At 36.6% G+C, this 144,179-nt stretch overlaps 2 protein-coding genes and 3 non-coding genes across 5 annotated transcripts; all 5 read right to left on the bottom strand.

The window, feature by feature from the left end:
• Window positions 1-2,512: 2,512 nt before the first annotated feature.
• LOC126010977 (cytochrome P450 2J2-like) lies at window positions 2,513-37,706 on the bottom strand. The gene is made up of 9 exons (XM_049774597.1): window positions 37,448-37,706; window positions 28,823-28,985; window positions 25,004-25,153; window positions 24,473-24,633; window positions 19,146-19,322; window positions 15,392-15,533; window positions 14,880-15,067; window positions 5,507-5,645; window positions 2,513-2,951 (listed from the first exon to the last, which is right to left on the bottom strand). Exons 1-9 carry the CDS (start codon window positions 37,643-37,645, stop codon window positions 2,773-2,775), a joined length of 1,497 nt encoding a protein of 498 aa, XP_049630554.1. The 5' UTR covers window positions 37,646-37,706; the 3' UTR covers window positions 2,513-2,772.
• On the bottom strand, window positions 28,291-28,397 carry LOC126012974 (U6 spliceosomal RNA). The gene has a single exon (XR_007497314.1). It is a non-coding gene; the product is annotated as a U6 spliceosomal RNA (small nuclear RNA).
• On the bottom strand, window positions 29,901-30,064 carry LOC126013075 (U1 spliceosomal RNA). Its single transcript, XR_007497408.1, has one exon. It is a non-coding gene; the product is annotated as a U1 spliceosomal RNA (small nuclear RNA).
• Window positions 37,707-69,355: 31,649 nt separating the features above from the next.
• LOC126011645 (cytochrome P450 2J2-like) lies at window positions 69,356-128,401 on the bottom strand. Its single transcript, XM_049775462.1, has 6 exons — window positions 128,394-128,401; window positions 124,385-124,561; window positions 122,826-122,967; window positions 78,855-79,042; window positions 76,591-76,729; window positions 69,356-69,534 (listed from the first exon to the last, which is right to left on the bottom strand). The coding sequence occupies exons 1-6, from the start codon at window positions 128,394-128,396 to the stop codon at window positions 69,356-69,358; spliced, it is 828 nt and encodes a 275-aa protein (XP_049631419.1). The 5' UTR covers window positions 128,397-128,401.
• On the bottom strand, window positions 109,565-109,671 carry LOC126012853 (U6 spliceosomal RNA). Its single transcript, XR_007497205.1, has one exon. It is a non-coding gene; the product is annotated as a U6 spliceosomal RNA (small nuclear RNA).
• Window positions 128,402-144,179: the final 15,778 nt, after the last annotated feature.

The following is a 144,179-nucleotide window of genomic DNA, read 5'->3' as shown; positions in this document are numbered from 1 at the left end:
AGAAAGAAAAAAGAAAAAGTACAGTAGAAAGCACATTTGTGAAAGTTGTATTTCCAATAAAGTCATTTATACAATGGTAGGAGATTTAGTAATATCTTGTTAGCTGTTTATTCTGCTACATTGGAATGTTCTGATAGGGATGATAGCATCAAACAAATGATGCTGTCTAAAGATTTAAGGCACTATTACTGATGACTATTTTTAATTACTAGTTAGTCAATTTGTTAATTAATAGTAATAGCAACTACTAATACTATTACTATTACTGATTAATACTACTTTTAGGGGTGTATCCTCAGCCACCAACGCAGTTGGAAGAAGAAGATATAGGAGAAGACTGCCCACACTCATTCCAAAAAAGCCCTAGTTGGGGCCAGATTGATGGCACAGTGGAAGGGCATTTGCCTTGCATGTTCAATATGGTCCTTTGAGCCTGCCAAAAGTGATTTCTGATCACAGAGCCAAGAGTAACTCCTGAGCAATGTTGAGTGTGGCCCAAAAACCAAAACAAAAACCAAAAATTCAAAAAGCCCTTGAGATATCAGCCCCCAAACTGGCAGACCTAAATTTTGGTCTGATTGGTGTCCCTGAGGGGAATCACAGAAGACTAGTGATGAAGCAGGGCTATCAGGGAGACAGTGATTGTGGGTGATGGAGGCAGCATGCATGGCTTTGGCAGAGTGGGGGCTTGACGTGGTTTCTTCTCCCAAAATGATCATCTTTCTGCTGTGTGGGTTTGGTGTACTCTTTGTCTTTCATGGATTTGTATACATTTCATTAGAGAAAAGGGTGAGTCTATGGAACTGAGTCTATGGAACTGACTCATATGTGGGTGTCTCTCTCTCTCTCTCTTTTTTTTTTGGTTTTTGGGCCACACCCAGCGGTGCTCAGGGGGTCACTCCTGGCTGTCTGCTCAGAAATAGCTCCTGGCAGGCACGGGGGACCATATGGAACACCGGAATTCAAACCAACCACCTTTGGTCCTGGATCGGCTGCTTGCAAAGCAAATGCCGCTGTGCTATCTCTCTGGGGTCAGGGTGTGTCTCTCTTAACAGATATTTATGTTTATGATGACTGCAACCTCATTAATGAGCACATTCTTTATTCTTTTAATATTTTAAAAAAATTTAAACACTTGTTTACAAGGTTCAAAGTATTTTTTATATTTACAAAATTGGATATAATTGTTTTAATCATACAATGTATAACACCCTTCACCAGGGCACATTTCCTGCCACCAATATCCCCTATTTCCCTTCTTCCCTCCCACCTGTCTTCCCTGCTTGCATCTATGGCAGGCATTTTCCTTCTATATCTCTCTATTTCTCCCATCATTTTTTTTTATTTAGACACTGTGGTTTGAAATATTGTTATTGATATGTTATACATATCAGTTTATTTCCTAACAGCACCCAATTCTTATCCAGTGTGATAATTTTCTACTATAATTGTCATAATGTTCCTTTCTCCACCCTAACTGCACTGGTCCACTATTAATGACAAGTTTCCCACTATATACAGGTAATCCTGGCCCTTATTCCTATAAGTTTGGTCATCGTAGTTTGACTCTCATACTTTTGCTATTTGTTTTGCTCTTTGGTATTGTTATAATCAAGATGGCTCTAATTAGTCAAGTTATACTTCATAATGATGACAAAAGAAAGATTCTTGGTGTCTAAAATAAAGGTACCCTTTCATTCCATTTCCGTGTTTCCATTTTACTTTCTAATAATATCGATTAAATCATTTCTCAGAATCTCCAGCAATAGAAAGGAAAAGATCAGGCCCTCCGGGACCTTCATGACCCTTTGTTCTTAGCTATTTAGATTGCACAAGTCAAATTTCTGTAGGGGAAAAGATAGGATTGGTTCCATTGCCAAATGTATATCCATGCTTGTTTGTTTGTTTGTGTATGTGTGTGTTTACCAAGGTTGCTGTCAAACATCTATGAATTATCAGAGTTAGCTGCTTTTTGTTATGTTTTGAGGTGATTACTCCCTCTTGCTTATACACAGAAGAACTGGAGTAAACTGGTATTTCTGGTTCCCTACATAAAAATACTCTTAGGGTCTAGTTAGATATAGGATGTTAATACACTCATTCAAAAAGCTTATATTTTATTCAAAGAGAAGATCACATTCACCCCACAATGCAATATAAACTAGTTTATAATATAAGGCTGATAGAATATTCAAAAGAAGGGTTTAACCTTAAAGGCAAAGATTTCCACATGCTTTCTAGTTTGGAGTAATTGTGGTCACACACTACTTGGTCTTCACTTCCCTTTGGTAAACCAAAGAAAGAGCTACTGTAGAAGGGCCTTCAAGGCCAACCCTGTCTGTGGTGGCCCTAGGAGAGTTCAATAGACCTCTTTTCTCAACCAGAGAGACCCCCGAGAGACTGAGTCATCTCCACAATCCACAGTGAACTTATGTACATGGAAGGTATTCAGCTGTGAATTTTAAAACCACTTCATGATTTTAAGCCCCTTACAATCAACTATATGTGGTGAACCTTATATCTGGTCTTCATATAACCTCCATTTATATCCTGTGAGAAAAGATAAATTATATATAGGCTAAAATGATATGCCGTGCTCATGAGTGCAATTGGTGAGGTCTCTGGAAAAGCAAGTGTGTGGGGAAGTTTCTTCTGAGTCTACTTCCCCCATTTCTTCAGAACTACTTTTATTTTGTCTATGGCTTGTGAGCAGACATGTCTTCAGAGTTCATCTCTTCCCAGGGGCCTTTTTCTCTCCTTCTGGGCAGGCATCTATGCCCTAGGGACAGCACAGATTCTATATTTGACAGGGGCAATGGTGAGACCCATCCTGAACTTCTGTGTTAATTTTTCATTGTCTGGGGGCCTGAAGGTAAACTTCTGCAAGAGTGCGGTGAAGAAAATGAACAACTCGGTCCTAGCTAACTGTTCTCCAAGGCAAGCCCGCTTTCCTGTAAGACAAAGAATAAAGCAAGTGAGTTTCAGTAATATCTCCTACCACTTCCTGTGAGTCCTGCCAGAGAAAGGCCTGATATGCTCCAGGCTTTCTGTCAGGGACTTATCTACTCTGACAACCACCTTGATTGACCAAAAACAGAATGTGGTCACCAGGAATCCCCAATGCTGATACCTATGCTGTCAGGTAGTGAGATATCGTAGAAAGAGACAGGATGAAACTTAAGAAACGAACATGTTTGAACAGATTTCAGGATCACAAGATTGAAAGAATTCCAAGCATTAAATAATGCAAAATCCAACAGGCAAACTACAAAATTATTTTCTTTTTTTTAAATTGGATTAATGGATCACCACAGGTTTGCGGTGATGACTCCTTACACATCTGTGCAGACTGGTATGAAAATGGAATCACTGTAGCGTCCTCATAAGAAATAATGCAAAAGGATTCCTTCAGATAAGTATTTTATTATTTTTCTGAAAACTACCTGAAGCATTATTGCAATATCTAATAGATTGCAATTTAAAATATTTAAAGGAATATTTTCTCTCTTGTCATCTATTATTAATATACCTGTGCTTCTATATAACTGGCATCTTTGTCTTATTTCAATATTTAAGTATCAATTATCTAAATTATGAGTTAGTTCCACAACCACCGATTCCAGTCCAGCACAAAAACTTCACTTAATTTTCTGTTTCCCTATTTTTGCATCATGCCCTTTGCTTGTTATGTTCACTTATCAGATCTGAAGTAGGCAGAGAGAATTTACAGTGATAATTTATATTAACCAATGCAAAAACTGTAGACTCTGGTTATTAAGTGGGAAGGTCTCAAGGGATGGTATTAAGTATTAATGTTATGTGAGAAGGTGAGTTGTAATCTAATTGTGCTAGAAATACTAGATCAGAAGTATTAAAACTTCAGTCCTATTATGTATTCTTCCAGTTTCCAAAGACCTTGCATGAAAAACAGTTTCTTAGTTTTCTTATATAAAGAATAGAGATAGCTTCCCATTTCCCGTCCAACTGTATATAAGTTGCTATTGGGTGAAGAGATAACTTGTTTGTAAACAAAGTCTCAAATGGAATGATATCATTGTCATTGTTATATTCCTGGCAAAGCAACTTGAAAATGTACAGCTGAAAATTTGAGTCATATTTTATATTTCTCTGTTATCTTCAAATTACTTGTCCAGTGTAAAATGAACCAGATGAAGGAAACTCATAGATAGTCAAATAATAATCAGCATAATAGGAATACTATGGGAAATGGGAATGGAAAAGCATGGATTTTGGATCATAGCATCTTGGATTTAACTTCAAGTTTTCCCCAATCTTAGTCATTATTTATAATAAAAGCATGCTCTTATATAAGAAAAAAATATAATTCAATGATAGGCAAAATATCAAGCAATTTATAATATAGGCTTATTATAGTTTTATTAGGAAAGATAGCTACTACCTACTTTTAGATAAATATGGATAACACTTTCTGTTTCATGAGCTTTATGATTTTAGATGCCATAGTTAATCCTTCTCAAATTTTTTATCTCTAGCAATGAGAATTTGAACCTTGTGAAACATGAGACTTATTTAATAAGATTAGATTTCTTTAGATTTCTATTTCATTCATTGTAAGATCTTTAGAATCGATTGCTCCGCACATATTAAATGCCCAGGAAATATCTATAAAGTTAAATAATGGACAATTTTTTAAACTGTGTAATATACCTAATGAATACTTGCAATTTACTACAAATTTCTGTCATTTGTTTTCTAATACAAGTAAATAAACCTTAGGTAAATGTATGGCTTAAATAGGTAAGAAAGAGTTGTTTTTTATTTGTCTTTTGTTCATTTCAAGTTGTGAGTCATATACATATATTAACTAGAATTTTGAAAGACATTGAAATGGAAAAAGACAAAAGGACACCTTGTAGAGACATATAGGGAAAAATATCATACAGGTAAGTCCTTAAGTCTTAATGACAAGCAATGAGTCTTTTTCTCCCTCCTCTATTCTGTTTCTAGAGATAAGTGAATGAGACATTTTAGAAACTCTATAAAGGTGACATATGTCCAGTTTTGAATGTGTGCAAGAGACTAGGTACATATATCTAGATTTTGTTTGTTTGTTTTTTGGGCCACTCCTGTTTGACACTCAGGGGTTACTCCTAGCTATGAGCTCAGAAATTGTCCCCGGTTTGGGGGGACTATATGGGACGCGGTGGGATTGAACTGCAGCCCGTCCTAGGCTAGTGCTTGCAAGGCAGACGCCTTATGTCTAGTCCATCTCTCCGCCCCCCTATATCCAGTTTTTATTGTATACAAGAGCCCAGGTCTGAGGTTCTGTCCCCAGTGTTTAGAAGGACAGAACAAAGTGAGCCTGAAATCTGCACCAGAAAATGAGCGTTGAGAAAGCCAGCATCAGGCTGGGCAAAGGACCTCTGGAGACATTCCAACTAAAGAAAAGGGTCACAGGGAAGAGAACAGGAAAAGGCTGTGAGATGAATTTTGGATGATCCTTCCACAATCGATTACAACTCACCTATGGAGAAAGGCAGAAAGTCTTCCCTCTTTTTAAACTGTCCATTCTCCAAAAAATGTTCTGGATTGAATGTGTCAGGTGTGGCCCACTGGGCAGGGTCACTGTGCAGTGCAGTCAGATTGGTTAAAATCATGGTTCCCTAGAGAAAGTGCAGAGATTCAGGCAAGTTGGAAAAGATAGTTACACCCTGTTCATAACATTTTTGTTTATAACATTTATTTGTTGATAACATCTGTAACAGCCAAAACATAAAACTAAGCTAATGACTACAGGATGACTTGAATAAAGTCAATGTGGTCTATATTCAAAGAACTATTACCAGTATTAGTAAGAGATAATTGTACCATTTGGGGAAAAATAATAAAAGATGAAATGATTGTATAATATCAGGAAGTGAAAGACCAGATGGTTTTATACATAGATATGTTGTTTAGGAGGACAGAACAAAACATACCAAATTGGCAAAACATACCAAAAATCTTGAGAAAAAATAGGTGTGAAAATATGGTGGTTACAGTTAACCTGAGGAAAATCGAAGGGAAAGTGGGAAAGAATATGTAGAGGAAATGAATTTGATTGTGTGGTGGCAGAACTTTAATGGTGAGGGTTAGTCATATACTAAAATAAAGGCTATATTCCTCAATGGATATAATATTGTAGATCAAGTTTAAGTAACATTTGATTAAAAATAAGTGTTCTTCAGCCAAGATACCCTTCAACAGATGAATGGCTAAAGAAACTGTGGTACATATACACAATGGAATATTATGCAGCTGTCAGGAGAGATGAAGTCATGAAATTTCCCTATACATGGATGTACATGGAATCTATTATGCTGAGCGAAATAAGTCAGAGAGAGAAAGACGCACAATGGTCTCACTCATCTATGGGTTTTAAGAAAAATGAAAGACATTCTTGCAATAATAACTTTCAGACACAAAAGGGAAAAAAGCTGGAAGTTACAGCTCACCTCATGAAGCTCACCATAAACAGGGATGAGTTTAGTTAGAAAAATAACTAAGTTTTGAATTATCCTAATAATGAGAATGTACACGGGAAATAGAAAGCCTGTCTAGAGTACAGGTGGGGGTTGGGTTGAGAGGAGGGAGATTTGGGACATTGGTGATGGGAATGTTGCACTGGTGATGGGTGGTGTTCTTTACATGACTGAAACCCAAATACAATCATGTATGTAATAAATTTGTTTAAATAAATAAAAATAAGGCTTCAGATTAAAAAAATAAGTGTTCTTTTTTTTTTACCAGAGAAAATTGGTTAAGCTGGGCAGATCCTTGGAGAAAATTAATAGTTACAAAAAGCAAATAAGTACTTAATAAATATTCTCTCTTCCCATCTTTCTATGTATTATCTACATGTCCTTTGATAATTCTGACCCCTCTTCACCTTTACCTTTGGTCCACAGTGGGGTGATACATATATATATATATTTTTTTTTCCCAACTGTCTCATGTCTCTGTGCCTATCTTGTCTTTTATAGATAATGAAAATATTTTTCTGTCCTTGTCTATTTAAGTATATATAGTAGTTGCTTCAATATCTGTTTTGGAATATCTCTGTAGGACTAGCTCTGCCATAGGCTCTGCCTCTTGAAATCATCCCCAGGTAAGGGCATTCTTTTTTTTTTTTTTTTCACTTTAAGTACTTTTTTTAAACTGTCTTCTACTGAAATATTCTTAAGAGCAGTGTCCCAATACCTCTAGGATAAGTGGTAGAAAAATTGGCTTCTTCAACTATAATAAACAAGTGAGTCTGTAAATTATTTTATTTTTTTTTGTTTTTGTTTTTTGGCACACATCCAGCAGCTCTCAGGTGTAATTCCTGACTCTATGCTCAGAAATTGCTTCTGGCACTCGGGGGGACCATATGGGATGCCGGGATTCGAACCAACGGCCTTCTGAATGCAAAGCAAACACCTTACCTTCATGCTATCTCTCTGGCCTGAGTATGTACATTTGCCTTGCATTCTGACTTGGATACAATCTCAGCATCCCATATGATCCCTCAAGCACTGTCAGAAGGATTCCTGAGTGCAGAGAGAGAAGTAACCCCTCAGCATCACCAAATATGGCCAAAATAATAACAAAATAAAAATGTACAGACTTGGGCCAGAGAGATAGCATGAAGGTCTCTTTGTTTCTTTCTTTTTTTTTTTGAACCAAGTATTAATCAATTTTAATAATTGTATGTTACAATGATCTTGCAATAAAAAGGTTGTTATTTTCAAATCAGTTCACTTAAGATATGTCTACATGATTGTAACACAACTGGTTGAAAAGTGTAGCCATTTTTTTTTAATTTTTTTTTATTTAAACACCTTGATTACATACATGATTGTGTTTGGGTTTCAGTCATAAAAGGAACACCACCCATCATCAGTGCAACATTCCCATCACCCAAGTCCCAAATCTCCCTCCTCCCCACCCAACCCCCGCCTGTACCCTAAACAGGCTCAACATTTCCCTCATACATTCTCAATATTAGGACAGTTCAAAATGTAGTTATTTCTCTAACTAAACTCATCACTCTTTGTGGTGAGCTTCCTGAGGTGAGCTGGAACTTCCAGCTCTTTTCTCTTTTGTGTCTGAAAATTATTATTACAAGGGTGTCTTTCATTTTTCTTAAAACCCATAGATGAGTGAGACCATTCTGCGTTTTTCTCTCTCTCTCTGACTTATTTCACTCAGCATAATAGATTCCATGTACATCCATGTATAGGAAAATTTCATGACTTCATCTCTCCTGACAGCTGCATAATATTCCATTGTGTATATGTACCACAGTTTCTTTAGCCATTCGTCTGTTGAAGGGCATCTTGGTTGTTTCCAGAGTCTTGCTATGGTAAATAGAGCTGCAATGAATATAGGTGTAAGGAAGGGGTTTTTGTATTGTATTTTTGTGTTCCTAGGGTATATTCCTAGGAGTGGTATAGCTGGATCGTATGGGAGCTCGATTTCCAGTTTTTGGAGGAATCTCCATATCGCTTTCCATAAAGGTTGAACTAGACAGCATTCCCACCAGCAGTGGATAAGAGTTCCTTTCTCTCCACATCCCCGCCAACACTGTTTATTCTCATTCTTTGTGATGTGTGCCATTCTCTGGGGTGTGAGGTGGTATCTCATCGTTGTTTTGATTTGCATCTCCCTGATGATTAGTGATGTGGAACATTTTTTCATGTGTCTTTTGGCCATGCGTATTTCTTCTTTGTCAAAGTGTCTGTTCATTTCTTCTCCCCATTTTTTGATGGGGTTAGATGTTTTTTTCTTGTAAAGTTCTGTCAGGGCCTAGTATATTTTGGAGATTAGCCCCTTATCTGATGGGTATTGGGTGAATAGTTTCTCCCACTCAGTGGGTGGCTCTTGTATCCTGGGCACTATTTCCTTTGAGGTGCAGAAGCTTCTCAGCTTAATATATTCCCATCTGTTAATCTCTGCTTTCACTTGCTTGGAGAGTGCAGTTTCCTCCTTGAAGATGCCTGTAATGTCCTGTAGTGTTTTGCCTATGTGCTGTTCTATATATCTTATGGTTTTGGGGCTGATATCGAGGTCTTTAATCCATTTGGATTTTACCTTTGTACATGATGTTAGCTGGGGGTCTAAGTTTAATTTTTTGCAAGTGGCTATCCAATTGTGCCAACACCACTTGTTGAAGAGGCTTTCCCTGCTCCATTTAGGATTTCCTGCTCCTTTATCAAAAATTAGATGGTTGTATCTCTGGGGAACATTTTCTGAGTATTCAAGCCTATTCCACTGATCTGAGGACCTATCCTTATTCCAATACCATGCTGTTTTGATAACTGTTGCTTTGTAGTACAGTTTAAAGTTGGGAAAAGTAATTCCTCCCATATTCTTTTTCCCAATGATTGCTTTAGCTATTCGAGGGTGTTTATTGTTCCAAATGAATTTCAAAAGTGTCTGATCCACTTCTTTGAAGAATGTCATGGGTATCTTTAGAGGGATGGCATTAAATCTGTATAATGCCTTGGGGAGTATTGCCATTTTGATGATGTTAATCCTGCCAATCCATGAGCAGGGTATGTGTTTCCATTTCCGTGTGTCCTCTCTTATTTCTTGGAGCAGAGTTTTATAGTTTTCTTTGTATAGGTCCTTCACATATTTAGTCAAGTTGATTCCAAGATATTTGAGTTTGTGTGGTACTATTGTGAATGGGGTTGTTTTCTTAATGTCCATTTCATCCTTATTACTATTGGTATATAGAAAGGCCATTGATTTTTGTGTGTTAATTTTGTAGCCTGCCACCTTGCTATATGAGTCTATTGTTTCTAGAAGCTTTTTGATAGAGTCTTTAGGGTTTTCTAAGTAGAGTATCATGTCATCTGCAAACAGTGAGAGCTTGACTTCTTCCTTTCCTATCTGGATTCCCTTGATATCCTTGTCTTGCCTAATCGCTATAGCAAGTACTTCCAGTGCTATGTTGAATAGGAGTGGTGAGAGAGGACAGCCTTGTCTTGTGCCAGAATTTAGAGGGAAGGCTTTCAGTTTTTCTCCATTGAGGATAATATTTGCCACTGGCTTGTGGTAGATGGCCTTCACTATATTGAGAAAGGTTCCCTCCATTCCCATCTTGCTGAGACTTTTGATCAAGAATGGGTGTTGGACCTTATCAAATGCTTTCTGTGCATCTATTGATATGATCATGTGGTTTTTATTTTTCTTGTTATTGATGTTGTGTATTATGTTGATAGATTTACGGATGTTAAACCAGCCTTGCATTCCTGGGATGAAACCTACTTGATCGTAGTGGATGATCTTCTTAACGAGGCATTGAATCCTATTTGCCAGGATTTTGTTGAGGATCTTTGCATCTGCATTCATCAGTGATATTGGTCTGTAATTTTCTTTTTTGGTAGCGTCTCTGTCTGGTTTAGGTATCAAGGTGATGTTGGCTTCATAAAAGCTATTTGGAAGTGTTTCTGTTTGTTCAATTTCATGAAAGAGTCTTGCCAAGATTGGCAGTAGTTCCTCTTGGAAAGTTTGATAGAATTCATTAGTGAATCCATCTGGACCTGGGCTTTTGTTTTTCGGCAGACATTTGATTACTGTTTTAATTTCATCAATGGTGATGGGGGTGTTTAGATATGCTACATCCTCTTCCTTCAACCGTGGAAGATTATAAGAGTCCAAGAATTTATCCATTTCTTCCAGGTTCTCATTTTTAGTGGTGTAGAGTTTTTCAAAGTAGTTTCTGATTACCCTTTGAATCTCTGTCATATCAGTAGTGATCTCTCCTTTTTCATTCCTGATACGAGTTATCAAGTTTCTCTCTCTCTCTTTCTTTGTTAGGTTTGCCAGTGGTCTATCAATCTTGTTTATTTTTTCAAAGAACCAACTTCTGCTTTCGTTGATCTTTCGGATTGTTTTTTGAGTTTCCACTTCCTTGATTTCTGCTCTCAGCTTTGTTATTTCCTTCTGTCTTCCTATTCTTGGGTCCTTTTGTTGAGCATTTTCTAGTTCTATTAGCTGTGTCATTAAGCTACTCAGGTAAGCTCCTTCTTCCTTCCTGATGTGTGCTTGCAAAGCTATAAATTTTCCTCTCAGTACTGCTTTTGCTGTGTCCCATAAGTTCTGAGAGTTTGTGTCTTTATTGTCATTTGTTTCCAGGAACCTTTTGATTTCCTCCTTGATTTCATCTCGGACCCACTGGTTATTGAGCATGAGGCTGTTTAACTTCCAGGTGTTAAAGTGTTTCTTCTGAGTCCCTTTGGAGTTCACAAATAATTTCAGAGCCTTGTGGTCAGCGAAGGTAGCCTGCAAAATTTCTATCCTCTTGATCTTATGGAGGTATGTTTTATGTGCCAGCATGTAGTCTATCCTGGAGAATGTCCCATGTACATTGGAGAAGAATGTGTATCCAGGTTTCTGGGGATGGAGTGTCCTATATATATCCACTAGGCCTCTTTCTTCCATTTCTCTCCTCAGGTCTAGTATATTCTTGTTGGGTTTCAGTCTGGTTGACCTGTCCAGTGTTGACAAAGCCGTGTTAAGGTCCCCCACAATTATTGTGTTGTTGTTGATATTATTTTTCAGATTTGTCAACAGTTGTATTAAATATTTTGCTGGCCCCTCATTCGGTGCATATATGTTTAGGAGAGTGAATTCTTCCTGCTCTACGTACCCCTTGATTAATATAAAATGTCCGTCTTTGTCCCTTACAACCTTCCTGAGTATAAAGTTTGCATTATCTGATATTAGTATGGCCACTCCAGCTTTTTTATGGGTGTTGTTTGCTTGGATAACTTTTCTCCAGCCTTTTATTTTGAGTCTATGTTTGTTCTGACTATTCAGGTGCGTTTCTTGTAGGCAGCAGAAGGTTGGATTGAGTTTTTTGATCCATTTAGCCACTCTGTGTCTCTTAACTGGTGCATTTAGTCCATTGACGTTGAGAGAAAGAATTGTCCTGGGATTTAACGCCATCTTTATTTCAAAATTTGGTGTGTTTTTTGGGTAGTCTTGTCTTAGATTAGGTCTTTCAGTTTTTCTCTTAAGACTGGTTTTGTGTCTGTGAAGTTTCTGAGCTGTTTTTTGTCTGTGAAACCATGTATTCTTCCATCAAACCGGAAAGTGAGTTTTGCTGGGTATAGTATTCTGGGTGAAGCATTCATTTCATTCAGTCTTGTCACAATATCCCACCACTGCTTTCTGGCATTGAGCGTTTCTGGTGACAGGTCTGCTGTAAATCTCAGGGAAGCTTGCTTGAACATGATTTCCCCTTTTGATCTTGCTGTTTTCAGAATTCTGTCTCTATCTGTGGGATTTGTCATTGTGACTAGGATGTGTCTTGGGGTGGTTTTTCTGGGGTCTCTTTTGGTTGGTACTCTTCGGGCATGCAGGATTTGATCACATATATTCTTTAGCTCTGGAAGTTTCTCTTTAATGATGTTCTTGACCATTGATTCTTCCTGGAAATTTTCTTCCTGGGTCTCTGGGACTCCAATGATTCTTAAGTTGTTTCTGTTGATCTTATCATAGACTTCTATTTTCGTCTGTTCCCATTCTTTGACTAATTTTTCCATTGTCTGCTCATTTGCTTTAAGTTTTTTGTCCAATCTCTCCTGCTGTATGGAATTGTTATGTATCTCATCTTCCACAGCACCAAGTCTATTCTCAGCTTCTGATACCCTGTCCCAGAGCTTATCCATTTTGTCATTCACTTCGTTTACTGACTTTTTCAGTCCTGTTAGTTGACATGTTATTTCAGTTTGGAGTTTTGTCATTTCTGCCTTCATATTTTCTTGGTTCTTATTAGTGTTCTGTTCAACTCGATCCATGGTTTCTTGGAGTCTGTTGAGCACCTTCCATATTGCTAGTCTAAAGTCCTTATCTGAGAGGTTGATTAGTTGTTCAGTCATTATCTGGTCCTCAGAATTGTCATCTTCATTCTCTATGTCTGATGCTGGCCTGCGTTGTTTCCCCATTGTCACACTTGTATTGTGGGTTTTTCTACGTGTTGTGGTGGTATTCATTGTCTATATGATGTAGGCAGCACACTCCTCTGGCTCCTCCCTTTCTGGATGGGCTGACTTGCCTCTAAGGGAGGGGAGTCCTCCGTGGATGAAGCCTCACACTGGGTCAAATCTTAGGCCCGAGCATGCAACAGAGAAGACAGTCCAGAGAGAAATGTTTGCTTCTGTGATATAGCGCCGTTCTTAGTGTGATTTTTCCTTCTTGTTGCAATGGAGTTCTTTCCTTAGAAAGAGTGCACGGCCGCGTAGCGAAGCGGAGCGGCCGTGCTCCTCTGAGCCTCTTTTTGCCCCACTCGCAAGAGTTTCACGCAAGAGGACAGTAGACAGACATAGACAGGTCACACTCACAGTCTTTCACAGCTGAGCCCCACTGGGCCGGTGTACTTTCGCGGATTTTCCCCGCCTGGTGTCACACACAGGGAGCCCGGTAAGGGCATTCTTAAGGAACAAAAACAGGAGTCACAGTGGCTCACCAAAGATAAAGCAGTGCTGTGATTGTGTACTGTGCAGAGAGGCCACTAGGGGGCAATGGGGAGCAATCTGCTGGGATCACAAGCAGGTGGTGTGTGGAGGATGTGCAGATTTTCCATTGTTGAGGATAGTCAAGTTAACAGACCAAGAGAAAAAGATGTCAGGAAGATGAGTTAAAGTGAAAAGAAAAAGGTGAAAGAAAAAAAAAAAAGAAACTCTTGAACTCAGAAGTTAAAATAGAATCAAGATCCAGAACTCTTGTCACTATAGTGAAGATATCATATAGATCTTAGAACTCTGAACTTTGATCTCCCAGTTATAAAAAGGTAATAATAATTATTCTGGGAACGTGTTAAAACTTTTATAAAGAACTTTTATGCTCTAAGATAATTTCTCTGTAACTGTTTGTTCCTCTCTTTACCTTTCTTTTTTTTTTTTTTTTTTTTTTTTTTGGTTTTTGGGTCACACCTGGCAGTGCTCAGGGGTTATTCCTGGCTCCAGGCTCAGAAATTGCTCCTGGCAGGCACAGGGGACCATATGGGGCGCCGGGATTCGAACCGATGACCTCCTGCATGAAAGGCAAACGCCTTACCTCCATGCTATCTCTCCGGCCCCCTCTCTTTACCTTTCTAATTATCAATATTGCACTATCTGAGGTTGCATTCTCTGTGGAATATTTTCTTTAGGGTGTTTGCTATATTGAAAATCTGGGAAAGACATCGAAATATTTTGTCTAGAAGTTCTACTATCAACAATTTATTAAAGATGATCTATGTTATCCTTTTATGTAAATGTATATTGCCCCCACATGGCAGTATTCAGATATTACTTTTGTTTCTGACTACACATACTGCACCCAATATGAGTCTTAGTGGACTCAAGGGACCATAGGGAGTGTCAGGTATCAAACCCAGGTCAGTTACATGCAAGGTAATCATTTTACCTGTTATCCTGTAGTGTCAGTCCCATTGCTACATGTTTAGAATTGTGCAGAAGAATTTTCCATAGCAAATCTGGTTAATTCCCAGTATTATAAAATATACTGCCAAATCACAAAAAACCTAAACTGATGACTCAACTTTCTGTAATACACAAAGATTCACCTACATATTTCCTACAAGAAATTCTAAGGTGTCTAAAAACCCAAACCAGTCTTTCACTCATTATCTCTCCCAGGAATTTCCTTCACCTTCAATTTAATCATTAATAGCAAGTTGATTCTTGTTCCAAAAAGCGTCTTAGTATAGTGCATGGTTTAAAATAACTCTCCTCATTTTTATATGACACCTTAGAATAAGACTCTCACTTTCATCATATTCATAATCATAGCATTTCAAAGATAAGTTTGAAAAATGAGGATGGGAGCCCCATTGAACTTGAGGTTACAATCTTTGAGAATACCTTTTTCAAATGATATTCACCCATGTTGGTATCAGCAGCCACTTCCCTGGGCACATTCAATGGGATGATATTGCCTATTCTTAGCACCTCATGGACCACTGCATGCGTGTAGGGCATGGACTCTCGGAGGGCCATGCTTGGATGCTGCGCCTGGCCAATTACTCTGTCTATCTCTGCATGCACATTTTCTGTAAAAGAGAAAGATCTATTATTCACCCTGCTTATACTTACTTCATGAGATAGTATTTTAGGACCAATCAAAATGGCTAAAATTACTGTATCCCACATCGATTCTAAATCATTCAGGATGAACCTAAGCGTGGAAAGTTAACTGGTGTAAGACAATGCTCCTGAGCTAAACTCTTATTCTTTAGTCTGCATGGATGACCTATCAGCTGAATGAAGCAACTATCCATTCTTCAAGTCTCTACTTGACCCCTAAGTCTTTGGAAAAGTCTGTTCCAGAAGGTATGTTTTTCTCTTGGCATAAACACCCTTTTAGATACATTCACCTTGGATGTCTGGGTAGAGGGCCATATAAAGCAAAGCCCAGCGTAGTGTTGTGGAAGTCGTCTCAGTTCCAGCAAAGAAGAGGTCCAGGGTGGTGCAGATGAGGTTTTCTTCATTGAAGCTGGAAACAATTTCTCCTTTATGCTAGAATGTACAATGTTTCATGGTTTATTTAAAAAGATGTTGGTTGTTACAGCCCTGTGGGCTTCATGCTAGGAGGAAACATGGGAAGAAACAATTCCAGAGAAAATAATTTCCTCTTTGATTTCCACAGAAAGAAGAGGCTTAACTAGGGACATTATCACCATCATCCTACCAAAAGAGCAGGAAACTTGTTAACTTGGAGAGATGAAATACAAGACAATTTCTCATTTGGTTTTTAAATATTCAGAGAGCTCTCAGTACAGTGCTTGCTTGGATGATCACAGTAATCGATACATTGCGAGAATTATTTGGCCACATACAATGCAAGCAGCTTAACTCTGTACTCTTTTGAGTCCTACCAAACAATATTTTTGCACCTTTACTTTGACAAAGATATTAGTACAGGATATAAGTTATATTATTATATAAAATATATAATATAATATTATTATATAAGTTATATTCAGTTACATCAAGTTAAATATAAGTTGTTAGTGCAGGGATAGACTTAAGTTCTCATAATAGTCATCTAAACTCTGTTCTTCAGTCTCCTGTTTTATAAAATACACATATACACACAAATACCTATTAATAATGGTATCAATGGCAAATAGTCCTACTATTTTCATATATTCACATTACTCATTTATTTCTAGGTAAGAATCCTTGATTCTATAAACCAATCCCATAAAACTACATTATATTTCCAACATTCCTCAGCAAGGATTAATTTGTCAACTTTTTTCTTATGTGTGGTTCCACACAGATAGTGAGTTAAATTTCTGATGCAAATTAATGCATCTAATAATGTGTATTAGAACAGAAAAATAGAGAAAAGAGGGGGAAATTACTTATTAATCAAACTTCCAGAGGACAGAGAATCTCATAGATACATGTTATTCAAGTATTAAAAATAGGGCTTCTTCAGCTTCAGATATGTATCAATCCTGGCTGACTGATATATTTTGAGGCTAAACTATGGGGTATAATTTAGCACTTGTATTTTTAATCAGGCAATGAATGAACTTAGAGGTAGGTAATATATATGACTAATAAAACCGTGATTTAGGGTAATGGCTATTTTTTTTCCTTTTTGGTACAGACAATTTAGGTAAGATTAGACATAGAGTATATCAAAAGAGTAAATAATTTCAGTATATTGGCAAATAATGCAAAAATATCAGAACAAATAAAATTATGTTAGTACAAAAATGCTTGTGTTCTGCAAAAGAAACTGATAAAATATTAAATGACATCTACTGAATGAAAGAAAATATTCTATCATCATATATTAACACAGATATTTGAAGGACATAGAGTCCAACAAACACATAGAAAATGCCCATCATGCCTTCTAGATGAAAATCAAAGTGATTATAGAAAATTGACTTGTAGGCACAAGGTATAAACTGAACTTCATGCTTGTGATTGAATGTATTGTTTTTCTCTGAATTGTTTACATTTTATATCTAGTCATGTGGCAATAAATATTCTGTAAATTATAGTTTATTAAGGGATTATTAGAATATACATTTCAAATAGTTTTTCATGATCTTTTGGAAATCATTGGTATAATATTTTTACTTATATGTACATACTTATATATATAAATATACAGAAAACAAAATATAAACATAAAATTGAAAATGGAAACAAACAGGCTGGAGAGATATCACAGTGGCATTTGCCTTGCAAGCAGCCGATCCAGGATCTAAGGTGGTTGGTTCTAATCCCAGCATCCCATATGGTCCCCTGTGCCTGCCAGAGCTTTTTCTGAGCAGATAGCCAGGAATAACCCCTGAGCACCACCGGGTGTGGCCCAAAATCCCCCCCCCAAAAAAGGAAACAAACAAAAAGTGCCCATCATCGTGGATTATCAGGAAATATAAATCAAAATACAGGAAATCTCATTTTTCACCAGTGAGACTGGCTTAAATTCAAAAGTCTAGAAACAGGGGCCAAGGTGATAGTCATCAGTAGGGTCTTTGCTTTGCACTCTGCTGACCCAGGGTGGACAAAGTGTTTGATCCCTGGCATCCCATATAGTCCCCTGATTCTGCCAGGAGAGATTTCTGAGCACAGAGCCAGGAGTAGCTCCTGAGCACTGCCAGGAGTGGCCCCAAAATAAAAATAAAAAATTAAAATAAAAAATTAAAAATAAAGTCTGGAAACAGGTGTGCTGGTGGGGTTGATGAAAAAGGGAATGCTATTTACTCTAAGAGTGTAAACTGGTCATCCTCTATGGGAAAAAAACATGAAGATCTCAAGTAACTGAAAATAGGGGCTTGTTGACAGGAGTTCAGGTTTTTTTCCTTGATCTCCAACACCACATATGGTTTCACAAGTACCACCATGAGTAATCTTAAGCACAGAGCCAGGAGTAAGCCCTGAGTTTGCGGATGTGCCCGCCCTCCAAAATTAAAAATCAAATTATCATATGTTCCGATAATGTGGATCTAGCCCATTAAGAACACAGAAACAATAGTTCAAAAAGATATATGCAGATTGATATTCCTTATAGCACTATTTACAGTTACCCAGATCCAAAAAATAGAAATGCTCATCAATGGGTGAATAGATAAAGAGATTGTGGTGAAAATGCATACGGGATTACGAGTCAGAGATTAGAAAGATAAAATTGTGCCTTTTGCTACAACATAGATAGATTAGAGCATGCCATGTTAGGTGCTATATGGGGAAAAATAAATTTCCAGTGATGTCATGCTTATGTAATATATAAAGAAACCAGACAAGGAGATAGATATGGCTAGTGAAAAACAAACCCTGAGAGGTCTAACTGAATTTAAGTTATCAAGCGAGGGGAGAAAGAATAGGAAAAATTTTGTGACAATGTGGGAAATATATGAATGATGGTAAAGGGTTACTGGAGATTTAGTTGTAAGTGTATTTATTGTTGTTACATTGCTCACCCAAGGCATAAATAGTAACAGCATGGTAGATCATTTACTTCAGTATTAATAACTTTAAAAAGACAGAAGCAGAAAAACATCAGTGTTTGGGCGTACCTAGAGCTTAAATCAACAACAAAATTTATGTCTGTTTTGCTTTGCTCATCAAATCAGAATTAATGTCAAAACACAGTTTATAAAATACTATTTATTTTTATCATTCTCCTACACCAATCACTGGAATCTATGATATTATCATAGCTATATAAAAATACCCTAGCAGCAGTGTTTTAGATAAGGTTTTGTCATTTAGATGATCTGTGTAGTCATAGTAACCCCATAAGATTTTCTGGAATTTCTATCCACTCAAAAGAGTTTTCAAAGACAAAGGGGCAATGAAAAATTGATGCAATAATGGTAGCAGATAGATGCCATATTTATGATGTGAAGATATAGGAAGAGATCATGAGGAATATAGGAAGTTCTGAAAGATGGAAAATTCCAGAAAACAAGCTACCCCTAAAATCTTGTGAAATCCCTGCTCTACCAAACAGCACCTTAACGTTAGTCCAGTGAAAGAGGTTTCAGACTCAGTGTTTTAATCCACCAAGTTTGTGGCAATTCATAATCTCTTACACATAAATAGAAAACTAATTTATTCCATTTTCTGTTTAAGCCTAGGGACAACTTTTGGTTTCCTCACCTTTTCCATTTCCTTGAAAAAAGCATCAATAAAGTCTCTTGTTTCATTGGGATTCCAATCTCTCCTGTGGTTTTCAATCATTTCAGCAACAAACAATTTCAGATTTTCCCAGCCTTTAAAGAGAGTTCGGTGAGGCCCAGGAAGTAAATCAATTATCCTTGGGAGCATATTATAGAACTAAGTGAGAAAAAGGAAACAACCAAGGAAACAATGTAGTACACTATTTCGACACTTTAACACAAGAACAGTATATTCTTTCTATTTTTTTTTTTACTTATTTCTGTTTAAATTAGAGTAATTATTCACTCTTTCAGCTCCCTTCTACCTCTTTGCATGCAGAACACTTCATCATTCTATCTAAGGTCAAATCTTCATAGAAATTGTTAGGGAGAATTGTTAATTTTTATGATATGTTTTGGAAGAACTTGAGAAGTGTATGTAGTGAGTCTTCTTTGAAACTTTGTAGAACTCATTAGTACACCCCTGTGGACTTGGGCTTTTGTTCTTGAGGATAGTTGAAAGTATTATTTCAGTTTCTTTTCTTATGAGTTACTGTTCAATTTTTCTTCCTTATCCTGATTTAGTCTTGAGAGGGTATATGATTCTAAAGATGCATTATTTTCTTTATTATCAGTTTAATCACACATTGTTCATAATAAAATTTAATCTTTCATTTTTTTCTGAGATATCTACTTTAATTCGTTTCCATACAAGTATCTCTTTCATTAGCTTATTAGCACAGTTAAATGTTTATTAATTGCTTGAATACCTCGCTCTTTATTTCATTTACCCTTTCTATTATTTTCTTGATATTTCTCTCATTGATTTCTGTCCCTTTCATTTTGTTTTGTTTTACTTTGCTTGGGGCCACATCCTTGGTGCTCACAACTTACTCCTGGCTCTGCACTTGGATTTTTTTTTCTGGCTTGAGTCAGGAAATCATATGTGATGCTAGAAGTCAAGCTCAAGATGGCTATGTGAAGGTAAGTAAGTGCCCTACTCATTTATTATCTCTTAGGTCCAGGCTTTATTGGTTAATTTATTTTTTAGGGAGGAAGCGGTACCTCCCAACTTGTGCTCAGGTGATCCAGGAGGAACTCCTATCAGTACTTCTTTGTCAATTAGTCTAATGATTCAAGAATGCAGAGTTGCTTAGAATCTGTGGTGCAGGAAATATTTGGGCCATACTAGTGGTGCTCTGGGATTGCACATAGAGGTGCTTGAGGGCCTCGAGGGTTGTACCTCATGGTACCCCAAAGGACCATGTGTTGGCATAGATTCAATAAGGTTTGATCCCACATAATCCCTCTACTTTCTTCAGTCACTTGTTCTATTTTACCTTATTTGCTTTCTTCTACTTAGTTTGACATTCGCTTGGTATTCATCATCTAATTTTTTTGAGTTATGAGGTTCAATTATTTATTACAATATTTTTTAATTTTCTGATAATGCATGTACTTTTTGTCTCATGGATTTTAATAGTCTGTGACTCCATTTTTATTCCAAGGAAGATTTAATTATTTGAATTTTTTTTCTGTGAACCAATGGATATTAAACCCTCTGTCATTCATATTTTATTGTGAGAACTTTAGTTTTATATAGCAAACTTCTACATTAATGACATGTGGACTGAAAATATACTTGATCTATTTTTCTTTTGATAATAATAATGAATCAATGAATTAAAGAATGTACATACAAATATTCCCTAGCATGCATTCTAAATTCCTTGTTGACTGGAGAAGAATGTGTATTTGGTTCTTGTGAAGTCGTATTCCTGTAACGTTTATTAATCCTACTTCTTTCTATACTTCATTTAGACTATTGTTTCCTAATTAAAATTATATCTAGTTCACGTGTTCAATAATAAGAGCTGGGTGGTAAACTCTCCCACTATTTTGTTGGTATTAATTTATCTTTTCAGGTTGGTTAACAGTAGTTTACAGCATTTATTTCTTTATTTGGTGTATATATGTTGATAAAAATTATTGCTATCTATATATTAATTAGTATAAAATGTGCATCTTGCTTCTTAATTATTTTTGGTGCTATTTGGTCTAACACAACTATGGCTGTTAGGCTAATTTTTTACTGTTATCCAGTGGGATGATTTTCTAACCTACCACTCTACGTCTGTGTTTATCATGAGAGTTCATGTATATCTTGTAAGCAGCAGAACTTAAAAAATTCTTTCTTTCTTTCTTTCTTTCTTTCTTTCTTTCTTTCTTTCTTTCTTTCTTTCTTTCTTTCTTTCTTTCTTTCTTTCTTTCTTTCTTTCTTTCTTTCTTTCTTTCTTTCTTTCTTTCTTTCTTTCTTTCTTTCTTTCTTTCTTTCTTTCTTTCTTTCTTTCTTTCTTTCTTTCTTTCTTTCTCTTTCTTTCTCTTTTCTTCTTTCTTTCCCTGTCTCTTCCACCCTTCCTCCTTCCCCTTCTCCCTCCCTTCCTTCTCTCCCTCCCTCCCTTTCTTCCTTTCTTTCTTCCTTTTCTCTGTCTTTTTTTGATATCCTTGTTTTCTTATTTTCATACTCTTTCTATTCCAGTAATATTTTTCCTCAAAAGAATATAAAGGATATTCCTAATTTAGAATCTGTATTTCACATTACTTCTGTCATGAATTTCCTTCATTTGAAATGTTTGCAACTTCAGACCTTTACTTCATAATTCCCAAATGTCATACCTATGGAATTGGACTACCTAATAATTCCTGCAACAACATTGTCATTTCTATTCATTTTAGTATCTTATCATCCTGAAGAGAAAATAATATCAATATACTTATGATCATTAATCATTTGTATTTATCGCCATCATGCTACAATTTCTGGATGATTAAAAGGTTAAAAATTTTGTTTGTTTGTTTTGGGGCCAGACCCAGCTGTGCTCAAGTTTAATTCTTACTCTGCACTCAGAAATCACTCCTGACTGCTCAGAGGGTCATCAAGGATGCTGAGGATCAAACCCATATTGACTGCATGAAAGGTAAATGTGCCCATTGTGCTATTGCTCCACTCCATGGTTAAAACTTTTTCTTTTTAATTAAATTAATTTGGGTCTAAATAAAAGTTTTGTTATGACCTTAGAGAAAATAGAATGTCAGTGGGAAATCACCTACACTTACAACTAGACACTCATTAAACAATTATTCATGATGCTTCCTACCTGTAATAATTTGGTGACAACAATGACAATGAAATAATAGTATGATGATGATTATAATGTGTTTTGTTGTTTTATGCTATCTTTCTTTCTTTCTTTCTTTTTTTTTTGTTTTTGGGCCACACCTGTTTGATGCTCAGGGGTTACTCCTGGCTAAGTGCTCAGAAATCGCCCCTGGCTTGGGGGGACCATATGGGACGCCGGGGGATTGAAATGCGGTCCTTCCTTGGCTAGCGCTTGCAAGGCAGACACCTTACCTCTAGTGCCACCTCACCAGCCCTTGTTTTATGCTTTCTTAATTTGACTAGTTGTCACTGGTTCTGCAGTAAGAACTGTATTTTAGAGACTGACAAGTCCTCATTTTGATTTACCTACACATTTCCACATCTTCTAGGAAATACCAGGGTGTCCATTTTATGTTTAACAAATTTGAAAATAACAAGATACATGTATATGATTTCTATCAAAGTGTTTGATCTTTTCTGGAACTTCAACAGGTGGTTACTATTTTGCTCTTCTACCTTTTGGGAAAGGCAACTGGGTATCCATTTAAAATTTATGAATTCTTAGATTGGTTCTGTTTTATTATACAGAAAGAAAAGAATCACTGAACTCCCCAATTCCCTACCAAAATTAGTAATAGCAGAAATGAATTAAAGATAATTATTATTGGAGCCAGAGCAATAGCACAGCAATAGTGCTTTTGCTTTGCACACGGCTGACCCAGGTCAATTCCAGCACCCTATATGGTCCCTGGAGCCTGCCAAGAGCAATTTCTAAGAGCAGATCCAGGAGTAACTCCTGAGCGACACCAGATGTGGCCCCAAAACAAACAAACAAAAAAGACAAAATATAATCCTAATAGGGGTAATCTATTATGTCCTAAAAATGTGCCAGGATTCAGGTGACTGCTTTAACAGTCTCGGCGTTTTGAAACCATATACTTCTAGAATATGTAACAAGATGCTTGACAGAAATAAATAGAGTTAATCCAATTCTGGATACAAGAACAAATGACCTCAATTTACATGAGACAATTATTTCCCTAGAATATTCCTCCTTAAAATTTTCCAAATACAAAAAATTAGCTGAGATACAAAAAATTGAGAGGAGGTTATACATATGACTATATGGACTCAAATTGAGTCTTCTAAGAAAGGGGTCCCAAAGTTGAGTCCCAAAGTTCTATAATCTACATAATAAGAAGGTTGAGTCCACAAGAAGAACAACTAATTTAAGAATATGTAAGCATGATTATTGGGAAAATCCACTTTAAAAAAAAATCTATGAATATTTTCAAAGGAACAATTATACAATATCTTGTATAAAATGCTCAAACTATATAAAAATGTAAATTGGTAAGAACCCCAACAACAAATAGTAGTATGCATCTACAAAAAATACTACTTTTTTTGTTGTTGTTTTGGTTTTTGGGCCACACCCGGTGGTGCTCAGGGGTTACTTCTGGCTATCTGCCCAGAAATAGCTCCTGGCAGGCACGGGGAACCATATGGGACACTGGGATTTGAACCAACCACCGTTGGTCCTGGATCGGCTGCTTGCAAGACAAATGCCGGTGTGCGATCTTTTCGCCCCCCCCCAAATATTACTTTTAATATTTTGAAAATTTTGATAAAAAGAACAACAAATAAAGATAATCTCAGAAAAATATGTGAAACAAAAAATGACAAAAGTGTAACTGAGAAAGAATGAAGATAGATGAACTGGGATAGGTATGTACTGAAATAGCTTGCTCAAAGACAAGGGTAATATTGTAATTTTAAAATCAAACAATATAAATAAATAGGTACAAACAATGTAAAGTATTGCATTTTACCTGAATGGTAGAAATGTACATTGGATATAGTAAATATTTTTGACAGTGTTATTTACAAAAGGGAGCAGAAGACTTTCAACTAGATTTATATAGAAGTCTATTTTAAGTGTTTGTTCTTAAGGGCTAGAGAATTTGGTCAAAAGGCTAGCATACAAAGTTTTCTTGTTTGATCACTTCCATTGCAGCTTCATCTTTAGTAATATGCTAAGATTAACACCTAGAAGTGACTCCAAAACTAAAAGAAATGTTTAATGTTTATCTGATTATGGGAAGACTTTATATCAGTTCTTCCTCTGATGCACTACCTTAACCAAGATATAGAACAAGTACAATTACCTGGCACCATGCAGAAGCTTCCAAACATATGACCTCATCCAGCGTCCTTAGAAGTTCCTGGAATTTTTCATCCTGATACTCAAAGCGCTCCCCAAAAGTGACAGAACAAATAATATTGGAAACTGCATTGTTGATCTTGAAGTGAGGATCAAAAGGCTGTCCTGGAGTTGAAAGCAGTTTTAAATTCTCTATTTTTTTTTAAAGAAAATATCTACATATCTTATGACAAATTTAGTACAGAATCATGCCTGTGTCTCTGATTAACACATTCCATACAGTGTCTGACCCATAAAAGACATTTAGTCAATAAGTGAGAAGTAAAGGTGATTATAAATCAATGATGTGGTCATTGCCTTTCTTCTTGTGCTTTATTTTAGAGTTCTACAAGTATAAGATATAATTAGTGTTCACTACTCTACCATGGTTGCGTACACAGCACTGGGAATAGGGATTGCACTTGGGCAGTTGATATGCAACTGTTTAGTGATTAAGTGAGCAACAAATCCTGTACCTGCTCCTTAAAAAACTCACCATTCTCTTCCTTTATAAACTGGACAAGATAGTAGGCCTCTTCCTGAATTCGTTCTTCCAAGCCCTTCTTCCCTAAACCAAAGTTCCTTAGTGTTGTCAGGGTGAACCTTCTTTGCTCTTTCCATATCTGGCCATTAGAAAAGATCAATCCTTGGAAAAGGAAAATAAAGATTATCTTATTTTACTTATCCACAGGATATCTGGCATAATGAATGTTTGTTAGGAAGGTACAGTGTAAAGAACATTGAAAGACAAAAACTAGCCACAGAATCAAATCCAAGGAAACCAATACAATGACCAGTACTTATTGATTAATTATAATACTGGCTTTATTTTTGGTGCATTATATGTTTTACCTCTCATAAAAACTCTGTGATAGTTATTCATTTCCTCCCATCATCTTGATGATGAAAAAGCAAAGATACTAGTTACATAGTAAATCTTGCAAGTCATTGTAAGTAATTGAGCAGATTGCTTAATTCAGGCTTTATTACTCATGACTCATCTAATACTCATGCTTTATGATTTAAAATTTAAGCATTTGCTATGCCATGTTTCTTATATCAAGACCATGGCGTTTTGTTTTTTTGTTTGTTTGTTTGTTTTGTTTTTGGGTGCTTATCATTATTGTTGGAATCCTCACTGGATATTTGACACTTCTTTTCGTACTGGTGGAATGTTTCACCTTTTTTCTCTCCTTCGTCTCTCAAACCGTTGATGAGAGCCTCTAGAAGAATTCCGCTTATTTTCGGCATATTAGACTTTTACCCCAGTTTATTACTTTTCCCTCCTTCAAACAAAACCACGTAACTTGAACTAGCTAGTCCTGCCCCCCAGTTAGAGGGGAAAATAAGGGAGGCACCAGGACCAAACAGATGCAAGACTACTAAGTAGTAGGCTAGATACAGAGGAGACCACATATTCTAGCAACCCTGGGGGTGAGGGAAGAGGATATGGGAGGTAGGACAAAAACGGAGGTGTAGGGAGGACAATTTGGTGATGGGAATCCCCCCTGATTTTATGTAAATATGTACCTAAAATATTATTGTCAACAATATGTAAGCCACTATGATCAAAATAAAAATTATATTTAAAAAATTTAAGCATTTGTATTTTGCTAAATATTAAGAAGTAGATCCTCCTGTGGACAGGTCCTTAATGCTGAAAGAGTGACTCAAGAAATCAAGGGAGAATACATACTGCCTGCAGGAGAAATAACACAAGCAAATGAGCAAACAGTTATCTGGGTCTATCCAACACACCATGGTTTATTTTTAGCAGAGGTAATGCCACGATTTAACTTCCCTGCCAGAGCACAATTTCACTTCTCCAAAAATCTGACTTTGGCCTGTACCATATCAATAAAATAATCATTTTTGTTTTCATGCTCAGAGATAATTGTCAGTCTCATTTTATTTGATCTTGCAGTCAAGAGATAATCTTCCTGATACAGTTTTACTACCAAGCTTAAATAGCTTGAGTTATCTCTTCAATCTCTGACAGTAAACGAGGTCCTATAACTTTTCCTATTTTATCTCTACCAGCATTTGAGACTGTGCAGTTTTTCAAGCTTAGATATACAATCATATCTTGTCACCCTTTACTACATTTCTAAGAAATCATTTCAACTCCTAAAATGCCAGATGACATCTATTGATTGATCAATAGATGATCAATCTATTGATTGATCTATTTATGTTTGAAGTTCTAGATACAAACAAACCTAAGTGTTTGATTTTATTGATTTAAAACTCATTTAAAACTCAGCTATTTAAAACTCAGCATATGTATGGTGGCACTCACAATTTTCTCCATATGATCTCTGACCAATTGAAACCAACAACTATGTTTTACTCTAAATATTCTTTCTTCCTATCTTCTACCTATTTGGTGCCTCAACACCTCATTATATTCCTAATGTGGTCATTATGCCTTCTTGAATTTGCTTTCTGATCATCTTAACTTAAAAAAATCTTTTGTCAGGATCCTTTATTAATCGATTGCTTTGCTATTTCTTGACCTCCCCTTGTTCTAGCTACTACCTTCTCTCTATACTGCAATACTACATTACAGTTTATAAATTCATCATGTAATATTTGTGTAAATGATGCTGATGTGGTCGGATCCCAGGTGAGTCCTCACAAAGAATCATCCATCAGCCACTTTCGGAGAGTAACTGTTTATTGTAGGTGGGAAATGGATATTTATATTAAGGGAGAGTAGTGTGTGGACTCTGTGTCAGCCAATAATGTAGGATGTGATAGGGGATTAAACCAGGGTGTGTGCTTCTGTGTTTAGTGAAGACAGGATAAGGGGATTATGGAGAGCTAGGTTTGTTTTCTGAGAGATTAAAGGGCTCTAAATATCCTGTAGTGTACATTCTTTTATTGGTGGGCACATCCAGTGGCATTCAGATGTTACTCTTGACTCTGTGCTCAGAAATTACCCCTTGCAGGTGTGTGTGTGTGTGTGTGTGTGTGTGTGTGTGTGTGTTTGTACCATATTAGATTCTAGGAATTGAACCCATTGGAAGCTAGGAATTGAGTCCATCCTGGGTCAGCCATGTGCATGGCAAAGGCCCCACTGCTGTGCTATCACTTCAGCCACTTTGGTGTACATTCTTTTTTATTGTAAATATAAAATTAAAAATAAAAGTATTAGTTTATGTTTATAATGGTATTAACATTTTTCATTGTTCATTTTTTACATAATACCTTTATTTAAACACCACAATTACAAACATGATTGTAGTTGGGTTTCAGTCATAAAAAGAACACTGCCTGTGGTATACATTCTTTTTTTTAGGTTTTTTTTTTGAATTTTTTAAAAATTTATTTTATTTTATAAGTCACACCCGGCAGTGCTCAGGGGTTACTCCTGGCTCTATGCTCAGAAATTGCTTCTGGCAGGCACAGGGGATCATATGGGATGCCAGGATTTGAACCACCGTTCTTCTGCATGAAAGGCAAACGCCTTACCTCCATGCTATCGCTCTGGCCCTCTTTTTTTTAGTTTTGTGTTTAAATTCATTTTATATTTAAAAAAGTTTATTTAAACATTGTGACTTATAAAGTTGTTGATAATTCAGTTGTTTCATGCATTCAGGGTTCTAACACCAATTTTACCCTACCTCCACCATTGTCCCTAGTTTCCCAACCCCTCATAAGCCTTTCCCCTTAGCAAGCACAAAATAATTTATTTCATATTATTATTATTTTGAATATAAATATTTATTTAAGTACCATAATTATTCTTTTATTTAAATAAAGAACCTTTTTTAGTTTTTTAAAAATATGGAACGCTTCACGAATTTGCGTGTCATCCTTGCGCAGGGGCCACGCTAATCTTGTCTGTATCGTTCCAATTTTAGTATATGTGCTGCCAAAGCGAGCACCATAATTATTCTTAATGATGAAGTTTTGATAACTATTCAGTTAGTCAGCAATGACATTTTCATAGGCTGGCAGAAAATTTCTGTGTAAGTGCTGAAGGAAATATATCAATTCATTTTTTTGGGAATAGAACTGAGGTAGAAAATCTAAAAGGTTTTCTGAGGAAAGACAGTTGTTGTTGTTGTTGTTGTTGTTTCTATGAAAATGGCCAGAATGAATCTATATATGAGACACTAATTCTCCCTTATCTCTGAAAAAAAGGCTGACTCTGCTAAATCTTCTGAGAGGAAACTTTTGAACTATTCTTGGCAGTTATTTATAATGAGCTTCATTTTTGAAAATTTAGGAGAATTATACCCACAGTCCCACTATTAGAAGACCACTTAAATAGCACATAAACACAATTTAATTTGGTTCAGACACTTACCATTTTTTTTAAAGGCCCGCTCACGGATAGCAGTCATAGGACGGTTTATGAAGTGCTGATCCTTGTGGACAAGGGCTTCTTTGATTAAGTGTAATCCAGTCAAAAGGACTATGTACATGTCACCAAAATCCAGGCTAATAACATTCCCATATTTCTTCACCATCTGAAAAACAGTTCAGTAGTTGGAACTAAATATGCACCTTTGTATAAGCGGAGAGCTGGATGGAAGGTGGTGTGTACATTGGAGAGTATTGTGCATGTAGGTGTGTAAGCACAGCATGATCTGAAGATCAAGTTTCTCCCTGTTTTCCTTTCTTTTTGCATCTTGACCTAGATTTATTCTGTAACAAGGTATGGTTATCTTTTTAATATAATTTTTGTATTTAAGCACCATGGTTACAAAATTGCTCATGGTTGATTTTCAGATTACAATGTATACCACTCTTCTCTAGTGTACTTTTCCCATCATTGTTCCATTGGGGACATCCCATTGTCCCCAGTTTTTCTCCCATCCACTCTCTTCTACTTTACTTCTCTCTCTTTCCTTTTTTGATGCTGAGGGTTGCACTGTTTGTACTGACGAGGTAATATGCATATCACTTTATCCCCTTTCAGCACCCAGTTCTTGTCCAGAGCAATCAGTTCTAACTATCGTTGTCACAGTGGACCATTTACTACTCTAACTGCATTCACCACTCTGTTACAAGCTTCCTACCATGGACTGGTTCTCCTGACTCTCAATTCTATTGTCTCTGGATATTATTACCATGTTATCTTTTAATTTTATTTTTATATACTTTATAAAACTTTTATTATTTTCCTATTGAAATATTTAGACACTCTCATCAGACAACTAAAACATAATATTATTGGTAGAAACTTGTGTTTCTTCTACATATTCTGTAGTTTTCTCACTCTTGGATACTTGTAGCATTCAGATCTTCATAAGTTAGGGGCTCCTAACTTTTTGTTATTAGGGGCTCTAGCTCTTGGAAAGTTATGGTTTTCAACTCTTGCCAATTTTGGAACTTCAGGTTAGATTCCATTTGTGAATCTTTTTTTTTTTTCTATTTCTTCTTGGGGGAGAGCGTGAACGCAGTCCCCCACTACCACAAGTTATGCAGTCGAGTTTTCCACATTTGGGGAAATCGCAGGGGTCAGTACATCCGGAGTGCAATGGATAAACCTCACCCTGGGGAAACCACCTTCGTGATCATGGTATCTCCCCTGCCAGGTAAGTATTGTGAATCTTTTTTTCTTTTTTTCTACCACTATTTCTGTTAGAGGTTTTAGTATGAAATAGAGCTTGGCTGAAAAATACAGGCTGTAGATTTATTCATTTATTTATTTTTGGTTTTGGGTTTTGGGTCACACTCGGTAGCACTTAGGGGTTACTTCTGGCTCTACACTCAGAAATCGCTCCTGGCAGGCTTGGGGAGCCATATGGGATGCCGGAATTGGAACCACAGTCCTTCTGTGTGCAAGGCAAAGGCCCTACCGCTGTGTGATCTCTCTGGCCACGGCTGTGGAAAGCTTTAAAAAACATGCTTTCATATATTCAACCTACAAGAATTAAATGAGCATCTTTTCTGTTTTCTTAGAATGCGATATGATACAATAATCACATTAGACAAATGTCCTTAAGCATGCTAGACAAGATGAAGAGAAGTAAATTTAGTGCTAGTCCTCATTGAGGAAAGCCAAGCTAAGCTTTGTAGATTTATGGTGCACCTGGAAGGTATTTCTCAGTAGATCATTCCTGTTTAATCAGAAAAGAAGTTACTTTGAGCTCCACATGTGCTAGATAATAAATAATTGATTATGGTGTGGCTACAAGTAATAGAGAAAATAATCTATTAATAATAATCTGGAGTATAAATAACTCTTGGCTGCCTTTCTTACTAGCTGTGGGGCCTTAACAAGTTGCTTTATTCTTTTTGAATCTTGGGTCCCCAGCCATAAAAGGGTGAAAGCCATTCTTCCATGAAAAGGGCTCTGTTAAGAAAAGGAGAACAGTAAGTGAAAGGCACTTTGTTTTCTGGTGCCTGGCTCACAGCCATATGCATCTCTGGAACAAACCTTTTATGCTAAGCGAGGTGGACACACTCATAACAACAAAGAATGCCACCACATGTAAGGACATATAGGAAGAATGAACTGTGACCATAGATGGCCCTGGGTCCAATGTTTAGCACCCTTCACTTTTATCTTCTTTAATCTCACAACCACCCTGAGGGAGCAATGCTTTCCTTGTTTGGAGGTGGTGACAGGAAATGTGTGGTAGCCAGAGAAATTTAGCCAAAGGGACAAATCTATTGGTTAGTGACAGTCTTCTAGGCCTTATGAAAGGTTTGAGGCTGAGGACCTGCATTTGAGATGGCTTTAATTTCTAAGTGTTTAGTGAGCTTGAGAAAACTATGTGAGAATAAAAATTAAGGGTAGGAGGAGTTAAGAGAAATAGAAGTGTGTGGGGTGGGTATTAGGACTATGGTTAAGTAAGCAGATGTGTACAAGAGAAATGATTGAGAGTGGCTAGGTACTGACCAAATTCTTTTCTGACTCAGAATGTCATGGGCTCTGTCTGATTACAGATTGTTTTTTTACAAATAGCTGAATTCCTTTTCCTGATCAGTTATCACACCCTCCTATCTCCATCTACAAGTACATACACATTCCCATGTTGGTTCTAGCACCAAAATTTCATGGTCCAAATCAGAGCAAATACAATCAGTTCAATCTCCTGTCACCATTCTCATCACACCTAAGAAAAACCAAGCCTGATTTCAATCTTTCCAAAGATTTTTTGGCCCAGTGCTTACCACCACCAATCTCTTTTGTGTACAGAATAGTCTTTCTTGCTAGAAAGGTCTGAATCAAGGTTTCAATTCAAACTGCTCAACCATTTTTAAAAAATGACAAGAATGTGTATCCATAAATCAAATATATTTTTATTAATTTTTATGAATGCCTTGATTAATTTTTGGTGCTTTCTCACAATTGTTTAGAGTGCTGTGTCATTTATTCTGCCAAATACTTTACATGTATGTGACTCTAAGACTTGGAGAATATTTGAAAACTTTATATAATATAAAGTATTGTCAAAACATGATAATCCCTTGCATTAAAAGAAATATGTAAGGGAACAAAGATGTTAAACTTAAGTTGTTTGATCACATAAATAAGTTTTAACACATGAATGAAATAGAAAATAAAACATTGATATAGTATCTATATGCAAAAGGGCTAGAGAGATAACATAGCAGTAGGGCCTTTTGCCTTGTATGCAGCCGATCCAGGACAGATGGTGGTTGAATCCTGGCATCCCAAATGGTCCCCTGAGCCTGCCAGGAGCAATTCCTGAGCACAGAGCCAGGTGTAACCTCTGAACACTGCCGGGTGTAGCCACAACCCCCCCCCCCCAAAGTAGAATCTATATAAAATAAGAGCTAATTTTATTCAAAGAACACATATTGAGTGCATATTGAATATTTAAAACATAAAATATATGGGGCCGGAGAGATAGCATGAAGGTAAGGCGTTTGTTTGCCTTGCATGCAGAAGGTCGGTGGTTCTAATCCTGGCGTCCCATATGGTCCCCCGAGTCTGCCAAGAGCGATTTCTGAGCATAGAGCCAGAAGTAACCCCTGAGCACTGCCGGGTGTGACCCAAAAACCAATAAAATAAAATAAAATATAGCAAAAATAAATGTTTAGAATAAAGAAAAATTAGAAGTAGATTACTGTTGTCCCATTTGTTGGGTTCCCATTTACTCCTTTGTCGGTTGTTTGTGTATCCGCAAAGAGTTCCCAGAATGAGAAATTGATTCCCAATCCCTTGTCCCCTTTTGGGGGGAGATCTTGCTAATATTTACCCGCAGCAAACAATCTACACAGACAGGAGGGTTAAGGGATAAAAGGTTGGGCGAAGAGAGTCCTTTGTCAGTTTGCTGCTAGGTCCAAAATACACCTTGAGCCAGCCAGCCAAATTTGCCAAAAGACCCTGAACACCTCGCTCCCAAACTATTTATTCGGCTCTCAATAATAGCGCCCCCACCTGGGAGGTCAAGGTGGGACAACAGGCAAAGAATAATCTTATGGAAATATTTTCATATACAACAGATTACTAGTGAGATTAAAGATTAAAGCAAAGTTACCAGAGTTGTAGAGTTGAGATCAATTCCACTTCATCTAAGTCCTAAAACTTGAATCAAGATAAAAAATGAGAGAAAAAGAATCCAACAATTCTTTTTTTTTTTTTTTTTTTTGGTTTTTGGGCCATACCCAGCGGTGCTCTGGGGTTACTCCTGGCTGTCTGCTCAGAAATAGCTCCTGGCAGGCACGGGGGACTATATGGGACGCCGGGATTCGAACCAACCACCTTTGGTCCTGGATCGGCTGCTTGCAAGGCAAACGCCGCTGTGCTATCTCTCCGGGCCCAGAATCCACCAATTCTTACCCAGAAGTAGTTCCCTTGAAGTCTCACTAGAACAGAGAAATAGTTTGTATGTTTTAAATTTGTGTGTGTGCACAGTTATCATTGTATTGAAAACAGAATATATGTCTTTTTTACATTTTATTTTATTTAACTCTTCCTCCAATATGTATGTTGTATTTTTAAAATTCCTTGGGTCTCTAACACCTCCTAAAATATAAAGTTCAATAAATGGAAATCATTCTATTTTATTAAAAAAGAGTCTCATAAGTCATATGTCAAATTCCAAGAGAGATATTACTGAGAGTGTATAATTGGGGACGGGGAAAAAGAAAGTATGTGGTGCGATGTTAGGAATAAAGGTGCAAAGAGAAAATACTCATAAAATTGCATTTTAATGTATCTCAGTGTAAAGGAGTAAGGATTACAGCAGAGAAGGCACTTGCCTTGCATGTAATTGACCTGAGTTTGATCCCTCATTTCTATATATCCCCCTGATCACCTATGAATGATCCCTGAACACAGAGCCAAGAGTAAACCCTGGCACTACCTAGAATGGACTTCCCCCCAAAAACAAATATTTTTTTGCTCATAATTTAATAATACTTTCAAACAATTGAGAGAATTGAGAGTATTTTACTCATCATTATTTTTATGATATACTATTATAATTAATATATAAAACTTATTCTAATTTTTAACCCAATGTATTGGTATATGAAATTAAATAATAGGTACCTGAGGTTAAGAAATTTTCTGGCCAGAGGCCAGAATTCCTAGACATTCGAATAGATAAATATCAGACAAAGCAACAAGGTTATCTGAGCTAGAACACTGGGTAAATCTTTATTTGTAATTTTTGTTTTTGGACCACATTTAGTTGTTCTCAGGACTTAGTTCCAAATCTGTGCTCAGGAATCTTTTCTACTATTAATCAGGGCATCATATTTGGCACCAAAGATTGAACCCAGATTGGTTGAATACAAAGCCAGAACCCTTCCTCTCTGAAAATTTACCCCTTAGGTAAATTTTTAAGAATATTTTTATTTGCAGTTATGTCTGAAGTTGTTTAAAGAGGAGGGGTAAGACCAGCAAGTGCATAAGAGCACCTGCATAAATTTACACCATTCTGTTTCCATCCAGTTACTTTTTCTGATGTGTGAGGTCCATTTCTTAACTTTTCAGGATGTTACTATCCAAAACTCGTAAATTGGGGCTATTACTAGTTTTGTATTTTTGGTTTAATCAAACAATGACATTAAAATAGCTGTCAATTATTTATGACTGTTGACATGTTTGAAATTGTACTTTAGAAAATGGACATTGATAAGATATTGACAAAGGAATGGACAGGAAAAAAGTGGATTGATAAAATCTACTTAATCATCTTGTCTCATGAGTGATTTCTGTTATATAGACAACAATAAGTTTTCTTAAGATTGTTGCTGGAAACTTCTGAAGAGATGAGGAGAGAGCATTCTGACTTGGTCAGAAGTTGATATTTGTTACCGTATTTGATAATCTTAATTTTTTTTTTGTTTTATTGGAGACAGGGCACACCTTTCAGTGCTTGGTGAATAAAACATGCACATGCCTCCAGCATACAACACAAATGCTTCAGCCTCTTCCTTGGGCTCGGTTGCTTCTTAGCATGTAAACATGTCTACACTAAACCTTTGCAGCCGCAAGTTGATACTGAGAAATGAATAGCAGTGACCATTTCTGAACTTTGTAAAAACACTCTCTGGAGGAGGAGGGGAAGTAATTTGGATTTCTACCCTTTATAAAAATAAGTATGAAGAGAGAGATACAGAGAGACAGAGACAGAGAAAATGAGTAAGTGAGACAGTAGTGGGGCTAAGGTGATTGCCTAGTGTGGAGATACCCCTGATTTGTTTCTGGCCACTGTATATAGCCGTACTCAGACTGTCATGAGTGGTCTTAGAAACAGAACCAATTGCAGCCTCTGAGATTCAGAATCTGACACCCACTCACAAAACAACAAACACAAGGATGCATCTATCTTCATGAAGCAGATATGGGTAAGGATATGGCTTTTGGGGGGTGTTTTTTGTTTTGTTTTTGGGCAATGCCCACTGGTGCTCAAGAATTACTTCTGCCTCTGTGCTCAAAAATCGCTCACAGAACCATATGGAATGCTGGGGATCGAAACCTGGGTTGATTGCATGCAAGGCAAACACCCTATAGCTGTGCTTCCATATATCTTGCAGTAAGAAAGAGGCTATAGGTTTCAGTTGTGTCTCTGCCATTACCCACAACCCCATTTTCACTCCCTCCAACCTGTGCTAAGAGAAAGAGGATACTAGAGAAGAGATTGTATTATCTACAAACATGATTCTGAACACCAGATTTATTGCTAGAATAAAAAGTTTAACACAATGTATTACAAAAATATGTCCACTTTATAGTCAGGGTTATTTATTGCACTAAAAATGAGGAGATTTTCCACTCAAGTGAATGGACATCAACACTCAGATGATGCAGATGTTAGAATTATGAAGTAATAATGCTAATGTAGTGTTTTAAAAATATTTTGGTGAACACAGTTCATATTTCATATATCTCATAGAAAAGGAGTTGGCAGGAAAGTTGCTTTGGTTAAGGGCAGTGTACATTATATAACTGAACCCCAACTATGAACATTTCTGTAATCACAATGCTTAAAGAAATTATTAAAAGAAAAAGAAGGGGAGTCTTTTAAAAATATGTAAGAGCCTAAGAAATATTTTAAAACTAGAAATACAACTAAAATAAAAATAATACCTTAATAGCAGAGTGGTAAGAAAAGAAGAATGAATGACAATGAGAACAAATCAAATGACAGTATCTAAATAACAGATAAAATCTATTGAAAAGAACTTATATGGAGTGCCAGGACACATGTCTGAAAAAAACAAAGACTTAATATTTCTAACATCTGTGTGCAAAGGGCCTTAAGAAAAGAGTAAAAATACTTGAAGAAACAATAATAGAAATGTTCTCAAAATTTGGTTCCAAAGCGATAGTAGAGCAATAGGGCGTTTGCCTTGCATGCTGCTTACCCAGGATAGACCTGGGTTCGATCCCTGGTGTCCCATATGGTCCCCCAAGCCAGGAGCGATTTCTGAGCACATAGCCAGGAGTAACCCCTGAGCGTCACCGGATGTGGACCAAAACCAAAACAAAACAAAATGTTCTCAAAATTTAATAAAAGAAACCTGGAAATCCAACTTCAGAGGATGAGTAAATCAACAAAACCACTTTAGTACCAAAAGACAGTGTAATTGGGCTGGATTGAATTTTATACTACTACCACTGTCAGGGTTTTCCTTTTTTTTTTTTCATCCTGGCTAACATATCAGTTTGTAGTATATGAGCCTGATTATTTTTTTTTACTTAAAAATGATTGTGTTCTGACAGTGGTGGAGGGAAGTGGTCAACTGGGAGGCGGAGGGTTTCTGAAAGGTGGTGAAGTACTATACATGCAATCATATGAGTAACAGTACTCTAAACTGCAGTGCCAAAGGTTATACAAAAATTACTTATCATAGAGGCAGGCTGGAGCACGAGAAGGAAATACTGATAATACGAGAAGGGAATACTAATAGGGAATGTGAATAATTGTTAAGGGATTGATGTTGAAATATGTAGTGCCTATCATAAATAACTCTGTAGCTCACTGTAACTAAATAAAGCTTATACAAGTATATAAAAAAAAAAGATAGTTCAGGAGGCTTTTGCCTTACAAGTGGATGGCCAGGTTCCATCCTTGGCATTCCATATAGCATGCAGGAGTGAGTCTTGAGCAGAATCAGGAGTAAGCCCTGGTTACTGTAAGGTGTGGACTCAAAACAAAACAAAACAAAACGAAACCAATCAAACAACCAAAAAAAAAAAATCACAAAACAGAACAGAAACAAAAACCCCACAGTGCAGTCAAGTAAATAAAACCCCAAAGCAAAGAACATTTCTGGAAAGCAGGTAGCATTTAACAAGTCTAGCACACACTTAAGTAGCTCTTACTTAACAGGTCTGTAACCCCTCAGGGCTGTTTCACTTTTCCAAAGAGCAGGAACCCTGCAGCCAGGGCAAAGTTCCCACCAAGTCTCCAGCACCTGTGCTCCTTCCTTCCTCCAGCCTGGGACACGAACTGTCCTCCAACCCAGATAATTATCTCTTTCCCTCTGCTCCTACCTGCTGGACCTGCAAGTGAGAATTCTCAAAGTCCACGTGGAAGAAGTTTCCCAGGATGGGCAGTCTTGGGGGCCCTGGTGGGTAGTTCTTAGGGCGCCGCTTTCTGAAGACATAAGCAAAGAAGAGGAAGGCGATAGCGCCCAGGAGGAGAGTGCGCACATGGAGCACAGACCAGAGCGCGGTCTCCAAGGAACCCATGGAGCAGAGATTGCCTGGCACTTGGGTTTATTCTGCTCCCCGTGTGAAGTCTTAGAAGACAGTCACTTGCCTGCTGCCTCGCCCTGTCCCGCCCCTTTCTACTTACTCTTGGGAGCACCCTTGGTGTCTGGGCAGGTTTCCAGTTTGTGAGCTGAGTCCCAGCCCCAGAGGTCAGCCTGGCTATTCTGCCCCAGACTCTGAAAAGCTCATTTAGTTCCTCTGCACCTGCTGGCCACACTCATGCCTGCAAGCAGGGATATATAGGAAATTCTTCATATCTGGGCAATGACTTTTTCTGAAGCAGGAAATTTCCCTGTTTCAGTACAAATAGGCGTTTGGATAAACAGGAAATAATGTTGCTTTATTCTGATCCTCTGACTCAGATGCTTTTCTTGGTCCTTCCAGTTAGGCGAGGGACCAGTTTCACGAATAAAGAACTCCTTGGTGTGTATGTTGCAGAGCTCCCTGCAGAGGTCCTAATACTAAGAAGGGCTTAATTAGTAATGAAGGAAGCTATCTTTCTTTAGTCTTTGTCGACTTGCTGAGAATGAGATCCTTTCTTATAATTTCTGTGGTCCCCAACTTCCCCCAGTTCCAACTTTCATCCCAAATTTCAATCATCCACCCACCCCCATCCTTGTTGGCTCCCCTCTTTCTCACTATAGATGAGAAATGGAAAACTAGCATAATTTAGGAATCACACACACTCCACTGCATTAAAATCTTAAAAATATATTGAGAATTGAAGTTTCTGATCCACTATTCAATGTTGGATTTTAATATTTTTAGGTATAATGAAATTCATTAAAAGTATTTTAAAAGGTTATGCATACATTATGTACATAGCTCCGTTTCAAGAAATGGTTTAGACTTTTGTCCTAAATAAAATTAACACAAAAATGAATAACTGAATATAAATGAATAGGTGTGTCATGGCATTGATGTTAGTCTCACTTTGTAGACACACTCCTTATGTTCTTTGTAGTTTACTAACCTAGTCCCCTAAATCATGGAGCTATTCTGAAAATAGAGTGAAAGAAAGGAAAAGAAAGTGAATGAGAGGGATAGAGAGATTGAGAGAGAGACAGAGAGAGAATATATACAGATTCATTTTCTATCAAATCACTAACAGTTACAAGGGAAAGATCATGAATTTACTATTTTAGATAAATACTTTAAAACTGTTATCAATTCATAGAATCAGAAGGCAGAAAGAACGTCAGCAAGAATGGAATTAAACTGAACACCTTCTATAGATACTTATAGAATATACATTCTTCACAAAGTTCATTTTGGTGCCACATTAATAAAAAAACTACATTTGAGGTTGGAAAACTTACATTAATAAATATGAAAAAAGTGAACTCAGGTTCATACTACAATTAAATTTATCTAATAAACAGTAACAGGAAGAAAAGCAGTAAAATACAAATTACCTTGGCATTCAACCCCATACTTCCTGACAACAATATGATAGTAATAAAAAATGTGGGTATTAAGACAAAAGCAAACAGATCAATGGAACATAATTGAGAACCCAGAAATAAAACTACACATAAACACATAGATGTGCAATAAAAATATATTTAAGTAGCCAAGAGCTAACTTAGGAGCAAGAAAAGTCTTTTTAATAAAAGATGTTGAGGACAGAGTAAGGGCTCAATGGGCTAGAGCATGTGCTTTGCATGCAGAAGATCAGTCTGTGTTTTATTTCTCTTATCTCCTGGTTCCTCAAGTATCACCAAGAATGACTCCCAACCCATGATGCAAAAGTGGCTCAGAGCCACTTTTCTGGGTGCAAACTAAAAACAAAGAATGATGTTGAGATAACGGACAGCCACAAGCAAAGGGATTTTGATCTTATATTGCACATGAAAATTAATTCAATATGAATTAAAGACTTGTAGGTACAACCTGGACCTACATAGAAAACATTATGGGTATATGTTCTTTAATATCAACTTAAACATGCCTTTGTGCATTGACTCTGGTAGCTTGGAAAATCAAAGCAAAAGTAAGAGAATGGGCTACATCAAACTGAAACATTTCTAAAATATTATATACTAAAATACATTAGTATTTAAAGAAAATTCTTGGGCCAGAGAACTAGTACAGCTGTTATGATGCTTGCCTTGCACACACACATCTGACCCAAGTTCCTGATTATACACCCAGATGTAACTGCTGAACTTCACCATGTGTGTCAAAAAATATAACAAAATAAGGAAAAAAGAGATCCAACTGAATAGAAGTAAATATTTTCAATTCCTAACGATAAAATAGGTATACTATTCAAATTCCACAGGAGCTAAAAAAATTAATCACTTCAACTGATGGTAAAAGTGGCAGAGTACCTAGGTACTTTTCACAAGAAAACATACAAATGCTTAATAAATATTTGAAAAAATATTTAACTATTCTTATTATCAGAGCTACGTCAATGAGCTATCCTTTCAGGACAATAAAATCTATTGTTATCAAAAAGACAAGAAGCAATTAGTATTGGAGATTATTCTGGGAGAATTCCACTTTCAAAATCTATTGTTATGAGTGAAACAAATGCTATTACTATGAAAAATAGTATAATTATTTTCAAAAAATATACAATAGAGCGAACCCCAAAGAAACTACACTCGGGAGCTACCTAGCGAGCCAGGGAGTGAGTAAGAAATGGCTGGATGTGGGGGTTTCCAGGCAGAGTGCTGACTGCTCTACCTGCAGAGTCTCCACCCGGCTGTGCTTCTTCTGAGGAAACTGAGCACCGGAAGGGAGCCCTGTCCTACCCATCTCTGTCTTTCCTGAACTCTGGAAGCTCTCCTCAGAGCCCTGGGAAGCGAACCCCAAAGAAACTACATTTGGAAGCGACCCAGCGAGCCAGAAACTGAGCACCTGAAGGGAGTCCTGTCCTACTCTTCTCTGTCTTTTCTGAACTCTGGAAGCTCTCCTCAGAGCCCTGGGAAGCGAACCCCAAAGAAACTACATTTGGAAGCGACCCAGCGAGCCAGAAACTGAGCACCTGAAGGGAGCCCTGTCCTACTCTTCTCTGTCTTTCCTGAACTCTGGAAGCTCTCCTCAGAGCCCTGGGAAGCGAACCCCAAAGAAACTACATTCGGAAGCTACCCAGTGAGCCAGTGACTCCTCAGAGTCCTGGGAAGTGAACCCCAAAAATACAGCATTCTGAAGCTGCCCAGCGAGCGAGTGAAAACTACGCCTGACCAGTGGGGCCCGACTGTGAAAAACTGTGAGTGCTGCCTGTGTGTGTCTCTCTGCTATCCTGTTGCATGAACCTCCTGAGAGTGGGCTGAAAAGAGGCTCCAGAAGGCACTTAGCTCCACTTCGCTACGCAGCCGTGCGCTCTTTCTAAAAAAAGAACACCATCACAAGAAGAAAAAAACCACACTAAGAACTGTGCTGGATCACAGAAGCAAGAATTTCTCTCCAGACTGTCTTCTCTGCTGCGTGCTTGGGCCTAAGATTTGATCCTGTGTGAGGCTTCATCCACGGAGGACTCCCCTACCTTGGAGGCAAGTCGGCCCATCCAGAAAGGGCGGAGCCAGAGAAGTGTGTTGCCTGCATCATATAACCAATGAATACCACCACAACACGTAGAAAAACCCACAATACAAGTGTGACAATGGGGAAACAACGCAGGCCAGCATCAGACATAGAGAATGAAGATGACAATTCTGATGACCAGTTAACGACCAACCAACTAATCAATCTCTCAGATAAGGACTTTAGAGTAGCAATATGGAATATACTCAAAGAACTCAAAGAAACCATGAATAGAATAGAACAGAACACTAATAAGAATCAAGAAAATATGAAGACAGAAATCACAAAACTCCAAACTGAAATAACATGTCAAATAACAGGCCTGAAAAAATCAGTAAACAAAGTGAATGACAAAATGGATAAGCTCTGGGACAGGGTATCAGAAGCTGAGAATAGACTTGGTGCTGTGGAAGATGAGATACATAACAATTCCATACAACAGGAGAGATTGGAAAAAAAACTTAAAACAAATGAATAGACAATGGAAAAATTAGTCAAAGAATGGGAACAGATGAAAATAGAGGTCTATGATAAGATCAACAGAAACAACTTAAGAATCATTGGAGTCCCAGAGACCCAGGAAGAAAATTTCCAGGAAGAATCAACGGTCAAGAACATCATTAAAGAGAAACTCCCAGAGCTAAAGAATATATGTGATCAAATCCTGCATGCTCGAAGAGTACTAACCAAAAGAAACCCAAGAAAAAACACCCCAAGACACATCCTAGTCACAATGACAAATCCCACAGATAGAGACAGAATTCTGAAAACAGCAAGATCAAAAGGGGAAATTACATTCAAGCAAGCATCCTTGAGATTTACAGCAGACCTGTCACCAGAAACACTAAATGCCAGAAAGCAGTGGTGGGATATTGTGACAAGACTGAATGAAATGAATGCTTCACCTAGAATACTGTACCCAGCAAAACTCACTTTCCGGTTTGACGGAAGAATACATGGTTTCACAGACAAAAAACAGCTCAGAAACTTTACTGACTCAAAACCAGTCTTAAGAGAAAAACTGAAAGACCTAATCTAAGACAAGACTACCCAAAAGACACACCAAATTTCGATATAAATATGACATTAAATCCCAGGACAATTCTTTCTCTCAACGTCAATGGACTAAATGCACCAGTTAAGAGACACAGAGTGGCTAAAAGGATCAAAAAACTCAATCCAACCTTCTGCTGCCTACAAGAAACGCACCTGAATAGTTAGAACAAACATAGACTCAAAATAAAAGGCTGGAGAAAAGTTATCCAAGCAAACAACACCCATAAAAAAGCTGGAGTGGCCATACTAATATCAGATAATGCAAACTTTATACTCAGGAAGGTTGTAAGGGACAAAGATGGACATTTTATATTAATCAAGGGGTATGTAGAGCAGGAAGAAATAACTCTCCTAAACATATATGCACCAAATGAGGGGCCAGCAAAATATTTAAAACAACTGTTGACAAATCTGAAAAACAATATCAATAACAACACAATAATTGTGGGGGACCTCAACACTGCTTTGTCAACACTGGATAGGTCAACCAGACTGAAACCCAACAAGAATATACTAGACCTGAGGAGAGAAATGGAAGAAAGAGGCCTAGTGGATATATATAGGACACTCCATCCCCAGAAACCTGGATACACATTCTTCTCCAATGTACATGGGACATTCTCCAGGATAGACTACATGCTGGCACATAAAACATACCTCCATAAGATCAAGAGGATAGAAATTTTGCAGACTACCTTTGCTGACCACAAGACTCTGAAATTATTTGTGAATTCCAAAGGGACTCAGAAGAAAAACTTTAACACCTGGAAGTTAAACAGCCTCATACTCAATAACCAGTGGGTCCGAGATGAAATCAAGAAGGAAATCAAAAGGTTCCTGGAAACAAATGACAATAAAGACACAAACTATCAGAACTTATGGGACACAGCAAAAGCAGTACTGAGAGGAAAATTTATAGCTTTGCAAGCACACATCAGGAAGGAAGAAGGAGCTTACCTGAGTAGCTTAATGACACAGCTAATAGAACTAGAAAGTACTCAACAAAAGGACCCAAAAATAGGAAGACAGAAGGAAATAACAAAGCTGAGAGCAGAAATCAACGAAGTGGAAACCCAAAAAACAATCCGAAAGATCAACGAAAGCAGAAGTTGGTTCTTCGAAAAAATAAACAAGATTGATAGACCACTGGCAAACCTAACAAAGAAAGAGAGAGAGAAACTTGATAACTCCTATTAGGAATGAAAAAGGAGAAATAACTACTGATATGACAGAGATCCAAAGGGTAATCAGAAACTACTTTGAAAAACTCTATGCCACTAAAAATGAGACCTGGAAGAATTGGATAAATTCTTGGACTCTTATAATCTTCCACGGTTGAAAGAAGAGGATGTAGCATATCTAAACACCCCCATCACCATTGATGAAATAAAAATGGTAATCAAAAGTCTGCCCAAAAACAAAAGCCCAGGCCCAGATGGATTCACTAATGAATTCTATCAAACTTTCCAAGAGGAACTACTACCAATCCTGGCAAGACTCTTTCATGAAATTGAACAAGTGGAAACACTCCCAAATAGCTTTTATGAAGCCAACATCACCTTGATACCTAAACCAGACAGAGATGCTACGAAAAAAGAAAATTACAGACCAATATCGCTGATGAATGCAGATGCAAAAATCCTCAACAAAATCCTGGCAAATAGGATTCAATACCTCATTAAGAAGATCATCCACTACGAGCAAGTAGGTTTCATCTCAGGAATGCAAGGATGGTTTAACATCCGTAAGTCTATCAACATAATACACAACATCAACAACAAGAAAAATAAAAACCACATGATTATATCAATAGATGCAGAGAAAGCATTTGACAAGGTCCAACACCCATTCTTGATCAAAACTCTCAGCAAGATGGGAATGGAAGGAACCTTTCTCAATATAGTTAAGGCCATCTACCACAAGCCAGTGGCAAATATTATCCTCAATGGAGAAAAACTAAAAGCCTTCCCTCTAAATTCTGGCACAAGACAAGGCTGTCCTCTCTCACCACTCCTATTCAACATAGCACTGGAAGTACTTGCTATAGCGATTAGGCAAGAAAAAGATATCAAGGGAATCCAGATAGGAAAGGAAGAAGTCAAGCTCTCACTGTTTGCAGATGACGTGATGCTCTACTTAGAAAACCCTAAAGACTCTACCAAAAAGCTTCTAGAAACAATAGACTCATATAGCAAGGTGGCAGGCTACAAAATTAACACACAAAAATCAATGGCCTTTCTATACACCAATAGTAATAAGAAAGAAATGGACATTAAGAAAACAACCACATTCACAATAGTGCCACACAAACTCAAATATCTTGGAATCAACTTGACTAAAAATGTGAAAGACCTATACAAAGAAAACTATAAAACTCTGCTCCAAGAAATAAGAGAGGACACGTGGAAATGGAAACACATACCCTGCTCATGGATTGGCAGGATTAACATCATCAAAATGGCAATACTCCCCAAGGCGTTATACAGATTCAACGCTATCCCTTTAAAGATACCTATGACATTCTTCAAAGAGGTAGATCAGGCACTTTTGAAATTTGTTTGGAACAATAAACACCCTAGAGTAGCTAAAGCAATCATTGGGAAAAAGAATATGGGAGGAATTACTTTCCCCAACTTTAAACTTTACTACAAAGCAATAGTTATCAAAACAGCATGGTATTGGATTAAGGACAGACCCTCAGATCAGTGGAATAGGCTTGAATACTCAGAAAATGTTCCCCAGACATACAATCACCTAATTTTTGATAAAGGAGCAGGAAATCCTAAATGGAGCAAGGAAAGCCTCTTCAACAAGTGGTGTTGGCACAACTGGCTAGCCACTTGCAAAAAATTAAACTTAGACCCCCAGCTAACATCATGTACGAAGGTAAAATCCAAATGGATTAAAGACCTCGATATCCGACCCCAAACCATAAGATATATAGAACAACACATAGGCAAAACTCTCCAGGACATTGAGACTTCAGGCATCTTCAAGGAGGAAACTGCACTCTCCAAGCAAGTGAAAACAGAGATTAACAGATGGGAATATATTAAGTTGAGAAGCTTCTGCACCTCAAAGGAAATAGTGCCCAGGATACAAGAGCCACCCACTGAGTGGGAGAATCTATTCACCCAATACCCATCAGACAAAGGTCTAATCTCCAAAATATACAAGGCACTGACAGAAATTTACAAGAAAAAAACATCTAATCCCATCAAAAAATGGGGAGAAGAAATGAACAGACACTTTGACAAAGAAGAAATACAAATGGCCAAAAGACACATGAAGAAATGCTCCACATCACTAATCATCAGAGAGATGCAAATCAAAACAACTATGAGATACCACCTCACACCACAGAGAATGGCACACATCACAAAGAATGAGAACAAACAGTGCTGGCGGGATGTGGAGAGAAAGGAACCCTTATCCACTGCTGGTGGGAATGCTGTCTAGTTCAACCTTTATGGAAAGCAATATGGAGATTCCTCCAAAAACTGGAAATCGAGCTCCCATACGATCCAGCTATACCACTCCTAGGAATATACCCTAAGAACACAAAAAATACAATACAAAAATCCCTTCCTTACACCTATATTCATTGCAGCACTATTTACCATAGCAAGACTCTGGAAACAACCAAGATGCCCTTCAACAGACGAATGGCTAAAGAAACTGTGGTACATATACACAATGGAATATTATGCAGCTGTCAGGAGGGATGAAGCATGAAATTTTCCTATACATGGATGTACACAGAATCTATTATGCTGAGTGAAATAAGTCAGAGAGTGAGAGAAAAACGCAGAATGGTCTCACTCATCTATGGGTTTTAAGAAAAATGAAAGACATTCTTGCAATAATAAATTTCAGACACAAAAGAGAAAAGAGCTGGAAGTTCCAGCTCACCTCAGGAAGCTCACCACAAAGAGTGATGAGTCTAGTTAGAGAAATAACTACATTTTGAACTGTCCTAATAATGAGAATGTATGAGGGAAATGTAGAGCCTGTTTAGAGTACAGGCAGGGGTTGGGTGGTGAGGAGGGAGATTTGGGACTTGGGTGATGGGAATGTTGCACTGGTGATGGGTGGTGTTCCTTTTATGACTGAAACCCAAACACAATCATGTATGTAATCAAGGTGTTTAAATAAAAAAAAAACAAAAAACAAAAAAACAAACAAAAAAAATATACAATAGGAATTTTATATGATCCAGATATCTCATTTCTATTTAAATAACCTAAAATACAAAAATGTGAATTTAAAGATGTATATGCACCTCATGTCTACTGATGCATCATTTTCAAAGTCCAAAAACTTGGACCATCTAACAAGTTTGATTGATGTTTGGCTAAAAAATAGTGGTTTGTCTACTTAATATAAAATTAATAAGCTAAAAAAGAGATGTACTTTTGCCTTTTCAATAATACAGATTGACAAAGAGCATATTAAATTTTATTAAAGATAATACTGTTATCAATGATATGTGGAAGACAAAGATAACATGCAGATAAACTAAATAAAATAAAATAAAATTAGATTGTAAAACTAGCAATAAGACTATAAGTTCAAAAGGCAAGAATAAAATGGGACCTAAATGGAAAAAAGACATAATTTTGTGAAAAAAATAGAAATAGACTGTATTGAGGAGCTTAATATAGTAAATATACATGGTAATTTTAATGATGTTCACAGGATGCTGATGTCGATATAAACAAGGACATTGTTGGTTCTTTTTAATACCTCTAAATAAATATGGACCAAAAAATCCCAAGGAAAAACATGTTTTTAATTTGAATTTGATAAAAATTAAATCTAACTTATTAACATTTGTGGGATGCACTAAGAGCAGTACTTGGAAGAAAATTTATAACATTAAAGTACATATTATAAAAGAATGTAGATTAAATAATTAAACATATGTATTGTGAAACTAGAAAGACCAAGAAAAATAATTCAGGGGCTGGGGCTATAGCATAGTGGGTAGGGTGTCTGCCTTACACATAGCTGATCTGGGGTCAATCCCTGGCATCCTATGTGGTCTCTTGAGCCTGCTAGGAGCAATTACTGAGGGCAGAGCCAGGATTAACCCCCCGAGCAGAGCTGGGTGTGGTCCTCAAACTAAAAATAAATAGATCAATCAATAAATAAATAGTATAGAAAAATAATTGCATTGCAACAAAAATACAATTATAAAACAATCAATCGAGAATAGAAAAAATAGGGCCTGATTCTGGCCATATGCTTTGGCACAAAGGAGATACTCTAAAAGGCCATTGCTTTCTCCCTGCTTGGTTTCCTGCTCCCTGCTTTTCTGCCTGAGGCAGCCATGAAAGGCTTCAGCCAAAAATATTTTCTCAGGGTTAGTCAGCAAGGTAGGCTGTTTCTGCCTTTGAAGGGTGAAGCCAAAGGAGTTTGGCTACTCCACTTCACTCCAAGGCCATGTCCCCTTCTAGCCAATGTACCCCACCAGAACATATAGAAAATAAACCTCCCTAACAAGCATGACAATGGGGAAACAATGCAGGCTCTCATCATGCATAGAGAATGAAGATGGCAGCTCTGATGACCAGAAAAGTGCAAACCACCTACTTAGCCTTTCAGATAAGAAGTTTAGAGAAGAAATATGGAGAATGTCCATAGAATTCAAAGAAAGCAGAGATCGAGTTGAAAGGCTCAAAAATAAGAAACAAGAGGATATGAAGATAGAAATAAAAAAATCTCCAAACTGAAATATCCAGTCTGAAAAACTCAATATATGAAATAAAAAATTCAGTGGAAATCCTCTCCAAAAGAGAACAGTAGCTGAAGCTAGAATCAGTGAGCTGGAAGATGAGCTGCATAACATTTCCGTACAACAGAAGAGATTGGAAAAAGAGCCTTAAAGCAAATGATCAGACAATGGAAAAATACTCAAGGAATGTGAACAAATAAAAATAGAAGTCTTTAAAAAAACTCAATAGAAACACATAAAAATTATTGGAGTCCCAGAGACCCTAGTTACAAATGACAAATCCCACAGATAGGGAGAGAATAATGAAAGCAGCAAGATCAAAAAGGGAAATTATATTCTAAGAGTGGTTAGAGAAGTGACACATTAATAATGAGCATGACAGTGTTAATGAGTGAGAGAAGTAGAATGCCTGTCTTGAATATAGGCAGGGCTGGGAGAGGAGAGAGATGGGGGCATTGGTGATGGGAATGTTGCATTGGTAAAAGGGGGAGGGTGTTCATTTTATGACTGAAACTCAACTATAATCACGTTTGTAATCATGGTGCTTAAATAAAGATATTTTTTAAAAAAGACAAATCCCTTCAAAAAAAGGAGAATAGAAAAAAATTGAGAAATAAGGGGCTGGAGAGATAGCATGAAGGTAAGGCACTTGCCTTTCATGCAAAAGGACAGTGGTTTGAATCCCAACATCCCATATGGTCCCCTGTGCCTGCCAGGGGTGATTTCTAAGCATGGAGCCAGAGGTAACACCTGAGATTTCCGGGTGTGACCCCAAAACCAAAAAAATAGAGAAATAAAGTAAGCTGGTTCTTTGAAAGGACTGCTAAAATTGGTAACACATACCTTTAAGTTGATTAAGATAAAGAAAAAGACAAAAATTACTTAATCAAATGAATAAGGATTACTATCACTGATCTCATGGACATTATATGTGTAATAAAAAATAAGATGAATAACTCTGTCCTCAATTTGATACCCTGTGTCAAATGAAGCCCTCCATTGAAAGACAAAGTGCAAAAGCTACACAACAAAAATAGACTATCTCATTATATTTATTTAGTAACTGTAATCAATGTAATTAATGGCATTCAAAAAAAAAGAAAGTATGCAATTCAGATCCATTGACAAATTTTATCACAACCTACTATAAGCTAGCATTACCCTAATATAATAGGCAAAGTAAAGCAAGAAATCATAAAAAGGGGATACAGAATTTTCCTGAACATAGCTGAAAAAATTTCAGAAAAGTATTAGAAAATCCATTCCAGAAGTGGATGACAATATTGATGCAATTTGGTCTAACAAGTTATCCTAGGAATCAGTTAATCTAATATTTGACAGTCAATAAATGGAACCTATTATCAGTTGATTAAAGAAAAATTATATATGTGCTCAGTCTTGGAGTGTGCCAAGGCGGGCGTGCTGAGGGTAGGCCTGGAGGGGCCAAGTCCGCTTGGCCCTTCCAGTTGCCGACCTGCCTGAGAAGAGGTAACAGCGTGAACCCCTCGCTGTCCCTGCTGCTGTTATCTCTACTATTTCAAGTTATTTGCGCTGGGCTGCTGCTAAAAGGGAAGGGTCAAAACATATTCTTGAGCAAAGAAGACCAGGAGACTCCAAGCAGTGCTGAGCTGGTGGCTGATAACCCTAAGGTTCCATATGAAGAGCACGGGTTGATTCTGCTCAAAGGAGATGTCAACTGAAACTGCCTGTGCCTTGTGAGAATGGCCAGCCAGCCCCACGGATAGTTCTTCAAGTTAGCCTTTTCCTGCTTCCCTACAGCACAGAGGGCATCAAGGGGTCAGACTTTGTGGACCCGTTCTGGATCATGCGGGAATGCTTGCAGAAATACCCAGATCTTTATCCTCAAGAAGACGAGGCGGAGGAGGAGGAAGAGAAGCCAGAACAGGTCCCAGCTGCCACTGAGTCCCTTGAAAACAAAGAAAAGGTGGGGTCCAGCTAAGGGGAAGTGAGGCCTGGCCCCTAGCTTTCCACTTTCAGTTGACATGAACTTATTGCAAAATGCCTTTCGGTCACTCTCCAAGAAAGTGTCTTTTCCCTCACTTGTTCTCTGTACTCGAATGTACAACATTAACTTATTTTCATCATCAGGGATGTCAGCCCCTCGACATACACTGGAAAAAACATGTGTTATTATAGGTGTATGTGTCTCACATAAAACCTCTGGTAAATGTAGCTAGCTGACACTCAACTGCTCCTGAGATTTTCCTGAATTTTTTTCACCTTGAGTAATGTGCTGACCAGTCTGTGTAAGCAGATAGCATTACCCAGGAGTGACTCTTGCAAGTGAGCTGAATTTCGCTGCTTAAATCACTTGTAGTAGATTTTATACTCATTTGGGAAAGGAAATAGAAACAAAAAATCTCTCCCTTTAAGCACACTGGAGAGGGAGCCATTCCTGTTACAATGGCCAGACCATCAGAGATTTTTTTTCCTCCGAAATCATCTTGACATTGAGCATAGGAGCAGATATTGACTATCATTACTGATGTATTTGCATGTATTTCCATGTTAGCATTGAGCTCCAGGTTGTCCAGTGTTAGGAAAGCCAAGCCTTGGTCCCTCAGATTCACAAACCCTTTCTCAGTGAATAGAGAGGCTAGTTTCATTTTTAATACAACACCCTGTATTCATGCTGGCTTCATCTTCATCCATCAGATACATGGTTTGTGGAGAAGGGGTTGGAGTAGCAAAGGGGAGAGACAGTGTGAATTAAGTATTCAATAAAAAGGAAAACATGATTTTTTCTGATTAGGCATGTGTTATCTGTTTTGATTAATCAAAAGTGTTTTTAATATAAGAAAATGTAAGTTATAAAATCATAAATTTCATTAATACATGTGAAAAAAGTATGTGATAAATGTCAAAACACATTAATTAATTAATTAATTAATTAAAACTCATCAGCAAGTAAGGAATAGAAGAGAACAATAGGGGCTGGAGAGATAGCATACCTTGCATGCAGAAGGATGCTGTTTCAAATCCCGGCATCCCATATGGTCCCCCGAGCCTGCTAGGAGCGATTTCTGAGCTTAGATCCAGGAGTAACCCCTGAGCACTGCCAGTTCTGACCCAAATAATAATAATAATAATAATAAAAAAAGAGAACATTATCAAATTGACAAAAGAACTTCTACAAAAAACGTAGAAAAAGTCAAGGATGTAGCCCAGGCCATTGAGCTCTTGCCTTGCAAGTGGAAGGCCATGGATTTGATTCTTATCAGAAGCAATAACAAAAATTATCTATATTTGGCTTGGAAAGAGAGTTCAAATTGTTGGAGCACATGCATCAATAAGATCAGACATAAGGCCCATGTCTTATGTAACCATACGGCATATGATTTACATAAATATGAAACCATATTTAATATTGGACTAATGATGATAGCTTAACTAATTAAGCCTGATAGTTCTATACTTAGGCCAACATTATGATGGTGCATAGCACCAAAATGCTACTTAGCCAGCTGTTGCTGGAGCTACCAAGTGAACCCTGTAGGCTCTGGTTCCACCAGGGTCACACCTGGTGTAACTCGGGTTTATATATATTGCTAGTGTTTAAATTCAGCTACCTTCTGAGTTATCTTTATAAGCCCTCACTAAATCATTTTATTTTATTAAAAACATTTTGGCATGTCCAGTTTTGTTTAGGATTTAGTGATGGGTCTGTGCGTACCCTTGTGGTGGTGAGAAGACAATATATGGTACTAGGGATTAGGGTCAGCTGTGTGTAAAGCAAGTATCTTAATCTCTGTCTTATTACTCTCACCCATAACTTACTCATTTTATAAAACAAGAAGCACCGATTACTAATTATTGCATGATAAAATCTATTGTAGGAAGAATATCAAATATATTAAACAAAACTGAACAAACCTTTGTTTGACAGAACATTCCAGAGGTAGGTTGCTCGACTGGAATTAATGGATATCTTTGTTACTAAGAACAATAGCAATGGGGCTTCCAATTTCATATATCTTCTTGTTTCACCATGCCCAAGGGTGTAGCAATTGTTTATAAAGTTATGCCTGATTTAATATAACTATAGCCTCGTGTTATTCCTGGATTATGGTAGAGTGAGATTTTAAAATCCTTATTAAAATATATCAATTTACCCAAATGTAAAATCACTTCACATGCCATTTTTCCAACCCCGGGCTAAAGAGTCTGAAGCACAGAGTCTTGCATAAAATAATCCAAACAAGGTTGAAGGTGATAAACACATGTATTCTGGCAATCTTCTTGTAAATGTCTAGGGATATTATTACAGAATCTTAAGAAATGCCATGTAAATTTTTGGAAGTATATTTTGGCTTACAGATAACTAAGTTGGAGGGATACTTGCTGCACTGTGCTCAGAGGTTATTCTTGGCTGTACCCTAGGGATGAGGCAGTGGCATGGGTCAAATCAATGTTACCTCACATAAGATGAGTATCTTAATTCTTATACTATTTCTCCTTCCACATTTTATTTTTCAAATATTCTGTCTACCTACCTATATAATCATCTACCAATTATGCATCTATCTAATCAATGTGTCTGTATCATCTGTAGACTACCTCTCAGATATCACCTACAAATCAAGTTCAACCTCTGATTCCAATCCAACACCCTAGATTTCACTCATATTTTTCTCTTTCTCTATTTTTTCCCTCATTAATTTGTTCTGTTTCCTTTTTGGTTCAATCCTTTACACAAAGAACTCAGCTCCAATCGTTACTTGGGCAACAGAGTAGGTTCCACCATCCCTCACTAGGATTCTGATACCTATTCCAGGTTTCTACTAGTCCCCCTTCCCAAAGATGTCTTTCTCACTGCATCTGATTAGTTAGTGTCCTATTCTGAACAACACCATCGCTTTGTTGTGTGTGCTTGTAGCAATCCCTTTTCTTTATAAATAATGAATATTCACTGAAAATAGAAGAAAAAGTGTGAAAAAGAAAAATGTAGATATTGGTAGTTGCAAAAGACATTTATAATTCCATATTCTCCAACAACTTTCTTGTTAACATTTTACATACTGCCTCATTTTTTGACATTGGAATTCCCCTTCACACCTTGTCATTTTCTTGGTCATTATTTTCTAAAGTTAATTTTTTTGTTCTGCTTTTGTGCCAAACCAGGTTGTGCTCAAGGCCTATTGCTGGCTCTATGCTCAGAATTTACCCATATTGGCACTCAGGGACCATTTGTAATACAGTAATAAAACCAGATTTCACTGTATGCTAGGCAGTGCTTGATCTCTGTTGTATATCTTTGACCCTCTGTGCTCTACTTTTGTATTTTGTGTTTCTTTTATAAATAAATATTCTTGAAAACCCATTAATGCATATTTATATCACTTGCTGCTTACCTGTATTGAGGTGGAGAAAATAAAAGATGAACTTATATGCAACGTTGTTTATAATGTAAATGTCCCAATTTGTCCATTATTCTGTGGCTGTGCATTCCATCAGTGTGGGTGTTCTTTATTTTTTACAAAAGTGATCAACACTGCTCCCCCACACTCCTGAATTCTTGGAACTACAACACCTGGGAGGGCAGGATTAGACAGACACTAACTCAGCTTTGAGGTTGCTTTTTGGAGTCAGATATTCCACGCGGTATATGAAGTGGAGTTTTGCTTTCTTTTGCTTAGCTTAGAGCAGGTGGATTTGCAAGACACTTTGGGGTGAAATTTTACCCTGAAAACAGAGAGTAGGCCAAATAGATTTGGGAAACTATGATTGATTTTATTTATTTCTCTTATCTTTTCTACTTCATCCATTAAAAATAATAAAATGAGGACATTTGTCAAACAGGCGCCAAATAATCTATATAATAATTATCTAAGTTTCGTTTGGAGCAATCTTCTCTATAATGACAAAACTGGACCTCATGACTCAGGAACCAGGCTTCTAGTACTGGTTCTACCAATATCCTATTATGTACTATAAGTAAACTTTATTGTAACAGAACTAAATTTCTATCTCATGTCAAAACTTTGGAATAGTCTCTCTCCTAAGGGTAATATATGTCTTAGCATGGATACAAATATGGCAATACATAGGATTTTGCTTTAAAAGTATGAATGTGAGAGCTACATGACTGCAAAGCTTTAGACTAGATTATGGGAAATTGGCCCTTCCTATTGACATTTCCTATAAATTTTCATGAATAACAAAGTTGATATTAGCAGAGCTGTGTAAATAAGCTGTAGATTAGGATCTCAGCTATATATTTATAATTTTAAACCACTCAGTCACAGATGGTTTGCTACTTAAAAATATGCCTAACTAATGCAGAGAATATTAAGTGCATGAGAATTAAGTAGCAAGGCTTTAGTTAATATTAAGTGGCCAGGTGTCTTTCAGTCTAGTGTGTTAGAAATAACATTTGATTAAAACTATGAAAACTTGAAAATCCAAAGTCAACGACAACAAAATGATACTCAATCTACATCAAACTGTACTGGCGGGAACAGTTGCACTAGCATTACGGTGGGGGGGGGCGTAGAGGAGTGGGAAGTGGGATGCATGCCTGGGAACAGGATGGAGGGCAGACAACACTCGTGGTGCGAAAGCCCCTCATTCATTATTTCTATGTGCCTTAAATATTACTGTGAAAGATTTGTAATTCACTTTGCACACATATAAAAAAATAAAATAAAAAAAGATTGAGTCTTATGACTATTCTACTATTCTATAAAGGTCTTTCAACTCTTCCTGATTTTTATTTTTCTTATATACCTTATATACGAATATTTGTCTATAACTAGGTATACTATCAATGAAATGAGATAATTTACTTATATAATTTTCTATGACTCAGATGGAGCAATATAATTGCCAGTCCTAAAACCCTAATAATATAACTTGGATAAATAAAACTTTGGACTTTAACACAGAATTTTTAAAACTAAAGACTGAAGTCATTCCTACATCCTCTATTGACCATGTAGTAGAAAGTTATTAGTACAGTGTAATATTGAACCAGGTAAAGAAAAAAACAAAGTTAATCTAATCATAACCAGGCCCATAATAAGAATTCATGGATCATACCAATCCAGTTTACAATTCTTTCCTTTTCTGACCTTGTGTCATCACAAAAAGGAACCTATCTCAGAAATCTTCTATATTTAATAGAAAGATAAAATTATTCTATTATGTATCATTTTATATTTAATATAATAAGTTATTCAGATAACTGAACTAACTTTGCTACATGAGTTTCATGATTTTAGATAACACATAGTCTTTTAAAATAATTAATAACTTTTTTATATTTAGCGATAGTAATTTGGGCCATGTGAATAGAGGTATTTTTACTCTATCTCATTTATTGTAATATCTCTGAATTGATTTTTGACATATAATAGACACCCAGGATATATTTGTAGAAAAAATTACTTGAGATAATCTGTGCAGCATGCTTGACTCAATAGCTGTAATTGAATATTAATCTTTGTTATCATTTTTATAATATTTTGGGGGTGAACTATTCCTTTAGTTTTTCTGGATTGTAGACCCTTTTTTTTGGGGGGGGGTCACACCCGGCAGTGCTCAGGGGTTACTCCTGGCTCTACACTCAGACATCACTCCTGGCAGGCTCGGGAGACCATGTGGGATGTCAGGATTCAAACCTCTGTTCTTTCGTATGCAAGGCAAACGCCTTACCTCCATGCTATCTCTCTGACCCCTCACCGAGTCCTCTTTTGCTCATTTCAACTTACATGTTATGTATATGTGTCAACTAGGTATATAAAAGTTACTAAAATGGAAAAAATATAAAAAGTAGTTCTTTTTATTTTAATTTAAACAACTTTATTACATACATGATTGTATTTGGGTTTCAGTCATGTAAAGAACACCACCCATCACCAGTGCAACATTCCCATCACCAATGTCCCAAATCTCCCTCCTCCCCACCCAGCCCCCGCCTGTACTCTAGACAGGCTTTCTATTTCCCTCGTACATTTTCATTATTAGGATAGTTCAAATCGTAGTTATTTCTCTAACTAAACTCATCCCTGTTTATGGTGAGCTTCATGAGGTGAGCTGTTACTTCCAGCTCTTTTTCTTTCATGTCTGAAAGTTGATATTGCAAGAATGTCTTTCATTTTTCTTAAAACCCATAGATGAGTGAGACCATTCTGCATCTTTCTCTCTCTCTGACTTATTTCACTCAGCATAATAGATTCCATGTACATCCATGTATAGGAAAATTTCATGACTTCATCTCTCCTGACAGCTGCATAATATTCCATTGTGTATATGTACCACAGTTTCTTTAGCCATTCATCTGTTGAAGGGTATCTTGGCTGTTTCCAGAGTCTTGCTATGGTAAATAGTGCTGCAATGAATATAGGTGTGAGGAAGGGATTTTTGTATTGTATTTTTGTGTTCCTAGGGTATATTCCTAGGAGTGGTATAGCTGGCTCGTATGGGAGCTCGATTTTCAGTTTTTGGAGGAATCTCCATATTGCTTTCCATAAAGGTTGAACTAGACGGCATTCTCACCAGCAGTGGATAAGAGTTCCTTTCTCTCCACATTCCCGCCAACACTGCTTGTTCTCATTCTTTATGATGTGTGCCAATCTCTGTGGTGTGAGGTGGTACCTCATAGTTGTTTTGATTTGCATCTCCCTGATGATTAGTGATGTGGAGAATTTTTTCATGTGTCTTTTGGCCATTTGTATTTCTTCTTTGTCAAAGTGTCTGTTCATTTCTTCTCCCCATTTTTTGATGGGATTAGATATTTGTTTCTTGTAAATTTCTGTAAATCTATAAGAACTACTTTTTATCAATATACAAGGCACTGATAAAAAGTAGTTCTTATAGGTTTATAGTTTATAAGCTAAACCACAGCTATGTTAGACCTTAAATTCATAAGATCTGGTTCCCTTTCTTGCCTCTCCCCATTCTGTCTTTGGCTCTATGTAAGTAGGACCTTTTAAAAACTGTGTGAAGATGATGTCTAATTTTCCTTATATACAAGAGACCTGAGAATCTGTCCCCAATATTTTGGAATACAGGATAAAGTGAGACTGAAATCTGCTTTAGAGGCAAGTGAGAGCATAGTCATCCTGGAGAAATATGCAGCCAGGAAAGTCTGAGAAGTGGACACATCAGGCTGGGCAACGATCACTGGAAATATTCCTCTAAAGCAGTGCTTCTCAATTATTTTCTGTCATGCCACCCTAGGAAGAAGAAAACATTTGTGTGCCCCCCCCCATGTGACTGTAAATAGTATCTTTATTAAAAACTTTAACCTGCAAAAAATATATAAAATAATTTGAGCTGATTTTTAAATCAGAGGTGATGTCTGGATTAATGGCTTCAATGAGCATGTTTTGCAATGCATAGCTTTTCGAAGTGGGGTTTGAAGCAGGACACAGTAACTCTCAGCTCCAGAGACATACAAAGATATAAACATGGGCTTAGCTTGTTATGACAGTGTTACCGAGGTCAAATGCACCCCCCCCTTTATGGAGCCTCACGCCCCTCCACTATTTGAGAAGTACTGCTCTAAAACAACATGCTTATCACTTTATATGAATATGATTATATTTGGTTTTTACATTTTGCTAAGGCTTCAATATTTCTCTAATATGTATGTTGTATTTTTTAAATTTTTTTCTAATACTTCTATAATACAAAGTTCAATAGGTGGATATGATAATATTTTATTACAAATGTATCTACAGAAGCATATATAAAAGTCCAAGAGAGATAATGCTGAGGGGCAAAGGGTGGGGAAAGAGAAAATGTGTGTTGATTATCAGGAGTAAAGTTGCAAATAAAGAATAAAACTCACTAATTTTATTGAATTTTAAAATTTCTCAATGCAGGGGTGGGAAAGAGTACAGTAGGTATGGCATTTGTCTTGCATGCAGCTGACTTGGGTTTGATAGCCTAAATACCATATACTACTCCGAGCACTTCCAGGAGTGATCACTAAGTACAGAGCCAGGGGTAAGCTCAGAGCAAAGCTGCACGTGCACCCTCCACAAATCCAAACAACAGAATTCAAACAGAAGAAGCTAGTAAGCTAACGAATCCTTTAGACAATTGATAAGCCTTTTATTATGACCAGTTTAATGATTAATATACTATTACACAAGCTTTATTCTATTCGCATTTAGCACATTTTATTACGTAGCTGCAACTGTAATTATATAAGTTATTGATGCTAGAATTCACATGTCTTTTGCATGTGAATTCATTTCTGAGAGTGAAGTAAGTTTCCACCATGTTTTTTTAGGCTGCTGAATTCTGTGGCCTGTTCTACAAACAATTTTATATAATTAATCTAGTGAAAAAATGTAAACTTCATAATCAGTTAAAAATAATTGCATAGTTATTTGTTTTATCTCAGTCTCCCACTTTAGATCAAGATCGTCTCCCATTAAATAAATCTAAATCAGATAGTGATGAAGAGTGGAGAAGATAAAAACACAAAATATCTGTTCTATTTGGCAGAAAAGAGTTCTTCACTATGCTCCCACTATTTAAGCTCAGAACACTTTGTCCCATTTATAACTTTATTGGGACAAATACATTGATGACTCGTTTGCCAAAAATCCTTTTCAAATTCAGAAAATTTTTATTCTGACCTTATTTTTAATTTTATTTTATTATAACCAGGATTTAAACCTAATAGTGTACTCAGGGATTACTCTTCATAGGGTGCTGACCGGGGTCAGCAACATGTAATGCAAGCATTCTACCTACTGTTTCTATTTCTCAAGAATATCCCCAGAGCTTCTTAGTCAAGAACTTTCTGATATTACATTTCACTACCAAACAAACTCATTTCATCAACAGTTTGCTAACCCATATGGTGCCTAAAAATTAAAAAGACATTTTCTTTTTGTTCAAATATTGGACCCTTGCATAAGTGAGGCTTTCGGTTCAAACCTGGCACTGATGGACCTGAAAATTAAGGGGCCCCAGAGCATTTCTAAGGGGTTGACCCAGATAATAACAACCATAGCAATAGTAATGCCATCAAAATATTAACAGCAACTCTGTCTAAATTAAAATTAAATACCCCTGATGAAAATTTGTGAGCTTAGTATTGGATTCCAGCCTCGGTTTTATCACTAACCTATTATTTCTAGTCATTTCTATCTTGATGGTAAAAAAAAAAAAGAGCATTTATCATTTTTCTATTACAGACACGATTGAATCAAATTACAACATTTAATTCTTGCTGCTAATCTTGATACTAATAATGTGGAAAAAGTAGCTCTATGAAATAAAGTCAATCCCATAGTCAATAAGCATAAAAGATAAAATAATATAACAGACCCTGATAATTGTGAAATTGTCAGAGAAACAGAGCTAGGAGTAGCCTCTAAAACCAGGTGTGGCACCCAAATAAAGACAACAACAACAACAACAACAAAAGCATTTGCCCTTTTCCATAAAACAGATATAGGTAGGGATGTGACTTCCAACTGATAACATAGAGGCTACTTGCCTTATTTTTGCTCCATCCAGATGGTTTTTGTTTTGTTTTGTTTTGTTTTGTTTTTTTTTTTTTTGGGTCACACCCGGCGGCGCTCAGGGGATACTCCTGTCTCTATGCTCAGAAATCGCTTCTGGCAGGCTCGGGAGACCATATGGGATGCAGGGATTCAAACCACTGTCTTCTGTATGCAAAGCAAACACCCTGCCTCCATGCTATCTCTCTAGGCCCCTACCATCCAGATGTTAATAAAAGAGAAGGAGGAGAGCATGGTGAGATTTTATTGTCTACACAGGTCTTTGGGCATCTTGAATATGCAGATTGAATGTCTGCTGGATTAAACGATTAACACAGTGTCTGATAAGATATCAAAAAATGTCCACTCTGTATTCAAAGATACTTGCTACACCAACAACAAAGAAAATTCCCACTGTTGACACCAATATTGAGATGCTGTAGATGTTGGAGCTATAATGTAAAATAGCTAAGATTGTGACTTAAATTTGTCTTGTTGAGTAATTACAACATTCTCACAAGAAGGAAAAACATTCTTAAAAATGTACATAAGAGGGCCGGAGTGGTGGCACAAGGGATAAGGCGCCTGCCTTGCCCGCAATAGCCTAGAACGGACCGTGGTTCGATCCCCCATGCATCCCATATGGTCCCCCAAGCCCCTGAGTGTCACCGGGTGTTGCCAAAACAAAGTACATAAGAGGGCTGAAGTGATAGCACATGCATAGGGTATTTATCTTGCATGCAGCCATCTAGGCTGAGTTCAGTTCCCAGCTTCCCAGATGGTCTCCTGAGCCTGCCAGGAGTAATCCCTAAAGGCTGGAGGGTGTGGCTCCAAAACAAAACAAAACACCACATAAAAACCAAAGAGGTATTTTAGAACTAAAAATATTTAAATTAAAATAGATTAAATGAACTTTACTTAAAATAAAAACAGATCATGGCCAGAGAGATAGCACAGTGATAGGGCATTTGCCTTGCATGCAAAAAAGGACGGTTGTTCGAATCCCTGCATCCCATATAGTCTGTCTGGGGCGATTTCTGAGCATAGAGCCAGGAGTAGACCCTGAGGGCTGCTGGGTGTAACCCAAAAACAAAACAAAACAAAAAAATGAGAACAGATCATCAGAAAGTATCTAAACAAGAGATTAAAAAAAAAATTGAAAAGAACAGATAGGAATCCTTTGGATCAATGTTTGAGAAACTAAAGACATTATATTTCTAACACCAAGGTGCAAAGGGGTCCTTAAAGAAAGAGATTATAGAGTGAAAATACTTGAAAAATAATGACCAAAATATTCTCTAATTTGGTGAAAAGCAAGGAAGTCAAGAACATGGCTTTAATGCCTGCTGATCAAGGTCAGGATGCCACCCAGGTCCCATTGCCAGCCGCTCCAACCTACTGAATCTGCTCTGTTTAAAGCCCATCTGGATTAAGTATCCCAGGAAGGGTAGGCTCTGGGGCTCTGGTTGCAGTTCTTGGGGCTCTGATTCCCGAAGAAATAAACAAGGAACATGAAGGCGATTACATCCAGCAGGAAAGTGCGTGCAGGGAGCAGATCTCCAGGGAAACCTTGGCTGGGAATTCTGTTTATTCTGTTCGTAGTGTGTGGTCAGAGCAGAATGCTGTCCAGCCCCCACCTCTCCAGTCCCACCCCTTTGGGCGAGACTTTGCTCTTGGGCTAGTTCCTGGGTGGTGCCTGCAGAGTCCCAGTCCCAGAACTCAGATTGGCTGCTCATTCCGTTCCTTCTATGTCTGCTGCCTGTCACAGGGATTCCTAGGAAATTTGCCCAACTCTGGGGCAGGCTTTGTCTGGAGCAGGGAACTTACTTGACCCTTGGTTTTTTTTTTTTTTTTTTTTTTTTTTTTTGCAACTGGGCTTTGGGTAAACAGGAAGTGATGTTGCTTTACTTTTTTCGGTTCTTCCAAGGAGATGTTGGACCAGATTCATGAATAAATGAATTCTTGTATTGTAAGGATATCTGTAATTTTTGGAGCTCCTGGCAGAAATCCTGGTATTAAGAAGACCTTAATTAGCATTGATGGAAGCTACCTTCCTCCTGTCCTTGTCTACTTGCTAAGATTCTTCCTTCTAATCTCCTTATGCCACCAGCCTTCCACCAGGTTTAAACACACACACACACACACACACACACACACACACACACACACACACACACACACACACACTTCACACACGCTTGAATGCTTTAAAATTTTGAAAACAAACCAATTGAAGTTTTTGTTTTCCTAAGTCAAAATGCCAGTCAGCACAGGCATTTATTTCTAAAGGTTTTAGAAGTGATAACGTTTATGAAAAGCCTTTTGAAGGATCGTGCATATTTATGTATATACATTTTATTCAAGGAATGATTTAGATTATTGTTTTAAAAGAGTGATACAAAAGTAAATAACTATGTGAACAGGGAGTCCTGGCATTGGTCTTCAGTATCATTTTGTGTTTCGCTCCTTATGTTCTTTGTGAGTCACAGACCTATTCTCTAAATCATGGAGCTACTCTGAAAACAAAAAGGAAGAAAGGTAAAGAAAATCAGAAAAAAATGAGAGAGAGAAAGAGAGAGAAGTTGAGAGATCAATGCAACATTATATACAGATTTGTTTTCTATCATCACAAAAGAAAATTTAAGCAACAGAATGTACTATTAATTACATAATGAGAGAAATTATTAGACTTCCTTTGGTTAATATGCCATACGTATTCCTGAGTAAATTAATAAATCATTAACAGATTACTTACAACGGTAATCCTTCTGATTATAACAAGTGATTTTTTTAATGTAGATTAAAACCTGTTATATGAAACCTGTCACCCTGGAGAAGTAATACTGTATAAATATTAAAAAATAATATAGCTGAAGTGTTTTAAAGTCTTATACAACAAGTTCTTAAAGAGAATTTGAGAGGACAAGTAAGGCATATTTTTCAATCAACAGTATTGATTTTAAAAGAGTCGGGGCCCAGATCTGGTGATGCTCAGGGTTTACCTGGTTCTGAGCTCAAAGTCACTCCTAAATGTGCTCGCAAAACCATATGGAAAGCCAAGGATTGAAACTGGGTGGACTGTGTACTAGGTAAGTGCCTTACCCACTGTGTTATTCCTCTGGACACTGCAATACTGATTATTTAATTTAAAATTTCCTTGAAAAAATTAGGACACATGAGATTTCATATTGATATTTGAGAGTGGGAGCTTGTTCCAAAACTGTGAGGTCAGGAATCATTTCTGACTGTTCTGTTTTAGCGTTTGTGTTTGCGTGTGTGTGTGTGTGTGTGTGTGTGTGTGTGTGTGTGGTGGGGGAGTGTTGTATGCTGGAACAGTGTTGAAGGAGAAATGACAGCAGGGTGGAGGGTGTGGTGCTGGAATAGTTATGAATGACAACACAAATAACAGCTTGCGAATTTCAGTTTCCAAAGTAATTTTTTAAAAATGTGAGCAATTCAAAGCAAGACATTAAAGATCTGGTACAAGACAAAACTGACCACTGTCACCACATCTTTTCATATAGTACTGAAAGTACATGCAATAGCAATTAGGCAAGAAAATATATAACCACGGCATCCAGATAGAAAGGAAGTAGTCAAGTTCTTATTGTTTGCAGATGACTTGATATTATATTTGGAAATCCTCAGGACATACAAAAATTAATTATAGGTAAATAGATTTATGTAGAAAAGTGGCAGAGTACAAAATTAATATGCAAAAATTCATGGTTTTTACATGTACAAATAATGAGAGAAAAGAAATCGTATTATGTAAAAAATTATTCCATTTACAATTGTGCCTCAGAAAATTGAGTACCTAAGAATCAACTAAAGTAAAGAAGTGAAGACTTATACAAAAATCTACAAAACACTGTTTCAAGAAATAAAAGAGAACATAAGAAAAAGGAAATATAGCCCATGCTCATGTATTGGAAGATTTAACATCATTACAGAGGCAGTAATTTCTCAAAGATTATATATATTTAATATAACTATTATAAGGATGACATGATATATTTTTAAAATGCATCGAACATTTATTGGTACAATAACGTGTGTGAATAGCAAAAGCAATCCTTGGGGAAATGAAGATGGGAGACATCACTTTCCCTAACTTCAAATTGTACTACAAAGTGGTATTATTGAAACATCCTGGTATTGAAATAAAGACAGATCCTCATATCAGTGGAATAGTTTTGAATACGTTGAGACAGATCCTCAGGAATATGATAAATCAATATTTAATAAAAAACAAGAAATACAAAGTGGAGCAAGGAAAACCTCTTCAATAAGTGGTGTTTGGAAAATAGTCAACTATATGCACCTCTTTCTAACACCATGCATTGGTGTCAAATTTGCCTACAATTAGAAGAGTTATTAAAGTTTTCTTTTGATTTGATTACCATGAAATATATCTCTCAATTTCTCTATTGTCAGAGTGGCACTGCTTTTATATTCAAAGTAGTCTTCTGGAGACAATATCAATGGTGTCTTGAGGGGGATGGGAAAGTTGCTGTTGTGACAATTCCCAGTGGTGTTGGGAATACCACTGGGTAGTCCCAGTGATATTTCAGAATAGAATATCTACTCTACTAGATATTCTTCTTTAATAGAATATCTACTAGATATTCTAGTAGTTATCTAGATATCTAGCAGATGCAGGTGCCACTTGCAAGTCAATCTTTGCCAGGTGCTATGGTCTTGACAGTTTGGTAATCAGGTCCAGTCTTTAAGTCTCAGGGTGCCTAACAGAGCCTCCTAATAGGGCTGAACAGGACAATTCCTGTTGATGCAAGAGTCGGATTATGAAGTACTGGAAGTTCCGTTAACCAAAACCAGAACTAATGCCTGCTAAGCCTATGCTTTATGATATGAGTCATCTCCCAATCATCATAGCTGTTAAGGTCATTGATTTTTCTTCTTTGGATATACTAAAGAAAGAACCATGAAACCCACCCACTTGACAGTGATGTAAATGTACAGCATTGTTGGATGTAGAAGACTTCAAAAAGAAAGGTCTATCCAAGTGATAAACATTCTTTCTTAAAAAATTATTATTACACCATGAATTACCAAGTTGTTCATAAAAGAATTATTTCGATGTTCAAACAACTATTCCACTACCAGTGTGATCTTCTTTCGCCCATGTCCCCAATTTTCCACCTAACATTGTAGCCTACCTCCAGGCAGACACACACAACTTAACTTCATATTTTTTGTTATAACACAGGCAAATGGAATTATTGAAACTTAGACAAAAATTAATTTGAAATTATTGTTATCTCTCTCTATTTGGTTACTAAAGTCACTAAGGATTTACTACTGTGCTTGTTGCTAGTTAAGCCTTTGTATTATTTAGACTCACTGAGCTTGATAGATTTCTATGTAACTTTCCGATCAGATGTTCAGTGTTACTACTGGACATCTACTATAAAATACTGAGATGCCATGCTACTGCACTTGGACAGGCTGTCTAGGCTTTATATATGTGGAAAATAATTGTGGCTGTCAGTCTAATAAGGGGCCTTTTTCTCAAAGGGTGTAGGATGAACTATCCATCTGGACTGGGTTGCCTGGGAAGAATCATTATCATTATTTTCTGGGGGAACTTTGTAGAAGAGTTTGGTTGTTATTTACTCAAGATTTTTGCTTGTTTGTTGTTGTTGTTTTGGGGGATGGTTACACCTGCCAGTGCTCTAGGCTACTCCTATCTCTGCTCGAGGACCAATCCTGGTCTCAACCATAAACAATATTGCTTGTTACAACACAAATACAAATGGAATTATAAAAATAGCTCAATAAATGTCAACTTGTTTTATCTTACTATAGTCATTGACTGAGGATTTACTGAGGTGGTGTTAGCTGAAACTGAAGTTATTCTTTATGCTTCTTAAGCTTAGTGTTGTCTGCTATGCAAATTTCCCATCATGTCTGCTGCAGTACTACCAGGGAGAGAGCACTATGAAATTTGGGGTCTATGTCCTCCAAGAACTATGAAGCTGGGTTAGTTTGTGACTTGGTGGATTGAGAAGGTTCACTTGTGAAACTGAGCCATTTTAATGTAGGAAAGTATCAGGTGTGACTGAAGACTACTGTACCTTCAAGTAAAAAAAGTCAATCTGCCCATCCATAGTTTAAAAAGACCAGAGAGTTTTCAGCCTGAAATGGTCTACTTGGATACATTCAGGCATTATGTTCTTTTTGACAAAACTATTTTAATTATAAGATTGTAAATTCATTCCATGTTGAAGAAGCTTAGTATGGGATGGTTGCAGAGGATGGCTTCTAATATTCATGGGATATATATATATATATTTAAAGTTTAAACTTATTAAAAAATATTCACAGAGTCAGAGCTGTGGCGCTAGAGGTAAGGCATATGCCTTGCAAGTGCTAGCCTAGGACGGATCGTGGTCGATCTCCAGGGTCCCATATGGTCTCCCCAAGCCAGGAGCGATTTCTGAACAAATAGCCAGGAGTAACCCCTGAGTGTCAATGGGTGTGTCCCCAAAACAATAACAATAACAACAACAAAAAGAAAAGAAAGAAAAGAAAAAAATACGGAAACAACCAGAATATTTGACCAAATATTTAGCTGTCCTGTGGCTTAGTCATGTTGACACTTAAAATTAACTATAACATCAATACCCATTCATGAGAACAAACCTTTCAACAAAGAGGAACAGAGGGAAATTAATTTTGTTGAAAATTGGAGGTGTAATAAAATAAAATGTTGTATTGTGTTTAGAAATAGAAATGTTTAAGCCTGAAGAATAAAGGTAACAACAGAAATAATTAAGACAATATTTATGTAAAATTTTAACTCTAACATAAAAACTCTTTAGATGTAGGTTGGAGGACAACCGACTTACATTTGTAGGACCCGATGAAAGATATCTTCAAGGATAAAACAGGAAGTAGTTCTACAAACTAATCTCAAGCTTCCACTAACAACTATGGACACTGCCTAGCATCCCCCAATCTTCCATCGCTGCTGATCAGACTTCATCCTCTGCTCTGAGATTTTGGTGCTTTGGTTTCTGCTGCAGAGATGTGAGGACTTAGTTTCTCTAAAGAATATCGTAGTGTTGCTAAGCTACAAGTGATATACAAACCAGGTCACACACACATACACAAATATAGAGCTTATTTATATGAACACTGATTTTAAGTATCATGTAAAAGGATATATACACATGTACATATACTTAACACATATATATACAGAATAGTACAGATTATACCACCGTATCACATATAACAAAATTTAACAGGTAGAGTGAATTATCACAAGTGATATGAAAAGGAATAGTAAAACTTACAAACAAGAAAGCAGGCAGATATGGTGAGAGAATGGTGATGTGTATTTAATGTTAATTTCAACCTAATGTAAGTGCCAGAAAAAGTTGAATTGAAAATGAAAAGGTTTTGGAACTAGAGCTAGAGGGTAGGGTGCTTGTATTATATGTGGCCAACCGGTTTCCTATAGAAATTCCCAAGCATTGCTAGTACTTATCCCTGAGTATATGGCCAGAACTAAACCCTCAGAAATGATTGATGTGACTCAAAATCAAGGACAAAAAAAAAGATTTTTAAGAGAAAACACACTACTTATCAGACCTAGATTTTCCTGAGCAGACAATGCCGTTTAAGTCAAGTGAGTAATATTAAATCTAGTTTATTTTATGAACATAAATAAATCCTAGATATATTTATTATAAAATAAATGTGATTTATTTATTATTATTTAAATAATAATAAATTTATTATTTATTTCTTATTAATTCCTGATAATCATAAAATAATTTTACTAAAATACTCATGTAGATTTTTTCATATTTTGTCTCACACATTGCATTCTTTTGAACCTACTTCTTCCATGTTGTTTGGGGCTCAGAGGACCACATATTTTGGAGACTAAGTCGAGACCTATATATGTAAAACATACTCAACTGCTCTTTGTCCCTTTGCATTATCTTCCTGACCCAAAGACATTTTATTTTTTGTTGTTTGTTTTCTGGGGGCCACATTCAATGACTCTCAGGAGTTACTCCTGGCTATGCATTCGGAAATAGCTCCTGGCTTGGGGGACCATATGGGACATTGGGGGATCAAACTGCAGTTCATCCTAGGTCAGCTGCTTGCAAGGCAAATGGTCTACTGCTGTGTCACTGATCTGACTCCTGTTTCTATATTTTGAGAAGGTGAAATCTACTGATGATGGTTTTGTTATGCAACATCAACAATGACCAGAGTCTAAGACTCTTTGATCTTGCTTGACATCAAGCAAATCAACATCTGATTGATATGTGAACCACAAGTGAGATAACATTTTGTTAATTTGTTTTTCAACAACTCTGTTGTGATTACCAACAGTAACCAACTATTCTAGGCCTTAGTGACATAATAGAGAGGAACATAGATAAGCCCCATTGCTTCAGTAATATAAAAGCTGGCAGTGACTAAATAAAAAAAAATTACCTTTATATTAATTCAGAAAATAGATAAGCCCCGTTGCTTCAGTAATATAAGCGCTGGCAGTGACTAAACTTTCCTCTGAGCTTCATGCTTCTTAGGAGCTGAAGGCTTATGTGCTGGAACTCCTGAACGTGTTTTATACTAGAATGTTTGGATTATTTCCTACACCTACATTTGCTTCCAGACCCGTATCTTTCCAGTTTTCTGGCTTTGAACTGGAGGCTGAATTCTAACAGATTTCATTTTCTCTGAATCAAAAACAAACAAACAGACAAAAAAAACCCAAAAAACATGAAGGGAAAGTCCGGGTCTTCAAAACCCTGCGTATTCAAAGCTATGTAATTATTCAAGTCAGACTACCTTAGTGGAAAAGATCTCCAGGGCTTGTTCCTTTTATCATGTGTGTTTGTGTATGTGTGTGTCTATGTCTGTGTACTGTAATTGCTGTCAAGCATGTGTGCTTTCTCATTATCAGCTGTTCTTCTATTCCTATTGCATTATCTTCTCACATAGAAGAATGAGAAGGAATTATATTTTGATTTCCTTCTATAGAAAACTTTATTAGATCCAATTGAATTTACATTGCTAATACTTGATATTTAAAAACCTTACATTTTAGTTATAAGAAAATATACCTACCCCTTCATAAAGCATTATGTAAAAGCATCTGAAAACAGTTCACAGAATATTTCAAGGAATAGGCTTTCCTTAAAGACAAGAATTCCAATCATTTTCAATGTAGGATTAATTATGGTCACAATTAACACAATTTAATTAATATAAGCATAGAATAATACACAGATCATATAATACCACATGTGACAAAATTTTACAGAAAGGGGTAAAAGCATTTTTGGTCCACACAGTCTTATCTTAGATAAACCAAGGTAATAGTTTCTTCAGAGAAACAATGCTAAGTAGGGCTACTATGTCAGGACCTTTGAGGACATATCAACAGTAGCAAACATGGGAGGTTTTGACTTCCTCTCCTCTCATCCCTCTATTCCCTGAAAGACCTGAGCAATCTCCATAGTGTATAGTGATCACATATGAAGGAAGCAGCAAGAAACAGGTTTAAGCTGTGAGTTTTCAGACTGCTTTATGCTTTTTACATCCCTTAAAATTGATAATATGCTTTGATTCTTAAAACACGTCTTTATTAGAGAGGAAATAATGACCTCCTATCATCTCCTGATAGAAAGCATAAAAAATACATAGAATAAAATGATTTGTCATGGACAGAGCTACATTGGTGGGGACTTCTGAAAAAAAAATCAAGGATTTGAGACTGTTTTCTCTGAGTCCACTTTCCCCATCTTTCTTGAGAACCACTTTCATTATATCTCCTAGATTCTAAGCAGATACAGTTCATGGGCCTTTTCTTCTTGTCCCGGGCCCCTATATCTTAGGAATAGCACAAATTCTATATTTGACAGGGGAAATGGTAATTCCAATTCTGAACTCCTGGGTCAACTTCTCATTGTCTGGGGGTCTGAAGGTGAATTTCTGCATAAGTGCAGTGAAGAAAATGAACAGTTCAGTCCTAGCCAACTGCTCTCCAAGGCAAGCACGCTTTCCTGCAAGAAAAAAGCATAAAGAAAGTGAGTCTCAGTAAATTTCTTATCACTTCCTGTGTGTCCTGCCAAAGGAAGCATAAGCTCTACTTCAACAGATCTCTGTCAGGAACTCATCTACTCTATAAAATATCTGGGTTGACCGAAGCAGATTGTGGCCATCTGGAATCCCAATTCTGGTGCCTTTTCGGTCAGGTAGAGAGAGGCACAAGTGGGAAGAACCAGATGTGGGACCAAATAAGGAGTCCCTGGAGCATTAATCTACAAAGTGCTATTTAGCTGAAAGAATTTGAAATATCATTAACTATGTAAAAGCTTACAACCAAATCAACAAAATTTTGTATAGTTGTTTTTCAAACCCCACCACCATCATTAGTATTTTGAAACCTCAGATATGTTTCTACTGCTTTCTCTTCCTCATGCCTTTCTCACTTCATCTGAACAGTAATACCTTGCTCTGAATATCACCATTTCCTTTAGGTGCATATAATAACCCCTTTCTACATAAATAATGAATGTTCTTCACAAAGGAAAGGTGTGAAAAGAAAAGTAAAATGCAGACAATGGAAGCTGCAAAATATATTTGTAATTCCATATTTCTAACAACTCCCTTTTCAACGTTATGATATGCAGCATCACTTTTGACATTGTATTCTCCCATCCTACCCCTGTCATAGATATTACTCTATAGATTTAATTATTTATTTTTTTTGTTTGTTTTGTTTTGTGGCCTCTTATCCCTGGTGGCACTCAGGGAACCATATGTGTTATGGGAATAAATCCAGGCTGACCATATGCAAGGCAATCATTAATATCTGTTCTATCTCTCTGTATCTCTGTCCAATGCTTTTGTAATTTTTGTTTCTTGTATACATAAATATTCTTGCAAAATCATTAATGTATGCTTGTACTTGTTCCCTGGCTGTATTGTGAGTCAGAGGAGCTCTTTCCCAGAGACACAAAAACATAGGAGTGTAGCCACAGAGCAAAGCAGAGTAACTATGCTTATAGCATAATCAATATACATAGCACAATACATATGAAAAACATTACAACACATTGCAAAGAACACTATTGGAAAGCATTGCAGAACGTTACCATACTTAGAAAATAAAGATGATGGATCTGAAAACCCAAGTACCAGTCACCTACATAGCCTCTCTGAGAAAGACTTTAGGGAGGACTTTGGAGATGGTCAAGGAACTCAAAGAATCTATGGAATGAACAGAACAAACCTCAAATAAGCATTAAGAGGAAATGAAATTCGAAATAAAAAAATTCAAAATTGAAATACCAGGGCTAGCAAACTTAGTAGCCAGAATGAACACCTCCCTGGAAAGTTTCCCCAACAGAGTAACAGCTGCTGAACATAGAATCAATGATCTGGATGATTAGATGCATAACAACTCCATACAACAAAAGAGGCTGGAAAGAGCCTTACAACAAATGATCAGATGATGGAAAAAATCCTCAAAAAATGTGAACAGATAAAAATAGAGGTCTGTGATAATATATAATAGATAATAGAAAGAACATAAGAAACATTGGAGTTCCAGAGGCACAGGAATAAAACCTTCATGAAAAATCAACAGTCAAGAACATCATTGCAGAAAAACTCCCAGAGCTAAAGAATGCATGCAACCAAATACTACATGCTCAAAGAGTACCAGCTAAAACAGATCCAAAGAAAAATACCCAAGTCATATTCAAAACGATGAATCCCTCAAAGAGAGATGAAATACTAAAAGCAGCAAAATTAAAAAGGGAAATAATGTACAAAGGAGCATCCTTAAGTTTTATTGCAAACTTGTCAAAAGCAATCCTCAAGGCCTGAAGGCAGTGGTGGGATATAGTGACAATTCTCAATGAAATGAATACTTCACCAAAAATATTTCACCTAGCCAGGCATATTCAGCTTTGAAGGAAAAATACACAGCTTTACAGATAGACAACAACTGAGGAACTTTACAGACTCAAAACCAATCTTAAAAAAAGTAACTGAAAGGTCTATTTAAGGCAAGGCAAACCCAACAAACATATAAAAGTCTTACAAAAAGATGGTTCTAAATCTTATGTCAATCATCTCTCAATGCCAATGGACTGAATACACCAGTTAAGAGACAGAGAGTTGCAAAATGGATCAAAATGTTGAATCTAATAGTTTTCTATCTCCAAGAAAAACATTTGAATAATCAATAAAAATATAGACTCAAAACCAGAGGCTGGAGATCATTCAAGCAAGAAATCTCCCTTAAAAATTCTGAAGTAGCCATACTTATATCAAATGATACAGACTTTAGACTTAAAAAGACAATAAGGGACAATCAAGGGATATGTACCAGGAAGAAATCACACTCATAAACATACCGTATATGCACCCAATGAGGAACCACCAAAACATTTAGAACAACTGCTGACAGATTTGAAGAAAGATATCAATAGCAACACAATAATCATAGGAGACTTCAACACTGCCTTGTCACGCCTTGCTAAGTCAACCAGGCTAAAACCCAACAAAAATATACTAGCTCTGAAGGAAGAAATGGAAGATAATGGCTTAGTTGTTATATATAGGGCTCTCCAACCCAGAAAACTGGATACACATTCTTATACAACATAACATGGGTCATTCTCAAGATAGAACATATGCTGGACCATAAAACATTCTTCCATACAATAGAGAAAAAATTGTAATAACTACCTCCTCGGATCATCATACACTGAATGAAATTAGAGATGAATGACAAATAGACACAGAGAAAACTTTAACAATTGGAAATTAAACAACTTAATTGAACAACCAGTGAGTCAGAGATGAAATCAAAGAAGAAATAAAAAAATTTCTGAAAACAAATGAGAATGAAGACACAAATTATCAGAATTTGTGGGACAAAGCAAAAGCTGTATTATGTGGAAAATTTATAGCTTTACAATCATTCATCAGGAAGAAGGGGCCTAAAAAAACAATTGAATGGCACAAATTAAAAATTTGAAAACAAAACAAAACAAAACAAAAAAAGAACTAAATAGGCAGCAGAAGGAAATAATAAAACTTTTTTTTTTTTTTTTTTTTTTTTTGGTTTTTGGGCCACACCCGGCGGTGCTCAGGGGTTACTCCTGGCTGTCTGCTCAGAAATAGCTCCTGGCAGGCACGGGGAACCATATGGGACACCGGGATTCGAACCAACCACCTTTGGTCCTGGATCGGCTGCTTGCAAGGCAAACACCGCTGTGCTATCTCCCCAGGCCCAGGAAATAATAAAACTTAAAGAGGAAGTTAATAAACTAGAAATGCAAAAAACAATTCTAAAGATTAATAAAAGCAAGAGTTTGTTCTTTGAAAAAAATAAAAAAAATTGAAAAACAATTAGGCAACCTCACAAAAAAGTAGAGAGAAGTTGAATAAACTAAATTAGAAATGAGACAGGGAAGATTACTAGACACTACAGAAATTCAAAGGGTAATAGATTTTCTCAAAGTAATTTCTCTCAAAACCCCCTGGCAGTGGCAGCAGGCCTCAGATTCCGGGAAGAATAAAAAAATGTACTTGGTTTCTTTTTCTCTCTTTTCTCTCTCTCAGTCTAGGGCAGGTGGTTTCTACATGTTGGGGTTCCTGGGTGGGCCTAAGGCCCACTCTACAGTTGGGACTCATGGGCCCCTATAAGCCTTGCAGCACTGGGACCTGGCAGCCTTGGGTCTCTGCAGTGTGCAGCTCTGAAGCTCTGGCAACCCTGGGTCTCTGAAAGCTTGCAGGAACTTATCAGCAGGTAGACTTGCAGCTTACTGCAATGACCTTCTGAATACTGGTGAATTTCTACACAATGTTTCATCAAGAAGGTCACACACCATGATCAAATAGGATTCATCCCAGATATGTAAGGATGGTTTAACATATGCAAGTCAATCAATGTGATACACCATATCAACAAAAAGAAGTCATTTGATCATATCAATAGATATGAAATGAACATTTGATAAGGTTCAACACCATTAATAATAAAAACTCTCAACAAGATGGGAATGGGAGAAACTTTTTTCAATATATTCAAGGCCATTTATCTCAAGCCAATGGCAAATATTATGCTCAATGGAGAAAATATGAAAGTCTTTCCTCTAAAATCTGGCAAAATATAAGGCTGCCTCAATCTCACCACTCCTATTCAACATAGCACTGGAAGTAGTTGCTATAACATTTAGGCAAGAAAAAGAAGGATATCAAGGATATCAAGAGACCCAAAGAGAAAAGGAAGAAGTCAAGTTTTCACTGTTTTCAGATGACATAATACTATATTTAGTATTATTAGACTCTACCAAAAGATCTAGAAACTATAGATTTGTATAGAAAAATGGCAGGCACAAAATAACACAAAAATAAATGGTTTATATAAAAATAATGATAGATAAGAAATAGACATTAAAAAATCCCATTCACAATAGTACCACAGAGACTCAAATACCTTGATGTCACTTAACTAAAGAGGGAAGGAACTATCCAAAGAACTATCCAAAGAAAAATACAAAACACTGCTTCAAGAAATAAAAGAGGACACAGGAAATGGAGCATGACCCTGTTTATGGATTGGGAGGATCAATATTATTAAAATGGCAACACTTCCCAAACCATTGTACAGGTTTAATGCAATCCCTCTAAGAATATCCATGACAGTCTTCAAAGAAGTGGATCAAGCACTTCTGAAATTCATTTTGAAGAACAAATCCACAAATTGCTAAAAAAAAAAAAACCCTTAGAAATAATGGGAGGTATCACTTTTCTAACTTTAAATTGTATTACAGATCACAATAATCATCAAAGCAGAATAGCATTAGACTAAAGACTGACCCTAAGATCAAAGAAATAGACTTGACTATTCAGAAAATGGACTCCAGACATACAAGCAATTAATCTTTGAAAATGCAAAATGGCACAAGGAAAATCTCTTCAATAAATGATGTTGGGACAACTGGTCAGCCAGGCCCAAAGGTAATATCATAATGAATTAAAGACTCTATTAAAGACCTTTTATGCATGAAACTATAAGGTATATAGAACAAAACATAGGCAAAACACTCCATGACATTGAGACTAAAGGCATCTTCAAGGAAGAAACACCAATGTCCAAAGAACTGGAAACAGAGATAAACTAATGGGACTATATTAAATTTAGAAGCTTCTGCACCTCAAAAGAAACAGTGACTAGGACACATAGGCTATCAATAGAATGAAAGAAACTATTCACCCAAAACCCATATGATAATGGGTTAATATCCAAGACATACAAGTTACTAACAGAATTTAACAAGAAAATAAACATCTTACTCCATAAAAAATGGGGAGAGGATATGAATGGGAAGAGGAAATGAATAAACATTTCCTCAAATATGAAATGCAGAAGGCCAAAAGGCACATGAAAAAATGCTCCATAACATTGATCATCAGGAGATGCAAATCAAAACAATGAGGTATGATCTTACACCATAGAGACTGGCACACATCACAAGGAACAAGAACAACCAGTGCTGGTGGGGATGCAGGGAGAAAGGAACTTTCATTCACTGTTGGCAGGAATGCTGTCTAGTTCCACCTTTCTTGAAAACAATATGAATATTCCTCAAAAAGCTGGAAATTGAGCTCCTGTATGATCCAGCAATACCACTCCTAATGGTATACCCTAGGAACACAAAAACAAATACAAAAATGCCCTCTGCACTACTATGTTCATAGCAGCACTATTTATAATAGCCAGAATCTGGAAACAACCCAGATGCTCAACAACAGATGAGTGACTAAAGAAACTGTGATACATGTACACAATGGAACTCTATGCAGCTGTTATAAAAAATAGTCATAAAATTTTCCTATTCAAGGATGACAATAGAGAATATTATACTATGTGTAATGAGCCTGAGGAAGAGGGATAGACAGAATAGGCTCATTCATCTCCAGGATAAAAGAAAAATAAAAGAATATGGCAATAGAGATGTATGCTGGGAGGACCAATTCATGACATGAAGCTTGACACAAAAAACCATGCGTTCAGCTAGAGCACTAGTCACAATGACAACTACCATGACAATGATTGTGTAAAGATGGAAAGTGTCTACTTTATGTGTAAATACCATGTCTGAAGTTCTGTCCCAATTTTTTGGAAGACAGAATGAAGTGAGAATGAAATCTGTTTTAGAGGAGAGCAAGAGCCTAGAAACTCAGAAAGCCTGAAGCACTGCCAGGGAATTCTGAGAAGCAGTCAGCAGCAGGAGGTATCAGGCTGGGCAATGATTTCTGGAGACATTCCAGGTAAAGCCAAAGGTGACAGGAAGAAGAACAGGAAAGGCCTGTGAGATGAACTCTGAATAGTCTTCCCACAATGAATTACTGTGGGAAATTATTTCTTTAAAAATAAGCATTGTTCTGACAAAAGGAGATGAAAAAGAGAGGGAGAGAGAGAGAAAGAGAGAGGAGACAGAGAAAGAAAGAGACATTGTCATAAATTTGGCTGGAGAGGTGCAGGAAAGTAACTGAGAAAAAACACTGGTGAAGGGATAGGTACTGGAACATTGTATGATGGTAACTCAACTATTAACAATTATTTAACTCATTATCTCTCCATGATTTAATTCAAAATATAAACAAAAAATAAGGGTAGTTCTGCATAAAACACTTTTCCTTAAGTTTACAATGAGGCTTGCAAACTGATCACAGAAGAGAATAAAAATTCCCATGACTAATATTAAAATTTAACTATGCTTTCAAGTTGTGTATCATTCCATAGCTAGGCTAAGCTACAGCTATTTGAATATCCCAGCTCTTTCTCTTAATGTACATGTTAACAGAAACAATAGCATATGCTTTAGGAAATGGAGATCTATGGTGGAGAGTTGCAGTGGTGCATAAGATGCTCACTCATTCCCTTGTTTGGGAGCTATCACGGCTAATTTATATCTAAAATATGCCACACAATCTGTCTCATTCTTTGTAACTGATACTGCTGGCTAGATAGAAGTTGTAGATACCAACCTGAGTGGTTTTATTGTGCTAAGTTACCACAGTGAACAACTCACCTATGGAGAAAGGCAGGAAGTCTTCTCTCTTCTTAAACTGTCCATTCTCCAGAAAATGTTCTGGATTAAACGTACCAGGTGTGGCCCACTCTGCAGGATCATTGTGCAATGCAGTCAGATTGGTCATGAGCAGGGTCCCCTGAAGAAAATGCAACAACTCAGACAAATTGAAAAGAACATTTACATTCCTATTTTCATAATACTTTTGTTTACTAAAACATGAAACTAAGTTAAGGATGACTGAATAGACAACATGGACTACATTAAGAAGGAAAACTTACCAGTGATAATGAAACATGAATTTTTTGGGCAAAATAATGAAATATAAAGTGATCATACTACATGGATCAGAAAGTGAAAAATCCAGATGGTTTTATTTATAGATATATTGAAAAATAAGTGCAAATAAATTAGCAAAACACAACAAAATTTATGGTGAAAAATAGAATGTGAAATATATGGTGGTTACCTGTGGATAATGAGAAGCATAGGTAGAGGAAATGAATTTGAATATGCAGTGGCAGGAAAAGTTTTATGGCGAGGATTAGCCATATATTAAGATGGAAGCTGTATTCCTCAATGCATATAATACTGCCTATACATATTATAATATGTATACATATATTATCATAAAATACATATTATTATTGTTATTATTAAAATAAAGTGATTTTTATTAGAGGAACCTGGTTAAACTGGAATAAATTCTTGGAGCAAAATTAATTATCAAAACCAAGCAATTGCTTAATAAATATTTTCTCTTCTCATTTTTCTGTGAATTATCGACTTTCCCTTTGAGGACCATGACCCCTGAACTTTGCTCCTTATTCCAGGATGGGCTGGTGTGTATGTATTTTCCTGAATAGATCTTGTCTTTTATTTTTGTATATAATGAAATTTTTATTATTTTTATTTTGTTTTGCTTTATTTATTTTAATTTTAAGTGTACACGATCATTCAAGAGCTGATTTGGGTCCATAGGGAACTATCCCTGCAGGTACCCAATAACTGAATTTTCTGTTTCTGTTCCTTGAGATTATCTCCAGAAAAGGACCTACTCTGAAACAGATAAACAGGAACTATAGGGGCTCACCAATGGGTTCTGTGAATATTTAGTGGGGCTGATAAGTGGTGAAAGCCATCTGCTTTGACCACCAGTGAGGATGTGTGGAGGGAAAGCAGTTTCCTTTCTTGTGATCAGGGAAGTTAATTAACATAGACCAAGAGAGAAAGATTGCAGGGAAATGCTTTAAAGTCAAATCAAGCAATACCTGTAGACAGAATATGACATAGAACAAAGAATTAGAACTTCAGAGCTCATGTCACTGTAGTGAAGGGATCATACAATTCTAATAACTGAGTTTTGACTTCCCAATCATAAAATGAGAATGCTAGCTATTCTGAGGTCTAATTAACACATTTGTCAGGAACTTGTATATTTTAAGGTGCATAATAATGTCTTTGTAACTGCTGGTTCTTTATTTATCTTTCTAATAATTAATACTGCACACTCTGGAATTGCTTTTCTGTCATATAGTCCTATTAAGGGGCTGTTTATTAAAGGGGTCCTATTAAGGGGTCTAGAAAAAGCTGGAAACTATAAATTGAAATATTTTTCTAGAAATGTTAGCATTTATAATAATTGGTACAAGAGTATCAAATATTTCTTCTTTTTTAAAGCTATATCTGGTAATATTCATGGATTATTTTTGCTCTTTCTCTGTATATAGGGATGACCCCTGGTGGGGCTCAGAGTACCCTATGTGATGTTAGGGATAAAACCCAGGTCTGGTGCATACAAGGCATACCTCACCTGCTATTTTATAGCTTCAGATCACTCCTTTCTTTTTAAATATAGAGTTGGGCAGAATTTTCCGTGATAAATCTGGCATGCAAGATGCTCTGCCAAGTTGAAGAAAAAGATTCATGGCAAAACAGGGTCACAAACTCTGCCTTCTGCATCCCACAGAGTCATATCATATAGGAAATGTTGAGGATTCCCAAATATAAGAAAGCCAGTCTTTGACCAAAGCCAATCTTTGATTAAATGTTTCAACTAGGGATCTCCTTCTCCTTTACAAGTTATTCATAGCAAGTTGACCCTTGTTCCAAAAACATATGCTTTCAAAATCCCTCTAGTATAATATCTGGTGTAATATAAATTTCTTCCTCTTTATGTGACATGCTAGAGTAAGAGTATCATATCTATATTCTTAGCATTTAAAAGGTAATCTTGAAAACTGAGGATGGGAGCCTCTAGTTACCTTGGGCAGGTAATATCCACCCAGGGTAGTGTCGGCTGCCAATTCTCTGGGCACATTCAATGGAATGATGTTGCCCATTCTTTGCACCTCATGGACCACTGCAAGAGTGTAGGGCATGGATTCTCGGAGGGCCATGGTTGGCTGTTGCATCTGTCCAATGACTTTGTCAATCTCAGCATGCACTTTTTCTGGGAAAAAAGAGAAGAATTGATTATTCAATCACTCATAACTTCATTTGATTTTACTTAATTTAGGATCCAATCAAAATGGCTAAAATCATTATCACACATCAATTCTAAATTTATCAGGAGGAATATAAGAATGGAAGTGGTGAAAAGACAAAACTCCTCATTTTACAATATTCCTGCTCCTGGTTTTATTAAATCTAAGAATTGTTTTTCTTTTGTGAGTGATAATTAATAAATGTTTATCTTAAAATTATTTAATATCAAAACTAAGATCTATATGTGATATTTTAGATAATAACAAAAAAGTGCTGATTGTGCTTTTACATCTGTTTTTTTTCTATTATAAGATTTTCATTTTTTTATTCATAAGTTTTTATTTCACTGGTTGAAATAATAACTTGATTTTCTAGCTAAAGACAACAAGAGCTAGATTTCCAAGGGACACAGGACACAGGACATGTATCTGGGTGATTCATGTAGCATGGCTATGTAATACTTGGAACACACCTTTACAGTAAGAGTTCTATTTTCTGTTAAAAAGCAGCTTAATGGTTAGCCACCTGAGATTGCCAACTATTATTCTGCCAATTATTCTGAGGACAAGTAAAAGTTGGAAGTTGGAATGGCAACTTCTGTAGAGAATGAATAGAATTTTTTTCCCTAAGCTGAAATATATTCTAATTAAAATAACCAAAACCCCACTAGGAAAATTTATTAATTATGTCAAAATACATGTAATACAATATAATCTTAATAATTTTTAATATATAGTTTAATAATATTACATATATTCTCACTCTGAAGACCTCAATCTACAGAAATGTATTAAATATGTACCATTGAATCTCACTCCCCATGAGGCCCTTATCTTAACTTTTAGCCATCACATTTGATTTTCCACATTTGAATTTGACTGTTAAGCTAGACATTTAAATGGATTACATGGTAGTTGACATGTTAAAACTGAGTTATCAAATATTTCTTAATTTCCTCAAGTTCATTCTTGTGTTAGTATGTGTCAGAAACTTCTTTCCTTTACAAGGCTAAGTTGTATTTCATATTATAGATAGGTCATACTTTGTTTATATTTATTTCATCAATATCACTTGGATAGCTTCCCTTAGATACTATGAATGATATTGTGGTGAAATTATGAGTATACTATAATTTTATGCTGTTTTCAGTCTACTGCAGAAACAACATCATACAATAATTTTGTGGATTTTAAAGTTAATACTTGTTATTCATAATTCTAAACACATTATTATATTATGATGTATGACCCCTAAATATGTACACACAGTAAACATATGTATGTTTATATATGAAATATAAAGATTCATGAGCAAATTAAAAAGTTGAAATCATTAGTTTACATGACTATATTTCAGTAATGAAACATACTCATTTTCAAATTTACAACTTTGTAGTTTCATAACTTTTAAGAGCATAGGCTTTCACATCAGAACCACTACATAGACTTAGAAAGTGACTCCAAGTTTGGATTGCATACTTTCTTTATAAGGGGCTTAAATTTGAAAACTGGTTCTGCATATTTCTCCAAGTACAACCACAAGTAACCCCTAAGCAATACACCAGAAGTAGCCCATAAGCACTACGATATGTAGCTCTCAAATAAAAATAAGCAAAAACTACCAACATCTCTCCATAACAGTGTATTGGACCGTCTTCTCATTCAGTCTTCTTTGTCCTCAGTTAAATATAGCTGATGTATAATCTCATCCCTAGTGCAACTTAAATACTCGAGTCAATTTTCCTTTTATTTTAGATAAAAAAGTTGACAGTGAGTCACTATATTGACTTCATGTTCCATTAATAAATTACTATTATTAATAATATAGTAAACCCAAAGTAACTAACCATTATTAAGCCTTCTGACAAATTCCATTTTCTAAGTGTTCAAGTTGCTATGGAGATGGAGAAGAAGAAATGATTGAAGAAGGAATGATTCAAGTTATTTTTCTTTTTAGTTTCTGAGCCACACCTGGTGACACTCAGGGGTTACTCCTGACTATGCACTCAGAAATAGCTCCTGGCTTGGGGGACAATATGGGATGCTGGGGGATGGAACCACAGTCTGTCCTAGGCTAGTGGAGGCAAGACTGATGCCTTACCACTTGCGCCACCACTCCAGTCTCATGATTCAAGTTTTGAATGGGCTTCAGAACATTAAAGAATTTGTGTAATAAGCACATAGTGATGCATTTTCTCAGAAGAAAATCCTAAAGTTTCCTAAAGGCATAAGGACACTTCAGAAGAAAATATATTTGAGCATATTCTTTAACTAATAGAGGAATTAGGACAATTCATTATAGTAGAAAAAGTGGAGGTATGTTGGATCCATAGTGGAAAAAAGTGACCTGCAGCTCAGGGAGGACACCATGGCAGGGGCTGTAGTAGACTTGAAAGAAGAGGCACATCTGAGAGCAGATGTTCTACATGGATCCGTTTATCTAAAGATAATTTTATCTATAAGGCAATGAGAAGTCCTCATATAAAATGACAGAAGATTAGAATCCAATTGCCTATGAGAACTAAACTCTCTCCTGAAAATCCTAACAATGTCAATTCCGGTTTTCTTACTCCTCCTGGAGTTTTCTGAGGAAAAGAGATAGTTGGATGTTGTTATGTAGGGATTCATTAACATCCTGACTAAAAATTTGAAGAATTTGCTTGCTCTCAAGTTTTGATCGACTGAAGCAACTATCCATTCTTTGAGACTCCTTGACCCCTAACTAGATGGCACGTTTGTTTCTTGGCCTAGACACCCAGTCAGAAATATTTACCTTGGATGTCTGGGTAGAGGGCCATATAAAGCAGAGCCCATCGCAGTGTTGTCGAAGTTGTCTCAGTTCCTGCCAAGAAGAGATCCAGGGTGGTGCAGATGAAGTTTTCTTCATCAAAGCTTGAAGTAGTGTCTTCTTTATGCTAGAAAATAAAATGTTTAATGGTTTATTTACAGGGATCTTGGTTGTCACAGTACTGTGGGCATCATCTTAGGAGTTGACATGGAACGATACTCCCCAGTGGCAATAAAACTTTCCTTATGGTTTCCCCAGAAAGAATATTAACTGAGGACAACATCATCTCAAGAGCAGGAAAACTGTTAGTATGGTTAGATGAAAATCAAAATGACTTCTCATATAGTTTCTGTATATAGAGATCACTCAAGGCAATCTTGGGATACCTCAACTGGTGATAGGGTTAGAAAAGTGGTTGGCCATATGCAATGCAAGCATCTTAACCACTTTACTCTCTGAGGTCTTACAAAAAATTTTTTTGTGACTTTTTGGACATAGTACAAATCTTAAGTATAATATTTTTAGTGGAGCTGATAGATTTGAGTTTCAATAATAGTCAGGTAAATTATCTGTCCTTCAGGGTCTTGATTTTTTGGGGGGTTAGTTTTATATTTGAGTCACTCTTAGTGGTGTTCAGTGGTTACTTCTGGTTTTGTGCTCAGGAATCATTCACTCTGGCTGGAGGGATCATATAGAATCAATTCTGCGTTGGCCACCTTCAAGGAAAACAGCCTACTTGCTATACTATCTCTCTAGCCCCTTCAGTGCCCTTTATCATAAAATAAAAATATATGCACAAATACACCTTAAAGTTGACATTTATTAATTACATGAAATGCAAAGGAACATTGTAAATGTTCAACACATAAACATCTGTTATCATTATGAACAAATTGATTTTCTCTATGTCCTACTCAATTTTTTTTCTAATAATATCATTATTTAAGCACTGTGGTTACAAACATGTTTGTAGTTGGGTTTCTTTTTTGGGGGGGCACACCCATTTGATGCTCAGGGGTTACTCCTGGCGAAGTGCTCAGAAATTGCCCCTGGCTTGGGGGGACCCATATGGGACGCTGGGGGATTGAATTGCCGTCCTTCCTTGGCTAGCGCTTGCAAGACAGACACCTTACCTCTAACGCCACCTCCCTATGCAGTTGGGTTTCAGTCAAAAAGTATACCCCTTTACCAGTGCAACCTTCCTGCCACCAGTGCCCTCCCACACTCTCCTCTTCCATTCCCTGCCTGTCTTTGAGTCAGGCATTCTATTTGTCTCACTATCATTGTCATGATAGTTGTTAGTGTAGTTCTTTCTCTAACTGAACTCACCACTCTTTGTGGTAAATTTCATATTTTTATCTATACATTACTCAGTTTTTTTTCTAGATAAGTTTACTTGAGTCTATAGGCTAAAACTATAAAACACTCATAAACTATAAAAACTCATCATGTTTCTAATTTTGGAAGTTTCAATTTGTCAACATCGTTCTTATGTGTGGTACTATACTTGCACTCCAGATAACGAGTGAAATCTCTTTTTCTGATTATAAATTAATGTTTTTATTAATGTGCTGTTAGGGAAGAAAACTGAGAGAAAATGGTAGGAATTCACTTATTTAGCAAACTTCCAGAGAACAGAAAATCGCACAGATTCAAGATTATGAATATTGTTTATATATTAATCAGAAGGATCCTCTAGTTTTATTAAAGATATTGAATTTGCTTTTATGCCTATTTTTACATAAGATAAATATAAAATATGATGAAGCTAAACTGTGGTTTATAAATCAGCATTTGTGTTTTTCATTGGGCAATGAAAAAGGAGGTAGGTAATGTACATGACTAATAACAAAGCAATGTCATGTTAGCTACAATAAGTCATATAAGAAAAGATAAATTCCAGGTGATATCATGTATATATAGTATATAAGGAAATAAATCAGAGGATAAACATGGCCAGTGAAAATAAACCTTGTCTATTCTTTCAGAACTGGCATTATCATTTGAAGAGAGAAGTTAGGTACAAATGCGTGGGAAAGAGACATATATGGATAATGTTAAAGGGATATTGGCAGATTAATGGTAGGTATAGTGAAGTATTGTTGTATAACTAAGGCATAAACCCTAAAAGCGTGGTAATCCTTTTACATTTACCTTACTAATAATAATTCTTTAAAAAGACAGAAAGTGAAAAAAATAGTGTTAGGGCTTTCCTAGAGCTGAAATCGTAAGTTAAACCCCTGCTTCCCTCAGTAATCCTGAGTTAATGTCACACCCATAATTTATGAAATACTGGCTATTTTTCAATTTCCTATACTAGTCACTAAAATTTATAATGTTATCTTAAATGGATAAGAACCTAGCTGCTTTATTTAAATGTTAAATGAAGTTCTTGACGTTTTATGCAAAATTCCTATGCAAACAAAAGAGATTTTATAAGACTGATCACAAAGGGTAATAAAGAATGGATAGGGGCCGGAGTGAGAGCACAGCAGTAGGGCAATTGCCTTGCACGTGTCCAACCCAGGACGGGCCCCAATTTGATTCCCGGAATCTCATGTATCTTGTCTGCCAGGTGCGATTTCTGAGCGCAGAGCCAGGATTAACCTCTATGAGCCACTGTGTGTGACCCCCCCCAAAAAAAAAAGAAATAAAAAAGAATGGATAATATCAGAGAAATACTACTTTTCTGATGAGAAGATACAGGAAGAGGCCATCAGAATATAGGCAGTTCCGAGCAGATGGAAACTTTCAGAAAACAAACAGTCCCAAAGTTTCATAACTTAACTAGTCCTTAACTTTAGCCCAGTGAAATTAGTTTTAGAGTCTGATCTCCAGAGTATTAAGAAATTGAATTAGTATTTTAAGTAATTGAGTTTGTGTTAATATATAATTTTTTGTCACATAAATAGAAAACTAGTTACTTCTTTTGCTCTTGAAAAATTAAGCATAGAAACAATGTTGGTTTCCTCACCTTTTCCATTTCCTTGAGATAAGCATCAATAAAGTCTCTTGTTTCATTGGGATTCCAATCTCTCTTATGGTTTTCAATCATTTCAGCAACAAATAATTTCAGATTTTCCCAGTTAGTAAAGAGAGTTTGATGAGGTCCAGGCATTAAATCCATTATCCTTGGGAATACATTATAGAGCTAATTGGTAAAAAGAAAACAATCAAGTTGACAACGCATGATATTTCTACACTTTAACACTATAAAATATCTACTTTCCATTTATTTTACGTACTTACGTTTAAATTAAAGAAATCCTTTACACTTCCTATCTCTCTCTCCCACCTTGGGCATGCTTCAGCATTCTATAGATCATGTTGGCATCATATACAAATTAGGGAGTGCTGATTTTTTTAAATTATATATTGTGGAAGATCTTGAGAAGTATATGTAGTAAGTTTTTGTACTGTTTTGGTAGAATTCACTAGCAAACCCATCTGCACTTAGTCTTTTATTCATGAGGATATTTGAAAGTATTGTTTCAGTTTCCTTATACCATTTTATTGAATATTTTTTTACCCTGATTCATTCTTGAGAAGGCATTTGAGTCTAAAGATGTAATTTTTTTCTTTTAGGTTCTTCTGCTTAATGGCATAACATTGTTCCTTATAACATGTTTTACCTTTTGTTTTTCTGATGTAGCTGTTACAATTGATTTCCAATTTGATTATTCAGTATTTCTCTTTTTTTTTCTGTCCTTACCAGTATCAATATACATATAAATATGTATTTGTTAAGTTTGTTCATTCCTTGGAAAATTTAGCTCCTGATTTCACTTACCCTTTTTTTTATCATTTTCCTGATATTCATATCATTTAATTTTCTTTCTCCTCTTTTTTTGGTTTTGGGAACATATTCTGAGGTTCTCAGAGATTATTCCTAGCTCTGCACTGACGCTGGAATCTTTCTTTGCATGGCACAGGAGATCATATATGTAGCAATGGATCAAACCCAGATCTCCCAGATCCCTGCTCTATTTTTTGGTAGTTAATGAAGGTTCCTCCCAACTTGTACACAAGAGATCCAGGTGCTCATTTCAGTTTTCAATTGGTCAATTGGGCTGATGTTTCAGTGTACGGTCCTGAGAATGCAATAGTGTTTAGAACCTTGGGCCATACTGGTAGTGCTCTAGGCTGACACAGGGCACATAGGGGTGGTTTTCTTAATTTCAGTGGCAATGTGACACGAGATCAATTTGAATTTTCCTACAAAATTTTACATTTGTTTGCAAATACATAGTGTTTCATTTCATCTTTTAGAAAGTTGTGAAAATAACTGAAATAAAGTGTGTGAAATTCCTATCAAAGTATCTAGTCAATTTTGGAAGTCCAACTGATGCTTACCATCTTTGTTCTCAGCTCCCTTTGATCCTCCCCAGAATCCACTCTACTTGTTAATGGTATTTGTGTACTCCTTGAACACTTATGACTTTCTAGATTCATTCAGTTTTGTTATAAGGTAAGAAAATATAGTCACTGAATTGGGAACCACTGTGATTAAAATATGAACAAAAATTTCAAATGAGTTGTGAAGTAAAAACAGGTTTTATTTGGAGGCACCGAGGAAGGGGAGAAAGAGGACTAAAGTAAGCACAAGAGAAAGATAGAGAGAGAGAAAGAAAGAGCAAGATTACAAGTAGCATGCTAAAGAAAGCATAGGCTTCTCCAACCCAGAATGAAAGTAGGAAAGTCCACACCTCAAGAGGGGAGATGCAGGTGATATGTACTTGGGCATCACATATCCAGGCAACGCATGTACTTAAAAATAATTTGGATAGTAGTTATTAGTATGTTCTGATATTGTGCCAGGAATCAGGTCCTTCCACTTCTTTAACAGCTTTGATGTTATAAATGTACATATCTCCAGTATATTTCAAAATGCTTGACAAAAATTAATAAAATAAATTTCATTTTGGTTACAAGACACAAGACATCAACACACTTTGAAAAAATTCAACCCTAGAGTATTCTTTCTTAAGATTGTAAAAATCCAGAATATTAGCTGACATACTAGAAAATAGAGACTACAACATGCGTAAACAACACATATGCCATGTTCAACTTGCCAAAAGAAATAAGTGGGCATGTTTAAAAGAAAAATGTACATATTTTGTATAAAATGCATAAAGCAGAAATAAAATTGCCAACTGTTCAAGATCAGTGCAACAAACAGTAGTATATATATACAAAAGAACACTAATGATAATATTGTGTTCTTTTTTTTTAAAAAAAGAACAATCTATAAAGATGAATATTAAAACAATATTCAAAGCAAAAATTAAATCACATTAAATAAATCACTTGAGAGAGAAAATAAAGATGGATGAATTGGAGGAGATTGAGACAGGGAGAATAAATACAAAGGTAATGGTAACATTGTCATTTTAAAATGAAAAAACATAAACATATAATCATATGTCGTGGAAGGTTTTGTATTTTATGTGAATGGTCAGAATGTACTTTGGATATAATATTTTGACAATGCTATTCAAAATACTATAGTGAACAGACAAATTTCAAATAGTTTTGTGTTAAAGTTGATTGTACATACTTTCCAGTAAAGAATAGGGAGGTATATTAACAGGCTAGTGAGAAAGTTTTGCCTTCAGGAAGTCTGGGTCCAATTATTTCCTTGCATGTTCATATTGAGTAATATATTTAGAATGGTAACTAATAAGATTTTGTGTGTCCTCAAAACCTAAAACAACTTTTAAGTTTATATGTGTTTATCATCTGTCACAATATCTCAACCAAGATTTATAATAAGAATTTCTTTACCTGACACCATGGAGAAACTTCCAAATATATGACCTCATCCAGCATCCTTAGAAGTTTCTGGAATTTTTCATCCTGATACTCAAAGCGCTCCCCGAAGGTGACAGAACAAATAATATTGGAAACTGCATTGTTGATCTTGAAGTGAGGGTCAAAAGGCTGTCCTGGAGGTGAAAGAAATGTTGATTCTCTATTTTTTTTAAGGAAATATCTACATGTCTTATGACATATTGAGTACAGAATCATGCATGCGACTTTGATTAACACATCCCATAGGGTCTGACCCACAAAAGACACTTAGTCAATGAGTAAGAAGTAAAAGTGAGTTTAAATAAATGATGTGGTTATTGCCTTTCTTCTTGTGCTTTATTTTAGAGCTCTGCAAGTATAAGATATAATTAGAGTTCACTATTGTACCATGGTTAATATTGTACTATTGTACCATGTACTATTCTACCACGACTTACACAGTACTGGGAATAAGGAGCACAAGTGGGCACTTGATGTGCAACTGTTCAGTGATTAAGTGAGCACCAAATCCTTTACCTCCTCTGTGAACAACTCACCACTTTCTTCCTTTATAAACTGGACAAGGTAATAGGCCTCCTCCTGAATACGTTCTTCCAAGCTCTTCTTTCCTAAACCAAAGTTCCTTAATGTTGTCAGGGCGAACCTTCTTTGCTCCTTCCATATCTGACCACTGGAAAAGATCAGTCCTTGGAAATGAAAAATCAAGATTACGTTATTTTATTTCTCTACAAGAATATCTGACACAAGGATGCTTTCTGAATGTGTGTTAGGAAGGTAGAGTGCAAAGTACATCGAAAATTAAGAACTAGCCACAGAAATAATTCCAAGGCAACCAATATAATGACCGGTACTTATTATTTGTAATACCATTCTTTTGTGCATTATATGTTTTATTTATCATAGAAACCCTCTGTGTGTTAGGTACAATTATTACTTTTCTTCAATTATTTTACTGATAAGAAAGCAGAGGCTTCCCTTGCTTATTGATGGGAATAATTAATATCATTAAAATGGCAATATTCCCCAAGGCATTGTATAAATTTAATGCAATCCCTATAAAAATACTCATAATATTTTTCAAAGAAATAGATCAAACATGTTTAAAATTTATATGAAAAAATAAATCTTCATGAATAGCTAAAGCAGTACTTGGAAGAAGAAGAATGGTTGCATCACTTTCCCCACATTCAAGCAGCAGCAATTTAAACAACATGGATTTGGAATAAAGACAGACCCTTGAACAATGGAATAGACTTAAATATACTGAGACAAATTCTCAGATATATAATCAAATAATATCTGATAAAAGAGGAAGTGATACTAATGAGGCAAGAAATGCCTCTTGAGGGGCTGAAGAAATAGCATGGAGGTAGGCTTTTGACTTGTATGCAGAGGACGCTAGTTAGAATCTCGGCATCCCAAATACTCCCCGAGCCTGCCAGGAGTGATTTCTGAGCATAGAGCCAGGGGTAACCCCTGAGCCCTGCAGGGTGTTTCCCAAAAACTAAAAACCAAAAAAAAGAAAGAAATGCTTCTTCAATAAGTGATGTTGGGATTACTGGTGAAATTGACCTCTTTTTAATGCCATGTACAAAACTTCAAATTTAATGGATTAACGACTTTGATATAACCCTAAAACCAAAAGGCACATAGAAGAAAATTCAGGCAGAATTCTTCATGACATTAAAGTATCATCAAAGATGAATCACACTGTCCAAACAAATGAAAGCAAAATAAACAAATGGAACTTCATTAAACTAAGAATCTTTTGTATCTCTAAGGAAAAGGTAGCCAGGATACAAAGACTGTCCGCGACCTGTGACTATTCATTCAAGGCATAGTATCAAACATATGTATACCACAAGTAGAACTTAACAATAAAAAATAACTATATCAAGAAAAAGGGAAATTGGTGAACAGCAACTTCCCAAAGAAGAAATAGAGATGGACAAAAGACACATGAAAAATGCTCCATATCATTAAGCATCAGGGAGATGCAAAAACAAAACAAAACAAAACAAAAAAACCCACACCCAACAAAGAGATATCATCTCACACCACAAAGAATGACACACACCAAAAATAACAGGGTTTTATTTCATGGATGTGGAGAGTAAAAACTCTTCTTCAGTTTAGTGGAAATGCTCACTGATCTAAGCAATATGGACATTCCTCAAAAACCTAGAAATTAAGCTCCCATACAACCCAGAAATATCACCCTGAGGATATACACTAGGAACCAATAAACAAAGTGAAGAAAAATAATATTACATGCTTATGTTCATTGCATCAGTAGTCACAATAGCCAAATCTGGAAACAATCCAAATGTCCAAGAACATATGAGTGGATAAATAAACTGTAGTATTTCTACACAATGGAGAACTTTGCAGCTGTTAGGCAAAATCAAGTTATGAATTTTGCTTATACATGAAAAATATAGAGAGAGATTATGCTGAGTAAAATTATTCAGGTAGAAGGGTAAGCATAGAATGATCTCACTGATTTCCTATCATTAAATTGTTATTTACTTATGCTAGTTTTTTCTGAAAATCAGAATTAAATGAGATCACCACAGTAAATGCACATGGCATTTATCTTCATAACATCAATACTCTGAACTATTTTTCTAAGTGTAATTGTCTTTCTAAGTACAATGTAAGTGGGGTAAATACATGGAATTATATTATGTTTGCCTTTATATTCCTCTTGCCTAGTAGCATGCTGTATGGGAAAGATAAAATAGTGTGTATATGAAGAGTTGATAGATAATTTGTTAAAAAAATTAATAAGCATCTCAAAATAATGTGCTATAATAATGTGAGTTGACTTTTTCATATAACTTTTCTTTAATAATAACTTTGAAGTTTAATTATAATATTTTAATGGAACTAGAAGACTCAAGATACCTTACTGTGCAGTTTTAATGGCTAAGCACTGAAACTAGGCAGTTACATGGTCATAGCATTTTATAAGACTGGCTGAAAATTTCTGTGTAAGAGTTGAGGGAAGCAGATCCAAATCCATTTTTTTAATGGAAAGAAACTGAGTCAGGAAACCTGAAATCTAATCACATAGTCACTTTATCTTAGTAGACTTGGTAATTTTTCTATGAAAACAATCATTGTGATTTCATATAGGAGAAACTATTTCTCCTCTCTGTCTGACAAGTAGGTTGACTATTTTGATAGAAAGCTTTAAACATCCTTTCTGGCAGGAATTTATGATCAGCAACACTTCTAGGAACTTGAGAGATTTATATCCACATATATACTATCATTGGAGCATCAGAATAGGACACAAACACATCTTACTTTGGTTCAGACACTTACCATTTTTCTTAAAGATATGCTCACGAAGAGGGGTCACAGGACGGTTTACGAAGTACTGGTGGACTAGGGATTCTTTGATTAAGGGCAATCCAGTCATAAGGACTGTGTACATGTCACCAAATTTCAAGCTAACAACGTTTCCATATTTCTTCACAACCTGAAAGACAATTCAGTAGTCGGAGCTGATGGATAGGTTTCTACATAGGGTATCATTTGTGTGTAAAGTATAGACACACTATGATCTGATGACAAAGTTCTTCCCTTTTCCCATTCCTGTTTTTGCATCTTGATTCAGATTTAATCTCTCATAGATCATGGATGTTCTTTATAAAATCTTCCTTTAGATATTCACCCTAAAAAGGGAATGAGCATCTTTCCTGTGTCCCTAGAATGAACTCTGAAGCTATGATTGTTATAAATTAAGAGTCTCTAGTCTCAAGTTTTCTAGAGAACATGCAAATAAATGATTCGGTGCATGTCCTTTTGCTAAGAAAATCTGAGCTATTTATACTATATATGGAGCAGCAAGCAGGAGCTTCTCAGTAAATCTCTTCTGTTTTATCTGAAGAAAAACTTCTGCAGACTTCTCTGTGCTAGACAATTAAGCATTGATTATAATGTAGGCTTGGCAATAGAGAATAGAATCTAGGTCTGGAGTATGTGTGACTTTTGGCTGCCAGACTGATTAGCTTCTGGGTCTTAGCAAGTGCCAAGTTTGATTCTTTTTTTATTATTATCTTTATTTTGGGCCCCATCTGGGAGAGCTCAGGGGTTATAAGAGGGTTTGATTAAGAGTAACTCAGTGTTGACCATAATTTTTCCTCTCAGTAGCCTCTGTCTAACTGTACACAGTGATATTAGAAATACCTGAAATCTTTTTTTTCTTTTCAAGTATTTCTTCCCATCTTTTCCCATCCCCAAGCATATATTCATTCCCAAGACTTCTCTTGCACCCAGAACTCCATTTCATTGTTACCATCAGAGCTAATATGATCAGTTCAATATCATTATATTATCCTGCTCTTACATTCATAACCAAACTTGACTTCAATCTTTCAATTTTTTTTGCCTGTCACCAGTCTGTTTTGTATTATTAGGAATATTTAAGTCAAATTTCTAAATCAATGTGCTCTGCCTCTAAAGGACATGACTTTGGTTTAAATATGACAGGAATGATTCTTCAGAAGTCAAGTACATTTAAAATTTTGATGAATGTCTTGATTAATTTCTGGTGTTTTATCATAATTATTTAGTGTGCTGTGCCAGTCATCCTGAAAAATTCATTTACAGGTATGTAACTCTAAGACTATGAGAACATTTGAGAAAACTGTGGAGTATAATATAATAATGAAACATGATAATACATAGGCATTTAAATTAATGATGTAAAGGAAAAATAAGTTAAAATTAAGATGCCCAAGACTCCGTAGACTCACTCTATTATTGAAAAAGATATATACCAAGCCATGAAAAATCATGAACTGAATGTATCAATCTCAGGAGGAGAGGTGGACAAAGTTTCCACCCTGGTGAAGCCATGCCAGTTGCACCAACTGAGATTCTCAACAATCCAAAATTTCAGGTATGCTGGTATTTGGGCTGATATCTCAAGACTTTCTTTGGAGTGAGTGTGGGCTCCCTGTGCTTGCCTTTCCTGGCAAGTCCTAGCAGCCGAAACCAGGTCACACAGACGCTGCAAAATCAACCAAAGAGCTTGGAATTCCTGGACAACCCGCATTTTTTTTTTCAATACTGTGATTCCAATAGGAGCACACAAATTTTGACATTAAAATGGATTTAAAACCACATATCATTCAGAAACAAAACAACTCAAGATCAACTAGCAACAAATCATTTAGTAAGCCTCTGACAATGACTTAATGACCTCATGGCAAAATGCATTAATTTTCACAAATTTTTACTACTGTACTTTAAAAAATGATTTTATTTTCACTCACTTCCTGTAAACAAGCAATATAATATATGTTATTTCATGACTGCCAAAGTTATAGACTTAGTAGTATTGGGTGGGTGTAGTGTTAAATAATTAACGAAGGTGCTGGATAGAGGTGGAGAAGGATGGATGGATGGATGGAGGGATTTTTCTCTGCCACCCCAGGCCACGTGGCTCCGCAATCCCCATTCAGTTGGCAGGTCCCAGGTTCAGGTGAACGGCGAAATCAGACTCATCCAGAGACAGGCATCAGGAAGCATTAACTTTATTCATGCCCTATCCACCACATGTGTGGCCTATATCATAACCTTTTATGCATTAAGCATTCTTAGCTAGCCCTGCATCTTAACTCCTGTCAGCCATCTTCCCTTTGACCTCCATGCTGGCCAAAGACCAAAAAGAGCAACCAAAAAACCCTAATCCCTTGGGTCAAAGGCCTTATATAACCTTCCAAGACCACTTTTCGGAATGGGAGGGGTCTTGCAGGTTAGGTTACAAGAAATATCTGGTTCCCAAAACCCCTTCCAGAAAAGGGCGGGTCTCAGGTAGCTACACCTAAATCCAGGGTGGAGTTACAGGTGGGAACCAGGAAATAGGTAAAGGAAATTTTATATTGATGGTGGGATTGGTCTTGGAACGAATATGTTATTATAATAAGTGGTCTTTAATTGAAGTAGTTTAAAAAAAGGGTGAAGTTGCAAAGAGGATCCAACTCTTTCATGAAATTGCATTTTAAAATGTATCAATGTAGATTCATGAGAGAGTACAGCAGTTAAGGTAGTTGGTACTTTCCTTGTATGCAGCTGATGTCCTGAACACCATATGGTACTCTGAGCACCTCCTAGAATGATCTCTGGTACAGAGCCAGAAGTAAGTCCAGAACACTGCAACATAAGGCCCTTTCTCCTAAACCTGCCTACACGCATTATATAATGGAGATCTTAGATAATTTATCATCCTTTTATTCATTATTATTTATTATGATCTGTTATTATAATTAATATACTTACTGATGTTATTTATTCTAATTATTATACATATTTTATTATGTATCTGCAATAATATAAATAATATAAATAACACCTCCAGCATCTAAAGATATGCCTCAGCTCTTTGCTCTATCTTCCTTGCCACAGTGGATTGATTATTGAAATATTCATTTGGTTAGTATTGTGTACTGCTGAGGGGTACTTCTGCTCTGTACTGGGGACTATAGGTGCCAAGGATAGAATTCACTTTGGTGGCATGTGAGGTAAATGTCCTATCTGCAGTACTATTCCTCCAGGCCCAATTCTTATAATATTCTTATAAAATATTTCCAGTATTTTTCTTTTTTTTAATTAAATAAATTCATTTATTCAGTAAGTGTAAGATACAGTCACAGAGTTATTCATGATTGCATTTTATTTTTTTATTTTATTATTTTTTTAATAATTTTTTTATTTTGAATTATGAGAACAAAAGATGCAAAGAAAGAGGATAAGGTAAAGTTACAGTGGAAGGACAATCACCCATAACATAATTATCAGAAGAAGTCCCCTTGCTGATATCTTAACTTTGAACTTTCACCAAAGAAAGTTAAGATAAACAGAATCCATGTGCAATTACTTTGTCCCTCAAGTTCCCAGATTGTAGCACATTATAATATTTCTTAACAGCACACAAGGCAATCTAAAGCCATCAAACTTACGTAACTCCTTAAACATTAGAGGCATAGTATTTTTTACATTTCCATGTACATGCATATTAGCTTAAGTTAACCTCAAATTTTAAGTGTGTGCGTTTTAAGGATTAGAGTCAAAGGAGCACAGTAAAAACGGTGTTAGAGTGGCAATTGTTGTTTGCATAGGCCCACCAAAATATGAGAGGCATGGAAAGGAATAACCTTGGCCTAAATACAAAGAGATCCTACCCCTGAAGTTTCCTGGCATAAGACCAGCTCTAGGCCTCAGGCAAGTTATCGTTCGATCCAAGACATTGTCCGTAGCGCCAACACACTTATCACACAGTCTCTGTTGTTGGTCTCATGTTTCTGTATTAAAGATTCTGGAATCTGCATGTCCTACATTGAAGTCATGATGTGGAGTGCCTTCTCGTTTCACCTCACCATGAAAGGGCAATGCAGGAAGCCCTGTCCTGTGAGCAGGTTGTTGTTAAGTCTTCTCAGTGTTAAGGGAAGTCTCTTTTGAGCAGGACGATGTCTGAGCAGTGGTAGGGTCTTCCGTGGTAGAGGATTGCTTCCAGGTGATGTTATAGACAAACCTCACCATTAAGGGGCAATACAGCAAGCCCTGTCCAGTAAGCAGGTCATTGTTCTTGTTGTCTTCTCAGTGTTAAGGGGTGTCTCTTTTGAGTAGATCGATGTCAGAGCAGCTGTAGGGTCGTCCCTGGTACAGGAATGCCTCCGGGTGATGTTATATACAACCTTGGATGTTTTGTAAATGTCTTCTGTAGATCAAGGGGTAAATGGAGAATGCCCATTCTTCTGAGGTCTGTGCCAGGTCTTTATGTCAATGTTCAGGGTGTAAGGTCTCATTGCACTACAAGATTTGTGTGTTCCCATTTCTATTAGATAAAAACTTATTGGTATGTATAGTATTTTCCCATGTTAGTGTGCCTACGCAAACAAATATAAAGCCACATGGTGCTATCAGATATATGGGGGCCTAAGAACATTTCCAACAAGACCCATGACTTGGTTCAAACATAAGTATTAAACTGAGGGATTCTTTCACACCAAATTCCATATTGTGCAGTTCACAAAGAGAAGATAAAAAACATGGGGGGGATCATCACTGTATAAGAAAGTATTTAGCAAAAGTTAGAGCCGTCAAAGAAAACACCCATAAAATGTTGAAAAGATATGTGTCCTTTTTATGCCTTTTAAAATAGTTGGGTGGGTGTTAACTCTAGGGCACCACTTTGGTCTGTGACTTAGGACTCAACAGTACTTAAGTTAGAAAGGGTAAAAAAGGAGTAATGATGATAGGAGTTAAAGAAGTTAAAGAGAAATATGAACTTATGAAGGGTTATGCAAAAGGGCAGAGTACAAAATGGACATTCTGCATACATAAAAACATAATTCAATGATAGTGAGTACTATTAATGTTTCTTGTGAGAGTACTATTAATGTTTCTTGTGAGAGTACTATTAATGTTTCTTGTGAGAGTACTATTATGTAGACTGGACAGAGATTACCAGTGCCAGCCAAACCTCCTCCTGCTAGACTCCCGGCTCCCAGGAAGGAGAGATCCTTCAAGAAGCTGGGAGACCAGAAGTTCAGAGCCCCACCCAGACCCTCCCTAAGGAGCTGCATGGATAGTGGGGGAAGGCCTAGGGTACCTTCAAGCTCCACCAAGGGACCCAACTCACCGGCTTGCCCAGGCGTGTGGCCCGGGGAAGCCCTGGAGATCTGGAGCAAGGCGGTGGAGGGGTGCTGGGGTTACCCAAGTCCCGCACCCCCACTAGGCCTGGCCAAGCAGGCCTCCGGCATGGCGGGGGCCTGCCAAACCTCCTCCTGCTAGACTCCCGGCTCCCAGGAAGGCTCCAGTATTTTTCAAAGAGGCACAAAAATTAAATACATAGCTAATATTCAAAATGTCTGTGAGGGGCTAGAGAGATAGCACAGCGGTAGGATATTTGCCTTGCATGCGGTCGACTTGTGATGGACTCAGTTCCATTCCTGGCATCCCATATGGTCCCCCGAGCTTGCCAGGAGTGATTTCTGAGCACAGAGCGAGGAGTAACCCCTGAGCATTGATGGATGTGGCCCCAAAACCAATAAATAAATACATAAAAACCTGCTTTTAAAAGATGTTTGTGATCTTCATAACTCACTTTACTATTCTCACCCCTACTTGGGAAATGAACATATTCTTTCTTTTATTTTGAGTGATTATTCTTGCTAAATACTAGCTCTATGTTACTTACTAAGTGACTTTCCAATTGAAAAGCACAATTCAGCCTTTTTAGGTGTGGTTAAAGAACATGGGAGATGAGGACATGTTCTTACTCAAGGTCACATCCTTAAATGAGAGCTTTTTGCTCACTATCTTTCCTTTTTACTTTCACATAGACCATTATATATATATATATATATATAATATATATATTATATATATATATATATATATCATGATGTCTTATATATATATATATATATATATATATATATATATATATCATGATGTCTTAGAACCACTGAAATTCAACAAAAGAGACTGAAGAGACTAGAGTTTTGAAGAAAATTTTCTGTGTAACAATTCCTCTCAAGAAGTTGGACTGACTACCTGTATATGAATTCATTTGTGAGAGAGAATGAAATTTCAACTATTATTCTTAGACTGAAGAATTTTGAAGGATCTTCTAGAGGCACTTTTATATAATTAACTAGTAAAAGATATTTGTAAAGTAGTTATAATCGCATATTTTTTACTTTAGCTCAGTCTCTCACTTTAAAACAATAAAATATTCTTTTATTTAAATAAAACCTCTAAGCCAGGGGTCTCAAATTCGCGGCCCGCGGGCTATTTGAGGCCCTCCGTACAACATTTTGTGGCCCCACGGCCGGCCTTCAAATATCACAGTATTCGTGATTATTCGCTTACTGAATAATCACAATAAAAATCACATTAGTAAGAAAAAAATCGCATTAAACATTCGCATATCCCGAGCAGTTCGTTCGGGGTATGCAAATGTTTAATGCGATTTTTTGTGATTTTTTTCTTACTAATGCAATTTTTTGTTTTGTTTTTTGGGCCACACCCGTTTGATGCTCAGGGGTTACTCCTGGCTAAGCACTCAGAAATTGCCCCTGGCTTGGGGGGACCATATGGGAAGCCAGGCGATCGAACCCCGGTCACGATCTTTCCTTAGCTAGCGATTGCAAGGCAGACACCTTACCTCTAGCGCCACCTCCTCGGCCCCACTAAGGCGATTTTTTATTGTGAATATTCCGTAAGCGAATAACCGCGAATACTTTGCGCCTAGCGCAAATGTCATTTCCGCTGCTCCTGCCCGCAGTTTGAGGACTGTTTTTTTTTTTTTTTTTGTGAAATTCCTTATGCGGCCCTGCCTCACCCCAACTTTGCCTCTTCCAGTCCCCAAGTAAATTGAGTTTGAGACCCCTGCTCTAAGCTATATAGTTATGAGAGTGTAGTAAATAAAAAACAAAGATTATCTTTCTACTGTGGCATAAAAAAAAAAAAACAACCACACCTTGCAAGATTCAAGGGATAATATAGGCTCTTGGGAGTCAAACCCAGGTCAGCAACATGTAAGGAAAACCCCTTCACCATTGTCCTAATTCTCAAGTCACCAGGTTACTTGAAATTATAACTATAAGTTATCACCAGAGCATCCCACTAATTAACTTTCTGATATTACATTTCATTACCAAAAAAAACTCACTAATTTCATCAATAGTTCTGTAAAACACATGATACCTAAGAATTAAATACTAATTTTTTTTTGGCTCAAGTGGTGGAACCTTGCATGAGTGAGGTCCTAGATTCAAACCTGACACCACATAGACCTGTACATTGAGGGAATCCTGAGCATCACAAAGCACTGGACACAGATGATAACAAGCATAGCAATATCACCACCAAAAAATATTAAGCAAAAATTTGTAGAAATTAAAAATAAATATCTCTGATGTAAATTTGTAAGCTGGGTATTGGATATCAGCCTTGACTTCATTGCTAACTTATTTATGTCTAGTCCTTTTATCATTAGTAAAACAAGATCATATATTTCTTATGGCAGAAAAGATTGAATCAAAGCAGCCCATTTAATTCCCCCTGGTAATCTTGATACAAATGGTGTAGAGAAAAAATAACTCCATGAAATATTGTCTATTCATTAGTCAATAAGCAAGAATAAGCAAAGAAATTATTGAGCCCCTTAACTGTGAAACTCTCTGGAGGTGAATACAAATGGTGTAGAGAAAAAATAACTCCATGAAATATTGTCTATTCATTAGTCAATAAGCAAGAAAAGCAAAAAAATTATTGAGCCCCTTAACTGTGAAACTCTCTGGAGATGAATACCATGAAGAAAACTGGGATCCTCCCAGACCTTCCTGGGACTGTGGTTGCTTCTTAGGTTTGTAAACCTGTCTACACAAGGCCTTTGCAATAGCACATTGACATCTCTCCTGATGGAGGTTGAAATTTGTAGAAACTCTGGAGAAGAAGGGGAATAATTTAGATTTCTACCTTCTGTAAAAATAAGGAGGGAGCACTGAGAGAGGATTAAGGTCTAACTTGGAGTTGCCCCAATGTTTAAGTCCCTGACACTGTGTATGGCTACCTAGCAGTCAGGAGTGGTCTCTGAAACCACAGGTGTAGCCTCTGAGCATCAGTATTTAGCTTCTAAACAATGACAAAAACAAAAGAAATAAGAATTTACACAAAACAGATATGTGGTTGGAGGTGGCTTCCGACTGTCTTACAATAAGAAGGCTATAAGATCTTCTTGGGTCCTTGCCATCTGGCTGTCTTATCACTCCCTCTAAGGTGTGCTAAAAGAGGAAGAGGAGACCAGAGAGGAGATTTTATGACCCACTACACTGACCTTTTGAGCTTTCTAAACATCACATTGATTGTCTGCTGGAATAAAAGATTAACACAATATCTGATATGAGAAGATAAAATATGTCCAATCTATAGTCCACGATATTTGCTGCACCAAGAATAAGGAAAATTCGACTGGAATGAGCTGACATCAACATAGAAATGAGATAGATGATGGAATTATAAAGTAAACATGCTAAAGTAGTGACTTAAGTGTGTCTTTAAATAATTACAACACTTTCATTAAAAGAGAAATCTTTCTTTAAAATATATGCATAAGAACATTTGAGACAATTTAGAACTAAAAAATAGTGAGATGAACAAAAATTAAAAAGAACTTAAAATAAAAAATATCAGTTAACTTAAGCAGTTAACTTAAGAAGAATAAGTGACAATGAAAGCAGAACAATAAAAATGATCTAAGCAAGAGATAAAACATATTGAAAAGAACTGATATGGGACCCGGAGAGATAGCACAGCAGCGTTTGCCTTGCAAGCAGCCGATCCAGGACCAAAGGTGGTTGGTTCGAATCCCGGTGTCCCATATGGTCCCCCGTGCCTGCCAGGAGCTATTTCTGAGCAGACAGCCAGGAGTATCCCCTCAGCACCGCCGGGTGTGGCCCAAAAACCAAAAAAAAAAAAGAACTGATATGGATCTTTTGGATCCATGTGTGAGAAACCAAAGACATAATATTCCTTACATCAGGTGCAAAGGATTCTTACTGAAAGAGGAAAAATATTGGATGAAATAACGACTCAAATTTTTCAAATTTGGTTAATGACAACATCAGTGAATGAAGTAAATTACAAAACTATTTCATTGCTAAAGCACAGTGTAATCATTGCCTGAGGGATAGCAGAGCAGGTAGGGCCCTTGCCTTCACATGGCTGAAGTGGTTCCATCTCTGTCCCTCCATATAGTCCACTGTCACTGAGCCCCTCCAGGAGTGGTCCTTGAGCACATTGTCAAGAGGAAGCCCTGATTACTTCAAGCTGTGGTCTTTCAAACAAAACCAAAACTAAAAACAACCAAAAAAAAAAAGTCACTAAAAACTAAAGGCAAAGAAAGTTTTCTAGAACACAGCTAGAGGAACACAAGTCTAGCACATTTGTATTGCTCTAAGATAAGAGGTCAGTATCCCTTAAGGACTATTTCACCGCTGCTCATAGAGGGAATCCTGCAGCAGAGTCGAGACTCCCAGTGGGTTACCAGTTTTCTGGCTTTACCATCTTCCCCAGCCTCTAACCCTGGGACCAGATATGACCTGGCCCTTTGGATCAAGGACAGGATGCTACCCAATTCCTTTGCCCCTTGATCCTACCTGCTGGACCTCCAAGTGTGGCTGCTTTATGCCCATCTGAAATAAGTTTCCCAGGAATGGCAGGCGCGGGGGTCCTGGTGGGCAATTCTTGGGGTCCCGCTTTCGGAAAACATAAGCAAAGAACAGGAAGGCGATTGCCGCCAGGAGGAGAGTGCGTGCATGGAGCACAGACCAGAGCGCGGTCTCCAGGGAAACCATGGCTCAGAGTGAGGCTGACAACTTCTGCTTCTTCTGCTCAGACCTTATTCTGAGGTCTAAACTGAAACAGTCATTGCTGTCACAGCCTTCCTGCTACCCCGCCCCGTCCCGCCCCTTTGCGATCACACTGGGCTAGCCCTTCGCTCATGGGCGTGTTCTAGTGTGGCTACTGCTAAACTCTAGTCTAGAGCTTAGCCTGGCTGCTCTGTGCCAGACCTGAAGAGCTCTCTCCATTTCTCCTCTATGCTCACTGACCCCATTGTATCTCCCACAGGAATTCCTAGGAAACTTGTTCGGGTCTGGGAAAGCCTATATTTGAACCAAGGGACTTTCCTGACTCCTGTTTCAGTATAACTAGTTGTTTGCATAAACAGGAAATGATGTTTCTTCATTCTGACCCTCTGACACAAGTGCTCTTGGTCTTCCTGGTGAGGTAAGGGATCTTATACATCATAAATAAAGGAATCTTTCACTTGCAATCTCTGTAATGTTTCAGAGTTCCTAGCAGAGGACCTGGAACTAAGAAGGGCTTATTTAGCTTTGAAAGGAGGTTACTTTCCTTCTGTACTTATTGACTTGTTGAGATTAGTCCTTAAACTCTTTGAGGTCCTCAATTTCCATAAGGTCCAATCTCTGCCAGGTTTCATTTCTCTTCCCCCCACCCCCATCCTTGTCTGATTATAGATTAAAAGTGGAAACATAGCATAGATTTGGAAACACACACACAACTACACACACACACACACACACACACACACAGCATTAAATTTTTTTAAAACAAACCAGAAATTGAAGTTATTATTCCACTAAATTAAAATGCCAATCAGCAGAGGCATTTGGGTTCTAAAATTTTCAGATGTAATATAAACTATGAAAAGTATTTTTCAGGTCTGTGCCTATATTATATATAGGCTCAAAGATAGTTTAGGTTGGATCCCTGCTGACAAGAGGATCTTATAGCCTTCTTCCTACTGTAAGACAGAGGAGAGCCACATCCTACTTACCTATTATAGAGTTATTAAATATACAGAGGAAATATAGGCATCCCCATTAGTCTTTTGATATATTCTTGGGGGGTGGACTTTAGGGCACATTTTCATCTCATATCGTGGTCTTGTTGAGTTTGAGAAATGATTTACAGCAGTAAGGGATCAGGTAGTGTCCTTGAGCTGGAGTCTTTCTGGATATGACACCAGTAGCATGCAACAGGTTTGAAGGAAGAATACATAGCTTTATGGATAAACAACAGCTCAGAAACTTCACAGATGATAAACCAGCCTTAAAGGAAAAACTGACAGGTCTACTCTAAGACAAGAGAGACCAACAAACACAGCAAACTTATCTACAAAGATGACACTAAATCCTATGACAATCATCTCCCTCAATGTCAATGGATTAAATTCACCAATTAAAAGACACAGAGTGGCAAAATGGGTCAAAAAGATGAATCCAACCTTCTGCTGCCTGCAAGAATAGTCAAAACAAACATAGACTCAAAATCAAAGGCTGGAGGAAAATCATCCAAGCAAACAACACCCTCAAAAAAGCTGGGGTGGCCATATTAATATCTGATGACACCAACTTTATACTCAGAAAAGTGGTAAGGGACAAAGATGGACACTATGTACTAATCAAGAGATATGTGCAACAGGAAGAAATCAGACTATTAAACATATATGCACCCAATGAGAAACCAGCAAATTATTTAATACAACTACTGATAAATCTGAAAGATGACATCAATAATAACACAATAATTGTGGGAGACTTCAACAAGGCCCTATCAACACTTAATAGGGCAACCAGACTGAAACCCAACAAAAACATACTAGCCCTGAAAAGAGTAATGAAAGAAAGAGGACTAGTATATATATATATGACACTCCATCCCAAAAAACCTGGATACACATTCCTCTCCAATGTACTTGGGTCATTCTCCAGAATAGACTACATGCTGACACATAAAACATACCTCCATAAAATCAAGAGGATAGAAATCTTGCAGGCTACCTTTGCTAACCACAAGGATATGAAATTATATGTGAACTACAAAGCCACACAGAAGAAAAACTTTAACAATTGGAAATTAAACACCCTGCTACTGAACAACCAGTGGGTCTGAGATGAAATCAAAAAGGAAATAAAAATTTTCCTGGAAACAAATGACAATGAAGACACAAACTGCCAGAATCTATGGGACACAGCAAAAGAGGTCCTGAGAGGAAAATTTATAGCTCTACAAGCACACATCAGGAAGGAAGAAGGGGCATACCTGAATAACTTAATGATGCAGCTCAAAAAATTAGAAAATGACCAACAAAAGGAACCAAAAATAGGGAGACAGAAGGAAATAACAAAGCTGAAAGCAGAACTCAATGAAGTGGACACCAAAAAACAATCCGAAAGATCAACTAAAGCAGAAGCTGGTTCTTTGAAACCATAAACAAGATTGATAAACCATTGGCAAAACTCACAAAGAAAGAGAGAGAGAAATTTGATAACTCGCATTAGAAATGAAAAGGGGAGATCACGACAGATATTGCAGAGATCCAAAGGGTAATCAGACTACTTTGGGAAACTTTATGCTACTAAACATGAGAACCTAGAAGAAATGGAAAAATTCTTGGACACGTATAACCTTCCATATTTAAGTAAGGAGGATGTAGCATATCTAAACACCCCCATCACTACTGAGGGAATTGAAACTGTAATAAAACATCTGCCCCAAAAGGAAAGCCTAGGCCCAGATGGACTTTCTAATGAATTTTTTCAAATCTTTTAAGAGGAACTACTACCAATCCTAGCCAGGCTCTTCCATGAAATTGAAAAAACGCGAACACTCCCAGACAGCTTTTATGAATGAAGCCTACATCACCTTGATACCAAAACCAGACAGAGATGCTGCCAAAAATAAATTTACAGACCAATATCCCTAATTAATGCTGATGCAAAGATCTTCAACAAAACTGGCAAATAGGATCCAATGCATCATCAAGAAGATCATACACTACGACCAAGTAAATTTCATTCCAGGAATGCAAGGATGGTTTAACATCCATAAATCTATCAACATCATACACAACATCAACAAGAAGAAAAATAAAAATCACATGATCATATCAATAGATGCAGAGAAAGCATTTGATAAGGTCCAACACCCATTCTTGATCAAAACTCTCAGCAAGATGGGAATGGAACGAACCTTTCTCAATCTAGTTGAAGTCATCTACCACAAGCCAATGGCAAATATTATCCTCAATGGAGAAAAACTAAAAGCATTTCCTCTAAATTCTGTAACAAGACAAGGCTGTCCGCTCTCACCACTCCTCTTCAACATAGTACTGGAAGTTCTTGCTATAGCGATCAGGCAAGAAAAAGATACCAAGGGAATTCAGATAGGAAAGAAAGAAGTCAAGCTCTCATTGTTTGCAGACGACATGATACTCTACTTAGAAAACCCTAACGACTCTACCAAAAATCTTTTAGAAACAATAGACTCATATAGCAAGGTGGCAGGCTACAAAATTAACACAGAGAAATGAATGGCCTTTATATACACCAATAATGATAGGGAAGAGAAGGAAATCAAGAAGGCAATTCCATTCACAATAGTGCCACACAAACTCAAATATCTTGGAGTCAACTTGACCAAAGACGTGAAGGACCTATATAAAAGAAAACTATAAGGCCTTGCTCCAAGAATTAAGAGAGGACACATGGAAATGGAAACACATACCCTGCTCATGGATTGGCAGGATTAACATCATTAAAATGGCAATACTCCCCAAAGCATTATACAGATTTAATGCGATCCCCTTAAAAATACCCATGACATTCTTCAAAGAAGTGGATCAAACACTTATGAAGTTCATCTGGAACAATAAACACCCTCAAATAGCTAAAGCACTCCTAGGGAAAAGGAAAATGGGAGGCATTACTTTCCCCAACTTTAAACTGTACTACAAAGCAATAGTTATCAAAACAGCATGGTATTGGAATAAAGAAAGACCCTCAGATCAGTGAAATAGGCTTGAGTTCTCAGACATTGTCCCCCAGACATACGATTACCTAATTTTTGACAAAGGAGCAAGAAATCCTAAGTGGAGCAAGGAAAACCTCTTCAACAAGTGGTGCTGGCAGAACTGGTTAGCCACTTGTAAAAAATCAAACATAGACATAAACATATCATGTACGAAGGTAAAATCCAAATTAATTAAAGACCTTGATATCAGACCTGATACCATAAGGTAAGAACAACACGTCGGTAAAACACCCCATGACATTGAGATTAAAGGCATCTTCAAGGAGGAAAGTGAACTTTCCAAACAAGTGGAAGCAGAGATCAACAGATGGGAATACATTAAACTAAGAAGCTTCTGCACCTCAAAAGAAATAGTGCCCAGGATACAAAAGCCTCCCATCATGTGGAAGAAACTATTCACCCAACACCCATCAGATAAGGGGCTAATATCCAAAATATACAAGGCACTGACAGAAATTTCCAAGAAAAAACATCTAATCCCATTAAAAAATGGGGAGAAGAAATGAACAGATGCTTTGATAAAAAACAAATACAAATGGCCAAAAGGCACATGAAAAATTCTCCTCATCAGTAATCATCAGGGAGATACAAATCAAAACAATGATGAGATACCACCTCACACCACAGAGATTGGCGCACATCACAAAGAATGAGAATAATCAGTGCTGGCAGGGATGTGGAGAGAAAGGAACTCTTTTCCACTTCTGGTGGGAATGCCGTCTAGTCCAACCTCTATGGAAAGCGATATGGAGATTCCTCCAAAATCTGGAAATTGAGCTCCCATTCGACCCAGCTATTTCACTCCTAGGGATATACCCTAAGAACACAAGAACACAATACAAAAACCCCATCCTCACACTTATATTTATTGCAGCACTATTCTCCATAGCCAGTCTCTGGAAACAACGAAGATGCCCTTCAACAGACGAATGGTTAAAGAAACTGTGGTACATATACACAATGGAATATTATGCAGCCGTCAGGAGAGATGAAGTCATGAAAATTTCCTATACATGGATGTACATGGAATCTAACATGCTGAGTGAAATAAGTCAGAGGGAGAGAGAGACACAGAATAGTCTCACTCATCAATGGGTTTTAAGAAAAATAAAAGTTATTTTTGCAACAATACTTAGAGATGATGAGAGGATGGCTGGAACTTCCAGCTCACTTTATGAAGCTCACCACAAAGAGTGGTGAGTGCAGTTATAGAAATAACTACACAGAGAACTACCATAATCATGTGAATGAATGAGGGAACTGGAAAGCCTGTCTAGAGTACAGGTGGGGGTGGGGTGGGATGGAGGGAGATTTGGGACATTGGTGGTGGGAATGTTGCACTGATGAAGGGGGTGTTCCTTACATGACTGAAACCTAATCACAATCAGATATGTAATCAAGATGTTTAAATAAAGAAAAAATGTTTTAAATAAACTAAAAAAATCCAAAAAAAAACAAACCCAAACAAAACATTGAGTTTTCTGAGTTACCCAAACCTTGAGAGTACAATTGTGCTGTCTAAGAGAGTCCAAGAGGATCTGAAATCCAAAGTACAGTTAATTAGTAGTTGCTGTTGTTTCCTGTCTTAATTCAGTTGTCAATAAGTCACAAATCTTTTCCAATGACCTTTCACAGCAAAATAAGCAGACTGAGAGGTGAACAAAATCTAGGTTGAGGGCCAAGCTTTCTGAAGACAGAAGCAAAAAACAGGAAAGTGATTACGCTCAGCAGGAGAGTTTGCACATAGAACACAGACCAGAACACGGTCTCCAGGAAACCCGTGTCCCAGAGCTTGGCTGGCACTTGGGTTTATTCTGCTCCCCTATGAAGTCTAAACAGAAGATAGTCACTTAATCAATATAGCACTTCGACTAGTGTTTAGGCCACCTAATCCCATCTCCAGGTGTGTTCTGTTCCTTACTAATAAATATTCTGGGTTTCTCTTGCATTTCTGGACTTTCCACTGAGCTTCATGCTTCTTAGGAGCTTAAGGCTAACATGTTGGAACTCCTGCATCTATTTCTCCCTCTTTAATGTGTCTGGATTATTTTCTTCAATCTTTGCTTTCAGACTCATGTCTTTCCAGTGTCCTGGCTTTGGAACTTGAGGCTTAATACTAACAGATTTCATTTTCTCTGAATCATAAAAAACATGACTTCAAAACCCAGGACTTGAAAACCCAGCTTATTCTAAGCTATTTAAATTACTCAGGTCAGACTACCATAATGGAAAAGATCTCTATGGCTTGTTTGTTTGTTTGTTTGTCAAATGTGTGTATGTGTATGTGTGTGTACTTGAGTTGCTGTGAGGCATGTATGTTTTCTAAGTATTAGCTACTCCTTTATTCCTGTTGCACTATCTTTTTTTTTTTTTTTTTTTTTTTTTTGATATTTGGGCCACACCAGGTGATACTCATGGGTCCCTACTATGCACTCAGAAATTTCTCCTGGCTTGCGGGACTATATGATACACCAGTGGATTGAACCATGGTCATTTCTAGTTTAGCACGAGCAAGGCAAATGCCTTACCGCTTGTGCCACTGCTCTGGCCCCATGTTGCACTATCTTCTCTCAGAGAGAGTGGAAAAGAGTTATGGAATTTTGAAATCTACTATAGAAAAGTTTACTAGATCCAATTGAGTTTACATTGCTAATACTTGATATTTAAAAATCCTAAAGTTTAGTTATAAACTTTATACCTACCCCTTCATAGAGCATTATGAAATAGCTTGTGAAAACAGTTCACAGATTATTTCAGAAAATGGACTTTCCATAAAGACGAAAGTTCCACTTACTTCCAATGTAGGATTAATTATTGTCACAATTAACACAATTAAATTAACACAAGCACAGAATAGTAAACAGTTTATATCATATTATATGTAACAAAACTTTACAGGTAGAGTGGATCAAGAAAAAATAATGAAAAGAAAAGGGTAAAAGCCTCTTTGGTCCACACTGTTTTCTCTTAGGTGAACCAAAGTAATGACTTTTTCAGAGAAACTGGATGCTAAGTAGGGAATAAACATGTTGACTTTGTTGAAGACCAGGCTGTAGTAGGAACCAGAGATCATGATTAGGGCTAGTGTGTGAGGACCTTTGAGGCCATATCAACAGTTGCAAACATGGGAGGTTTTGACTTCCTCTCCTCTCATCCCTATATTCCCCGAGAGTCCTGAGCTATCTCCATTGTCCATAGTAATCACATATAAAGGAAGAAGCAAGAAACAGGTTTCAGCTGCGAAGTGTTAGGACTGACTTATGCTTTTTAAATCCCTTAAAATTGATAATATGCTCTGATCCTTAAAAATTTTTTTCATTAGAGAGAAAATCATGACCTATCATCTCCTGATCGAAAGCAGAAATAATACAGGAAATAAAATGATTTGCTGCCAAGGTAGCACTGGTGGGGACTCTTGAAAAACTGGGATTTGAGACTGTTTCTTCTGAGTCCACATCCCCCATCATCCTTGAGCACCACTTTCATTATGTCTCCTAGATTCGAAGCAGACACAGTCTTGAGGGGCCTTTTCTTCTTATCCCAGGCCTCTATGTCCTAGGGATAGCACAGATTCTATATTTGACAGGGGAAATGGTGAGGCCAGTCCTGAACTCCTGGGTCAGCTTCTCATTGTCTGGGGCCCTGAAGGTGAACTTCTGCATGAGAGCAGTGAAGAAAATGAACAGTTCAGTTCTAGCCAATTGTTCTCCAAGGCAAGCCCGTTTTCCTGCAAGATAAAAGTATAAAGCAAGTGAGTTTCAGTAAAATTTCCTACCACTTCTTGTGTGTTCTGCCAAAGGAAGCATATGCTCTACTCCAAATCTCTCTCAGAAACTCATCTACTCTATGAAATATATGGGTTGACCAAAGCAGAATGTGACCCCCTGAGATCTCCATTGTGATGCCTATTGGGTTAGGTAAAGAGGCACAAGTGGGAAGAACCAGATGTGGGACCAAATAAGGAATCCCTGAGCATGGAATGTGCTATTTAGCTGAAAGAACTATTATATCATTATATGTAAAATATTATTAACTCTGTAAAAACTTACAAAAACTAACAAAATTCTATGTAGTTGTTTTTCAAACTATAAAATTGATTGGGCTTTGTCCATTGTGTGCAACAAGATGGAGATAACTCAGTAAGCCTTTGTAGGGATTGGACTGGAAAGACTCTCTGCAGATGTCCTTAGAAGATGGAGAAATAAATATCCTTGTAGATGAGTGTGTTTAAAGATTTTTCTTGGTAAATGTCTAGGAATGTTATTACAGGAATTTATGAAATGGCCACTTAAATTTTTTGAGAAATATTCTGGTCCCAAACCATCAAGATTTGAGTGATATTTCCTAGCTATATGCTTAGAGGCCATATTCCATGGTCTTGTAGTGCCATGATTCAGAGAGTGATCTTATGCAAAATAATTACCTAAATTCTTGTAGTACTATCTCTCCTTCCACATTTTTTTTTTAAAATATGGAACGCTTCACGAATTTGCGTGTCATCCTTGCGCAGGGGCCATGCTAATCTTCTCTGTATCGTTCCAATTTTAGTATATGTGCTGCCGAAGCGAGCACCCACATTTTATTTTTTAAAGAATTCTATCTACCTATCTATCTACCTACCTACCTATCTATCTATCTATCTATCTATCTATCTATCTATCTATCTATCTATCTATCTATCTATCTACCTATCTATTATCTATTTATGTGCTATTTATATGCATTTTTGTATCTATGTATCTGTGTACTACCTCTCAGTTATCATCTATATTCCAAATTCAATCTCTTTTTCCAATCCAGCACCATAGATTTCATTCTTTCTTATTCCTATTTCCTTTCTTTCACTAACCTGATATGTTTGCTTTTTGATTCAGTCTTTCTCACAAAGAACTGCCACATGTCCATCATTGTCAAATTCCCAAATCAGACCCCACCATCCATCACTAGTATTTTTATACCCCATTCCAGTTTTACTGCTCCCTCTTCCTCATGCCTTCACTGCATCTGAACAGCAGCAGTAAGTACCTTGATCTAAACATCACCATCTCTTTATTTGTGTTTCCAATAACCCTTTCTCCATAAATAATGAATATTCTTTGACAAAGAAAATATGTACTAAAGAGAAGTAAAATGTAAACAATCGATGCTGCAAGATGCAAGATGTTTATAATTCCATATTTCTAACAATTACCCTTTCATGTTATGACATGCAGCATCACTTTTGACATTGGTATTCTCCAATCTCACCCCCACTCATAAGTATTATATTGTATAGTTAATTATTTATTTTTCTTATTTTGTTTTGTGGTCACTCCTGATAGTGGGCAAAGATTGCTGCAGGCTCATTATTTATCCCTCAGGGCACTCAGGGAATCATCTGTGTTACAAGAATAAATGCAAGTTGATTGTATGCAAGTCAATGCTTAATGTCTGTTCTATCTCTCTGTACAATGCTTTTGTAATTTGTGTTTCTTGTGTAAATAAATATTCTTGCATAACTGGGAATGTATGTTTGCACTTGTTCTCTGCCTGTATTGAGAGTCAGAGGAGCTTCTACCCAGAGACACAAAAACGGAGGAGTGTAGCCACAGAGCAAAGCAGAGTAACTATGCTTATAGCCTAATCAATATATATAGCACAACACATATAAAAAACATTACAACACATTGCAAAGGACACTATTGGAAAGCATTGCAGAATGTTACCATACTTAGAAAATGAAGATGATGGATCTGAAAACCCAAGTACCAGTCACCTACATAGCCTCTCTGAGAAAGACTTCAGAGAGGAAATTTGAACGATGTTCAAGGAACTCAAAGAATCTATGAATGAACTAAACAAACCACAAACAAGAATCAAGAGAACATGCAAGTAAGAAAATTCCAAACTGAAATATCAGGGCTAAAAAACTTGGTAGCTGAAATGAAAACCTCACTGGAAAGTCTCACCAACAGAGTAAAAGATGCTGAACACAGAATGTTAACTGGATGATTAGATACATAACAACTCCGTACAATGTAAGAGATTGGAAAAGAGCCTTTAAAAAATGATCAGATGATGAAAAAATCCTTAAAGAATGTGAACAGATAAAAATAGATAAAAATAAATTCAATAAGAACAACACAAGTATGATTGGAGTTCCAGAGGACCAGGAAGAAAATGTCTGAAAATTCAATAGTCAGGGACATCATTGCAGAAAAAAATCCATAGTTAAAGAATGTATGCAACCAAATATTTCATGCCCAAAGTGTATTGGCATCCAAAGAAAAACACCCTATGTCACATCTAGTCAAAATGATGAATACCACAGAGAGGGATAGAATACTGAAGGTAGCAAGATCAAAAATGGAAATTATGTACAAATAGGAGCATCCTTAAAGTTTACAGCAGATTTGTCAAAAGCAATCCTCAAGACTTGAAGGCAGTGTGATATATACGTTTTATCACTATAAAACCTAATGAAAAGAATGAATCACCAAGCATATCTCACTTAACCAGACTTATATTCAAGTTTGAAGGAAAGATACAGAGCTTTGCAGATAGACAATAGCTGAGGAACTTTATGGACTCAAAACCAACCTTAAAGGTACTGAAATGTTTAAAGGTTTAAAGCAAGGCAAACCAAACAAACTTTACAAAAAGATGGAACTATCACATGGCAATCATCTCTCTCAATGTCAATGAACTAAAAACACCAGTTAAGAGACACAGAGTTACAAAATTGATCAAAATGTTGAATCCAATATTTTACTGTCTCCAAGAAACAATTTGTATAATCAATGCAAACAGAGACTCAAATTCAAAGGCTGGAGATCATTCAAGAAAGCAACTATCTTAAAAATTCTGAAGTAGCCATACTTATATCAGATAATACAGACTTTTGACTTAAAAAGGCAATAAGAGACACAGATGAACATATCAAGGGATATGTACCAGGAAGAAATCACACTCATAAACATATATGCACCCAATGGAGAACCAATAAAATATTTAAAAAAGTTGCTGACAGATCTGAAGAAAGACATCAATAGCAACACAATAATAGTAGGAGACTTCAACACTGCTCTGTCACATCTTGACAGGTCAACCAGGATAAATATACTAGCTCTGAAAAAGGCAATGGAAGATAATATGTATATGTAATATATAAGATTAATAGATATATAAAGGATTCTCCATCCCCAGAAAATTGAATACACATTCTTGTCCAATGTGCATGGGTCATTCTTCAAGACAGAAAACATGCTGGACCATAAAATATAATAGAGGATAGAAATTATAAGAACAACCTTATCAAATCATCATACACTAAAATTAGAGGTGAATCTCAAACAGAGAGAAAACTTTAACAACTGAAAATTAAACAACTTACTACTGAACAATCAGTGAGTCAGAGGTTAAATCAAAAAGGAAATCAAAAGATTCCTGGAAACAAATGAGAATGAAGTCACAAATTATCAGAATTTGTGGGACACATCAAAAACTGTATTCTGTGGAAAATTTATAGCTTTACAATCATTCATCAGGAAGGAAGAAGGGGCCTGCAAAAATAATTTAATGGTACAGTTTAAAAATTTGGAAAGAAATAATAAGATGAACCAAAAATAGGCATATAGAAGGAAATAATAAAGCTCAGAAAGAAAATGAACTGAAAATGAAAAAAAAAACAGAAGGATTAATGAAACAAAGAGTTGGTTCTTTGATTGGATTGTGAGGATTAATATTATTGGCAATACTCCTCAAATCATTGTACAGGTTTAATGCAATCTCTCTAAATCTCTCTAGAAGTACAATGATATTCTTCAGGGAAGTGGATAAAACACTCCTGAAATTAATTTTGAATAACAAATGTCCACAATTTGTTAAAGAAACTCTTAAGAAAAAAGATATGATGCATCAATTTTTACCAACTTAAATTGTATTACAAAGCAATAGTCATCAAAACAGAATGGTATTGGATTAAAGACACAACCTCAGATCAATGGACTAGACTTGACTATTAAGAAAATGAACTCCAGAAATACAGTCAATTATTCTTTGATAAAAGGGTAAAAATACAAAATGGCACTCTTCAACAAGTGGTGTTGGGACAACTGGTCAACCACATGCAAAAAAGCAAGGTCAAAACCAGGGTACGAAGATTGTATAGTCTGTATTTTTACCTCCAAATGCACCAGCAATATAATATGGCACCATTCCCTTTTTGCACAAGCATACTAAAAAAGAGTAAATCTTATATATATATAAAACACGATCTTATCTATTAGAGATAAGGACCCATACATTTGATAATACAACGGTGCCTCCCATTCTGAACATGTGTCATGGGGACTCGACTTAGACTCCGGTGACTGGACAGTGACTATCCTACCCTGAGCCCCAAATCTCAACTAGTAGAACCAACACAATTCCCTGCAATAGCACCAGGAACTAAACTCCCCCAGTGCAGTTTCTAATACCGCTCTGGCCCCAACTTGCACTAGATTGATAGAACACCCTGAAGAAGAGGAAATAGCAACAACGTGATCTAAGAACAGATTGCCTTACCTAATTACCTAGTGGTAAGATGAAGTCGGAAGACATTCACTTCTTGATATTAGCAAAAACAAAGATCACTAATTACGGAAGACTAACTTTGACAATGCGACTGGGCAGAACTTTTCCTGAGTCCAATAAGAAAGGCAGAGCTGGAAGTTCCAGCTCACCTCAGGAAGCTCACCACAAATAGTGATGAGTTTAGTTAGAGAAATAACTACATTTTGAACTGTCCTAATAATGAGAATGTATGAGGGAAATGGAGAGCCTGTTTAGAGTACAGGTGGGGGTCAGGTGGGGAGGAGGGAAACTTGGGACATTGGTGATGGGAATGTTGCACTGGTGATGGGGGGTGTTCTTTACATGACTGAAACCCAAACACAATCATGTATGTAATCAAGGTGTTTAAATAAAATTAAAACAAAAAAAAAGAAAGGCCCTAGCCTAGGCTTTGGCCTAGGATTTGAACAAAAACAAAGATCTCTAATTCTAGAGGTCTGACTTGAACAACTATGACTGAGAAGAACTGATGGATCTATATGGAACACATAGACCCTAAGCTTCATCCTAATATCTGTGCAAAAACCAAGATCACTAATTACAGAAGTCTGATTACAACAATCTTGATGGAGCAGAACTTCTAGCACCATAAAGAAAGATTATCCTAGACTTTGTCTTATGACCTGTGCAAATGCCAAGATTTCTAATTACAGAGGACTGATTTTGTCAGCCATAACTTAGCAGAATGTTTCCTGACATCATAAAAAGACCTTGGGGCTCAATATTGAATATGTTTGGAGCCTGTAGTTGTCCCCATGATAGTATGCTTCAAGGGTGCAGAAACCCCATATCACTTAGGATAAGGGAATTCCCTTTTTAATTTCCCCAATCCTTGCTGTGCCTATACAAAAATAAAAAGGTGGGGGCATAAAACCTTAACTCACCAGCCCTCCTTCAATTTTTTTCTTTTTCTTTGTTGGTTTTGTTGTTTAGTAGTTGTTTATTGTGGCTGTTGTATATTTTGTTGTTACTTCTTCTTCACCCTTTTCTTCTTTTAAATTGATATTGATAGCCTCTAGATGGACTTATCTCAGCTTTTTTTGTTTCTTTTTTATTTTTATTTCCAACAGAACCACAGAACTTGAACCATATCTTTTTGCCTCATAAATTAAGGGTGGAAAAAACAGTGCATGGTACCAGGAGCAGTCACACTAACATTGAGTGGAAATAAATAATTATTAGGCCTAAATAACAAACCCAAAGTCAACGACAACAGAATCAAGATCTACAAGTTATATACAAAGGAGACCTGTTACACTAGCTGTCCAGGGGCAAAGTGGGGAGGTATGGGATGCATGCTGGGGACAGAGGTGAAGGGAGATTAACACTGGTGGTGGGAAGGGCCCTGATTCACTATCACTATGTACCTTAAATATAACTGTGAAAGAAGTGTAAAACATAAAACTAATAAAAATAAAATAATAAAAGCAAACTCAGACATATATTTAATATCAGGCACAAAGTTCAAATCAAAATGGATTATAAACCTTGATTAAAGACCTTTTATATCACAAACTATAAGGTATATAGAACAAAATATAGGCAAAACTCTCCAAGACATTGAGACTAAAGGCATCTCAAGGAGGAAACACCAATGTCCAAGCAACTGAAAGCAGAGATAAACAAATGGGACTACATTAAATTGAGAAGCTTCTGCACCTCAAAGGAAAGAGTAACTAGGACACAAAAACCACCCACAGAATCAGGGAAACTATTCATCCAAAACCTAGCTGATAATGGGCTAATATCAAAGATATACAAGTTATTAACAGAATTTAACAAGAAAATAACATCTTACTCCATCAAAATGTGGGAAAGGACGTGAAAAAACATTTCCTCAAAGATGAAACGCAGATGGCCAAAAAGGCACATAATAATGCTTCACATCATCACTGATCATCAGGGGATGCAAATCAAAACAACAATAAGGTACCACCTCACACCACAGAGATTGGCACAGATCACAAGGAACAAGAACAGCTGGTTCTTGTGGGGATGTGGGGAGAAAGGAATTTTCATTCACTGCTGATGCGAATGCTGACTAGTCCAACTGAGTTCCCATATGATTCAGCAACACCACTTAGGGATATATCCTAGACACAGAAAAGCACAATACAAAAATGCCCTTTGCACTGCTGTGTTCATGGAAGTACTATATAAAATAGCCAGAATCTGGAAACAACCCAGATGCTCCACAACACCTAAAGAAACTGTGCTACATTTATGCAATGGAACTCTGTGCAGCTATTAGGAAAAGTGAAGTCATAATTTTTTTCTATATAAGGATGGTCATAGAGAGCATTATGCTGAGTGTAATGAGCCTGAGAGAGGGATAGACAGAATAATCTCATTCATCTTCCATATATAAGAAAAATAAAAGAGTTTGGCAATAATATCCAGTGATAATATAGCTGTATTCTGAGAGGACCAATTCATGACATGTAGCTTGCCACAAAGAGTAGTGAGTGCAGCTAGAAAACTAACCACAATGACAATTACCATGACAATGATAGTGTAAAGATGAAAAGTGTCTGCTTTCTTTAGGTATAAATATGGTGTCTGAAGTTCAGTCCCAATGTTTTGGAAGGCAGAATGAATTAAGGATGAAATCTACTTTAGTGGAGAGCAAGGGCCCAAGAACTTAGCTTGAAGCTCTGCCAGGGAATCCTGAGAAGCAGTCAGCAGCAGGAGGCCATCAGGCTGGCTAAGGACACATTCCAGCTAACGCCAAGGGTGACAGGGAGGAGAATAGGGAAGGCCTGTGAGATGAACTCTGGATGATGCTTACTGTGGGAAATTATTCCCCTACAAATAAGCATTTTCCTGACAAAGGAGGAGATGAAGTGAGAGGCAGAGACACAGAGAGACAGAGAGAGAGGAGACAGAGAAAGAGAAAGAGAGAGATAAATTGTCCATTATAAAGGTGGCTGGAGAAGTGCAGGATAGTAAATGAAGAAAAGAACACTGATGAAGGAATAGGTCCTGGAATATTGGATAGAGAGAGGTTCGAGGGACCAACCTGAGTAGTTTTATTGTGGTAAGTTACTACAGTCAATAACTCACCTATGGAGAAAGGCAGGAAGTCTTCCCTCTTCTTAAACTGTCCATTCTCCAGAAAATGTTTTGGATTGAACTTTTCAGGTGTGGCCCACTCTGCAGGGTCATTATGCAGTGCAGTCAGATTGGTTATGAGCAGAGTCCCCTGGAGAAAATGCAAAAACTCAGGCAAATTGGAAAGGACATTTGCACGCCTATGTTCATAATAGTTTTATTTACAAAAACATTAAGCTAAGTTAAGGATAACTGAATAGACAATGTAGTCTACACAAAGAAGAAAAAATTACCAATGACAATGAAAGATGAATTTGTTCATTTGTAAAAAAATAATAAAGTATGAAGTGATCATACTACATAGATCAGAAAGTTTTGTTCATAGGTATATTGAAAAATTAGTGCAATGAATTAGCAAAAAACACCAAACTTATGGTGAAAAATATAAGCTAAAAATATGATGGTTACCTTGGATGATGAAAAGGAAAATGAGAAGAATAGGTAGAGGAAATGAATTTGAGATTGTTGTGGCAGAAGTTTGATGATGAGGATTAGCTGTATATTAAGATGGAAGCTGCATTCCTCAATGTATATAGTACTGCCTACACATATTCTTTTATGAATAACACATATCATCATAATAATACATATTATTATTGTTATTAAAAGTAAGTGATTTCGGGGCCAGAGTGATAGCACAGCGGTAGGGAGTTTGCCTTGCATGTGACTGACCCAGGAAGAACTTCGGATCAATCTCTGGCATCCCATATAGTCTCAGAAGCCAGGAGCAATTTCTGAGTGCAAAGCCAGTAGTTACCCCTGAGCATCACTAGGTATGGCCCCAAAACCAAAATAAATAAATAAATAAATTAAAAGTAAGTGATTTTTATCAGAGGAACCTGATAAGCTGATAAAGCTAGAATTGATTTTGGGAGCAAAATGAATTGCTAGAAACAAAAACCCAAACAATTTCTTAATAAATATTTTCTCTTCTTATTTTTCTGTGAATTATCTACTCTCCCTTTAACAACACTGACCTCTGCACCTTGCTCCTTGTTCCAGGATGGGATGCTGTGTATATGTTTTCCTGAATCAATTTTGTCTTTTGTCTTTGTATATAAAGAAATTTGTTTTTCTCTTGTTTATTTTTGTTTTGTTTATTTTAATTTTAAGTGTATGTAATAGTTCAAGTGCTGATCTGGATCTGTAAGGATCCAGAGGTATCCAATGGCTGGATTTTTCTGGTTCTGTCTCTTGAGATTCTCTCCAGGAAAGTGCCTTCTCTGACACAGATAAACTGAAATCAAAGAGCTCACCATTGGGTGCTGTGAGTGTTCAGTGGGGTTATTATGTGGTGAAAGCTGTTTGCTTTCACCATAAGTCAGGGGTGTGTAGAGGGAAAGCAGGTTTTTGTTGTTGTTGTGTGGTCAGGGATTTTAACATAGACCAATAGAGAAAGATTGCAGGAAGATGTTTCAAAGTCAAATCAAGCAATACCTGCAGACAGAATATAACATAGAAGAAAGAATAAGAACTCCAGAACTTTTTGTCACTGTAGTGAAGGGATCATACAGTTCTAATAACTGAGCTTTGACTTACCAATTACAAAATGCAAGTGCTAGTTTTTCTGAGGTCTGGTTAACAAATTTGTCAATAACTTGTATATTTTAAGGTGCATAATAATGTCATTGTACTGTTGGTTCTCTATCTTTCTAATAATGTTACACACTCTGGAATTGTTTTTATTCTGTCGTGTAGTTCCATTAAGGGGTCCAGAGATAAGCTGGAAACTATAAATTGAAATATTTTCCTAGAAATTTTAACATTTATAATAAATTGGTACAAGAAAACAAAATATTCCTTCTTTTTTTGCCACATCTGCTAGTATTCAGACGTTTTTTTGGCTCTATTTCTGTACAGAAGAATGACCCATGGTGGGGCTCTGGGGACTATATACGTGGTGTCAGTTATCAAACCCAGATAAGGTTCATACAAGGCAATAAATCTACCTGCTATACTAGCTTCAAAACATTACTTTCTGTTTTAATATAGAGTTGTGCAGAATTTTCCACGATAAATCTGGCACACAAGATGCTCTACCAAGTCACAGAAAAGGATTCCTTACCTTCTGTATCTCACAAAGATTCACCTATATATACATATATATGTATGTATGTATGTATATATCATACAGAAAATATTGAGGAGTCCCAAAGGCAAGAACACCAGTCTTTGACCAAAGATACTTTGATTAAATGTTTCACCTAGGAGTTTCCTTCTTTTTCACAAGTTATTTATAGCAACTTGTTCCAAAACACATGCTTACAAAAACCCTCTTTTATAATATCTGGTGTAATATAGTTCTCTTCGTCTTTATTTGATATGCATAAGGGTATCATATTTATACTCTTAGCATTTAAAAGATAAGCTTGAAAAATTAGGAAGGGAGCCCCTAGTTACCTTGGGAATGTGGTATCCACCCAGGGTAGTGTCGACTGCCACTTCCCTGGGCACATTCAATGGGATGATGTTGCCCATTCTTTGCACCTCATGGACCACTGCATGAGTGTAGGGCATGGACTCTCGGAGAGCCATGGTTGGCTGTTGCATTTGTCCAATCACTTTGTCGATCTCAGCATGCACTTTTTCTGGGAAAGAAGAGAAGGACTGATTTTTCAACCACTCATAAATTCACTTGATTTTTACTTACTTTACGAATCAATCAAAATGGCTAAAATTATTGTATCATACATAGATTCTAAATTTATCAGGAGAAATCTAAGAGTGAATGTAAGACAAAGATACTCATTCTACAATACTCTTGATTCTGGTTTTATCAAATCTAAGAACTATTTTCCTTTTTTGAGTGATAATGAATCAATGTTTATTTTAAATGGCTTAAGATTTATGAGGCCAGAGAGATATCATGAAGGTAAGGTATTTGCCTTGCATGCAGAAGGATGGTGGTTCGAATCCCAGCATCCCATATGGCCCCCTGAGCCTGACAGGATTGATTTCTGAGCATAGAGTCAGGAGTAACCCCTGAGTGCTGCCGGGTGTGACCCAAAAAATAAAAACCAAAAAAAAAAAAAAAAAAGAAAAGAAAAGAAAAGAAAAGAAAAAGAGATTTATATATGTTTATTTAGATAAACAAACAATAAAAGTGCTGATTGTGCTTTCAAATCTATTTCTTTTTTCTATCGTAAGATTTTAATTTTTTTATTAATAAATTTTCATTTCACTGGACACTTGACTTTCTAGCTAAAGAAAATAGCTAGATTTCCAAGAGATATGGGACTAAGTTCTGGGTGATGAATGTAACATGGATATGTAATACTTGGAACATACCTTTAGAGTAACGGTATGTATTTTCTGTTGAAAAAGCAGCTAAACAGTGGCCACCAGAGAGTGCCAACTTGAAAAATCATTCTGACAAGTAAAAGTTGGAGGAAGTTTGAACACTAACTTCTGTAGAAACTGGAGAGACTGGAGAGATTTTTTTTCCCTAAGTAGAATATACTCTTATTAAAAATAAACAAAACCCTATCTATGAAAATTCATTAATTATGTCAAAATACATGTATACTAAATATATAATCTTGATCATTTTAATATATTACATATTAATATAATATAATTAATGATAAATAATTACATATATTAATTACATATATTTTTATATATTACATATATATTAATTATATATGTTAGCACTCTTTTGTTCCCAATCTACAGAAATGTATTAAATGTGTACCATTGAATCTCACTCCTCATGAGAACTTTATCTTAATTTTTGGCCTCCACATTTGTTTTTTTAGTTCTATGAATTTGCCTGTTAAGCTAGTCATTTAAATGGATTACACACGAGTTGACATGTTAAAACTGAGTTATCAAATATTTCTTCATTTCCTCAAGTTCATTAATGTGTTAGCATGTGTCAGAAATTTCCTTTATTTACAAGGCTAAGTTGTATTCTGTATTATAGATAGACCATACTTTGTCTATATTTATTTCATCAATAGCACTTGGATAGTCTCCCTTAGATACTATGATGATATTGTGATGAAAGGATGAATATACTATAATTTATACTGTTTTCAGTCTATTGCAGAAACCAAATCATACAAAAAATTTTGTGGATTTTAAAGTTAAAAATTGTTATTCCTAATTCTAAATACATTTTATATTATAATGTATAACCCCTAAATATGTACACACAGTAAATATATGTATGCTTATATATGAAATATAATGATTCATGAGCAAATTAAAAAGTTGAGTATCATTAGTTTACATGACTATATTTCAGTAATAAAACATGCAGCTTTACTCATCTTCAAATTCACAACTTTGCAGTTTCATACCTTTTAAAAGCATAGACTATCACATCATAACCACCACATAGACTTAGAAAGTGACTTCAAGTATGGATTGCATACTTTCTTTATAAGGGGCTTAAATTTGAAAACTGGTTCTGCATATTTCTCTGAGTACAATCAGTAGCAACCCCTAAACAATACACCAGGAGTAGCCCATGAGCACTAATAAATGTGACTCTCAAATAAAAATAAGCAAAAACTACCAATATCTCTCCATGACAGTCTATTGGACCTTCTCCCCTTTCAGTCCTCTTTGTCCTCATTTAAGTATAGCTCATGTAGGATCTCATCCCTAGTAAAAGTTAATTATATTATTATATTATAATTATATATTATATTATAATTATATTATTAATTGAGTCAATTTTACTTTTACATTAAATAAAGTTGACATTGAGTCACTATATTGACTTCATGTTCCGTTAATAAAATGCTATTATTAATAATATAGTAAACCAAAAATAATTAAACATTATTAAGTCTTCTAACAAATTCCATTTCCTAAGTGCTCAAATTTCTACGGAACTGGAGAAGGAATGATTGTTAGCAGTCAAGTCTTTGAATGGGCTTCAGGACATGATAGAAATTGTTGAGAAGCACAGTAATAGTGATTAGATAATCTCCAGAAGAGAATGCTAGAGTTTCCTAGATGAGTGAGGACACTTCAGCAGAAATTATATTTGAGCATGCTCTTTAAGCCAGTGTTTTTTAACTTTTTTGTGCAAAGGCACACTTTTTTCATGAAAAAATATCACAAGGCACACCACCATTAGGAAATGTTAAAAAAATTTAACTCTGTGACTATATTGACTATATATAAAGTAATTCTTTTAAATGAGAATTAAATAAACACAAAGAAATTATTTTATAATTACTTTATTATGAAATAATAACATATTTTATATTGTTCATATTTCTGTTTACCTACTCAGTGCAAAACCTGGGCTTGTTTGGCTGAACACAAAGCTGATATTCTGGCAAGAATCAAAGAAAGACACAAGTAACTCTTTGTCAACAGCTCTCCATCTCTCTCTGTCTTTAGTTTTTATAGTCCGTAACATGCGCTTGGCTCACAAATAGACCAATCATGTCGAAGCCGCATGTTACAGTTGAAATTGGAATTTTTCCCACGGCACACCAGACAATATCTTACGACACACTAGTGTACGGAGACACAGTGGTTAAAAAACGTGCTTTAAGCAGAACTAGTAGAAGAAGGACAAATTATTCTGATAGAAAAAATGGAAGTAGGCTGGATCCATAGTGGGAGAAAGTGACCTGCAACCCAGGGAGGGCACCATGCCAGGGGGCTGTAGCAGAGGTTGGACTGGCACATCAGAGGGCATGTGTTCTACATGGACCTATATTTTTTTAAAGAAAACTTTATATATAAGGCACTGAGAAATCATTATATAAAATGACAGATGGTTAGAACCCAATTGCCTGTGAGAACAAAACTCCTGAAAATCCTTACAATGCCAATTCTGATTTTTCTACTCATCTTGAAGGTTTTTGAGGAAAGAATTTCTTGAATGTGTCTGTACCATGTAGGGATTCTTCAACATCCTGACTGAAAATCTGAAGAACTTGCTTGTCTGCCTTGGTGGCCTTTTGACCAAATGAAGCAACTATTTATTCTTCAAGATGCTCCTTGTCCCATAACCTGACAGTACATTCATCTCTTGGCCTAGACATATTTACCTTGGATGTCTGGGTAGAGGGCCATGTAAAGCAGAGCCCAGCGCAGTGTTGTTGAAGTTGTCTCAGTTCCTGCCAAGAAGAGATCCAGGGTGGTGCAGATGAAGTTTTCTTCATTAAAGCTGGAGGTAGTGTCTCCTTTATGCTAGAAAATATGTTTCATGGTTTATTTATAGCAGGGGTCTCAAACTCGCAGCCCGCAGACCGTTTTCGGCCCTCAGTACAACATTTTGTGGCCTACGGCCGGCCTTCAAGTATCGCAGTATTTGCGATTATTCGCTTACCGAATTGCAATAAAAATCGCATTAAACATTCGCATACCCCGAGCAGTTCCGTTCGGGGTACGCAAATGTTTAATGCGATTTTTTGCGATTTTTTTCTTACTAATGTGATTTTTTTTTGATTGCGAATATTCGGTAAACGATATCCCTTATGTGGCCCTGCCTCACCCCAACTTTGCCTCCTGTGTCCCCCAGGTAAATTGAGTTTGAGACCCCTGATTTATAGGGATCTTGGTTGCCACAGCATTGTGGGCTTCATTCTAGAAATTAACGTGGAAGGATACTTCCCAAAGGCACAAAAAGAAGAGGCTAAACTGAGGCCATCATTATCTCAAGAAAAGAAAACCTGTTAGTGTGGGGTAGATGAAAAGCAAGATGACTTCTCATAATTCCTCTGTTTATCACTCAAGTCAGTTCTTGGGACACAACAAATGGTGAATAGGGTTAGAAAAATGGTTGGTCATATACAATGCAAGCATCTTAACCACTTCTTTGAATGATTACAAAAATATTTTTATAACATTTTTAAATAGTACAGAAGAAGTATAAATTGTTTTAGTGCAGATGATAGATTTGAATTTCATTAATATTCAGGTAAATTCTCTATTCTTCAGGGTCTTGACTTTTGGGGGGTTTAGTTTTATTTTTGGGTCATTCTTGGTGGTGTTGAGTGGCTACTTTTGGTTCTGTGCTCAGGAATCAATCCTGACAGGCTGGAGGGACTATATAGGATCAATTCTTGGTTGGTCACCTTCAAGGCAAACAGCCTACTTGCTATACTATCTATCCAGCCCCCTTCAGTGACTATATTATAAAATAAAAGTATACCCCTTAAAGTTGACATTTATTAATGTCATGAAATGCAAAGGGACATTATCAATATTCAATAGATAAACATCTTTTACCATTATGAAAAATGATTTTCTCTTATGTCCTACTCATTTTTTTCTAATATCTTTATTTAAGCACCATGGTTGCAAACATGTTTGTAGTTGAGTTTCAGTCATAAAAAGTTCTGTCCCTTCACCAGTGCAATGTTCCCCCACCTATGCCCTCTCTCACTTCCTAATCCCACCCCCTGCTGGAGAGATAGCACAGCAGTAGGGCGTTTGCAACATGCTGAAGGACGGTGGTTCAAATCCAGGCATCCTATATGGTCCCCCAAGCCTGCTGGGGGCTATTTCTGAGCGTAGAGCCAGGAGTAACCCCTGAGTGCTGCCGAGTGTGACCCATCCCCCCCAAAAAAAAGAATTAAGCATAAGAATGACATTGTTTCCTCACCTTTTCCAGTTCCTTGAGATAAGCATCGATAAAGTCTCTTGTTTCATTGGGATTCCAATCTTTCTTGTGGTTTTCAATCATTTCAGCAACAAATAATTTCAGATTTTCCCAGTTAGTAAAGAGTGTTTTATGAGGTCCAGGAATGAAATCCATTATTCTTGGGAATACATTATAGAGCTAATTAATAAAAAGAAAACAAACAAGTAAGCAACTAAGTATAATATTTCCACAATTTAACACTAAAATATCTGCTTCCAGGGCCGGAGCGATAGCACAGCAGTAGGGCATTTGTCTTGCATGCAGCTGACCCAGGACAGACTTCGGTTTGATCCCTGGCATCCCATATGGTTCTCCAAGCCAGGAGCAATTTCTGAGGGCATAGCCAAAAGTAATCCCTGAGCATAAATACTATCAAACAAAAATATCTACTTCCCATTTATTTTACTTACGTTTAATTAGAGTAATCCTTTACACCTCCAATATCTTTCCCACTCTCAGCATATTCCATAAAATATAATGTTGGCGTCATATAAACATCAGGGAGTGCTGCTATTTAATTTTTATTATATATTGGAGAAGAGTTTGAGAAGTATATGTAGTAAGTTTTTGTTTTGTGTTTAGGTAGAGTTCACTAGTAAATCCATCCACACTTAGTCTTTTATTCTTCAGGATATTTGAAAATATTGTTTCAGTTACCTTCTAACTTATTATTAAATATTTTTATTTATCCTGATTCATTTTTGAGAAGGCATATGATTCCAAAGATATAATCTTTTCTTCTAGAGTCTTCATGTTAATGATATAACATTGTTCCTAATAACATGTTTTACCTTTAATTTTTCTGAGGTAGCTTTTATAATTTATTTTCAATGGATTATTCAGTATTTCTCTGTTTTTTGTTCTCACCAGTATAAATATACATATAAATATATTTGTTTAGTTTGTCATTCCTTGGAAAATTTAGCTCCTAATTTTACTTACTCTTTTATTATTTTCTTGATATTCATATTATTTATTTTTTTTTATTTTGGTTTTCGGGTCACACCTGTTTGATGCTCAGGGGTTACTCCTGGATAAGCGCTCAGAAATTGCCCCTGGCTTGGGGGGACCATATGGGACGCCGGGGGATCAAACCTCGGCCCTTCCTTGGTTAGCGCTTGCAAGGCAGACACCTTACCTCTAGCGCCACCTCGCCGGCCTCATATTCATATTATTTATTTTTGTCTTTCTCTCTCCTTATGTTTTTTGGTTTTGGGGACATATTCTGAGGTGCTCAGAGATAACTCCTAGCTCTTCATTGAGGAATCCTTCAGGAAATCATATGTGTTATAGTAGATCAAACCCAGGTCTGATGTGCAAGGCTATTACCTTATCCATTGCCAGAACCCTGCTCTTTTTTTGAGGAATAATGAAGGTGCCTCCCAACTGGTACACAAAAGATCCAGGTGTTCATTTCAATTTTCAGTTGGTTAATTGGGCTAATGTTTCAGTGTGAGATCCTGAGAATGCAATGGTCTTAAGAACCTTGGGCTGTAACTGATAGTGATCTAGGGTGGCACAGAGGGGTATTTTTCTTAATTTCAGTGGAAGTATGACACAAGATCAATTTAAATTTTCCTACAAAATTTCACCTCTGTTTGCAGAGACATGGTGTTTCATTTCATCTTTTAGAAAGTTGTGAAAATAACTGAGATAAAGTGTGTGAAGTTCCTATCAAAGTATCTGGTATATTTTGGAAGTCCAAAAGGTGCTTACTATCTTTGTTCTCGGCTCCCTTTGATCCTCCCCAGAATTCACTTTACTTGGAAAAGGTACCTAGCTACTCCTTGAAGACTTATGGTCTTCTAGATTGGTTCAGTTTTGTTACAAGGAAAGAAAATTTAGTAATTGAATTGGGAACCACAGCAATTAAAATATGAGCAAAAAATTAAAATTATTTTTAAAGTAAAACAGGTTTTATTTGGAGGTATTGAGGAAGGGGAAGAATAAAATAAAAGAGAGAGAAATAGAGAGAAAGCAAGATTAACAAGTAGCATGCTAAAAAGAGCACAGGCTTCTCAACCCAGTAACCCAGCATTAAAGTAGAAAAGCCCACACTGCAAGAAAGGAAATGCAGGTGACATGTATTTAGGCAATACATGTATCTAAAAATGATTTGGATAGTAGTTATTGGTATGTCCTGATATTGTGCCAGGAATCAGGTCCACTGCTTTAACAGTTTTGGTGTTATAAAAGTGCATATATCCAGTATGTTTTAAAATCCTTGACAAAATTAATATAATAAATTCCATTTTGGATACAAGACAGAAGACATCAACACACTTGGAACAAATTCAACCCTAGAGGATTCCTACTTAAGATTTTAGAAAACCACAAAATTAATTAAATTCATTAATTAAATTTATTTGATTGAAAATTAATTAAATTTATTTGATTAAAAATTAATTAAATTAATTAATCCAGAAAATAAAGACTATCACATGCCTAAAGACACTCAAATTGAGAATAGTGTCTTTTCAGGAATGGGTAAGACTTGAACTTCAAAGTTCTATAAACTGTTATGAGTGGGTATAAAAGAGAACAGCTGGTTTAAGACTTATCAACACTTATGTCAGGGTGACTATCACATGCCTAAAGACACTCAAATTGAGAATAGTGTCTTTTCAGGAATGGGTAAGACTTGAACTTCAAAGTTCTATAAACTGTTATGAGTGGGTATAAAAGAGAACAGCTGGTTTAAGACTTATCAACACTTATGTCAGGGTCAACTTGCAAAAATAAATGAGTGGGCATGTTTAAAAAATGTACATATTTTGTATAAAACTTATAAACCAGAAATAAAATTGCCAACTGTTCAAGATCAGTGTAACAAACAGTAGTGTATACATACAATGGAACACTAATAATAATATTGTGTGTTTGTTTTAAAAAGAACCATCTTTCAAGATGAAAATTAGAACAATATTCAAAGCAATAACTAAATCACATTAAGTAAATCACCTGCGAGGGAAAATAAAGATGGATGGATTGGAGGAGATTGAGACAGAGAGAATAAATACAAATGTAAGGGTAGCATTGTCATTTTAAAATCAAACAACATAAATATATAGGCATATGTTGTGTAAGTTTTTGTGCTTTATGTGAATAATAGGAATGTACTTTGTATATAATAAATAATTTTGAGAATGCTAATCAAAATACTAAAGTGAGTATAAAAATTCAAAATAGTTTTGTGTTAAAATTAAATATACATGTTTTCTTGTAAGGTATAGGGAGGTAGCTTAATAAATTAGTGTGAAACTTTTGCCTGCAGGAATTCTGGCTTCAAGAATTTCATTGCATATTCACCTTGAGTAACATAGATTGGCAACCAATATGATTTGATATATTCTCTAAACCAGAAAATGCTTTTTAACGTTTAAATGTATTTGTCACCTGATACAATACATTAACCACAATATAGAATGAGAATTTCTTTACCTGGCACAAAGGAGTAACTTCCAAATATATGACCTCATCCAGCATCTTTAGAAGTTTCTGGAATTTTTTGTCCTGATACTCAAAACGCTCCCCAAACGTGACAGAACAAATAATATTGGAAACTGCATTGTTGATCTTGAAGTGAGGGTCAAAAGGCTTTCCTGGAGGTGAAAGCAGTGTTGGATTCTCTATTTTCTAGGAAATAGCTACATGTCTTGTAACATACTGAGTACAGAATCATGCATGCGACTTTGATTAACACATCCCATACAGGCAGGGTCTGACCCATAAAAGACACTTAGTTGATAAGAGAGAGTAAAAGTGATTTTACATCAAAGATGAGATTATTGCCTTTTTTCCTTGTGGCTTATTTTAGAGCTCTACAAGTACAAGATATAATTAGCATTCACTACTGTACCATAGTGGCTTACACCACACTTGGAATAGGGAGTAAACATAGGCAGATATATGCATCTTTTCAGTGATTAAGTGAGCACCAAATCCTGCACCTGCTTTGTGAAAAACTCACCATTTTCTTCCTTTATAGACTGGATGAGATAGTAAGCCTCTTCCTGAACACGTTCTTCCAAGCCCTTCTTCCCTAAACCAAAGTTCCTTAGTGTTGTCAAGGCGAACCTTCTTTGCTCCTTCCATATCTTGCCACTGGAAAAGATCAATCCTTGGAAAAGGAAAATCAAGATTATGTTATTTTATTTCTCCACAAGAATATCTGGTATAATGATGCTTTCTTAATGTGTGCTAGGGAGGTAGAATGTAAAGATAATTGAAAATCAGAAATAATTCCAAGGCAATAATATATTGACTGGTACTCATTGATCATTTGTAACACTATGCTTTACTTTTGTGAATTATATGTTTTATCTCTCATAGAAACTCTATGTGTGATAGGCACAATTATGTCTTTTCTACAATTATTTTATTGATAAGAAAGCAACGCATCCTTTGCTCATTGATTGGGAGGATTAATATAATTAAAATGGTACTACTCTTCAAGACATTGTATAGATTTAATATAATCCCTAGAAGGATACTCATATTTTTTAAAGAAATAGATCAAACATGTTTAAAATGTACAAGGAACAAAATCTCCATGAATAGCTAAAGCAATACTCAGAAAGTAGATATGTGGCATCACTTTACCCAAATACTATAAGGCAGTAGTAATTAAAACAGTATGTATTTAAAATAAATACAGATCCTCCAATTAATGGAATATATTTGAATATACTGAGACAAATCCTCAGATACATAATCATAATCTCTGTTAAAAGAACAAGTTATACTAAAGCAGCAAGAAATGCCTCTTCAATAAATGGTATTGGGATAACTGGTTATCAAATGTCAAAAAAGTTAACTTGTACCTCTTTTAACATTATGTGCAAAAATTCAAATTAAATGGATTAACGACCTTGACATAGTCTTAAAACTATAAGATACATATAGGAAAATTCTTCATGACATTGAAGTTAAATATCTCATCAAGAATAAAACACACTGACCAAAAAATGGAAGCAAAATAAACAATGGAACTTCATTAAACAAAGAATCATCTGTACCTAGAAGGAAATGGTAATCAGGATACAAAGACTGTCCACTGATTGGGAGAAACTATTCATCCAAGGTGTAAATGTCACACATATATATGCCACAGGTAGAACTTAGCAATAAAAAAATAACACTATCAAGAAACAGGGAGAATAAACAGAAACTTCCCAAAGAAGAAAGAGATGGACAGAAGGCACATTATAAAATGTTCCACATCATTAAGCATCAAGGAGATGCAAAAATAAAAAAAAATAAAAATCAACAATGAGATATCCTCACACACTGATGAGCTTATGTTGCAATACTGCCCTTGATGGGGTTGACTGATGGAGGGATGGAGGACGAGGCCTTTCTCCTCCAGCTCGGACCACGCATCTGTTACCCTCTTTAGCCGACTGTTCTGAGGTGAATGCGACAGGAAGAAAGCTAACAGGCAGTCAGGCTTCTGAAGAAAACAGCTTTTATTCCATGGAAGAGGCTGAAGCCAAAAGTCCCCAGAATCAGCCCCAGGAGAAAGCCCTTGGCCTTCCACAGACCCTTGCTTTTCTCCCCCAGAATCAGGTACCATCCAATGGTGGGAGCAGAATCAGGTACCACCCTAGGGTGGGAGCAGAATGCCAGGTCACATCCTAGGGTAGGACACAATCACCAATCAGGGTAGGGTCAGTGACATAATAATTCACTGTTTTTTGGTTTTGTTTTGTTTGTTTTTTCAGTAACATAATAATCCCATTGAAATGTTTACATATACAACACACCACAAAGACTGGCACACATAATAATAACAAGAACAACCAGTGCTGTCATGGATGTGGAAATAAAGGGACTTTCCTTCAGTGTAGTGGGAATGTTCACTGGTCTACCCTTTTTTTTGTTAAACAATATGGACATTCCTCAAATACCTAGAAATTGAACTCCTATATGACCCAGCAATATCACCCTGAATATATACAGTAAAAAACAATAAATAAAGTGCAGAAAAGTAATATTGCATGCTTATGTTCACTGCATTACTATTCACAATAGCCAAAATCTGGAAATAACCCAAGTGTCCAACAATATGTGATTGGATAGAGAAACTGTAGTATTTCTACACATTTACAACTGTTAGGCAAAATTAAGTCATGAAATTTGTTTATGCATGAATAGATATAGAGAGATTATGCTGAGCAAAATGAATCAAGTAGAAGGGTAGTCATAGAAAGATCTCACTATTTTTCTCTTATTAAATTGATATTTATTTATGCTAGTTTTCTCTGAAAAACAGAATTAAGCAAGGTCACCATAGAAAGTACACATAACATTTATCCTCATAACATCAATATTCTCAACTATTTTCTTTTTCTTTTTGTTGGTTTTGGGTTACACCAGGCAGCGCTCAGGGGTTACTCCTGGTTCCAAGCTCAGAAATCACTCCTGGCAGGCTCGGGGGATGATATGGGATGCTGGGATTCGAACCAATGACCTTCTGCATACCTCCATGCTATCTCTCCAGCCCCCCATCTCAACTATTTTTCTAAGTGGAGTTGTCTTTCTAAGTAGAATGTAAGTGAAATAAAAGTAAGGAATTAGGTTATGTTTGCCATTATATCCCTTTTGCCTAGTACTCTGCTATACAGGGCAGATAAAATAGTGTGTAAATTCAGAGTTGATAGATAATATGTCAAAAAGAAATTAAGAAGCATCTGAAAATAATGTGCTATAACAGTATGAGTTGGCTTTTTATATAACTTTTCTTTAATAATAACTTTGAAATTAATTACAATATTTTGATGGAACTAGAAGACTCAAGATACCTTGTGGTGCAGGATTAATGGTTAGGCATTGTAAACTAGTCAGTTATATAGCCCAATGGCCATTTTCAAGGACTGGCAGAAAATTTCTGTGTAAGAGCTGAATCCATTATTCAATATCCAAATCCATTATTTCACGAAAAGAGAATTGAGTCAGAAAACCAGAAATCAAGCCACATATTCTCTCTCTCAGTAGAATTGACTATTTTTCTAAGAAAACAATAATCGTCATTAATTGTAGGATAAACTATTTTTCCCCTATGTCTGACAAGTAATCTGGCTATTTTGAGAGGAAGCTTCAGAAATTCTTTCTTGGTAGGAATTTATGATCATCAACATTTCTAGGAACTTGGAAGATTTATATCCACAAATACATAATCATTGAAGTATTAGAATAGCACACAAATTTATTTTATTTTGGTCCAAATACTTACCATTTTTCTTAAAGATATGCTCACGGATAGGGGTCACAGGACGGTTTACGAAGTACTGGTGGACTAGGGACTCTTTGATCAAGGGTAATCCAGTCACAAGCACTGTGTACATTACACCAAATTTAAAGCTAATAATGTTCCCATATTTCTTCACAACCTGAAAAACAATTTAGTAGTCAGAGCATACTATACACATGTCTAGATGTGTATACTGTATAATAGGCTTCTACATAGAGTATCTTTTATGTGCAAAAGTTTAGAAGCACTATTGGATGAGTTTTTCCCTTTTCCAATTCCTGCCTTTTTTTTTTTTTACCTTTTTTAGGGGGTTGGGGGGGCATCTGATGATGCTCAGGGGTTACTCCTGGATATGTGCTCAGAAACCACTCCAGGCTTGAAAAACCTATGGGACGCTGAGGAATCCAAGCTCGGTCAGTCCTAGGTTAGCGCATGCAAGGCAAACGTAGGCAGTAGGCTGCTTGCACCAGCGCTCCGGCCCCCAATTCCTGTTTTTGCATCTTGATCCAGATTTAATATCTCATAGGTAATAGATATTCTTTATAAAATCTTCCTTCAGATATTTACCCTAAAAATGGAGTGAGCATCTTTTCTTGTGTCCCTAGAATAAAATATGAAGCTATGATTGTTATAAATTAACTGTCTCTCATCTCAAGTTTTCTAGGGAACATGGAAGAAAGTGGTTCAGTGCATGTCCTTTTTACCAAAAACTTTGAGCTTTTATATTATATATGGAGTAGCAAGAAGGAACTTTTTAATACATCTCTTTTGTTTAATGTGAAGAATAACTTATTTAGACTCTACTTGTTCTAGGCAATTTAGAATTGATCATAATGTGGGGTTTGGCAAAATATACTAGAATCTAGGTCTGCAGTATGTATGACTCTTGGCTGCCTGGGTCTTAGCAAGTGTCAAGCTTCATTCCTTTTATTGTTTTAATTTTGAGCCACATCCAGCGGTTATCAAATAATACTCCTGGCTCTGAGCTCAATAATCAAGTTTCATACTTAAGAATTTTGGTCCTCAAACCATAAAAGGATGAAAACCATTCCTCCATGAACAAGTTCTCTGAGAAAAAATGAGAGAAAAAAGTGAAAGACACTGATTCCTAGTGACAGGATCACAGCTATGTGCATCTCTTTAATTATCCCTGAGAGTAACTGGAAGTAGACACACTCATCACAACAGGAAATGAGATCACAGGGTAGTACATATTAGAAGGTTCTGTGGTTATAGAATGTTTCTGGGTGCCATATTGAGCAACTTCTGTTGGATTCCCTGTGATGCTGTTACTGAACTGTCTAGCAGACAAAACCCCAAGTTTTGGTCCTATGGGACCATGTACAGAACTGCTCCAGAGATTCTCCTGACAGTGAAAACCTTGGCGACACCACTCCAGAAATGGGAAAGATGGCACAAAGAGGGGCATTATTCCCTCATGATCAGAAGTTACTTTCAAGCTTAGCTATGGACCATACTTTTTATCTTCACAGAGTTCTCTGGTCTAGAGAAATAAAGCTACTTTTATGACCTATTGTGTTCTCCTTAAACATTCCCAATCCTCAATGTTTATGTTTAAATTCTTCCTAGTGCCTACATCATATCCTAGTTGCCAACCTCTAGTGTCTTGGGCTCTGGCACCTGCATATATTCCAGATCCTCTAGTCCTATATAAGCATTGTTATAATGGGATAAAGTGACTCTTGTCATCAACCTTTGACCCATTCTTTCCTGGTCAAGAGCTGGGGGAAAAATACCTGATCCTGAAAGCACAGGGAAGATGGAAGCTAAACCTTGCTGGCTGACAGAATCTGCACAATCTTCAACTTTTATCTCATTTAATCTCACAACTACCCTGGGGTAGAAATACTTTACTTGTCATTTAGAAAAAAGAAATAAGTAGTAGCCAAAGAAATATATCCTAAATGGCAATAGAGTTGAGGGTCAGAGGCAGTTTGATAGGCTTTATGGTTTGAGGCCAAAGACTTGCTTGTGAGATGGTTCCCAAGTCTTAGTGTTTAATGAGTCTGAATTAACTGAGCATGAAAGTTAAGTCAGAGGAGCAAGAGAAAAAAGAGAAAGATGGATTGATTAAGAGTGACTCAGTGTTTATGAAAATTTTTTCCTCACTCCAATACGATGTTGAATAAGAGTGTGAGAGCTGACAGCCTTGTCTTCTACCAGAATTTAGAGGGAAGGCTTTTAGTTTTTCTCCATTGAGGATACTATCGCCATTGGTTTGTGGTAGATGGCCTTGGCTAAATTGAGAAAGGTTCCTTTCATTCCCATCTTGCTGAGAATTTTGATCAAGAATGGTTGTTGGACCTTATCAAATGCTTTCTCTGCATCTATTGATATGATTCAATTGACTTTTATTTTTCTTGTTGATGTTGTGTATTATGTTGCGATTAGGCAAGAAAAAGATATCAAGGGAATCCAGATAGGAAAGGAAGAAGTAAAGCACTTATTGTATACAGATGACATAATACTCTACTTAGAAAATCCTAAAGACTCTACCAAAAAGCTTCTAGAAACAATAGAGTCATATAGCTATATGGAAGGCTACAAAATTAACACACAGAAATTAATGACCTTTTTATACACCAATAATATAGGGAAGAAATGGACATTAAGAAAACAACCCTATTCATATTAGTGCCACACAAACTCAAATATCTTGGAGTCAACTTGACCAATGACATGAAGGACTTATACAAAGAAAACTATAAAACCCTGCTCCAAGAAATAAGAGAGGACACTAGGAAATGGAAACACATACCCTGCTTATGAATTGACAGGATTAACATCATTAAAATGGCAATACACCTCAAAGCATTATACAGATTTAATGTGATTCCTCTAAAGATACCCATGACATTCTTTAAAGAAGTGGGTCAAACACTTTTGAAATTCATTTGAAATAATAAACATCCTCGAATAGCTAAAGCAATCCTTAGAAGGAATATGGGAGGCATTACTTCCCCCAACTTTAAACTGTATTACAAATAGTTCTCAAAAACTGTATTACAAATATCTGTATTACTGTATCAAAAACTGTATTACAAATAGTTATCAAAACAGCATGGTATTGGAATAAAGACAGACCCTCATATCAGTGGAATAGGCTTGAGTACTCAGAGAATGTTCTCCAGACATATAATCACCTAATTGTTAATAAAGGAGCAAGAAATCCTAAATGGAGTGGGGAAAGCCTCTTCAACAAGTGGTGTTGGTACAATTAGTTAGCCACTTGCAAAAAAATGAACTTAAAACCCCATCTAACAACATGTATGAAGATAAAATCCAAATGGATTAAAGACCTTGATATCATACCTGAAACCATAAGGTATATAGAACAACATGTAGATAAAACACTCCATGGCATTGAGACTAAAGGCATCTTTTAGGGGGAAAGAGCACTCTCCAAACAAGAGGAAGCAGATATAAACAGATGGGAATATATTAAGCTGAGAGACTTCTGCACCTCAAAGGAAATGTTGCCCAGGATACAAGAGCCACCCACTGAGTGGAACAAACTATTCACCCAATACCCATCAGATAAGGGGCTAATATTCAAAATATACAAGGCACTGACAGAACTTTACAAGAAAAAAATATCTAATCCCATCAAAAAAATGGGAAGAAGAAATGAACAGACACTTTGACAAAAAAGAAATACAAATGGCCAAAGGCACATGAAAAAATGCTCCATATCACTAGTCATCAGGGAGATGCAAATCAAAACAACTATGAGGTACCATCTCATACCACAGAGATTGGCACACATCACAAAGAATGAGGACCTGCAGTGCTGGCAGAGATGTGGAGAGAAAGGAACTCTTACCCACTGCTGGTGGGAATGCCATCTAGTCCAACCTCTACAGAAAGTGATATGAAGATTCCTCCAAAAATTGAAAATTTAGCTTCCATATGATCCAGCTATACCACTCTTAACAATATACCCTAGGAACACAAAAATACAATACAAAAATCCCTTTGTCACACCTATATTTATTGCAGCACTATTTACAATAGCCAGACTCTGGAAACAACCAAAATGCCCTTCAACAAATGAATGGCTAAAGAAACTGTGGTACATATACACAATGGAATATTATGCAGCCATCAGGAGAGATGAAGTCATGAAATTTTCCTATACATGGATGTACATGGAATCTATTAGGCTGAGCAAAATTGAAAAGTACAGGTATTATCAGTTAAGAGCAGGAAGTGACTTCTGAGCATGAAATCACCATTCCATTTCAGACTAGATTCTCTCCCTGTGATTCCCTGTGCCTTCTTAAGTCTGTTACTTAACTTCTCAGGGTGTCACTTTTCAAGTTTAGTAAACTGGGATTTTTACAAGCTCTATGTTTTTGAAACTATAATACTAAAATAACAGTAAATTAGTTCTTACTAGTGATATGTTCAGGACTGTACTTTAGAAAAAGGACTCTGAAGAATATTAACAAAGGAACGGACAGGTAAGGAGTAGATTCATAGAATCTAATCACCATTGCTTCTTAGCCTTTCAGCTAAGAATAGTTGTAGAATCTACTTAATTTTTAGGTCTTGTAAGTGATTTCTGCTATGCAGTCAAGAAGAGGTTTTCCTTAAGTTTGTTGCCAGCAACTATTGAAGAAAGGAGGAGAGAGGTATATATAGAAACAAGTATTCCTCTGTAAATAAAAATATAGCGATTAACTTATTTGATTATTTAATTTAATATTTTGTATTATATTTCGGTCACACTCTGGGCTTACTTCTGGTTCTGCCCTCAGAAATCGCTCCTGGTAGGCTTGGGGGACCTTATGGAATGCCGGGATTCGAACCACCGTCCTTCTTCATGCAAGGCAAATGCCCTACATCCAGGCTATCTCTCTGGCCTCTATTTAGTTTAATTTGGGGGAGGGCATGCACACCCTACAGTGTCAAGGCCTGCTTGGCCTGGACACTAAGGGAATCCTTGGAGTTCCTGGGAAAGGTGGGCACACTGAATTTGGCCAAGGAAAACAGAGGTCAAAGAGTCAGATATTACGTTCAAGCTCTGTTTTCTTTATTAAATGCTAAATTTTAAATAGTTATACTCAGGCATACATATATTTCCCAAGATAAAAGCACAGGGCAAATTATTTAAGGAAAATGTATGTTTATACTTTACTGATCTAGGGCAGTTTTAAACTCCTGCACTGTTTTTGCTATCTGAAGTTTTAGCCATCAAGGTCAGTTTTTCAAAGACTGGTATTTTTTATTGCTTTGTCCTTGTTCCAGCTCATGCATTCTAAACTGGGGCCTGAAATGTTAACAATTAATAAAACTGCAATTAGGCTAAAATCAAAGCTAGATTTGAAAGTGGTAAATATTCTGTAAGACTAAATAAAGAATACTTGAATCTACACAAATATTTATAACATGGTGTGCTTAAATAAACCTAAGTGATTTTTTTTTATGGTGTTTGGTTTTGGGGCCACACCCGGTTACTCTCAGGGGTTACTCCTGGCTATGTGCTCAGAAATTGCTTCTGGCTTGGGGGACTATATGGGACGCTGGGGGATCGAATCAAATAGTGGTTCATTCTAGGCTAGCGCAGGCAAGGCAGACACGTCTTGCTTTTGCGCCACAACCCTGGCCCCATATCTGAGTGGTTTTTAAAAGAGGCTCAAAGAAATTCCTTAGAATGTTAGTAAAGTTGTCTCAAATAATATCTATGCTACGTCCCCCTTTTTCTGAGTACCTCATGTACAGATGACCAAGGTCTTTCAATGCCCTAATGCCTTTCTTTTTGTGGATACAGGTGGCTTTTCCAAGAACCCTTCCTGGAGGCACAGGTGGCTTTTTCAAAAGGGCCCTCTGTTAAAGGCAATGGTGGCTAGGGCCTTCTCAAACCTGGTGCCTTCCTTTGGTCTCAGGGTCAGAGTTTACACAGGGATGGGTTTATCACTACAGTGCTCTTGGAACAGTCCCAGCAGTAATTAGTGAATAAACCATGCACAAGTCACCAGCATCTAAATTATGTGCCTCAGCTCTTTGATCTGTCTTCTTTGCCACAGTGGATTGATTCTTGAAATATTCATTTGATTGGTATTATGTACTGCTAAGAGATACACTGGCTTGCTGGCTCTGTTCTTAGAGGTCACTCCTTTAATAGTTTTGGGTATGATATAAAGTATTATGGTTAAAACCAGATTCTGCTGCATGTAAGGCAAGCATCCTACCTGCTGTGTTATCCCTCATCCCATCAAGCTTGATTCTTAATGAAACCCAAACAACACAATCATGTATGTAATCAAGGTGTTTAAATAAAAAATATATTAAAAAATAATAATATATAGACATGACTAAAACCCAAACACAATCATGTATGTAATCAAGGTGTTTAAATAAAATATATAAAAAAAACGTTTTTGTTATTGTTTTTGTACCGATTCCAGTTTTGCTCATGGTTTACTCCTGACAAGAATTGGAGACTATATGGGGTGCCAAGGATTGAACTCACATTGGTGGCATTCAAGTCAACTGTTCAGTGTGCAGTGCTATTTCTATAGGTCAAAGTTTTATAATATTCTTTTTGTTTGTTTGTTTGTTTTTGTTTGTTTTGGGGGCCACAGCCAGTGATGGTCAGGGGTTACGCCTGGCTATGTGCTCAGAAATCACTCCTGGCTAGGGGGACCATATGGGTTATTGGGGGATTGAACAGTGGTCCGTTCCTATGCTAGCGCTGGCAAGGCAGAAGTCTTAAGGCTCCATGCCAACACTCTGAATCTATATTCTTATAAAATATTTTCAGTTGTCTTTCTCAAAAGAGGAACAGAAATTAAACACATAGCTTATATAAAAATGTTTGCAATCCTTACAACTCACTTTACTAGTCTCATCCCAAATGGGGGAATGAACATATTCTTTCTTTTATTCTGACACTGCCTAAATACTAGCTCCATGTGACTTACTAAGTGGCATTCTAATTAAAAAGAACAATTTGACTTTTTTAGGTGTGGCCAAAGGACATAGGAGATGGGGACCATGCTCTTACTCAGGATCACATCCTTAAATGAAAGCTTTTCTTCTTTGTCAAAGTGTCTGTTCATTTCTTCTCCCCATTTTTTGATGGGGTTAGATGTTTTTTCTTGTAAAGTTCTGTCAGTGCCTTGTATATTTTGGAGATTAGCCCCTTATCTGATGGGTATTGGGTGAATAGTTTCTCCCACTCAGTGGGTGGCTCTTGTATCCTGGGCACTATTTCCTTTGAGGTGCAGAAGCATCTCAGGACTGGAAGATTGAAGAACCTTTTCTGTGTTAAATTACTTTCAATAAGCTGGACTACCTGCTTGCATGTGTATTCATTTGTGAGAGAAATGAAGTTCCAACAATTATTCTTATACTGATGAATTTTGATGGCTCTTCTATAGACACTTATATAATTGACTAGTAAAAATATTTGTAAACTAATTATAATTGCATATTTATTTGCTTTATCTCAGCCTCTCACTTTAAACCAGGGGTCTCAAACTCAATTTACCTGGGGGCCACAGGAGGCAAAGTCGGGGTGAGGCAGGGCTGCATAAAGGATTTCGCTTACCAAATATTCGCAATAAAAAATCGCATTAATAAGGAAAAAACAGCAAAAAATCACATTAAGCATTTGCATACCCTGAACGGAACTGCTCAGGGTATGAGAATATTTAATGCAATTTTTTTTCTTACTAATGTGATTTTTATTGCGATTATTCGGTAAGCGAATAATCGCGAATACTGCGATATTTGAAGGCCGGCCGTGGGCCACAAAATGTTGTATGGAGGGCTGCAAACAGCCCGCGGGCCGCGAGTTTGAGACCCCTGCTTTAAACCAATAACTTTTTCTTTTATTTAAATAAAACCTCTAAGTCAGATAGTTATAGAAGTGTAGAAGATGAAAAACAATAATTATCTTCCTATTGTGGCATAATAAAAAAGTCACACCTTGCGAGGCTCAGAGGATAATATAGGATGTTGGGGGTCAAACCCAGGTCAAAAGCATGTAAGGAAAATCCCTTTCCCACTGTCTAATTTATCAATTCACCCAGGTTATTTCACAATTATAACTAGAAGTTATCACCAGAGATCCCACTAATAAACTTTCTGGTATTACATTTCATTACCAAACAACTCACTCATTTCATCAATAGTTTTATAAACCACATGATACCTAAGAATTAAAAAATAATATTTTATTTAAACACCATGATTACAAACATGTTTGTAGTTGGGTTTCAGTCACAAAAAAAGAACACTCCCATTCATCAATGTGGTGGAACCTTGCATTTAGTGAGGTTCTAGGTTCAACCTGACACCATAAAAACCTGCATATCTAGGGTGGACACAGAAGATAACAACCATAGCAATAGGACCACCAACAAAATATTAAGTGTAAATTTGTATAAATTAAAACTCATATCTCTGATGCAAATTTGTAAGCTAGGTATTGAATACCAGCTTTGATTTTATCACTGGCCATTTTCTGTCTAATCATTTCTATGTTGGTAGTAAAACAAGAGCATGTGGGGCCAGAGAGATAGCATGGAGGTAAGGAGTTTGCCTTTCATGCAGAAGGTCATCAGTTCGAATTCCGGTGTCCCATATGATCCCCTGTGCTTGCCAGGGGCAATTTCTGAGCATGGAGCCAGGAGTAACCCCTGAGCACTGCCGGTGTGACCCAAAAACCACAAAAAAACAAAACAAAACAAAAACAAAACAAAACAACCCCCCCCCAAAAACAAACCAAGAGCATGTATCACATGGCAGGCAAGATTGAGTCAAATAACACTATTTGATTTTCCTTCATATTCTTTATACTAATGTATAGAAAAAAAGTTACTCTGCAATATAGTCTATCGCTTAGTCAATAAGCAGGAAAGGTGACATAAATGACTGAGCCTGTAAACTGTGAAAGTCTCTAGAGGTGAACACCATGAAGAAAACTGGGAGCCTCCCAACCCACCTGGGGCTGTGGTTGCTTCTTAGAGTGTAAATTTGTCTACAAGAGACCTTTGCAGCAAGAAGTTGACATCTCTTCTCCTGGAGGCTGATAGCTGAAAACAACAACCACTTCTGAATTTTTGATTTATATTTTTACCCTCAGTAAAAATAAGGAAGGAGCAGTAAGAGAGATAGGGTAGAAGGATTAAGGTGAATGTCTCGTATAGAGTTGCCCCTGGTTTACTCCCTGACACTGCATTTGGCCACCTAGCACTGTCAGGAGTTGTTTCTTGTAACAGAGATAGGTGTAGCCTCTGAGCACCAGGATTTATCTTCTAAACAATGACAAAAATAAAAAAAGAATAAGGATTTACATGAAATAAATATATGGTAGGATGTGGCTTCTTTCTGTCTTACAGTAAGAAGGCTATAAGATCCTGTTGGGCCTTGCCTTCTGGCCCTCACAACAATCCCTCTAAGGTGTGCTAAAAAAGGAAGAAGAGACCAGAAAGAAGACTTTATTGCCTACTACACTGACCTTTGAGCTTTCTGAACATCAGATTGATAGTCTGCTGGAATAAAAGATTAACTCAATGTCTGATATGAGACAATCTATAATCAGTGATACTTGCTGCACCAAAAATAAGGAAAATTCCAACTGGAATGATTTGACATCAGCACAGAGATGAGACAGATGTTGAAATTATAAAGTAAAGGTGCTAAAGTAATGACTTAAATGTGTCTTGAAATAATTACAACATTCATAAGAAGGAAAACCTTTCTCTAAATTATGTACATAAGAACGTTTAAGGCTATTTAGATATAAAAATAGTGAAGTGAAAGGTAAAATAACTTAAAAAATAGCAGTTAACTTAAGCAGTTAACTTAAGCAGTTAACTTAAGAATAACTGACAGTGAAAACAGATCAATAAAATTATCTAAACAAGAGATAAACATATAGAAAAGAACATATCGATTCTTTGGATCCATGTGTCAGAAACCAAAGACAATTTTTTTTTCTATAGGGTACAAAGGATACTTAAGGAAAAGGAAAAATATTGCAAGAAATAATGACTCAAAATTTTCAAATTTGGTTAATGACAAACTATAGATCCAACATCAGTGAAGTAAATTAGCAAAAATATTTTCGTGCCAAAGCACAGAGTAGTCATCGCCTGAGCAATAGCACAAGAAGTAGGGCCCTTGCCTTCACATGGCTGAACTAGTTCCATCCCTGTCACTCCATATAGTCAACTGAACCTCTAAAGGAGTGGTCCTTGAGCACACTGTCAAGAAGAAGCCCTGATTACTTCAAACTGTGGTCTCCCAACCAAAACTAAAACTAAAAGCAAACAAAACAAAGTCACTAAAAATGAAAGGCAAGGAATGTTTCCTAGAAAGCAGGAAGAGTGAAATAAGTCTAGTATACCTGTGTAGCTCTAGGTGTTAAAAGGACAGTAACCCCTGAGGACTGTTTTACCACTACTCAGAAAAGAAATCCTGCAGCAGAAGCAAGGCTCCCAGTTGTTTACCAGTGGGCATCTGCCCCAGTCTCCAACCTGGGAACCAGGAATAGCCTGGCCTTTCGGGTCAAAGGGTCAAGGACAGGATGCCTCCCCAATCCCTTTGCCCCTTGATCCTACCTGCTGGACCTCCAAGTGTGGCTGCTTTATGCCCATCTGGAACAAGTTTCCCAGGATGGGCAGTCTTGGGGGACCTGGTGGACAATTCTTGGGGTCCCGCTTTCGGAAGACATAAGCAAAGAACAAGAAGGCGATTGCGCCCAGCAGGAGAGTGCGTGCTTGGAGCACAGACCAGAGCGTGGTCTCCAGGGAACCCATGGCTCAGAGTGAGACTGGCACTTCTGCTTCTTCTGCTCTAACCTTATTTTGAGGTCTAAACTGAAACAGTCATTGCTGTCACACAGCCTTCCTGCTGCCCCGCCCCGTCCCGCCCCTTTGCACTCACACTGGGCCAGCCTTCTACTTCTGCGCCTGGGTGTGTTCTAGAGTGGTGACTGCAGGGTACCAGCTCTGTCCCAGACCTGAAGAGCTCATTCAGTTCTCCCACTGCGCCTGCCCAGGGATTTCTAGGAAACTTGCTCAGGTTTGGGAAAGCCTTTATTTGGACCAAAGGAGTTTCCTGACCCTTGTTTCAGTGTAAGTAGTTGTTTGGATAAACAGAAATTATGTTTCTTCATTCTGACCGTCTTACTCAAGTGCTCTTGATCCTTCCCAGCGAGGTAAGGGAGCTTATACATGGTAAATAAAGGAATCTTTCTTTCTTTCTTTCTTTCTTTCTTTCTTTCTTTCTTTCTTTCTTTCTTTCTTTCTTTCTTTCTTTCTTTCTCTTCCTTTCTTTCTTTCTTTCTTTCTTTCTTTCTTTCTTTCTTTCTTTCTTTCTTTCTTTCTTTCTTTCTTTCTTTCTTTCTTTCTATCCTTCTTTCTTTCCTTTCTTCTTTATTTCCTTCCTTATTTCTTTCTTTTCTTTCTTCTCTTTCTTTCTTTCTTTCTTTCTTCTTTTCTTTCTCTTTCTTTTCTCTTTCTTTCTTTCTTTCTTTCTTTCTTTCTTTCTTCTTTCTTTCTTCTTTCTTTCTTTCTTTCTTTCTTTCTTTCTTTCTTTCTTTCTTTCGTTCTTTCTTTCTTTCTTTCTTTCTTTCTTTCTTTCTTTCTTTCTTTCTTTCTTTCTTTCTTTCTTTCTTTCCTTCCTTTCTTCTTTCTTTCTTCCTTCTTCTTTTTCTTTCTTTTTTTTATAATTTTATTGAGGCCAGTGTGAATTACAAGCCTTTCACAGTTATATCTTTAAGGTACATAGTGACAGTGAATTAGGGCAACTTCCACCACCAGGAATCTTTTCACTTTCAAGCAACTCTGTAATGTTTCAGAGTTCTTAATAGAGGTCCTAGTACTAAGAAGGGCTTATTTAGCCCTGAAAGGAACTACATTCCTTTTCCCTTATTGACTTATTGAGATTATGCCTTATAATATTTAAAGTCCTCAATTTCCCTAAGGTCCATTGTCTCCTAGGTTTCATTCATTCATCCACACTTTCACAATCCCATCTTGTAGGTTCTCCTTTGTCTGACTATAGATCAAAAATGGGAACATGGCATAGATTTGGAAACACACACAGCATTAAAATCTTAAAAAAAAAAAAACCAAACAAACTTGTTCCACTAAGTTAAAATGCCAATCAGCATAGGCATTTGTGATCTAAATTTTTCAGATGTAATAGAATCTGTGAAAAGTATTTTTCAGGACTGTGCCTATATTATGTTTATACCTAAGGTTAAAAGATAGTTTAGATTATTGTTCTAAAGAAAAGTAACCCAAACGTGAATAACTGAATAAAAGTGAAAAGGAAGTCCTGGCATTGAATGTCAGTATCACTCTGCACTCCCCCTCTTCAAGTTCTTCTTTAAGTTCTTAACTTAATAGGTTAAGTTCTAACCTATTCCTCTAAGTCATAGAGATACTTTGAGAACAGAAAAAAAAGATAAAAAAGAAAAATGGGAAAAAGTAAGAGAGAAAGCAAGAAGAAAAAGAAGTAGGG

Source organism: Suncus etruscus, chromosome 6 (assembly GCF_024139225.1).
Source record: "Suncus etruscus isolate mSunEtr1 chromosome 6, mSunEtr1.pri.cur, whole genome shotgun sequence".
NCBI lineage: Eukaryota > Metazoa > Chordata > Mammalia > Eulipotyphla > Soricidae > Suncus > Suncus etruscus.
The sequence above is the reverse complement of the archived record's forward strand: the minus strand, read 5'-3'. Positions and strand labels throughout refer to the sequence as shown.

Excerpts from the sequence above, each read along its gene's own strand:
- LOC126011645 (XM_049775462.1), bottom strand. Across the intron at positions 122,968-124,384 it reads ATCTCAAGGAACTGGAAAAG|CATAAAGGAGACACTACCTC; the intron begins GTGAGGAAACAA and ends CATATTTTCTAG. Across the intron at positions 76,730-78,854 it reads GTGGATATTACCTGCCCAAG|GGGACCCTGCTCATGACCAA; the intron begins GTAACTAGAGGC and ends CATTTTCTTCAG.
- LOC126010977 (XM_049774597.1), bottom strand. The coding sequence starts at position 37,645 with ATGGGTTCCTTGGAGACCGCGCTCTGGTCTGTGCTCCATGTGCGCACT. Across the intron at positions 15,534-19,145 it reads TTTTCAAGGAAATGGAAAAG|CATAAAGGAGAAATTGTTTC; the intron begins GTGAGGAAACCA and ends TGTACATTCTAG. Across the intron at positions 15,068-15,391 it reads CCTCTACCCAGACATCCAAG|AAAATGTGCATGCAGAGATA; the intron begins GTGAATGTATCT and ends TCTCTTTTACAG.